The 121,896-nt window shown below is 39.2% G+C and overlaps 1 protein-coding gene across 1 annotated transcript; it reads left to right on the top strand.

Annotated features, from left to right (window-relative positions):
- Positions 1 to 330: 330 nt before the first annotated feature.
- TMEM245 (transmembrane protein 245) lies at positions 331 to 90,904 on the top strand. Its single transcript, XM_040547763.1, has 18 exons — positions 331 to 888; positions 11,740 to 11,857; positions 12,944 to 13,045; positions 13,648 to 13,755; positions 18,899 to 19,108; positions 23,639 to 23,808; positions 28,038 to 28,061; positions 34,579 to 34,683; positions 35,905 to 35,987; positions 38,028 to 38,118; positions 38,886 to 38,984; positions 42,530 to 42,661; positions 50,035 to 50,157; positions 56,389 to 56,534; positions 78,330 to 78,430; positions 80,347 to 80,521; positions 83,163 to 83,357; positions 84,334 to 90,904. Exons 1-18 carry the CDS (start codon positions 331 to 333, stop codon positions 84,377 to 84,379), a joined length of 2,586 nt encoding a protein of 861 aa, XP_040403697.1. The 3' UTR covers positions 84,380 to 90,904.
- Positions 90,905 to 121,896: the final 30,992 nt, after the last annotated feature.

The raw sequence follows: 121,896 nt of genomic DNA, 5'->3' as shown, positions 1-121,896 counted from the left end.
GTAGCGTCGGGAGGGCGTTTAGCGGAGCCGGGAGAGGGCTGTGGGGATGGGGTGAGGACGGGAAAAGACCTCCGAGCGCTGAGGTGCCGGGCTGGCCCCGACCCATGGCACCGTAACCAAGGGGCTGGCATGCCCGGGCCGCGTCCAGCGCTAACAAAAAGGGAAACAGGGGACGGAGCGGCCTCCTCCTGAGGAAAAAACTACATTTCCCGGCACCCTCCCTCCCCGCAGGGCGGCACTCCGGCCCTGGCCGCCTCCCCGCGCCCGAGCCTCCGGCAGCGGCGTCGCCCCCTGGCAGCCGCGGCCGCGCCCGGGGGGCTGCGGGGCGCCATGGCCGACCGCGGGGAGCCGCCGGGGGGCTGCGGGGCTGGGGGCACGCCGGCGGCCGTGCCGCGGCTTCCGCTGGGCACCCCGTCGGGGGGCTCGGGGGTGTCGCTGCCGCGGCTGGAGAAGCCGATCAAGCAGGCCTTCTACAACACCGGGGCGCTGCTGTTCGCCGGGCTGTGCTGCGGCGCCGCCGTGCTGGTGTACTTCATCCTGGAGGCCTTCCTGCGGCCGCTGCTCTGGGCCGTGCTCTGCGGCACCTTCCTGCACCCCTTCAAGAGCTCGCTGACGGCGCTGGGCCGCCGCTGGCTCGGCCGCCTGCAGCGCTCCGGCACGCCGGTGCTGCTGGCCGCCCTGCTGCTGCCCGCCTGCTTCGCCAACTACGGCGTGGAGGCGCTGGGCCAGCAGGTGCTGCGGCGCCGGCGGCTGCTGCTGCTGCTGGGCGCCGGCGGGCCGCTGCTCTACGGGCTCTACTGCCTCGGCAGCTCGCTGGGCGTGCAGCTGCTGCTGGCCCAGGCCGCCCGCCTCATCTGCCAGGGGCTGGACTACTTCAGCAGCCAGTGGGTGAGGAGGGCTCGGGGAGCTGGGGGTGGGTTTTGGGGTTTTTTTTTTGGGAGGGGGGGGTTGGGGGTCCGGGGCGCGGCCCGGCGCCATCTCACTTGTTGCGCCCCGGCGGGCGGGCTGGCACCGCCGCCCTGTGGACGCGGGTGTGGGGCGTCGTGACGAGCCCGTTGGCTGCGGGTTGGGCTTGTTTCGTGTTCGTGTGTATGTGGAGTTGTAACGAGCCCCTTGGCTGCATGTTGGGTTTGTTCTGTGTGTGTTTGGCACCCAGGGAGGAGGGAGCCGTCCCCCGAGCCCTGGCGGGTGGCTCCGGGGAGGAGGGGGTTGTGTAGGGCGAGCCTCGATTTCCCTGCCAAAGCCGCATGCAAAACGGTTTAAAAAAGCCCCCGACTGAGGTACAGCCCGGCCGCAGAAGCAGGTGTCCACCGCCTGTATGTCGCACCCTTATCGTAGCCATGCTGCGGTTGTGAGGTGCCCCTAAATCGGGGTAGGCCAGGGGAGGTTTTGGGCAAGCAGCCGGTGTGAGGCAGCTGTGAGGGGCTGGGGAAAGGCATCTGGAGGCTTGTCTATCTCTTCACCAATTTACTTATTTCCTTCAAGTACCAAGCAGTGCAGACTCAGTTGGAGCGCCAAGTAAAGCTGTGCGTCTAACTTATAAGTGTTGTGTGTGGCGATAAGGGGGATTGGGAGAGATTGCTTTGTCTTACGTTTTCCTCAGTACGTAGACTAAAACTCTGGTGGAACTCATCATCACTTTGTTAGTTAGAAATGTCGAATTGAAAATACAAAAAAACAACCCCGAAACTTACATGTCTGAATTAAGTGGCTATGTGAAAGCAGAGTAGATCAATAAAGTTGTACTTTTTTATGTACCGGTGTGCTGTTGACATGCTCAGCTTCCTTGGTGTCAAAGGTTTTTTTAAGCCGGCTTTTAAAGCTAGACTGTTCTACTTTAAAAAGCAAACAATACCCCAAAAAAGTCATAACAGCAACAGAAACCTTGAGTGGAAAATGACACACGTTTATCTCCACTCACAAGTGGAGATAAAACTAAAGAACTGGTTAAAACTGATTCACGTATGTGGGCAAGAGGGAGAAACTGCCAGGAAAATCAAAGAGCAAACTTACCAGGCTTCTGGTTTTGAATTTGTGTGTGTTTGAATCCTAGTTTTATTCATTTGGTGTGGCTAATATATGCTGAAATCTCAAGCACAACTTTGGAGGTGTATACCAGAAAAAAAAGAAACACAAAAAAAGTAGTTTTACTCTGAAGTGTTGTCATGTGCTGGGAGATGTCAGGGGAGATGTGTTTCTGGTCTGTTTTGTCCTCAGGAGTATAATTAAGACTGAGTAGACAAGACAGGCAGTCTCTCTCATTCTCATTTTGTTAAGAGACAAAGATACAAGCTTCTTCCCTTTACCTTCAGTTAAGTGGTGGGAGAACATGAGCATGGCTTGTTAATACTGATTGGAAGATTTGGTTAATTGCCATGCAGTTTACTTGATAAGTTTAAGACTTTCCTTTGGATTGGCATACGTGTTTAACAGAGCCAGTATTACTAGACTATGTGACTTGGCTAAGTCCAGTCCTTTATTTAAACTCAGTTAATTAAGCTATACTTACAGCTGGTAAATGGAAAACTACCAAAGGAAGTTGCATGGATATAGCCTCATCACTCTGGTTGTAGTGCAGTGTCTGACGGCTGTGTGCTCAGTACAGGTTTGTTTAGCAGCATCTGATACTTCAGCTTCATATTGGTGTTTCTGATGTGACACCTGTGTTCATCGAAGTGCTGTAAGATTTTAACAGGGGAAAAAAAGTTTCCAGAACTCTTCAGACTTAAGTTCCTTGTGAAAATTTGAGTTTAGATCAAAATAACTAACCAGGGCTTCCTTAGGCAAACCAGTAACCAGCCAAGCGAGCTGCCAAAATCTCTTTCTGGGACACTATATGAGAAAGAAACTAAGGTCTTCACTTTGTAAATAACCTCAGCTCAGCCTGGCATCATCTATACGTTTTACAGTGTTTTCTATTCCAGTTTCATGAATTTTGCCATTATTTGATTTGTATTATCTCAGAACTGCAGCAGGATAACTTAATTTTATCCGTGCTGCTGAAGAGCCTTGAGCTGGGTTGATTTGTAGCATCTGCTTTAACTGCAGTTAAGCATTGAAAAGCTGTTTAATTTCCGTGTTACTTTGCAGGACCAAGTTTGCATGTCTACCTTCTGCTTGTTAGCCATGCAGGAATTTTGCATATTGCACGTCAGTTTGCTCCATTGTTCTGTTATTTCCTGGGACCCGAATCCTCCATGGCTCTTTCTCTGTGGTATCCTGCATGAAAATTAGAACTGTTTTTGTTTGTAGATACTCTGTGATAAGCAAAAGTAATGGTAATCTCATTTTTGTTTTTTTGCACTGTTTCTTTTAGCAGCCGACTAAGCCAATCCAGATCTGTGTTTTGAAATACTTGAATTCAGAACAACTTAATTAACATAAGTAATTTTTTCCCTTATGCAGTAAGGAATACTTTCTTGCCAGGAATATAATAAGTGAAGCATTTATTAAAAGTGTAAAGGAGACAAGCAAATGCCTGTTGCTGTGTGGAGCACTTTGACTGTGAGAGCAGTATCTGAGTAGCAGCATACGGTAGTTTATGGCAATTTTTATCTTATGAACTACAGATGTCTGTGCTCCAGCCAGCCACAGTTCTGTCTTGCAAAGGTGTAAAGTGCCTGTATTCTTACTGGGAGCTGTGCACCACCTGGAAGACCCCGCTGCTTGTGCAAAGGAAGAATGTGCACAGTCCTCTTCTCCCTATCTGATTCCCTCTGATGTAGTAGGTAAGCGAGAGGGTGCCTGTCATTAGACTTTGGCTGAAAACAATTATAATTTTTTAGGTACCAGTTCGGAGTTTCCTATCAAAAGGTATTTTTATGGTATCTACTAAGCCATGACAGAAAGACAGAATTTCTCTGTAGTTCCAGAACAGAGCGTTCCCCAAATACACGACTAACGTGGAGTAATGATGGAGACAACTGCATCTTGGCACCAGCATGCTACAGAGCTCTCTAGTGCTGTTGTCCACAAATCTGGGAAAGCCATTCACGGCGTTGATAAGTGAAGATTTAGAAATGGCTGTATTCCTGGCCGTGGTTTCTAAGTCACTTCTGCAATTTGGAGTCCTAGATAGCACCAGGACAAGCCCATTGAATAATTAATTACAAAACATTAGATTTGAAGAACAAGCCCAGGATCTTAGGCTGCAAGAATTGTGTTCCCACCATCTCCTTTCCCTTCATGCTTTACAGTTCCCGTATCTTCTTTGAAGGAGGTTGCTCAAGAAACGTAGTAGACTGCTGGCCTTAAAGATAGGAGCTGGCAGTAAATTCCAGTTGAGCTCCTTACCCTGCTTCCAGCCTTCTCTCCAGGTTGTTTGCAGAAACTTTATGTAGAGGACATGCATTCTGCATGAACTTCAGTTAGGTATAATAGGGAAGAAGGAAGTTTTTCTGCATCTTTTTTTCTTCAATCAGAGGGGAGGCTGTCCCAAAGCAGGCTATAAAAATGCCCTTACATGTGTATAACAGTTTCATCATGGTTACCCTCCAGTGCTCACACCTTCTGAAGACTAATCTTGGACTGCCTTGCCCATCATAGTTCTGTAGGAAGTATCTTCTATCCAGCACTATACTTAAGGTAGGGGAAATTCCTTTGCTTTGTGCCAGCAGTTCAAACTAGTTTAGCCTAACATTTTACATTTACAGTACTATACAGGAAATGCCAGCTAGTGGTTGTATTTATTTTTCTTCAGTAGGGGTCACATGCTCATATTTATATAGAAAATGGTTCGTTTGTAGATTCCAGCAGATAAAATGAATTGTACAGCTGTTCCACATTGACTCTGAAGTTCATCTTCTCAGTAAATTAAATCTGATGCGATCGTAATTGGCAGAATTCTCCAGAGTGAAGTTGGTCACAGGGCTGTCAAAACCTTTCTCCCATGGCCGGTCTTTCTTTTGTGGTTTGTCACAAGTAGTTGGTCAGGTTCAGAGCTCTGTACTTTTATGTGGGTCTGTAATATTATTATTTTGTTTGTTCAGGTGTGGAACTGTAGGTCTCCGTTAGCAGAGCTGTACTTCTCACTGTAACAGCTACGACTCATTTTGTGCTAGTGGCTTAGATGCAGTTAGAAGACCCAATCAATCCTTTCCTCGCTGCAGTGCTGAGCAAATTTGGAAATAATTGGGTGCTGTGACCAGCACATTGGAATTGCCTCGGACGGTGTTGTCTGTCTTAGCCTGTTGACTCTGTGCTCCTTTTCAGGGAAATTATCAAAGACATCCATCAGGGAAAACTTCACTTATGTAGGCACTAGATGTCAGCAGTCCCCAAAGCATCCCTTGCAAATTGAAATTCTCAAACGTGCTTCTTGGCAAACACTTCGGGTCACGGGCATCCAAGGTGCTTGGCTTCCCTAGTGCCACCTACAAAGGATAAAAGCGTCTACATTTCGTGAAGTTCACCTCCTGGGCAGTTTCTCTTCTAACATAGGAAAGGGTTAAGTTTGACTGTCATGTTGTATAACTATAAATGAGGAAAATGCCGTTCTGATTTACAATTGTATGTAATTTCTCTTTGCAGTGTTCCAGAACGAGGGGGGAAAGGAAGAAATTTATTCTTAGAGCAGGCCTGAAGATTTCTAAAACTTTCCTAGCATATAAAAACCAAACCAAAACAGAAGAAAAGCCCGCAAACCATTACCACCCACAAAAAATACAACCACTGTAAAAAAAAAAACTGAGGTATTCTTTCTGCTGTTTATAAGAGTATTTTCAGTATTTGGTTTCATGGTTTATAAATCAGCCGGGCATTGGCTGTAAACACACGTTACCAAAACCACAGTTTTGGTTTTGTTTTCACAAAAGAGATCGATTTTGTAGAGACCACATATGTCCTATTGAAAACAGGATGGGGAGGTGCAGGAAAAAAAGAGGATGTTTGAAGTGTTTTTTTTTTTCCCCACCTTTGCTTTTTCCCTTCCACGCACCCATCAGCTTTGGGAGAGCCTGCCTTGAGGTGCCTTTTGAAAAGGGTAATGAGTTGTGTTTTTTTTTTGTTTTTAATTTATATGCCTGAGGTGCAGCCCCAGGCACCAAGCTGACACTAGTCTTGAGCCTAATGATAAAAGCTACATAAAGTTAGTTATTTTTTGCTTTTTATATATATATACACACACATATATATGTATTATATATATATGTATATATATGTGTGTGTGTCTATATATATATATATATATATATAGACACACACACGTATATTATTTGGACACAATGATATTTATTTTTCTACCACCTCTGGAAGGAATGATTGGTGTGCAACTGTCCAGCAAGATTTTGCCTACGCAGTGTGAAATAAAACAAGAAGATGAAGAAGTCTCTTAGGTCGAGGAGCCATCTCTTGTGAAAGTGGCAACATGAAGCATGTCGAAGGAGCACTACTCTGTCTGCACGGAGAGGATTTGATGCACTCTTCTCACAAGTGAATCTTGAAAAGTTTGATTTCCAAGTAGCTTTTTATTAACGGAGATTCCCCAAAGTAACCTCTGTATTAAGACGGAAAAAAATGAAATGCAGGGGCATTTTAGCATTCAGAGCTGCAGTTTTCTGGATATCTTAATGTAATGGATTTCCTTAAATTCACAGCCTAGGAAATGTAGCAGAAGGCATTGAAAATACTTTTAACCTGTGTGTGACAGTATTGGTTTTGCAGCTCAGTTCTTGAATGCACCAAGATTTCAATCATAAGTTCATGATTTTGTCTCTTCAAAAAAGCTGGAATCTTGCAGAACACCAGGCTGCTGCTTAAGCTGGTCTAGTAGCCCTTGGGTGTTAAACTCAAAGATATCAAAGTGGATATAGTTCACAGTTTGGGGTTCTAGGAGGAATGGAACTGGTCCATGTTTGTGTTCCCAGGGTTTTGGAGAAGGAATAACACGCTCAGACAGGTGTACACTTGTCACTTATCTGCGTAGGTAAACGCAGGCTTCTCTAGTGAAGGGAGGAAGTGGTTGAGTTTGCTCCGAGGTGGGCAATAGCATTATCTGTGTGGGTAGGTTTGTTTGGTTTTGTAGCTGTTTGACAAAAATTAGCTCCGTGTAAAACGAAGGGCAGTTATGCTTTCTTCACTCTGCTGAACTTTGCATGTTGTGGCATCTTTCCCCTTGTGTCCTGTGCAATATACAGTATAACCACATGAAGTTAATTTTGCTTCTGAAAACTGGAATAAAAATAACATTTCCATAATTCCTCACTTGCCTTCTTAATATCTTTTTTTCTTGTTTAGAAAAACGTTTTCAGATGGAAACACAAAGAAGACGCTGTGATGTTTGTAGTGGCAAATGCAATTTGGCTTTTAGCTATGCATTTAAAGCCTAGAGTGTCTTCAGTTTTCAAGTCCACGCTGTTCTGCTCAGCTTTTGCCATGGGTTCATTGCTTTGGCAGCGAGGAGGAGGAAGTAGAAATAACGAGCTGCTGTCACCAGAGCTCTTCTTCAACCAGCTTCACTCAGTGTAGCACCATTTTAAAAGTTTGCAAAACACACGTGGAGTGGCTGAGAAGACTCCTGGGTGTGTGTGACTGCTGCTGACTGCAGAATACTAAAATGATGAAGTTCCTTTTTTGTAGGGATTTATTTGTATGGTGCCTAGACAGGTGTGTGCTTTAGGCAGCTTGCTTGGAAATGTCCTCTTGTTCTGACGGTCCATAATTTGATTTTCAAAAGTAAGTGATAATCGCATGCCAAAGTTTTTTTTTTCTAATGGAAATATTATCGGAGGAAATGGGTTTCTGCGATAGAAAGCTGAACAGGGAAGGATAAACGACCCTTTCCTCTGCTTATCATTTTCTGTTGTTTAAACCTGGTTGATGAAGGAACAGGGAGGGAACCAGAAGGTGCTGTGCATAGTCGATGGATTTTGTATGGCAGCTGTTGGAGATTAAGGCTGCTAGTGAATGTCTGAAGTATTTACTACTTTAAGAAAAACTGATGAAAATCTGTACTTCTAAATGAAAATTTCATTTTTAAGTGTTACAGGGAGGGAGGTGGTGAGGATTTTTTGTTTTGTCATAGCCCTGAAGCAAACTGGAAATAGGAAGACGTTTGAGTTGAATTGGATCCAGAGTTTCCTCAAGCTGCTTTAAATAACTCCATTCAAAAAAGGGGGGTGGGGGGGGTGGGGGAGGAACAAAAAAACACACAACACTTAGAGAAGGCAAAGGCAGAGGGTAGAAAACTGGAAGAAGGAAGAGTTGAAACATGCCATTTGATCTTGATTTGTTAAAACCTGGAAATGTTTGGGAGGTTGGCAGGCCGTATATCAGAAGTGACTGTTCCTCATTCTCCTCAGTCTTCACTGTTGTGTTTACGATGGGATGGTTTCCATGAAGTAGGTAAGAAGTTTATTAACTGAGAGATGCTCCGCTGTAGCTGAATTAGATTATAAACTTTTTCTTTTTCCCTGAGTAGTTTTCTTTCAGCTGAGGGAACTAGAGCTGCTTGGGTGGACGTGGAAGCTGGCGTGCAGAAGGGGTGAGGTTGCATCCGTAGCGGTGGGAGAGAAGAGAGCTGCTTCTGTGTTCAGCAGCAGCGAGCTGCTAAATGAGATCAGCTCTGAAGCCTCTCCCAGAGAGAGTAACTTGCTGACAGGGAGAGGGAGCTATGCAAATAAAAAGTTTTACTCATCAACATAACTGTTGTCAGGAGCTGAGGAGGAAGAGAGAGGAGAGAGCTCATTCTCACTGAAAAATGATGCCAAAGCATTTCTCGGATTTTCACATTCTCCCAGCTTTAACTACAACTGAAAGCAGACTTCCAGTAACGTTGAAACAGCCATGCTGATAAATCTTAGACGTTCCAGCAGTAAAATTTAAAAGGGAAATCAAAACACTGAAGCAGATGCTTGATCTTAACATAAAAGCCGCAGCTTTTTTGTGGTGTAATTTTGCCTCCAGTTGGCTGTTGGAAGAGAACTGAAGCCCCTCAGACTTGCGTAGACATCTCTAGACCTGGTCTTTTAAATTTACCACTGTAATGCAAAAATGGATGGTGAACCCTGAGAAGTTGTAATGCAGTCTTATTTATTCAGGGAAGTATACAGCTTCCTTTTTTTTTATTTATTTTTAATATGTCTAAAGGCAAAAGTGTATTGTTTTAAATTTGCAAGAGGTGCTACAAAATGCAAAGGAGGTACGAGGAGTGAGGTCTTTGCTGTCTGTTCAAACAGTGAGGATAAGTGAGGAAGAAGGAAAGCTTATTGGATTAAACCATCCTACAATTCTGATATATGGGAGTTGTGCATACCTGTAAGTATAATGGAGAATGAGTAGGCATTTAAAATCTCAGAGTAAATGGGGAAAGTTAGGCACTTGCGACTGACTTCAGCTTGGTAAATAAGAAATGATGGTAGCGGATGGATTCTGCAATATCTGAAGTGTTAGTCACCTGGTTAGCTGTATACACAGAAAGCAAATTTATATGAATTGTGATTTAGCATGGATTTTGTACTAATTCTAGGTTTAGTGCAATGAGTAAGCTTAAATTGAAAAAGTTTAATGAAAGTAGGCAGTATCTTTTATTCTTCATTTCTTTGTCTGTTGTTGAGATGGTTGTGTAATAACGAAGAGGCTGTTAACATTCTCACTCCTATGCGGCCAAAACCTTTGGAAACCATTCAGAAAAAAACAGTGGGAAGGGCTATATAACATGCATTTAAAGGGTTAAACAGAAAAAAAGGCTATTGCCAAGTTAGTAAGGGATAAAATCCACCATCCGTTGACATGAATTTGCTTTGTCAGTTGCTTTCAGCTGTGAGTTGTTGGGAGTGGGCTACCCTAGGTCCCACGCAGCGTGTTTGTTTCTTGCAGCGTGGGGAGGTGCTGCTGAGTTTTGATAGTGCTTGCCCATAACGTGAACCGATAGTGAGTTGATTACGCCATGGTATAGAAATTAAACCTCTTGAATAGGTCAGCTGACTGCATAGTTTTCTTTACAGGACTTGAGAATTGTTATTGTTTGATTTCTGAAACAAGATGACTCATTTTTTCTAAAATAAGCTCTTTTACCCTAATCAATATAAATAAATCCGATTACTTGAATCATTTGCTAAGTTTCTGAATATGAGAATTGATGAGTTACTGTAACTTAGAACACAAATAATAATTATTGAATACCTAAACCCTCGTGCTAGCTTTTCGTTCAGCTACATGCACGGCTAAAAGCAGTGGAACGTGTTTTGCTTTGCTGGCTGTGAAACAGGCTTATACCTTGTTACTCTCCTACTCTTGGTGTATTTTAATCGGAAGATCTAATTTATAGAACTTAGAGTGTCACTTTTTTGCAATTTATCATTAAAGCCAAAGAGAAAAATTGTCTTGATGCTGGAATATGCCTGATACACAGATGCTGTGTGGCTGATAGTAGGGAGTAGGGCAGCATCTTCATGCTGAGTTCTCTCAAAAACTGCACTGCAGTACACTTTGTGAGTGAATATGTTACAAACCTGTGCTGTGAAAGGCGTGCTGTGATGCACTTGAGGTCAGAATTGATTTTATTTTATTTTTTTTAAATTTAATGTCTGAGTTTTATTAGTTTTAGGCTTTAGCCTGGAGTCTGTGTTTGGCCATAAGTATTACACTGTTTTGTTGACGTGTGACTACAGTTAGGTGACAGTGAAAAGTTGCACTGACCAGCTTTGATGTGAAAGATTGGTATGAAAAGGGTGTATGTTTGCTCGCGTTTAAGTGGTTTTTGAATTGTCTTAAGTGCCTGAGAGTTCCTGCTGAAGTTAACTGGCTCCATCAGTGCTTGGCTGCTGAGCTCGGTGCAGTTCAGATTTCCTCCAGACCACTTAGAAATATCAGAAATACCATATATATATATATATATGACTATATATGATATTTAAAGTATTTTATAAGAACAAACGCTTTTTTTCTAAGATTTTCATACCTCTTTTATTTCACATCTTTTGCTGAGTAGCAGCTTTCTATCTCCTGCTGTCTCTTACAGATTCCGCTTTCTTCTTTTCACCATTTTCAAGCTTAAATCCTTCATCTCTAGTCTTAATTAGAATTCTCTGTTGTCATTTATCTGGTGAGCAGGCTTGTAGAAAGCAGTTACAAGCAGCAAAAGCAAATGACCACATCTCATCTGCTACCACAGAAACTTTTTTTTGACTTCAGTTAAATGATCTTTGATAAAATTACGTGTCACGAGTCATTTTAAAGGCAGGGCTATTCCGTGATCCAACACTGCTGAGGAGCAGCAGTTTTTGTTGAGCTTCTTAAAGGCCATCTTTGGTATAAACTCCATTATCTGTTTGAGTGGGCACACAGGAGCTGGTAAGCTGTGCCCTGCTAGAATAAGTGGTGCTCTGCTGGCTCTGTCTCCCCTAAGGCCCCTCTGGTGCTTCTGGTGGCCCCCTTTCGTTTAGACTCTGACCTTCCAGTGGAAGTTCAGAGCAATCGCTTGGTCTCAGCTGCAGAATCTTCCTTTGGGGTTTCTCTCACACAAAGCATGCGTTCCCCCTCATGCTTGAACCATACTGAAGACAGACCAAAAGCTCGTCTGGCCTCGTCTCCTTGTGCTTTGCACAAACTTTTACATTTCCCTCATATGGAGCTTAAACCGCTGTAGTCGACACTCCTTTAAGAAGCCTGCATTTGGGAACTAAAACCTGACATCAACCCTCTCGCTGTATCAGCTAGGGGTATGTGTGTGTGCACACATGCACACAAATATGTCTGTATTGCAAGTATGAATGTTTATCTGTGTGTATCTTTCTCTTAAAGATATGGACCTTGGTGCTTGGTTACTTGTTGATGGTTTCATTCAAGTGGAATATAAGCACCGAGCGCTACTTAAAAGCAGTCTCCGTTCCTGTCTGGATCATGCTGCTCTTTCACCTAGGTGAGTAACAAGTTATTTTTCTCATGTGTCCATAGAGATTCTGTTGTCTTGAAATCAAAGCTATTCTTGCTTTTTCTCTAAATCCCTCGATAGAGCCTCAGTCAAGATGCAGGTTTTCCTCTCTGCACAGTAACTCTGGCTGCACGTGGCCAGCAGAGAGCCTTGGAGTAAGGAATGGGAAGAGCATCAAGGAGCTGAGCAACTTGTGTCTTCCGCTCCTGCTGCCCAGCGTGCACTTGCCGTGGTTTCCCTTTATTTGAAGTGTGCCATTCAGCAGTCAACAAGCATGTTGATACCAACAATATCAAATAAATTTACTGTGTGATCTGTATAGTACATTAGTGCAAATACAAGACTATAGTAATCTGTTAGTATTAAATATAAGATTATAGTAGTCAGTATTAAATTTGCATATTTAATATAACAATTCAGATTATCTATGTGAGAGCTTATGTTGGCAGTGTTAGGCAAATAATAAAAGGGTGTCACGATGGAAGGTTTCAGAGCATACTTCATGATTAACTTTGCTTTAGCAGCAGGTTTCAAGGGTTGTTCTGAATGCATGGTGACGCTTTCTTGAGGTTTGAAGCTGCGCATAGTGGCTTTGCCTTTGCTTATGTTTTGACAGTCTTGGGTTTTCTGGAAGTACTAGCTGAGAAGTCAAAACCAAAGAAAGGCACTGGTTGATGCCACCCTAGAGATCTAACAATAAATACAGATTTGGGGGGGGGGATTTGTTTTGCCTCTGATTTCTAAAGTGTTTTTACTTTGTGTATATCTTAATGTAATGCTGTATGTTGTTTTAAAATTATTTTCTAAGGTATATCAGCATAGTTTAAAGTCACTGACATTAGAAATGGTAACAACTTGATTTATTAATTCTGAAACTTGCTCACCTGTTTTTATTCTTTGTTCCTGTGAATGCAGAAAACCTGCTTGCCTTTTGGCGCTTTTCAGTTTCTCCCTATATTGTTCTTGTAGTTGGGGTACTTCTCTTGGTTTTGCTAATTACAGGGTTCATTAATGGTGTATGCCATCTTTTTTTTATTATTATTTTTTATTTCATAAAAATACTGTCTGTTTCAGCTTCTGTGGCAGGTTGCTGGAGAATTCCTGTGTTCCTGGTTATAGTTGTTCTGATGACTATAGGCATGTTGCATGAACAGCAGAATGGAAAAGAGTCTTCTGGTAAGAAATGAGTCACTATTTCTTCTGTTATTGGTGGCAGAAGATACGTGAAGTCAAGAGAGAGAATCTGGACTGTATTACTGTAAATTCAATATCATATAAATTGCCAGAATTAACCGTAAGATTTTAGTACATTTGTTTCAAAGTGGTTTATGCATGTTGAAATGAATCTTTGGTTCTTCACAGAAAATCTTTGCAATCGACTGTTTTCCATAACAAAGTAGTTACCCACATTTTCAAGCCCAGTCCCCCATAACTATGAAGTTTAGAATATATTTCAATAATTTTAGAGAATCCTATATGTAGCTTCAAGCGTAAAGCCCAGGAAATTTGGAATTGAAGGCTAATTTTGAAATAAATGAGCAGTATGGGTTTAGTAGTGAGACAGCTCCGTCCAGCAAGCTTCTTACATTAACCACAAATTATTGGATATATCAGTTTCTTAAAAATACGGTTTGTGTTTAGACTTTGAGAAAAATATTTTTCGTCTCTTGTTATTTCTGATGCTTGTTATTTCTGCAGCTTCAGTGGATATCAAGCGACAAATAAAACATTTTAAGACCTGAGCCTTTTTTGTTTACATACACATATATATTTTACAGGGGCAGAGCTTCCTGGTCAGATGATTTCCATTGCTGCTTCAACAATTGCCATGGCAATTTCAATGACAGAAGACGAGTCCAGTAATGAACGTTCCTCACAACCCTCAGGTGACTGAATGCTCTGTAAGAAAATATTTGAATTTTCTCTAAAGGCATGAAATTAGAGGGAATTGAGAACAAATTTCAAAATAGTCCCTCTCCTCTTCATCCCTTCCAAAATAGCACATTTATACTTTATGAGAGTGGTTTATCTGTTTTTAAGAATGTTAAGACAATTATAATTATCTAAGAGCTGTCTTCTGAATTGTAGTATGTGGCTGTCTGTACATTTAGAAGACCTGACTAGCAGACTTTTTTTTTTTTTTCAGAATGAGGGCATTTTTCCCCTGATCTTTATTATTTATTTATTTTCCTCCCCTTCTCTTTGACTTGTTGTGAGTTAAAAGATATAACTGGATTTCAGAAGTGGTTACAGAATGACTTTTCTGTACATCACAGTGACAAAAAGCTTTGCTCTCCTTTTAAACTAATGCTCAAAGTCTTCCTTTGAGTTTACTTGAGAATGTAGCTTTGAGTTATAATATGTTCGCTTGCAATAACAGAACTAGAAATCTGTAAGAAAAGGCTTGAAAGAACTACAAAGAGGGCGTTTACATGTCCATCTCTGGTCTTAAGCCTTACTATCATTTTTTTGGGTAGGCCTTTGATGGAGTGGGATACTAAAAAATACGCTATTATGGGGATGTCTGGCAATTGAAAGGTTTCATCAATTTCCTATAAGTAGACAAACAAAACAGGTCATTCAACTTGACAGAATATGAACTTCCAAAACTTAAACTTGAAATTGACCATGTCCGAGCAGTCTTCTTGAAGACAGGATGTTCTTTATATTGTTTGAAATGTGTGAACTACCAAGAGGAGGAAACATAGTGAGCGTGCAAAAGAGAATGCTCTGAGCATGTGGTGTTAAAAACTTCTGCCTAAAGGCTAGTTTGCATGAAACTAAAAAGTTACTTCAGCTATCAGGTGTAAAACAGTTGATGTAGAACAATCTCTTCAGAAATCTTATGGTGAAACATAAACACACTTCCAAATTACAAATACGTCAGTGTAAACTATATTTGAAAAGTGCTTCTTTTTAAAATACAAAACAGGTAGCTTTAGACAACTTACTGTTTTCTTATCTTTGTCTCTATGTTTTACAAGACTATCGTGAAAATAAATACAGAATACGTATGTCCTGAAATTTGAGAATGGAGTGTCATGGTGACAACTTTCTTATATTGCTGTATCTTATCTTGGAAATCAGTTGTTTATTTTTTTTTGGCTGCGTTTTGGACATCTGGTCAAGTGACAATCTCCCACAACTGTGCTGTATAAGTGCTTTTGTTTTTTTAAACTTACCAGTTGTAGATTCTTTTCCTCATAAAGACTATTTCTTTTCTGATTTCAAGATGTAACCTTTCTTGGCTGAAAGAAAACTACAGAATTTTTACAAAGGTATCTCCTATAGTGAGTGTTTTTTTGACTTATTTTCTTTCTGATGACCTTTTTTTTTTTTTTTAATCTTGCGAGTTCTGTTTTTGTTTTCCTTCACAACAGGAAAAGAACAAATACAGAGTTTGCTGTCTTCATTCAGCAATTGTTAAATACTTTTTCAACAGTCTCTTGGGAAGCAGCATTGTATTCTGTCATGAGTGTTTGCTTTGGTCATCTTTTGTTTGGATTTTCTACATGAATGGTGATGAAACATCATTCTAGTACAGCGAAAAGTTTTTACCTGCAGGGTTAGGAATTTGTAACTCTTTTGCTTGTCCTCTGTCATGATTTTTGGATGTTTTCGTTGTCCTGCTTTGGAACTTGCACTGTAATACACAGCTATTTTATGAGAAGTTTAAGATATTGGAAGTTTTTGCACCATCAATCTATCAGACTTCATGGGATCTTCCTTATATCTACTCTAAATACATGTCAGTAATTGTCAAGGTTGGTTAACTGCAAGTAGGAGGAGATAGGCATATACTGTATTAATTCAATCACAGAACAGTCAGTGCTTCATGTTCGTACTGTTCTTGTGCTTCAGTTTGTTCATGAAGAAAACAGGAAGGAAAATAAGCTGTATGGATTTTATATTTTTTTTTTTCTGAACACTATTTGTTTTCCTGATTTTGTAGTTGAATACTGCTTTTTAGTGTTGGGAGTGGGAAGTTTAATGATAGAAGGAAGGTGATCTAACTTACGAAGGTCCCAAAAATTTCCATAGTGTGTAGCAAGTGCACCCAAGTATCTAACTTCAGAAGCAGGCACTACTGCAGTATTTTGTTAGCTGCCTTGTAGGCAAGACTCTGTTGTCTTGCTGGCTTCGAATATGATAGAAACCAAAATCATTAAATGTTTCCATATCTTCACTCCCCTTCCCTGTATTGTATATTCTGATTTTGGTAGAATTCTTGATTGGCTGTTATATTAGCTATTTGGGAAGGACTGTCATATTGTCATTAGCGAGAGGATAAAAAGGTGTTTTTCAGGTTTTATCTCCAAAGCCACGATGGACCACAGTTAGTGAAATTTTATAGAACCTAAAGTTACTCTAAGTCGAGATTCTGATAGTCCTTCTCCAGTTGTGTTAATAAGGCACTCACACCTTGATTTGCAGAGCTCATCTTGTCAACAAAATGTGGCTTTTTTCATTTGTGGTGTTTGTTTTTTGGACTGGATCAAATCTGTGAACTGGCTTACAATACATTGACCCAAATGGCATTTCTGATGCTAAGGAGTCTGTGTGTTTGGCACGGGAAGAAGACTGGGTCACCGGCAGTGTCAATATAGTTTAGCTTAAAGTACTGTGGAACTAAATTCTGAAAAAGATGTCACGTCTTGGGATCCCCTAGGATTTTTACAGCCTTTTTTTTTTCCCTTCTCTTTTTCCTGCCAGCTTATTCCCATCTGTGTTTTGCATTCTGTGTAGTCTGATTATGTTAATAGGGAAGCTGTAAGAGAGTGAGTCAGTTTAATTGGTACTACTCTTAACGTTATTGTTGCAGTTATTTAGTTAAGATTTTCTTCATTGCAAAAATATGCTGATAAATGTTTTCATTACCAAAGGAAGTTATATATATATTTTTCTTTCATAAAGGTTGTGTTACTAACTGCTTTTGGGGCACAAAGTGATAGATAATTTTAATCTTGAGGCATAGGCTTCATCATATTAAATTCATTTGTTTTGAATTTTGTCTTTTAGCATTTCCTTCCCTTTGATAAACATTTGAGTTTCTGCTTTTTGTCATATTACTTCTGACATATATTACATTTTGAGGAAAAATGTAATAAGAAAGGTGTTGAATAGGTTGAATAGTTGGGGAGTATTCTCAGCTATGGCCTTCAACTTTCAAGCTTGTGTTTCTTTAGTGTATTGTAAACTGGATCAGTTTGTCTCTTTGTTTGTGTGCTTTTTTGCTTCTTCAAGGATAGACTGTGAAGTACAGGGGAATGTTTGACCCCTTTATTTCTTATGACAAAAACACTTTCCCCATCTTTTTAGGAAAGCTTCTGTTTACAGGTAACTTCCTATCCCATTATGAAAAATTAACTTCTGTCTTTTTGTCCGAAGTGTAGTTCAAGTATGTTAGGGCTGGCCATCATTCCATCAGCTGATTTGCCAAGAAGCACTCCACCTGAAGCAACGGCTGTGTTTGGTTGCTTGTAGAGTTCTTTCTTTCAGGTTGCCTCCTGTAATTCCTTTGGAAGTATTCAGAAGTTCCACCAAAAACGTTACCAGCAACCACCTGATGTTTCAGTCGTTGTCTCAGTGTCCAACTGGGTGGATCAGTAAATCTGCATTATTTTATTTGTGTGTTTGGGAAGTGCTTATAAGCTCTAAAAATAGTTCCCCTTACTTGTAGAACACCAGTGCAGCTTTCTACAACAAAAGAAGAGTGCTCATCCAGGGTGTGAGGCTGCAGAATTTGTCACTTGCCACTACTGTACACGTATGACAAATCCGTCTTTTGTACGCTCTAGCTGTCACGCTTTAGTCTAGGAGTAGCTTTAGTGACACATTGCAGCTAAAATTTCACGTGTGAACTGTGATTTTTTTGATATGCATGTAGTGTATTTTAACACAGTTTTGACAACAGTTTCTCTTCGTGAGAGGAAAGTGGTTGGTGTTGATGTGACACAGGTCCAGTGTTCATTGCTTACCTGCAGCAGCGTGTACCAGCATACAAATTACCTCTTATTCTTCAGCACACGGTAGCTTTTCAGGTGTTCCTGTGTTCCCATTCTTCCACAATGGCCGTGAATGTTTTTCAAGTAGTGGTGCATGGAAAGTTTCTGCATTTCTCCTCACACAGCTGAGCATGCGGCCTGAGTAAAATTTAATAATGGTGTTAATGGAGGTTGTACGTGCAGTGACTGAATACAGATTTAGAATCATCCATACTAGCCTGATGTTAGGCAGACTTATAAACTAAAAAGTTAACAAATAAAAAAATACAAAATTGGTATGTTCTCTATACAAGAACTTTAAATTGGGCATAATATTTTTTGCCTGAAATGACTATTGGCTGTTTATTCTTAAGTGCCTTTGATTTTAACCCATCAGCACGCGTTTTTTTGGATTGAACTTAATCTTTACTAATTTACGAATGAATGACAACATTTGTTATCCACTAATCTGTAATTGCTTTTGTTACTAAAGTAGGTTACACAAACAATTTAGGATCACAGTGAGCGCTATATTTGTAGTGTTCAGAAAATGAAGTGTAGTAAGAAGTTTGTAAGATATAAGCATCCTCTTTAACGTATACTGTGTTTTGTTTAAATGATCTTTGAGCAAATCTAAGGTTTCATTTTGAGTACTTGAAGATAAATTTAAATTAATTTTAAGACAGATTTCTGCTTTCCTGCTGATAGTGAAATATATTCTGTGGTTTTCAGGTTTTTGTGGTTATTTGCTGAAGTACATTTAGTTTGTAATTTACGTGCAGCGACAGGAGGCCTGTTAGAGGCTATAGCATCTCTACTCGGCTCCCTGCACTGCCTGGCATGGTGCAGCGTGTTGTGGGACAGCTTACATGGCCCTTTTCTACCTCTCCAAAATTCAGATCAGTGTCAAGCTGTCCCTGTCTTCTAGTGAAATTACAAAGGAAAAAAAAAAAAAGCAGAATAAGTTGGCTCTAGGAAGTATGTTCTGTTCTGTGGTAACCATTAATGTGATAATTTCCACTTTGTTTGCTTTTGTTTGTTTTAGGTGTGACAGAAGGCGATCAGCCTCCACAAGCATCTTCATCTTTCTCCTCTTCATCCTCTTCTGGGAGCAGACAAAGACCTGAGATGGGATCTTTTCTTAAAAAGAAGAAAACCAGTGATGTTTACTTCGTTACGCTTGTGTGGGCTATTGTCGTTGTCCAGATCTGGCTGAATTTCTGGATTGTGCAGCTATTGCCAGTGCCTTTTGCAGGTAGTAATCAATTACTAGAAGTCTTTTTTAAAAGATGATTTTGGGTAGCCTTAGGCTTTGGGTAAAGTAAAGGAGAAGGAAAGGCCTGTAGGCTTATATGATTTCTTTAAATTTAAAGCTTTTTCAAGACTCTTCATTTTGAAGTGTTCAGAGTTCAAGTATGTGACAATGTTCTTGCTGAATTGTAGCTTCAAGTAGGATTCATGTGTGCTGTCTGTTACCATGTAGAGGACAACTCTGTCACTGTAGAATTGCTTTGTCTGTTGACTGTCGTTAGTATGTATGTTACCTGGAATAATTTAGTGATGCACCTTATATTGTAAAAATACTTTTGGTTTTAAGTACTTCATTTTTCTTCTTCTTGATGTCTTGTCTTTCATGTTTTTGTACTTGAGAATGTTTTAGCTGTTACTCAATATTGAAATACAGCTCATGCATCTGTTTTAATTTCCATTGAAAAAGGGTTGAAAGGTTCTGTGGACAAGTCACAAGATAAATTTGATTCTGATTCTAACTCTGAGGTTAATTAGCTTTGCCACTTCACATCTACATGTATCTGTTCTCTTACATATCAAGAAAGAATGGAATATTTATGATAGCTATCTGAAGAAGTTATTTTAATGCTGAATGCCACTTTTTTGCAATACCTTTTTTTGGAGGGTGGGTAGGGAAGAACTCTGGAAATAAGCATGAGCTACCATGAATGTGAAAGTCTTTGCTCTCTTCAGCCTCCATAAACACAGTTCCCCAGTTTCTTCCATCTTTCTCTAAGCTATTTCCTTTAAACTCTAGTTTTCAGCAATTTTTATATATATCTAACATTTAAGTGTAGCTAATTATTCTCTTCTTAAATGCTGTAGGTTGTCCTCAGGAAGCCGCTGAAGTACCCATGGAGCTGCTTACTCTTTCCCTGTGCTCTGGTGTGCGCTGTATATGCTTACAGATCACAGAGGCTCTGAGAGGCATGGTGAAAGAAGCAGCTGTGCATTTGACTGCGACACTGTAGCTGGAGCTAAAGGGTGATGTTAGGCATTTAAATAGCTGAAAACAGGCTAAAAAGAGTTTTGATCTTTGTTTGATTCCATTGCAGTTGCTGCAGAAGAAACTCCCCAGTTTGGGTGTCTGGGCAGCATGGCAAATGGTGATGATAGAGTGGTCACGTGTCATAAAAACGATGAAGGAGTTAGAAAATCAATTGTAAACTAGCTAGGAGTGTAGCTTAAGTGGCCTAATTTATTGAAGACACAAAGTCTTGGAGTGACATAATCACTGTTTAGAAATATCTGCTCCTGTGGGAAAGAAAAATGGACACAATAGTTTGGCTGTTGGGCAGGTGTCAGTGAGTGGTTGGTTTTAAGTTTGGGCCAGACAAATCTAGACCAGAGCATACATCTGTAACTGAAGTGGATGAACACTGCTGCTGCCAGTCCTTAAGTTTAAATCCTCTACCTGAACAATCCTCTAACCTGAAATCAAGCCAAAATACAAATTAATTTTGAGAATATTTGTTACCTGTTGTCTTAGCAGCAACATTGAGTATACTAGTAGGTGTTTTTTCTTGGCATATAACTGATGAATATAACTAGATCATCAAAAATATTATGAGAAGGCAGTATGGTGATGAACAGAGACAAATTTAGACTGTTGGATCTCACATATCAAGTGTGAGAAGGCAAATGAGGATAACCTGGGCTGTTAAAAGAGATGGTATTAAAAATACTTAGTGGTGGAAAATATGAAGGCAGATAAAGCAAGTTTTCTTGTGACTTTCCAAGTTTAAGGAGACTATAAAGAACTTCTGAGACTTCGAGGAGAATGCTTCTAGTATGTTTCAAAAACAACCACCACCACCACCACAACAAAACACCTTTAAGTAGAAAAGGGTTAATTTTGCCCGGGTTCCTACTGTTGGTAGACAGGATGTACATGAAATAGTATTTAGATTATTAGTAGTATCTCGGTACCATTACCATTTTTCCTTGAAGTAATTTGCACTTCAATAGAATGAGATGCTCCTTTAAAATTGTTTAATGTATAGAAAATACTTACTACATAAAATAAAACGATAAAAAAATAAATTTCGAATTCAAAAGCTAAACATTAAACCAGTCTGTGGAACACTTCTAGCATTGATTCAGTGATGAGAGCCTGGGGATCCTGGTATTAGTCTTAAGATCTTTCATTTACTTTCTTGCTTATTCTGCCTCATGCTTTTTTTTTTTTAATTCAGTTTTTGTCTTTGGGTCACTTTCTGCTCCCTGGAGGTGTTTGAAATGTCTTACTATGCAGTATTTCTGTTCTTTTGCTCATGTTTTTCTAATAACAAAACTCCTTTTGCTTTTTCTCTTGACTCATTTCATCCTCATACAGTTACAGCTGTGTGATGGACTCTTAAGGCCTTTTGACATCACATTTGCAATGAGTGTACCGTTAGTTGTTCTAGAAGATATTTCTGCATTTATATTTAATAGCAGAAGGTTAGAATGTCATTTCAAATATGCTGATTGCTTGTAAAATGCCAGCTTGCTCTGTTTCGCTGAGGAGCAGTTTGTGCATTTTCCATCAGTTGCTTTATATCGTACAGAGCTTCAACTTAAAAGTTAGGTGCTGGCACTCGCACTGTTTTCTGCATTTTGTTTACCAGGCAATACTTATTAGAAAGCTTATTTGTTTAAGAGAATAAATCCTATTATTTGCCACATGGTGGTGCCAGAGGTAAGTAAACCAAACTTCTGAATTGTTGAGCGAGCTCTTCATATGAACTACTACACAAATGGCTTACAGATAATAGGCTTTTGTGGCACCTTGGTAAATGCACTCTGGAAATTAAAAGTTAACTTTCAGGGTTATGTATGCCATTTTGGATACCTCCAAATAGAAGCGTGATGACAATTTTGGAGGGCAGAGAGATTATTGTGGTGGTGAAGTGTGCTAGTAAGTAGTACGTTTAGTTTGGAGGAAAGAAAAAATCTTATATAAAAGTATGTTTGAATCTAGCGGTGAGGAGTTCAGTATCAAATGTTGCAGTAAATGTGATATAACCAAAGGAGTGCTGCTGGTAAAAAATTTTCTCTAGAAAATCATTTGACTGTTTAAGTAAAAATTTTAACATTGAGTATAATTTTTGATCTGTGTGTGACATTCACTGTCATTTACTTTCTGGTTTAAAAAAAAAATGAAGGAGAAATGACCTAAATGTGATTCCCTTGCTAATGGCTTTACTTTGTTTTCCTTTATAAACAGTTTTCAATGTTTGGGGATTTAGCATATTTTTGTCTAGAAGTTTTTGCATCCATAGTTCATGGCAGGACTGGGTTGTGAGACCTCCATATCTGTCACTGCCAAATATTTTAATTAAGGCATATCTGCATAAAGGATCATGTAATGATGTTTTTGTGACTGGTATGCTTTCATCGATACTCTGGTAAAATTGGTTGTAATACAAATGTTTGTCTATAATATGAATTAATAAACTTCACTGTTGTGATGTTACACTTGCTAGTGTATTTGGAAGATTGCCTGCTTTTTTTAGCGATGAAAAGATAGGTATTTTGAGTGGTGTAACATTTTGTTGAATAATAAGAGTTATCACAGATACATCATGACTATTAAGGGCCCATTAGGTTCCAAGGAAGGTTTTGTATGTAGCATGCTTTCTTTGCTTTCGCATTCCTTATTGTGATACTTCACAATTTTTGTGTATATACTCAGTTAAGTGAAGGAGAACAACGATACAGAATTAGACTGATAAGCCTTATGCAGAAGTCTCTGGGCTATATCTCGTTGGAGGTAAACCAATGTGATCTTTTGTTTCTGTAATTAATGCTAGGCTTCTCTAGTGTTGTCAAGAAGACAGGTTAGAAAAGTTGGAGAAAACCTATTTGTGGTAGCAAATAAAAAAAGGTTCATATTTCTTTTGTCTGGTTTTGAGGAACAGTATGGATTTTTCAGTTGTCATTTTGAAGCCAAGATGTAAAGCTGATCTCAGGACAGTGCTTTAGATGTTAAAAAGCAATAACGAATCAGTAATTGTATTTCAGTTGAATGTTTACGTGTTAGCTTCATGACCTGCTGTCAGTCCTTAAACGGAAAATGCAGATTTAACAGTAGAAAGCCTAATACTTAAGAAATGAGGCTGAACAATTTCTGTTACATATAGCATCCCATTAAGTTCTGAATGTGGTATCTGTGGCACATATGTGAACATGTGCTAAATGCACTGTACTGGACTTGTGGAATGGTACCTGCTTATCCCAGGCCTTGATGAAGTCTTATATATGCCTAAGTGTGCAGTGCTTGGGCACTTTTGTGCTTGTGTAATTTAAATTCCACGTTGATAGGCATGTGTGTAAAATGAAAGAGGAGATTAGTAGTAAAACCACTTCAAAATTCTGAAAGTGGTTTCTAATGCAAATTAAAACTTAATCTTTTTCTTTCTTTTTCATAGGTCTTTCAGACTGGAATAGATACGTAGTCTTGTGATGCTCCTCTGGAATCACTAACACTTGATTTTCTTTCTTGTTGTTGCAGTTTGGGCACTGAAAAAAATTGTGGTTCATTTTGGAGTTTTGAACTTCATGGCAAACCATTGCAAAAGTTGGTGGCAACTTGTTGAAAACTTTGTGAAGGAACGTCAGGAAGCTCTTGCTCCACGACCCATCAGAGGGCTTGGAAGGGTCATGCTGAAGCTTGACAGTAAGGTATTTCTACATATTTTCCTAAGCAACCTGAAAATTCATATTATTGTGTTAACTGTGTGCTGAGATGCTTTAACTCTAAAATAAACGTCTGTCACTAATGGGCATGTCTGTCATGTATAAAACTATATCTGTCTTACTGCGTAATTTAGGTCATGTCTTCTGTCACTATTCCCACTGACGTACATGTTTAAACTTTGTTCGATAATTACATGCAAAGCTTGACAGAAGTCACTTTTAAAAAGTTGAGTTAGCTTTAGAGGATTCCTTATTTGAGTGATGCAAACTTCCTGCAGTTCAGTCACCTTACCTGATTACAAAGATTTTGAAATTAAACTCTATGAGCTTGAATATGAAGAATGAAATGTTACTACTTTATTGCGCAAACTTAATCTTAAAAAGCAACCCACCTTCTTCTGGAAGGTAGGACCTGAGTGAGTTCAAACACATTTGTTTATACGATATGGATGAGTAGGTGTTGAACACAGTGGCGTGGTACAGAAGGGAGGCTTTGCTCTGGAAGAGAAGAAATATGTGGAATAAGCAATTTGGGAAGATCCATAGAATAAGGCTTCTGTGATCCTCTACCTTCTCCCCTTCCTTTCAAGATGTACCCGCATCTGCATTGCAAATTGCAGAGTTGGAAAGCTCCATAAAATTTAAGAAGACTCCTCCATTTGGAATTCTAAGTTTCGACTTAACCTGATAAAATATTTTGTTTGTAATAGTTTTGCTAGTGTGTGAGAATGTACTTTCTGTAACTGTTTTGTTGAATTATTCTCTGCTTTAGAAAAAAAAAAAGCTGTTACCTCAGACTTCTCAGTAAGTTAAGGGCTGTATCCTATAAGTACATTTGTCAGAACATGAGCACCTGGGCAGATGCTTGCAGTTTATACCTCTGAATTCCGAGAGGAAAATAAAGTGCTTTAGCCCAGATCTAATGGGTAAATGGATGCCAAAAGGTCAACAAAAGCATTAACTGGCTGTAGGAAATAAGTAAGTTCTACAGGGTTCATTGAGGAAGAATTTGAAAAAGAAAAATCTTTCCAGAATACAGCTATGAACAAGTTAAGTGGGGTTCTGAAAGACAGTGGGAAAGATTAATGTATTAGAGAGGGGGAAAGCTTACAGTATACAAAGGTTTTCACTAAAAGCTTTTGTTTTGGAAGTAAGAAAAATCTCTAGGCACAATAGCACATATATTTTCTGTCTCGTCAAGTTTAGTGTCTGTGTATCACAGAACTGTATGACACAGGATCCTTCCTAATTCCATTAAGTCTTTTTTCCTTGAAGAAAGTAGGGGTTTTTGTCCTAATGTGCACCAGAACTTCCCACTCTCCAGCTTAAATGTATACAAGGTCAGTTTATATTTGTGTTGTTGTTGTCTAAGCAAAAGATCAGTGTTGACACAATACATGTCTCTATCTTCCCTTTCCCCCCATTTTTTAGTTGACAGTCATATTCCTTCTGTGTCTGTACTGTATGTATTAAAGCAACCCGAGCTCTTCGGGCCTTTATAAGAAAGACATTTGATATTCTGCATGATGCTGTTGTCCTCTTTTGTGCCGATTCTAACTAAAATTCACCTGGCTTTGTCATGGGTGGCTGGAATTGTGGGCTTCCAATGCTTGTCACACTAACGCTTTCATATTTTTAAGTTCTATTGGTTATGCTTATTCTATGCATTGTAAGATCACGGATGAATTGTATTTCTGAGAATTTGGGAAGCAATGCCAGTAGGATTAGGCCAATCTCTTAACTAAAAGGAGTTTAAAATAAATAAATAAAAGAGCTGCTGTGCTTCTTCCCGATTGCTCATCAACCTTTGGTTATCATCTTGGAAATGCAGACAAATTTGAACCGAAGAGAAGTTCTGATCAAGAAGAAAGAAAGGGCATTGCTTTTCATTTTCATTATAAACAGTAGGTCAAGCTGTGCCTATATGTGCAGGCCTAGTTTAAATGTGGATTCTAGAAATACAGTGTCAGTACTGTATTCTTTAGTTCCTGGTCGTGGATTTGCCCCCTGGAGCTGACAAAGAGCAATTCAGATATGGGAGGCTTCCTGGAGGAAGGAGGAGGGAAAAGGTTTCTGTTGTCATCCACCTAATCACCTTAAAACTTAGTAGTTATGGTATGCTTAACAACAGTCAAGAACTAAAAATTTGATTCAGTCTGATAAAATTAAAAAAAAAAAAGTTTTAATATGGTGACTGTAGTTTTGTTTTGATTAGAGTTTGCTAAATAGTTTAGCACAATCAGTTGATCAGCTGCACACACTAGACTTTCTGTGAATTAGGATGTGCTATTATTTTGCATGCATGCTTTCTGGTAGACTTCTGCAAATCATATAGTTAATATAAGGTGCTTCTAGATATAGTGTACTAGAATATTATATGTGGAGGACTGTGGTAGATTGTTTGTACTTAGGATAAAGTCAAAGTTTGGTTCTTTGGGTACAAAATTTAGCATGTAGTTAAAGCAGGTAGTAGTAACTAGGCAGAATCTCTACCAGTGCATGTGCTATTCTAGGAAATAATTCCATAGACATATAAGATGTTGTATAAACCTTACTCCAGTAATAAACTGAAAAAGTCGCTGTAGCCTTACTCATTTTGAATGACCTGAACATTAGACTTAAGCTATAACCTACTTCTAAATGTAGATTGATCACATTTATAGAACTACTTAAATATAGGGATTGGTAAGATAATAGGCAGGTAGAGTCCCCCATATTTTCTCTAATAAACCTTAATAGTAAAATGATTCTTACTTTTGACATACGATGTTACTTCCTAGTTATTGTATTTATCATCCAATTCGAGGAGGCTGAAATTACATAAAAATACCAAAATGACTTCCTTTCACATTCTGCTAAAGCTCAGGCTAAGACTGGAGCTCTAGCTTTTGTTGCGTTGTAGTTAAGTAGAGTAATACGGCCATGAGATCTACTTCTTTTTTCCCCAAAATAAGCCTAATGTACAGCGGATTTTACTACTAGTATATCCAAAAGTAACATTAGAGGCAAAAGTATGATGTTGAATCTGTAAACATATTTACACTTCTACATTTTTTCAGTAAGAAATAAAATAGAAACAAATTGTACAGTGGCAATTTGAGGCTTTTGAAGCGTTGTCATTGTTTTCCACGACTGTGCTTCTTTCTATGAGTGCACTGAAGCTATACAAGTAGGTAGAAAAACTGGGTGCTTTGTAACATCCATTATTTTCAGATTTCCTGGTGTTCATGTTTCTTTGTAATCCACTTCTTGCTTCTGATAAAACTTAATTAACGTTCTGAGTGTTTTTTTTTTTTTTAATCAGATAATGTCCTTAGGTTTTATTTTTATTCAGAGCTAATATGCTTTCAGGCAATTGGTGAAAACCCTAGATTAATTAAGAGCTTAATGATCTTTCTTATTTTCAGGGAGGAACAAACTTCATATACTTAATCTTAACCTCTAACACAGATGAACAATAACATTAAAGCTTTTCACTGTTGTGGTTATGCTTCTATCTGAATGGTAATGGCTGGAGTTAAGAATATGGTCCTACATAAACTGGGCCTTAAAATGAGTGTACTTGTGCACTTTGGTGAGAACTAGTTTAAAAAAAAATAATAATGTCCATACATTTGTTTGATCTATATTTTGCATTGTGTGTATATCAGATCTAATTATGTATTTGATATTTCTTTCCATGTTGTGACATTGAATATGAATGTTGTAATATGAATGTGGTACTAAAATTTTATTTTAAATAGTAATTGACATAACAAGGGTGTTTTGAAATACAAATGAAACTGCCTGGGTTGGAGTATTAATGCACTCAATAAATATCTCATGTTAAGTTTTGTTACTTTAGTAATGTGCACTTCTCAAAGTAGAAATCCTACTCTGAAATATTAGCTGTCAGTATAACGAAACTGGAATTGCCCAGGTTATGCTGATTGCTCTGTTAATATCATTAAAGTTGTTCTTATTTGTTATATCCCCTCTTTATTTCAAAAAGTACATGTTAATAGTAAAATCTATATTCTTGCATTCAAAGTTTTTATGCTCTTTTCCTATTGCAGTTTACCTTTGTGTCTGGAACGATTTCATTTTCATTCTGTGGATGACTGCCTGCCTCTCATTGCTTTCCCCTCCCTCTATTACTGCATTTTTCAATAATTTTCCACTGTGTTCTTGTCTTTTTTTTCCCTTTTCTTCCATCTCCCTCTGCCACTGACAAGCTGTGGCACTGGCTTAATAAGAAGGTAAATAAACCGAACAATTGTGATTCCAACTAATGGATTCTGCGGTTTTGGGGAGGGTTTTTTTTTTTCCAGCATGTACTCCTTAACATGCCTCGCTTCTTAGTTTTCTCTCCCAAGTGTCTCTTTTCCAGCTCTTGATATAAGCTACTGAAGGTCATGTAATTCTACCTGATCTCATGTTGTCTTCTAAAATAAATGCACATAGATACATGGTTTGTACAGCAGAATATTGCTTTTCAAGTGGTAGTTTGGTTTAGTTGCACTTCATCTTCACCATATATATGTGTAACAAAACCAGTGAGTTCCCAGACTAGAGAGCTGTCCTCTGCCCAGGAATGCATCGGTTACCTGAATTCACTTGGGAGTGCTGAGGGTCAGGGCTTGAAGCACAGTTGTAAAGCTAGGAACACAGGTGCTTGCATGCAGAGCATTGACTGGTTTCTCTCATTGCTTTTAAAGCATTTTGAAGTGTCAAGTTGGCCTGTACATTCAGTCATACTGAGTGTAGCGTGAGTGAAATGAAGGTACCCGTGGTCTGAGAACTGAGGAGTATAATGACACTCTCAGGGAATGGTGGCTAGTTTTAAAAAAAAAAAAAAAAAAAGTAATAAAACAGTTGGTATAGCTAACTATTTTATTTATTTTTTGCATGTATTTTAAAAGTATGTGATGTGTTATGTATGAAATGTACTCCTCAGTTGACATCGCTCATCTTAGTCCACTGGGACTAGCTATTGGTCTTGGAGAACCCGCATCTCAAGAGAAGTTAAAGCTGAATCAGTCCGTGTTTGGCCTCAGGTGTGACTGAAGTCTGGAAAACTCCTCAGTGCAGCGATGTCTGTGTGAGATTTGGGCAGTGCAGTTGCTTCAGCGAAGCAGGGAGCTGGAGAAGGATGCCTGTAGGGATGTTACATCTGAAGAACCTCAGTTTTGGCAATGAAGATTGAGTGTGTGATAAAATATGGAAATTGAGAGAGAGAGAGAGAGAGAGAGAGAGGAAAAAACTAAATACCATATCTGCAAATGCAACTTTTATTCTCATCACTTCAGTACTTGTGGGTGCATCAGAGTGGTTTCTTAGTTTATAAACAGCATTAATCTTTGATCAGCCACCTATCAATTCTACTCAGTAACAGTTGAAATAGAAACCATAGATCTGCCTTGGATGTTGTGAAAGATACCTGAAATACTGCTGTTCTGAATGACGCTGAAAACGAATGTAAGTGAGTAGCATATGCAGGCCCTGAAGGGCACTCATACAACCCTCCAAAAGGTTCTCTTAACAGAATGGGTGGCCAGCTGGTGCCTGCTGTGGGAGACAGGTGACAAGTGATGCTACAACAGCATCCTGGCGTGTATCAGGAATAGTGTAGCCAGCAGGAAGGACCAGGGAGGTGATCGTTCCCCTGTACTCAGCTCTGGTGAGGCCGCACTTCGAGTGCTGTGTTCATCTTTGGGTCCCTCAGTACAAGAAGGACATCGAGGGCCTGGAGCATGTCCAGAGAAGGGCTACGAAGCTGGTGAAGGGCCTGGAGCACAAGTCTTATGGGGAGCAGCTGAGGGAACTGGGGTTGTTTAGTCTGGAGAAGAGGAGGCTCAGGGGAGACCTTATTGCTCTCTACAGCTACCTGAAAGGAAGGTGTGGGGAGCTGGGGGTCGGCCTCTTCTCACAAGTAACTAGTGATAGGACTAGAGAGAATGGCCTCAAGTTGTGCCAGGGGAGCTTCAGGTTGGAAATTAGGGGACATTTCTTCTCAGAAAGAGCAGTCAGGTGTTGGAATGAGTTGCCCAGGGAAGTGGTGGTGTCACCGTCCCTGGGGGTGTTTAAGGAAAGGTTGGATGTGGTGCTTAGGGACATGGTTTAGTGGGTGACATTGGTCGTAGGGGGATGGTTGGACCAGATGGTCTCAGAGGTCTTTTCCAACCTTGATGATTCTGTGATTCTGATTGAAGTAGCACGTCGGCTGAGTAGCCATAATGAATGGAGCAAGTTAGATTTTCTTTTTCCATAGTTAATCAGTCAGCTCAGGGTTATATAACTGGGAGTGTTTCTGTGTTTGTGAATGAGAAGGTAGAGTAGCTTGCTTTATCATTCAGTTGTAATTGTCCACTGAAAGGGCAAACTTTGAATTTTCTTTTGCCCTTGAATATAGCTTGGTTGTTTTAAGGTTGCATTTTTTATTTTCCAACTTAGAAATGTTTCTGCTATGTGAGTGGTTTATGATCAATAAGTATGTACACCCATAATCCTTCATAAAATTTTTGATTGGTTATTGGTTTGTTTGGTAAACATGATTTCACTGTAATTGCTTTGAACTCTAAAATACTTCTGTTTGTTTGTTCAGAGGTTCACATTATTGGGCAAAAACCTGTAGATATAGCTTCTTAAAAGTTTTTTTTTTTTAAAGTTCCTTGGAGTTACTTTGGAAACTACTGCTTTGCTTTACAGTTCCATAGGAAGAGATCCTGAGGGCTCGTTAGTGTTATATGCAGTGCTGACTCTTCAGTGCACAATGAGCAAGTAGCAATAGCACTACAATCATGATGAAAAAAACAAAACAATGAAATACTCCATTAATTCTTGAGTTAATTTTTTGTTGTTGTTGTTGGTTTTAATTATATTTTAAAAATCATACTCTAGCAGAAGCAAAGAGGAGACTTGTAACACAGAACAGTGGATTCAGTTAAAAGGTTGCTTCCTTTGTGTCTTCCTTGTTTTTGCTTCTCTGAAGGGAAGTACTTTCTTGAAGACTAGCATGAGTTTCTGATAATCCACTGAGAAACTGAAAATATGCCACGTAGAGATAGCAGAATTTGAAGTGATAGTTGATTGTGGCTGCTGGTGATGTTAGCTTTTTTTGCTTCCTGCTTGAAACCTTTTTTTATCAAACAAGAGTAATACATAATTATGTTTAACATGGCATATATGCCCCAAAGACGAGAATAGGTTCCATTGGGCTAGCGTGGTTTGTTCTTCATGACGTACATGGAGAGTCTTTAGAAAGAATTACTAAATGCTGTTGCTGTTGGAGGAACATTGGTGTGAGTAGACTTGAGACCTCATATAGCTTGTTCTCCAGCTTTTCTAACTTAAGTACTCATCTGGTTCGTTTCAGCATAGTCCTGGGATGTGTTGTGATGACAGGCTTCCCCTCATTCTTACCAAGTGGTATCAATAAGATGTTATCAGATATTAAGGGAACTAAAGGGGAATGTTAACAAGTCTAATGGCTAAAAAGAATTATGGGAAAAATGCTGATAGATGGTAAAACTGTTTTTTAAAAAATAGTTCTTGTAATTTTGTGTAGATTTAACTGAAAATGGAATAGATATCCAGGTATGTTTCACTGTGTGTGTAATGCAGGAGGTGAAACGATTAAAAAAAAAGTTTGGATGGCTGTGCAGTGTGAGGACATGAAAACATAATTCATAGATGATGTATCATACTGCATAACACAGGGAACCTGTTCAGATAGCATGACTCCTGGATGCTAAGCATGAGCAGAACTTCTATTACAGCTCAGTGTAATAGGGTTAGTATCATTATCTGAAAGTTGAGAGCAAGGAGTACTTACAGATTATTGAGAAGCATTTTAACAAAATGCAATTAAGCTTAAAAGCTTTTTTCTGCCTTGAGCTAAATTTTAAAAATTAAAGTATATATAAAAATTTATACCTTTCCCTCCAAAACCTTGACAATTAAAGATAGCTTTTTGTGTTCAGTTTATCACAACTCAGTAATGTTTCAGTTTGGTTTTACAAGTGTGACCTTCTGTAGCTTAGGAGCCTGGCTTTCCTTACTTTTGCGTAATTTTGGATGTTGTGGCAGCATCAGCTTTCTGCTGTTGACTAACCTTTAGATGAAGAAGCTTTGAACTGAATTTAAAACTTGATCTCTGGCTGATGATTAGCATTTAGTCAGTACATGTTTGTATTTGTGCGTGTCCATGATTTACAGAAAAGATGTAAAGGGAGGACCTGATTCGGTGGTAAGTACAAGCACGCAGGGATTTAACTTTCTTGTTTACATGCAGTACTAAGTCAGTAGCTGTGAATTATTTAGCACAAGTGTGCCAGGGTGAGTGCTTCCTACGGAAGTATTGTGGGTAAACGCAGGGGAAGGAAGGGAGGTTTGATAGCAAGTAAATTAGAGAGGGAGTAAACATAGCCCTAAACTAATGTTGTGCATACGCTTTTACTTCTACCATACTCAGTCTAGTTCAGATTCTCTCCTCTGATTTCTGTATACCATTTGTTTAGCTTGGTGGGCTTGTGTGGCTGAGGTTTCTGCCTGTGCTAGTGCAGCATCACCGCTGCCATTACTTTGTTAACTAGTTTAAAGGTAATTCAGGCTTCGCATGTGCTGCACCTCAGTGGCAGTATAGGCAACCTACAGTCAGGATCATCAAGAAGAGATCCCTGCTGGTGGTGTTCCAGTTGAGAGAGTCCTCATCCTGGTCTTTGGGAACTTTGTCTTCTTCTAGTAGTTGCTACCATGCTGGAACACCTAAAGCATCCAGCCTCGGCTGCACCGAGATTACCTCTGTTGGATGCCCCTCAGTGAGGGTGATTCAAGTGCTATATGTAACACTAACTACTGGGTTTCTTTTCTCTCTAACTTAGAAAGTAATTAGCAATTAGTTTTTACTTTAAGAAATAACAAGGGCAGCTTTAATTATTTATGTCTTTAGTTTTAAGCCTATGTCAAAAAGTTTCCCTTCCCTGGCCATCCAGTGTTTTTCAGGGATAGTTTTTATTTCCAATCTTTAAAGCAGGGGCTTTTATTTTTGCTTCTCTTGCTTAATCCTTAGCTGTATTTGAAGTTTGGAAGGGCACAGCAACTCCTGTTTTCAGTCTTATTTCCAAAAAGGTAACAGCCCAGGTACAGACTAGTCAGAATTTTTCAGAAAGCTGTGTTATTGCTACAGGCAGGTAGTCTCCCCCCCAGCACTGACAAGGCATTTCTGATGGCAGAAATATTTCAGCGATGGGGAGAAATGTTAAAAATATCCAAGGCATAATATTTTGCAGATTCCTTTCTGCAGGTCGTGTAGATTTTATTACAGAAACTTGCTAGCTCAGCACTAGTTTCTTTTAATATGATTTTTATTTCCTCTTGCTTTTTTCAGTATTTTGAACAGCTCTAAAACGCTGAATGTAATTGTTGTGATAATTCAGATCAAGCCAGGAGTTGGTTGTAAAAATTTGCAGTTAAAAAACAAAACAAAAAAAACTTAATGTACATTAACTGTTTAGATGTTTCAGGATTGGCTCAGGGAAAAAAATCCTTATTATTTTTTTCAAATAGGAGATATAACTTCTGTTTTGGGGCCAATTTTACATGTAGGGATATGGCAAGTAAGGAGGAAAAAAATAATGTAAACCATCAGCAAGCTTAGTAGTTTTGGAAGAGCTCTAACCGATAAGCTATCGTCCTAATCACTGAATATTTAACTTGTGCTCACTTAAAAATATCTTTTTCTCCCGCACATTGTTGATGACCTTAGCTAGTTCTCTTAAAGCTCAAATTTTACAGCTTTATTTTTTCTGCAGTAATGCCAGGTGGAATAAAAATAGTCTTGGTGTTTGAACCACAGAAGCTAGAAAAATGTGCTTGGTCATACTTGCATGAGCTTTCACAACTTTTTAGGTAAACAGTCGATTGGTGTATGAGATAAAGCTCAGCTTGCACTGTGTAGTCACGTAGTGGAGCAGTTTTGTTCTGAATGGCATCAGCAGAATATCTCTAATCTGAAGTGGTATCGCTGTTACTTGTGCACGTGTGCAGAATGTGCCTTTCCACGAACCAACAGAAGAACAAATACGTCTATTCCCTCTATCAGTAGATTTAGCTGATTCATGTTTATAATACTGAGAATCCTTTCAAGACTGAAAGTAGATGGAATATCTAGTGCACAATAATTGCCCTGATCTTTAATAATTTAGAAAACCTCTAGTCCCTTTTCAGTTCAGAAGGTGATAAGCAGCTTTAAAAATCTCGTTATTTGCAGAAATATATCTGTAGTCATTTAGAGGGCTACTAGCTTATTCAAATTCAAAAGTCATGGTTGTACTTTATGGTATACCTTGTTAGCTTCCATGTAAACTTCTTAAACTTCTTAACTGCTATGCAAATAGTGTCTGTAAGCTTCTCAGTGGTAAAGGACAAGAAATAGACAAATTCTAGGGTTGTAGTTGAGATGAGTGCTAGTCTTGTTAGGTCTATTAAGTAAATGTTGAATTACTGCTTGCTTTGCAAAGAGCTTGCTGTGTCTTGTGGTACTGTGTAAATGTTGTTTGCAAAATCACATGTCATACCATGACTTTAATCATGCTAACATTGCTTGTTAATTGTTCATCTCAGAGCTTTGGCATTAATGCTGTTTTATTAGAGCCTGATTTTTGCACCATGGTTATAAATAAAAATAACAATACCATCAAATAGCATCTAACATTGCTTTCATTACAGATCGATTTATATGCCATGATTTGTTTTTTCTTTTTTTTTTCTGCACAGATGATCGTGTGGTTGGAGAAAATGCTAGATAAAATAATCAGCATTTTCATAATATTTTTGCTAGTAATAGGAACCCTTCTGCTAGCCCTGCTCCTTACTGCAAAGGTACAGTGCTCTAAGGAATGTAATCATAGAGCTCATTGTAAAAACTGAATGAGTTACTGATATTTATGCAAAATTGTGTAGCATAAAGAACTTTTTTGAAATATTTAGCAATTAAATGTTCTGTAGTTGAACTCATATTAAAAAATGTTGGAATGGTAAAAATATATGTTTGTATTTATATAGAGACAAAACCAATATAGAGAGATTTTGAAATGTGAAATTTATTCTGCTGATACAATTGCTAGCTTATATATTACAGTAACAGTTTGGTTTTGCATCTGGTTAGTTTTCTTGTCAATGGCAGAGCTACTTAGAATTTTGTTCTTTTTAATTTACCTTGCATCAAAAACTTATTTGCAAAATGCTTAAGGTGTATTTGTCCATTTGTTTGTATAATTGCCTGTAATAACCTCATGCTATTCCATTTCAATTTTAAATGTGCTGAGATTCATGAGAGATGTTCATTGCAATTGATTTTTGGTTTGTGGCTGTTTCTTCTCTCACCAGAAGAGGTCACTCATGTCTCTTTCCCCTTTTTTTTCCTTTTTTTTTCCTTTTTTTTTTTTGGAGCTGTAATTCATACTGGAAATAGTCAGTGGAGACTGAATGTTTCGCTTGCATACAGTTATGGAACAAAAATCAGATGGGTTCTGATGTTAGTCTCCTTTTTCCAAAATGTAGGCTTACATATTGTCAAGTACTTAAAATCGAAAGCTTTAAAAGCTGTGCAAACATTCCGGCCTAAAGCTTCCTTACATTCATAAAAGGAGCATTAAGGTATTTATATGTGGAGTCTTTTATCTTTCTTATTGAAGAAAGAATTTGCTGAGGCACTTCATTGTATGGTTGGTCATATCAGAGCTGAGCATTCATTAATTTTTATACTTCTTTGATCCTTGACTTTAAAAGATGTATCTGAAACTATGCTTTGTATTTTAGTACTTCCTTTGACAGCACAGCTGTATTGTTAGTTTTTTTTTCCACTGATGAGCTAAGGTTCAAATCTCCATTTGCCATTACTAGTTACAGAGTGCATGACCAAAATTGTCAGAATAGAGTGCTGTTTATTGTATTGATTGTTTTTCTGGGTTAATGGCACTTCATTCTTCATAATGGATTGTGTTGCAAGAATTATTCTTTAAACGTATCACAAGCTCTCTGGCTATAGGTAGAGTTCTAGTTTGCATTACATAACATTTCTTCTCTCTGTATTTAATTTAGGTACATCAAGAGAGCGTTCACATGATTCAAGTCACAAGCAGCTTGATCAATGAGACAGTAGCCAGTCACCCAGAATGGGCAAAGTAAGAATGCTGAAGTTAAACGAATAGTATAGGGTGGATAAACAAGCTTCCAGGTGCTGTTAACATTTTTCTTTCACGTAAAAAGTCCCCAAGGTGAACAGAAATGGGAGTAACTGTTGCAGGCAGATGTAAAAGCTGAACTCTCAGGCCGCAGCAGTGTTTATGCGTCATTCTGGAAGAGACTCACGGTATCTGATCTGAGAACTGTTTGGACTTTGGTGGAGAAGGACAGCTGTATAAACTTCTCTAGTTACAGTTTTGGAGAAAAGCGTGCATGGTGCCGAGAATAAGGAGGCCAATATTCCTTTTGCTTTTACCTGGAAAAGAAAAGTAATAGGAAAGATTGCTCTAAAAGATTGTGAGTTGCGAGCTGAAATATTTTTTCAATGTAGAAAGCTGGCTGCACAATGCCTTTGACAGAATAGAAGTTGAAAGAAATATTTCTGGAATGAACTGAAAAAGAGTTCAAGGGCGGAAAGAATGGTGGATGGGAAAAGTTTGGTATGAATTGGTTAGGAAAGGCTGTTTCTATCGAGAGTAGATGTGTATTACATATAGTGGGAAGACTGTAGATGTGATATATGTAATGATTAAAGAAAAAAGCAAGGTAAATGTTAAGGGAGGGAGAAGATTATGAAAGAAATGAACATAGAGGAAAAAAAAAAAGGGTGGCCTGCTGAGCAAACTGATTGCATGAACAGCAGAGTGGAAATAGGTAAGACTGAAGGAGTGTGGTTTTGAAGGAGGGTTGTTCAGGTTTACTTTTGTTCTGCTTCAGCTAAACAGACCTTGAGTGAAGGTGAGTCCAGGCACTTCATGGGGAAAAAAAAGTTGACTTTTTTTTCGAGAGCACCTTCTAGACAAAAGCAACAACAGTTTAATCGGATCAAAAGAAACTGCATGCTGTGTTCTAAGAGCAAGGGAAGTTTTCAAAAACAGAACTAAAATTATATAATTGATAAATGCTATAATAAAGTATTTTAACAATACTTAATCATAAACATTGTAAAGTGTTCTCTCTTGATTATTCCTTCATGGCATCTCTTCTATTGTTTGGCCTTCCCATTTTGCTATAGGATGGGAATAAGTAGGACAAAGGTAAATGAAGTTTGACTGTCTGAAGCATATTCACATAATGAAAATACTGGAGTTCTAGCTGAGTAATTAGCAGAATTTTTGTTAAAATGTTTATTTACAATATCTTTTAGTAGGAATAAATATATGTCCTATCAAATCTATCAAGCTTCAGTCAGCTTTCGGAGCTTGATATTTACATTATATTTAGAGACAAGTGACTGAAATGTCTTTGAAATCCTGTGGAGAACATTCCTGAAGAGTTACATGGGCAGAAAGGCTTCTGTGTTGTTAGGTGAACAAACGCAGCAGTTTGGGTTTGCTTTTTTTTTTTTTTGAAGGTCTGCAGTACAGTCATTAAATCAAGTTGTAGAAAGTCAAAGCGGGGAATGTTTGCCCTCTATTCAAAAGTGCTGAAATGCTGTCAATTCAGTGGGTCCACTACTTGAAAGTGACAGAAATCCCTGAAGATAGGTGTAAGTGGATAGCTTTGTAGATACTTGGAAATAACTAGCGCTCCAACCCATTGCTTCATCCTGTTCCTTATGCAGGGAAACAACGTTAACAATTAGCATTCAGCTCATAATTCAGAAGGTTGTCTTTGCAACTAAAAAAGATTGGTTTACATAGTATAGTCAGAAAGCTAGAAAGCTAGGAAAATTTATGAGAACATAATATGAATAAGGATCTGTTTTTGAAAAAATTGAGATATGAATTGAACTAAGGTTTCAGGAACCTTAGTGAATTACAAATGTAATGACGTGCCCTAGATTGCTTTGCTTGTTAAAAAGTCTGCTCTTTGACATGTACAACAAAATTGTCTAGTTGCAGTATGTTTATAAGTATTTAACCTTAGCTGTTTGTTGTTGTTTCAATATGTTAATTTGTATTGTTTCAGGTATAATGAAATGAGTAAAATATGTAACAATTAACTTTGTTTTCCTTCTTTAAAACAAAACAAAACAGCTGGCTCCCCGAAGCCCAGGTTATTCAGAAGGCGCTCAACTCAGCAGCTAATAATGTGTATCAGTATGGCCGAGAGTGGATTACACATAAGGTAAGAACAAGGTTCCCCTGCCTTTTTTAGTTAATGTGTTGGTTTTGTGTATTTCATAAAAGGAAAAAAGAAATAAAAAGGTTTTCTCAGTGTTCCTTTTCTATGCGGTTAGCTGTTTTGTTAACGGATCTACTCTTTCTAATCCTCAGTCCGTGAGGGAAGGAAGGGTGGGAGTGGTTTCAGTAGTCTTTGTGCTCAGAGGAATATTTTTTTTTATAACAGCTGAAAAAAGTCTATCATTTTAATAAGACTGCCAGTGAAAATACATCAAACAAAGATGAGTAATTTTTTTCATCTGGTTATAGCTGTCCAATTTTAGAAAATGTACTTTTTCTTTTCCTACCGCCAGTATTCTAGTTTCTGTGTGGGCTATGCATGGTAGATTGACATGTTATTTATTTAATTTTAAGTTAATGTTCTTCAGGAGGATTTGCCATATGCATTTTGATATCTAGCACACATCTCAAATAATTTGAATGTTTACTCGAGTAAGATTTTGGATTAAGCATTTTAGAGACTGTATTAGTTTTTCGGTGTAGATAGAAGCCTGAGCTTAGTGTGGCAGAATGTTTTTTACAGATAAAATCTTTGTTATGAACCATGTTGGTCTGAAGAGTGTATTCCATAGTAATACTCAGTTTTTCCAGTTATCTGGGTTTGGGCCATACCTTTACTAACAGTTCTGTGTGATTCGTCTAGCTTTGAGTTTGTCAGTAGATGCCAGCTTCGTTCTGTCCCTTGTAATAAAGGATTTCTGTATGTTTCAGCTCCATAAGATTTTAGGAGAAAAAGTGAACAACACCGCTGTGATTGAAAAGCAAGTGCTAGAGCTCTGGGACAGGCTTTATCACTCTTGGTTTGTGAAGGTGGGTAACTTACTTAAATCATATTTATAGAAACTGTCACTTAGAGAGATTAGTAAAAAGCTTGGAGAACTGAGTAAAGATCATAATAACAGAAAATTATTTTTTTTAAAAAGCTCATTCTACAGCTACAGTTTGAGTACATTCAGAACTATGTCCTTATGTGTATACAATTATGTATTATAAATTGCAATATTAGCAATTTAATGTATACTGTGTTCACTTTTATATTTAGTATTTTGTAGTTTAGAGCATTCTGTTGAATTTTTGTGATCTTGAGGGGTTAGGATAAAGCTGGTATTCTGCCTGATTTCTGTAACTTTTATTGATTTGAAATTTTTAGAAAGAAGTTGTCCTTTCACATTACTTTAAATGCATTTTTGTGAATGCCAAAAATGGGTTCTGCACACTGAATCTTGAAAAGTTCATGAGAGTTAAATCATTTTCATGCTGTCAGTGCTGTTTGCCTGTAAAGGAAAAAGTAAGCAATTCATTAGCCATGGTGCAATGGAAATATCAAAATCCAAAAGTCATACCCCTGAAATACTTCCCTATATTTAAATAATTGCAGTTACAGCTTATTAACTTTTCTTTACGCAGTCACTTCTAAAGTACTTCTGAAGTTTGAAGAAGATCTTGCATTAAAAGAAGTAAGAGTTTTGAGTATTGTGATGAAAATAGTAGGGGAAGGAATTCGTTGTTTCTTCTGACAAGATAATGCTGTCAGAAGCATGAAGATCATGTGGTAGACTACACGATGCTGTTGGGGAATATGAAACTGCTGAGGAGAAATAAAAGTTACATCTACAGGACATTTTGTTGGCCTTAAGCACTTAGGAGTAGTCAGTGTTGAATGCTCAACCCCAAAATTGTGTACTTTTGATACAGCTGATACTGTACAGCTAATACTGTTGTAAGCTGTATGTCAGATGCACCCTGGCACTGCGTGGTTCAGCAGAACATGTGCTGGAGGAGTACCTTGTTGCTGCAGTATGCAGCACAGGTCATATCTATGTGAATTGCTTTATGTGATTCCTTCCCCGCAGTTCGTTATTTAAGAGAAAACTAGGAGGCTGTGGTCTTGTAGATACTCTTCTGGTAAAGCAGAGTAGCAAGCAGCTTTTCCAGGAGTCAAAAGGGCAGAAAGAGCTGCAGGAGCACATTGATGCTCCCTGCATATGATTTTGAAGTCTGTTCTCCTTGTTGCACGCTCAAAACCCTGTGCTAGCACTGGCACACTGGGCTGCAGCTGTTTATCTGCTTCTTCAGGTTCAGTTTCTGATCTTACCCTTTCTGTCACAGCCCATGTCCACTTGCATGTCTTTCCTGGGTAATTTCCACCTGGCTATTTCCCTCTTAATATTGCAGTAGCCTTGTGGGGTCCTTCAGAGTATCTGAAAATGAGCGAACTGGATGTAAGCTAAATTCCATTATGCAAAACATCTGTACAATATCTAACAGTCTCAGTAAAGCTTTCAAGCTCCCCATCATTTCACTTGGATGAGCATAATAATCACACTTCATTCTGAGGCCTACATGGTGTTGCTGTAGCCTGTAGGTGACTGAAGAACCCAAGCTCAGGTGATGCTCTTCCTTGACAGCTATAGAGTTGAGGAGGAATTGCCAACAAAATGTTAATTCAACCAGTAACTTCGACTTTCTGAAAAGATCAGTAGGTAGCAAATGGTGTATATTTTAAAAGGTTCCAAAGATGTTGTGAGAGATTAATTACCATTGAGTCTCTGTACTCATTGAAGTAAAATAATGACAGAAGCATAAATCACTTGGAAGATGAGGGCATAAATGCAATTGAATTGTCGTCTTCGGGGAGAACTAGTCTTGCTAGTCTATTCAGGTGTGAAGTGTTTTGTTTTGTTGTGTTTTAAGATTAGTAAATTTGTTAGAGGAATCAGTTGACAATTTCCTTGACTCCTCTATTTAAAAGGCCGTAGGTGCTACCGCAGTGTAATTGCTGAATAACAGTGAACTTGAAGTGGGCATTAACAATGTAAAAAAAAAAAAAAAAAAAAAATCTGCAAGTGATACACAATCCTGCTGGTTAATAGCTAGAATAGTCTTTGAAAATAGAACTAGATGAACGGAAAATAGATTTCTCATAGTTTACACATACAAAAGGCTTATTGTAGGTAGATCTTTGACTATTTGCATTTTTCTGCTCTAAATAAGCTGTCAGCCTTAGAAGAGAGATCTTTGCATTGCTGTGGATTGTTAAACAACTTTGCTAATTGTGCATCGTAAAATGTAACAGTGTGTCTAGGGAGAATTGGCAGTAAACAGAAAATATAATCATAGAATTGTTCAGGTTGGAAAAGACCTCTAAGATCAGCTAGTCCAACCTTTAACCTAGCACTGAAAAGTCCGCCACTAAACCACGCTACTAAGCTCCACATTTATATGTTTCTTGAAGACCTCCAGGGATGGTGACTCAAACACTTCCCTGGGCAGCCTGTTCCAATCCGCACAACTCTTTCAGTGAAGAAAGTTCTCCTAACATCCAACCAAAACCTCCCCTGATGCAACTTGAGGCCATTTCCTCTTGTTCTATCGCTTGTTGCCTGGGGCAAGAGATTGATCCATATAAATCAGTGCAGGGACTTCACTCAGAATAATACTTGCTATATATGTCAGAAAAAGATAATGTCATTTCGAATGCAGAATGATAAGGTTAGAGTTCTGGAAAATTCTAACAGAAGCAGAGGGATGCTTGTATAAACATCAGAGTTAAGAGTTTGAGAGGGTCTCTTACAATTGAAGATTGGGATGAGATCTGTTTTAATCAACAGGTTGGCTTGTATTTTCTAGCTGTATAACTGTGGCATCCTTCTTTGAAACTCTTGTTACAGTCCCAGACTGAGTCAAGTAGTCTCATATTAGATTGTGGTCACGTGTGGTTCAGTTGCAGAACACACAACTTTGTAATTAGGGTCAAGCCACCTAAGTAATTGCTGTTGTGTTTGACCATTTTCTGTGCTCTTGCTGTGTCGCAGTTACAAACCTGTATAGTCATAAGAAATCCTCCATGCTTTCAGTTTAGTTTTTAACTGCTGCATGACTGAATGTTGCCAATGGAAAAGCAGACGCTAATTATGAGGAAACTAGTTGTTTTGGCAGCTTCTCGTATTGTTCTTTGTGGGCTGTACTGGAAGAAGTTATATGTTACAAACAGTAAATTATGTAGGCAGTAACTGAAATCCTTACCTCTTGTGTGCTTTCATAAAGAGCAAGGTAGATACCGTTATCTCAGGCTGTGAAGCCGATGTTTAACCGAGATGAATCGGTACAATGTGCAGAACTGTACTCACATGGGATAATTAACTACAGCTTTCCGTCAGCTTTTAGTTTTTCAGTTGTACAGAGAAATGCGTTCTTACTTCTAGGTATTTTTGAGGATGCCAATTAAAGCAGGTCTGACTATTTAGATGCATGTTGGACATGTTACTCATTAAGAAAATCTTTGTCTTTGGCTTTCACATTTATTAAGTTATTCACGTGTCTGGTATTCTTGCATCTTTGTCTTTTTCTTTAAGAATGTAACACATTCTGGAAGACACAAAGGACACAAATGGCACATAAACCGTCAGAACAGCTGGCTTGGTGATATTCTGGACTGGCAAGATGTTGCTTCATTTGTTCATGATAACATTGAAACATTTCTTTCGGTATGTATTGTTTACTCTTATTACCAAATTGTTCTCGTTTTAACTGATATTAATTCCTTCTTGGACTCCTGCTAAGGACATGGCATGCAAGTACATGGAAACACTGGTAGTGTTATTTACAATTACCTGTGTAATATTTGTAAGTCTCTTTAGGATATATTCATACTACAAACAGAACCAATTGTGATGAGGAAGCCCTCCTGATTTCAGCATCTTCAGTGATATTTGCTTGCCAGAATTCTTTCTGAGTGAGATTGTTGCTGTAGGATCACCTATGTCACCTTCAAGCTGGATAAATTCTTCTTAATCTGTAGTCTACTCCTCTGTTTCTTGGAGGTCATTTGTTTGGAATTGTTCTTACTTTATCTGTCTCTTCTAGAAATTCTGTTATTTGCCAAATACCAGTTTGCTTCAGCCTTGTTTTTATGTAAAATGTGTGGCAAGTGCAGGGTTGGAGGCTTTTATTTTTAAAAAAAAGAATACCGTTTGTCTAGGTTATAAATGAGAAATATATTGACCAAGAGGTTGTGAGGTACACACATATATACACACACACACACATATATACATATATATATTACTTATATGTAATATATAAATGTATGTATGTGTGTGTTTTGTAGTCGTATTTTTTTTCTCAAATTATTATTCATTAGGTTGAAAGCAGCTTATTTCTCTTTTATGAAAGTTCTATGGAGAATGAAATTAATATTTTACACTGTGTGAATCTCTGAATGAATGCACTGGACCTTTCACCTCATTAGGAGAAAAAGAAAAAGCATTGAAAGCAATCAGAACTGAAGCAACTACATTTGTCTAAAAAAATGATGTTGAATCTGAAGCACTTAACATACAGTCAGTCCCTGATACAGGTCATCTTTGACTTGAGCTATTGTAATCTGGAAGTATATTCGGGTTAATGTTTATCCATGTTGAAGGAATATTATTTATATCTAACTTGCAACATAAGATTTCTGTGGATGCAATTTAAGCAGTTATTTGCCTTGAGGCAGCTCTTGGTCTCAACTGATGGGCATGTGTCCTTTGTCTTCTCTCAACTGCTGCTTAAATCTTTACAGTTTCTATCATTAAAAAACAAAAAAGTCAAGAAGAAGTTGAGACAAACTTCTTACTGTAGTGAACCTTTTTCAGTTAATAGTGAAAATTTGCTTAATTCTTTCTCTGCATGCTTGGGGCTCAGTTATAAACATCCATAGTGTATCATTTAAAATAAATACTGAATGTGCTGATAGGCAAGAGGGAGAGGAGGAGAAACTAAACTACTTGATAGGTGCTAGCTGTCTCCGTTACTCCATTGCTAAACAGTGCTCAGAAACCATAAAAAGCGTGCTTCAGTAATCTAAATAGGCTAAAATAATGGAAGAAATAGTGAAAAGAGAATAAATATCTAAGACTGCAATACATTAATATTAAAATTTTTATCTAGCTAGCGTGCTTAACATTTTCTAAAATCTTGTTTAGAAGTACAGGAAAAAAAAATTGCACCAGTTGGCTTGCTTTCCTGTTTATATCCATGAACCCATTACTTATCAGCTGTGGGGAAACACCTGTCCTTTTTCTCCAAACACTCATGTCCATAATGACAGACTGTAAACTGGTCCGCATAGTATACAACTCTAAATCTTGATTTCACATCCTTATGGGTAGCATTTTCTTTGCTATCTGTCTCATAAACAATCTATTGCATAAATATTACACTGTTTTAAATTAGAATCGATGAAAATCTGATTTGTGTTCATGGCTAGGTCATTAAAGCTTAGAGATGATTAAAATGAGCATAGTTCTAACTTAAGTCTGATGTTTCTAAGAAGGTTGCTTCACCTATCCTAGGTTACAGTGGAACTTTACTGTATTCTGGATTTATGTTTTTATCAGAGAATGAAAATCTTTTTCTTAGTGTTTGGAAGAAGAACAATTAGTTACCATAGAATGGCATACTGAACAGGGAAGGATCAAAATTTTAAATCATTTGGGTAGTTTTGGGGACGGTGGGGTTTGGAGTTTGTTTTTCATTTTTTTGTTTCATGGGCTTTTGCTCACATTTTTGTGGGTTTTGTTGTGTTGTGTGGGTTTCTGCTTTGTTTCTTTTTTGGATGGTTGGTTGTGTTGTACAGACTGGAGGTGGAGGTTTAAATGGCTTAGCTCCAATTGAAACTGTAGGATGCTTCTGCTTTAGGATGCTTGAAATCAATGCTAACCTGCAATTCATAAGCATATAGCAAGAAAAGGTAGATTCCAAAAACTGCTTTGACAGTGTTTTTAAACACAGAACAGTTAAAGAGAGAACTGTAAAGAAGTGGTGTGTGAATACGTAGCTATAGTGAGACTTCCTCAATCTCTGGAAAAGAATAAACAGTGATTATAATACTTGTGTATAATAAATACCTATGCATAGATTATGGTTAGAGTTTGCCACAGAATAAGTTGTGTTAGCCCCTTGGCTTTCAGAAATATTTCAAAATAGTTCAGATCACTATGTATTCTCTGAAAATACAACTCTTTGACAGTGTTATATATATATTGCAATTAGAAGCAGATAAGCTCTTTCCCATTCATAGAAATCGTAGCAAGTGTTCATCCTCTTTAGTAGGAGAAGGAGCATCTGTTAAAAATGTTAAAAAAGACAAATGGAAATGTCTCTCTTCGGGCTTTTCCCATAATGGAAGAAACTTTCATATTAGTGTTGAAAGCGTATAATTAAATAGCTGGTATAGCTATGCTGGGGAATTGCTGGCATTTACTTCATTTGTAACAGTACGCATCAATTCAGGAGTTTAACTATGAGTATCAGGTAAAGCACTGTACCCCCCTCAAAACATGCTGTTCATTAGAGCAGTCATATTTAGCTCTAGTTTAATGTAGTTAGACCTTGATTATTTTAAAGTAGCTCACTATATAAACATATAAACATGTACATTGCCTGAAGATTTAATATAAAGATAAGCTTTTCAAAATCATCGGTTACATTTTTTTTATAAGCTGTGGTGTTAGCAGCTCTGATGCATTTCATCTTTGAATTCTTCTAGATTCAGCAGAAGCGGTAGTGTTATTAACCTAATTTTTGTAGTGATACGTTTTCAAAGTGGGGTTTGTATCATCCTATTCTTAGTTGGGGAGAGGACTGGAGTGGGTCCTCACATCTAAGGTAGTTTTTTAGGTGAATGAAACATACAATATGTTGCTGGGCTATTAAGATTTAATTTCTGAGAAATGAAAAAGCCTCATTCCTTCTCCACTCTCCTGCTTTTCCATTCGTACCCTTTCCTCCATTTCTTGAAGGTTTGAAACATTGAAAAAGCAAATTGCTGCTGGCTAAATCTGTGAACAATCGCTTGAAACTCCCTTGATGGTATAGGAGACATTGCTCATGTCTCCTAAATTGATCTTGCTTTTTCCATAAGAGTATTCATCATCCTACCAGCAGCTAGTATCTCATTCAGAGATTTCCCAGGCAGAAAGACAGAACACCTTCCATTAAAACATACACAGTAAGCTTCAGCTCGGTTAGGTTTCTCGATCTGTTCCTTTAGCATGACTGATACACGTATGTTCCAAATCAGGTTGGGCTGACATCCAATTTCAATTGCTCAAATATTTCAATGAATTACCACACATCCCAATGTTTTCTCTGTCCCTGAGGATTTCTTCATGTAATTACCTAACTATATATCAAATACAGTTCATTCTTCAGTAATAATTCAACTACCATGCACTCTTCCTAGTAAGTATTCTGAGATTCGGTGTTTTCTGTGGGACTCAAACACCACTGTGAACTCTTAAGTGCTGGGACTTAATGTTTTTGTGACTGTTAGTGGAATATTTGAGCACTTTCTGATACTGTATTCAGTGATGACTAATGTCTGCTATTTCTGTCTTCTCATCCTTGTGATAAGAAATGTCTTGAAATTTTCATTGTAGATATGCATAAGGGGCAACTTACTCCACAGCTGGAGACCAGTCCCAGAAGATGCCCTTGCCTTCATAGGACATACCAAAAGTCATCAACATGGGTTAAGCATGGATAGTGCAAAGTAAATGCTAGGATGTCCTTCTAGGACAGCTGTTCTCATTGTTGATTGAACCCTGTGATAACTGCATTCAAGCTAACTGCAGATGCATACTCAGGTTATTAGCTCCTTAGCCTAAAACTTGTAGGGAAACTTAAATAACCACAGCCTGTACTGGAGGAACATAATATCCCTATAGAAGCTTTACCAGCCCCCAGCAGATGATCTTGAGCAGATTGAACAAGTCCCTGTCCATGAGAACTGCTCATCAGTAGCAGTGGGGGGTGAAAAGGGCTGTGTGTGTGTATGGAGGAATTAAAGATGGTTGTGATTAGCATTTAGAAGACTGAGAAATTAGGCCACTTGTAACCTTTAAAACAAAACTTTACTGGACTAAGTTTCATTAACAGCACACTTAATGCTAATGACTTGGTTTACAATCTGCTAATTGCTATTGCTATGTATTCAAAGTAGTCAGGCTATAACAATCATATCCAACAGTAGCTGTGAGGGTAGAATAGCATCGTGCTGATGCCCTGTAGTTGGCATTGCTATCCACCGTCAGTCACAGAAGTCAAGGGGATCAAGCTCAAGAGCTCTTCAGTAAGGAAACTGGAACTGGAGCATCATCTTCCCTCAAATTAAGGAGATCGTCCTTTTTATAAAATGGTTCGTGTCATGTCTGGACAACTCCCACCCCTTGACCTCTGCCTTCGACCATACTTTATGTGATTCTTGGAGAATTATTACTTTCTCTGACCATGGCAGGTGCCTTATCCTGTGCCTTTACCTCCACCCCATTTCTTAGTTGCTGCTGCTTTTTTGTAGAGCAAAAGCAGTCTCTTCCTAGCTCTCTTTGATGTCATCTTCATCAATGAACTGTTTGTGGTTCTGAGGTCTCTGTTTTCAAACTCTCGTTATTTTCAATGCCTTTGCTGTTGTTCTGTGAACTCCACATCATAATGAGATACCTGTGGCATCAAGGTGCTGTTCACACAGCAAGTCCCAGTAACATTCTGGGACTGCGGTTTTGCACAGTTAGCGTAAAACTCGCAGACTATTTGAAATGCTGGAGGGAAGGGATGCCCTCCAGAGGTCTCTTGACAGGCTTCAGAGGTGGGCCTGTGCGAACCTCATGAGGTTCAACAAGGCCAAGTGCCGTGTCCTGCATCTGGGCTGGGGGAATCCCAAGCACAGAGACAGGCTGGGCAGAAAATAGATGGAGAGCAGTTCTGAGGAGAATGACTTGGGTGTGCTGGTGGATGGAAAAACTCAACATGAGCTGGCAATTTCTGCTTGCAGCTCAGGAAGCCAGCTGTATCCTGGGCCGCATCAAAAGAAGCGTGGCCAGTGGGTAGAGGGAGGTGATTCTTCCTTCTTTACTCCAGCCTTGGGAGGCACTGCCTGGACAGCTCTGGGGTCCCCAACATAAGAAGGACATGAACCTCTTGGAGCAAGTCCAGAAGAGAACCATGAAGATGATCAAAGGGCTGGAGCACATCTCCTAAGAAGAAAGGCTGGAAGAGTTGGGGTTGTTCAGCCTAGAGATAACATGGCTCCAGGGAGACCTTAAAGAGGCCTTCCAGTACCTAAAGGAGGCCTACAGGAAAGCTGGGGATGGACTTTTTACCACGTAGTGATAGGACAAGGGATAAGGGCTTTAAATTGAAGGAAGGTAGGTTTAGGCTATACACAATGAAGAAATTCTTTATTCTGGGGGTGGTGAGGCACTGGCACAGGCTGCCCAGAGAAGCTGTGGATGCCCCATTCCTGGAGGTGCTCAAGGCCAGGCTGGATGGGGCTTTGGGCAACCTGGTCTGGTGGGAGGTGTCCCTGCCCATGGAAGGGGGGGTGGAGTTAGGCGATCTTTAAGGTCCTTTCCAGCCCAAACCATTCTGTGATTCTGTTGTTAGCAATGGCAGTACTACTCTTACTGATTATTTGCTGATTAGCCTCTGCTTTAGCTACAGAATGCTCCTGCAAAAAATCACTGTCCTCTGTGTTTACAGTCCGCGTGGTGTAATGCACATTATTAAAGTTATCTGGTGACTAAGCAAACTTGGACCAACTGCTGTGTACCTCGAATAAATTTCTCAGTGTACAGAGTAAGGAAGTGGACAAGTACTGTGGGAGAACACTTTTTTCAGGCAAATGCCGTCGTCATTTCTAACCTCACTTGAGGCATTCTCAAGGGAGACTAATAAAATCTCTTCAAAAGATGAGCCTTTAAATATCTAACTCCATTACATAGTAAGAAGCACAGAGATCGTGTTTTTACTGTGTATGGTAAATCCTCATCACCTCCCCCAGCGGTTATTCCCTCACAAAATTACGCTTCTTAAGTTATCTTCTGTATGTCTCTTTTGGTTACAAAATAGAGATGGTCGTATGGCTATGTTAGTCTGAAAAAAGGTATGGCTTTTCACCTTCAACCTTGCTGCTTATATCTGTGGATCAATTTGGCTAATACATTCTCACTGTTTTCCTTCTGAATGAAATAGTTGTTGAGACTGTTGTGCACAGATTTTAGGATGCCTCTCTGTGCCTTATCATGCCATTCCTTTTTGCCCTTAGTGTTTCCGAAGTTGCTGCCTTATTCAGATTGTTGTGTCTGTCTCCAAACATAAACTAATTTGGCTGTACTGGTATTCCATATTTAAAGGCATGTCTCAAAACTACTCTACTATCTGTAACTAATAAGCAATCAGTTCCTCGAGCCATTACAAAATTTAATAGGTTGTGTAGAGTTGTTTGATTAATTTTCCATAACTGCTTGACTAACTATTGCATCCCTATGCAAAATCACAGCTTGTGTAGTTGTCTGCAGACATTATAAAATTTATGCATCTTATTTACATAGAGTGTGTTTAAAACAAGTCTACTAACACAATTACAGCTTTAATAGATGTGAAGGTAGCTTCAGATTTATTTCTGCTTTATGATGTTACTCCTTGTTCTTTGTGCTTTAGCATTCCTGCTTTTGAAGAGATGAGCTTTCCCTCCCAGGACAAGATCTGCTTTCAGTTGATGGTGTTACTGATCACAATAAAAAAGTGTCACCACATCTAGATTTTCGGCAATTTTACATGATGAAATACTTTTGGGTATTGGGAGAAAAGTTCTAAAACCTTGTAACCATCTACCTAGAAACGTGTCTTTGGCGAAGTAGACGTTTTCACTTAATAATACCTGTTGCTATTTAGGGGTGAGGGAAGATGATTTATTATTTTTTTTAATGTCATCTTTGTATGACTTGATGAAGAAGAATCACTCTGCAAGCAGTTACCTTCTTGCTAATTCAGTCTATTGCCTGACTTTGTCTTCATTCCCCTCCTCCTCTTCCAGATCCTGGAGTCTCTATGGATAGTGATGAGTCGCAATGTGAGCCTCTTGTTTACTACTGTTACAACATTAGTGACAATCCTTTTCCACAGTGGGACAGCTCTTCTCAATTTTGTGCTTTCAGTGGTAAGTAGTATGTTACACGTTTGTGATCAATTTTACTGAACCTAATTGCACATGTTGTAGTGTTGAAAATCAAACCTGAAGCATTGAAAACATCCTCTAGACTTACCTAATTAAGATGTTGCAATTTTCACATCAGTTGTTTGGGAAACATCCGAGGCAAAGGAGTCTAATTTCCCCATTGTAATTTCCACATTGAGGAGCTGGAAGTCCTCCTATTAGTCTGTTCAGGCAAAACTCTTTTGTTTCTGGCCTTGAAGATGCTGAGCTGTACCTTGTGGTACCCTATGTAACTGCTGACATCTTAGGGCATATCCTCGTAAGCATATACTTAAACAAACCAACACTCTCAGAAGATGGAAAAAATGTAATAGCTGGAAGATTGCTGAAAGCTTCTGAACATCTTCATCTCGGACAGTGAGCAATATTAAGGACTATAGCCTGGGACTTTTTCCTGTTTTAACTAAACAAATACTGATCTTGGAAGCGTTACTGAAATCCGTGTCTTGGTTGCTAGTTCAGCATTCAAAAACATTTGTTAGAAAACTAGGTGTTTTTCCTCTGTTGATGCTTGCTCAGGAGAGAGGTTTTTGTAGACAAAGCTGCAAAATTGAAATAATGTTTAATAGTATTTCAAGGCAGTTGTGTGGGCTCTTCGATATTTAAGAAAGAACAAATAGCAACAAAATTTGATTAAATGACTGCCTTGAACTGAAGGAAATCACTGCCACTGAATTTTGTTGTTCTCTAGTTAGCTTTCTTTCAGTTAGTGATGAAAAGAGAGAGATTGCGTGGGAATATTTCATTTAATTTCTTCATCAATACACTACTTCACCCATGATGACACATTGGTAACAGTATCTGAGAAGTTAGTGTACTTCCAAATGGCAAGTTCAGATGATAATTGCAGATCATCTTAATGCACTCATTGCCCTGACACAAAATTTAAATTTTCCTGTCTAATGGCTCATACCAGATTCATTCTATGCAGCTGTTGTGATGCATGGTCCTGCTTTTTTTTGTCATCAGGGTCCTGCTGCTTGCTGGGGCACCGTGCAGTCAACCGGATGAGCAGAGCTACTTGGGATACTGGTGCCTTGCAATTCTTTTAAAGATGGGATGCCCTAAAGGCTACTGTTCTTCCTCCATTTCTGTTGTAGGCTGAGCGTTTGTCACAGTTTCTTTGGATCTCTCAAATTTACGTAACAAACGTACTCTGTAGATTAAACTTCATTTTTTGAGCTCATTAGAAAAGAAAATAAACATGCACAACAAGCCGGGGCTCAATCCTCTTCATACAGACTAGTCTAATGTGAACTCACTAGTTCATCACTTAATTCATGAGGTTTCTAGCTCACAAGTTTCCTACCTCCTAACTTGCAATTTATAACTCGTAACTCAAATCTTCTGTAAGAATTAACTTGTGTGCCTTTGAACAATGCAGTTCCCTAGGCAGCAGTGAGAGTGGTCATCCTGCCTCTACTCTCGTGGTGCAGGTGACCCTTCTGTCACACCAGGCAGGATGAAGGCCTTAGCAGTCCAACTGATGTTGGATCCACTTCAGAAACTTTCTGGAAAAGCTGATGTATTTATTCCTTCCCGTTTGGAAATTCGGTCTGTGCCACTTCCATGAGTTAACAGATTCAGAGGAAACTGCCAGACAATCAGTATTCAAGGATTGTGGCTGCAGGTGATACTAGATGCATAGTGACTTTTAGCCCTTCCTGGCCATCATTCCTAGCAGCGTGTCTTTTGTTTTGACCTAACTGTGCTTACCTGAAGAGTAGTTAATGTTGTTAAACACTGTGGGTGGGTGCTGTAATGTAGTCTTTTTTTGCACTGTACATTTCGTAGGTCTTTCTGTCCAGTCAGAACCATGGTTTATCATATTTATGAAAGTCTTTCACAAAGATCCTTGTTAAAAAAGTAAAGAGATTTTCTTAAAACACAAGAAGGTAAATTGATGAAACTTGTAATAATAGTGTTCAATGTGGATTTATTATCAGGATTGACTGAAAGAGAAGGGACTCAAATTTGGAATTTTCAGAAAACAGACTGCACAAAATAGAGATTAGTGCAATCCATTAATTGGGGCAATAAGTGGATGAAAATGTTAGCTGTTGTGAGAATTCAGCTGCTACTGTTTTTCTGGCTTTAAAGTACTTCTTAGCATAGCTTAATTGAGTTATTCTGTAGTCCTTGAAGAAGTAATGTAATTGCTTCTTAAATTTTCCATGTGTTCTTTTTTGTTTTTTTTTCCTTCTGCAACAGTGTAATACAATAAGCAGAGAAAATCGAAATGTGGCTCTAGGATAAAGCACTGTGGCTTTCTCAACTTTTGCAGCGTGCATCATTGCTGAATTCTATTTGGGATTATATCATTTTTAGATCTACTCACTTTTGCTTTCTTAAAAGCTAGGGAAGAAAAAAAATTCCAAGTGAGGAGAAGATCAGAAGTAACCTTAACAGTTGTTATTCTTCCAGGATCTCAAGGCATACTTTTTTTTTTCTTTTTTTTTCTTTTCATAGAATCATGGAATGGTTGGGTTTGGAAAGGACCCTAAAGATCATCTGTTTCCAACCCCCCTGCCGTGGGCAGGGACACCTCCCACTAGATCAGTTTGCCCAAAGCCCCATCCAGCCTGGCCTGAAGCACTTCCAGGGATGGGGCATCCACAGCTTCTCTGGGCAACCAGTTCCAGTGCCTCACCACCCTCACCATGAAGAATTTCCTTCTAACATAAATCTACCCCTTTTTAGTTGAAAACCATTACTCCTTGTCCTATCGCTACGCTCTCTGACAGAGTACCTTTCCTGCTTTCTTCTATGCCCCCTTTAGGCACTGTAAGGCTGCAGTGAGGTCCTCCCAGAGCCTTCTCTTCTCCAGGCCAAACAACCCCAACTCCCCAGCCTGTCTTCATAGGAGAGGTGCTCCAGCCCTCTGTGATCATGTTCATGACCCTCTCTTCAACCTGCTCTAACAAGTCCATGCACTTATGTTGGGGTCCCTGAGCTGAATGCAGTTCTCCAGGTGGGGCTTTGTGAGAGTAGAGTAGAGGAGGAGAATCATCTCCCTTGCCCTGCTGGCCATGCTTCTTTTGATGTAGCCCCAGACGTCGTTGGCTTTCTGGGCTGCAATTGATTACATACTTTAGTTTTAGACATCTTAAAAAATAAAATAGTATTTTGATAAACAGTTTAAAAAATTATGCTTTAGTACATGGAAATAATGGACATGTTATTCAGAGCCTCCATTTTGAAAAACGCATCTTCTGTCAAAGCATTCACTAGGAAGCAATCTGTGTGTGTAGCATACCCCTCCACAATCCAATAAGGCTGTATTCAGATGTTCAACAGACGCTTGAAAATTGATCATTCATTGCAAGAGTGCTACTTCTATTTTACTTCTGTTTTGAGTGCAAGTTCCTATCTGCACATGGGCATATATATAAGCGGGTGTGTGTCTCCTCACTCTGTTAAAGGTTGGAAGAGAAAAGCTCCATTTGGCAGATGGGTATCTACAGTCCTGCAGGGAATGCACAGATTTCTGATGCTTTTTTTTTTTTCCACTGGAAAACTGAGCATGGAAGCGTTAGAGAAATATTTCCAAAGTCTGTGGACCTGACATACAAGAGATTAAACTATGTGCTTCTTGATACATGTGGAAATGCTGAACTACCATTTTAGCGTAGTGTTTACTCATAGTTTTTGCCTTGAATTCAGTCTATTCACCCTCAAATTAGAGTATTTAAAGTTTTAGAGCTTGGGGCTATAGGATAAATTCTAGAGCAAGAAAGTGTAATCTGTCAAATGTTTAACATTGGAAAGAGCTTATTTTATTTTCTGTGACTTTCTCCTCAGAGTCCTCAGCAGGATCTTGAATTTTGTTGGTTAGGAAACAATTTAGGTCATGTCTGAAATCTTAGATACCCTGTCAAAGAGATCTGAAAATTTTCAAATGCCAATAGAGAGAGGGAGGGACGTCTTTTTGCTGCTGAATGTAACATTGAAGCTATTCTACTCGTTAGAAAAGTTAGCAAGCTACTTGATGTCAAATTGATAGGTTCTGTGATTGCTGCTGCTTTGATTTCTGTACCTACTTTGCTAAAGAAAATACAGTAATTTCCCAAAATGTAGCTGATCTAAAATTCAGTTGATTTTATATGATGCTGTGGTTACGTGCACGTTGTCTTAACAAGAACTGAGTTTGGTTTGTTAATCTTTTCATAGCTTTTAGTCCGTTTTAACACTATTTTATTCTATTGCTGTTAATCCCTGTTGCCACTTTGGCTTCTGCAGTTCAGGTGGGTATGTCTAAGTTGGCATATCCATCACTCCCTAAGGAAGACAGTTTCTTTTGTGGGCACTGGGGGAGAAAAGCTTTTCCAGTGGGTACAGGTGCTGTGCGTGTTGCCACTTGAACTAATCCCCAGCTCTTGTTCGTAGTTGCCTTAAATCAGCACTGTATGTTCCTCATGCCACAGGGAATCAAGCTTTGCCTGATTGCTGCGGTTAATTTCCTCATTCCCTGGCTGCCATACACTTTTCAAAGGGTAACATCTTAAGGAGTTAACTGAAGCTGTCCTAATAAAACAAGATCCAGTGAAGCTTTTTTTTTTCACTTTGCTTTTTGTGAGTATCGGGATGAGAGGATATTGCATGTCTAGCAGTATGCTGCTTTCTGTGTTGAAAGCTGCATTGCAGGAAGGATCTATAACCAGGTCCCACTGGAAGGAAGAAGGATGGTGTTTTCACCAGCTGGATTCCTGCTTCAGGGTGGTGAGTTTTGTAGCTAAATCAGGAAACATTATAGTAGCTTAGGAGGCAGGCCCTACCAAGGAGACAACAACCATGTTTGCAGCATTACAAAAGATTGTAAACCTGATTCAGGTTTTAAGATTTACTTAAAGTGGTAAGTTTGAGTTACAGTTTAGCTGATACTGCTGCTGGATTACTTCTCATTAAACCTATTTTATTTTTTTATGATCTTGAATTTAACAGCATGCTGAACAAATGTGCTGATGTAATGACTTGCTTTAGTTGATAGATTGGTTGATCACCCAAGGCCAGAGTTGCGCACCTGGGAAGATAGAGTACAGCCCGTATCTATACGTGATATTTTGGAAAGGGGTCACTGTGGGTGAACAGTTGAATGTGACTTCCAAGTTAAAGGCTGTGATGGGGGAAAAAAATGTAACATTTTACTGAGTAGAAAGGAATTACAGAAAGAGCAATGATGAGTAGATGGCTTTGCTGAGACTGGTAACTTAATACTGCATGTTATGCTGTCTGCATTTTTTTCTGAACATCTTCAGAAAGAATGCAGAAAAAGGGCATGAGGTGTCTGCAGACTGGATAAGATGCTTGAAAGCAAGAGTTACGTAGGTCAGACAGGCTGGTTTATCAGAAGATTAGGATATGATTTATTCCAGCATACCAGTAGGTTGGAAATAAGGAAGGTCAACGAATTCTTTTTAATCTTGGGAAGACAGATAAGAGAACTAAGGCTTGCAGATGAAGAAAATATAAGCCGTAGTTTACCATTGTAATATACAGAACGATTTTTCCTTGTTTGAGGTATTCAATTTCAGGCTGGAGACATTTGTGGTGTATGTTTAGCCAAAGAAATTGCTGAACCCACTATCTGGAGAGTAAGTAAAACACGATAGACTGCAACATACCTGAAGCAAAACAATCTGATCGTGTGTTTTGGTCTTTAAACTGAAACAATGCAACTGCTGTCACTTCTGCTGAGACTAATCTGCAAACTCATAGTCGGGAATGCAAGCCTAATAAACACTGCAGATGTTCTGTTTGTGGGGTTTTGTTTAATTCATCCGGTATCCAGTTACACAGTGATTCTCCAGACAACTGAGTTACTTGGTTTTGTTTGTTTTTAACAAAGGAAGTTAATATTTAGTAATTTTCTGATCCGCTAACCATGCCGGAAAAACAAAAACAATCTAGATCGTTGATCTAGATCAGTATCTGGTTGCTCTAATGTGACTTTGTGAAGAGGCTAAAAGGAGCTAAGAGGTTGTGCTGTCTAGATACAACTTTTAAGTCTTTTGTAGAGCCAGGCTGGAAGTTACTCTCCTAGCTCTGTGTGTTCCAAGCTTGTGGAATACTACTTTGACTTTCCAGTCAAGTTCAGTGATCTGAAGCATATCTGCATACTGTAGTTTTTGAAACTGTTTATTTCCTTTTGGTTTAAAACTCCAATTTGCTTTGCAGGTGATTTTCTTGACCACACTGTTCTACCTATTAAGTTCCAGTGATGAATACTACAAGCCAGTGAAGTGGGTGATAAGCCTGACACCTCTGTCTCAGCCAGGTGCCTCCTCAAATATAGTTGGCCAATCTGTGGAGGAAGCAATAAGGTATGTTGCTGATTTCTTGCCCTTTTTGAATTTTTTTGTTTTTTTTTTTTAATTTTGTGTTCAATTACAAATACTAAGCACTTACAACAGCTCACTTTTCAAAGACATGACTTGAAAATCTCAAGATTTTCAAGATCTCAAGATTTTCAAGAGCCTACCTTGCACTGATGATTTTCCCCTCCTTGATAAGAGTAATTTGATTGGACTTGCCTAAAAAAAAAAAAAGTAGAAGTCTATGCTGTAGTGAATGCTAGTATTTTACAAAGCAAACTGATCACCCATCACATTCCAAACCCATCAGTGAGCACTGTGTCTGCAGCTATAATGGCATTAACAGCTAATGCAGCTCAGTAGGAGCAGATTCATAGAGTAAAACGGTTGAAATGGAGGACATGACATCTGTGCTGTACACGTTTTGAAGTTACTTACTTTGGGCTATTTTTAGTCTAATCTTGGGGACTAAGTACCCATTTGCCACTGGAATGTATTAGATATGCTTCTGGAGTGCATTTTCTGATTCAGTTTCATCGGAGAGAAATCTAGTTCATGGTCTCCCAAGACTTCTCCACTGTATGGACCAGATTACACCAAAGGGAAAAGCTGGGGAGCATTCCCCTTATCCTAGTTGAGATGCTACTGTACTGCACCTCTGGAGCGCATCCACAGTGTTTTATGCTTAGTTACCCTTCTTCTGTTTCATCTCTAAATTGCTGCATATTATTGAAGGAGGATTTTTTGTGTTTGTGTTTTTAAGTATGCTTCACTGAGATTTGACAAGAAAGCAATTTTGGGGTTGGTACAGTAATATATTTTACTGATCAGAGATGAATGAAGCTGTCAGTTTTCACTTATTAGCACTGTGAAACACTAACATGATGGCAACATAATAAATGGATTTAAATAACGTATTTAAGTCGTAGCTCCATTTTTCAAAAAGTTGATGGACTACGCAGAGTCAGCAGTCTCCATTTTGAGATCTGTATAGCTGCTGTCTCTTACAGTGCCACACACATATACAAAACATGAATAGAGCTTAAGTAGGTGATATTTTAAGCTACTTTCCAAACTCATTGCCAGATGTTAGCCATTGTTCTTAAATGTACTTTACAAGTGAGTGTTGTTTTCTTTTACTGGAATTAAGCTGTATCTGGGTACATTGTGGCAATGAGCAGGTTAGATCATGCTGTGTAAGATCTAGACCAACTACCATACTGCTACAGATGTTTGAAACGAAGGGGCAATCCAGGTAGAAGGAAACAAATTAAGAATTCTGCCAAAAAGTTAACAGCTCTTCTCTTGAGAGACTGCTATTAAGTTCTCATTGATTATGTGGTTAATATATCAGTTCTGTCTCTTCTGAAAGGTGTTGGCAGATCTATAAACTGAAACTTAGTCATCTCACAAATTGTTCTTTTTACTTTAGCCCTTGGTAGATGGGAACAGTATCAAAAAATAGAAAACAGCTTCTCTGGGCATGGGTACTCTACAAAGGGGATTGTATTAGAGGGAATTAAATTCATGGGTTTGTGACACAGGTGACCCGAGATACTCATCAGAGTTTAGAATGGTGGAAAGAAATAATATTAGAGAAACATCAGGACGAAGAGCAGGAAAGAGCTAGTGTACAGCAGTAATTGATAATATGATGAGAAAAAAAAAAGAAATATGATGAGAAAAAGTGTCTGGAGAATGTGGGATGTGGAGCTCCTAGTCATAGATTTTAGTAAAAACAAATTGAGGAGGAGCTTAGTCTGTGTGTTCATTAAGGTAGACTGAATCAGTCTTTCATATTTCTTTGTTTGGAGTAGTCTCTGTTTGGTACCTTTTTTGAATTCTGTAATTCTGAGATTTTCAACAGTTTCTCTCTTGCTTAATTGTACCAGAGGATTTTTCATAATTCTTCTAGATGAGCTTGCATTCCACTCAGTACCTAATGTGATCTTCAGTATGTAAATGAAGAGTATAATTAACAATTTTGCCTGTGTTTATGCATGTAGAAGTTAGAATCGTGGAATGGTTTGAGTTGGAAGGGACCTAAAAGATCATCAGGTTCCAACCCCCCTGCCATGGGCAGGGACACCTCCCACCAGACAGGTTGCCCAAAGCCCCATCCAGCCTGGCCTTGAACACCTCCAGGGATGGGGCATCCACAGCTTCTCTGGGCAACCTGTGCCAGTGCCTCGTCACCCACACAGAAAATAATTTCTTCCAAATATCTAATCTGAACCTATCCTCTTCTGGTTTAAAACTCTTACCCTGTGTCCTGTCACTACATGCCCGTGTAAAAAGTCTCTCCCCAGCTTTCCTGTAGGCTTCCCCTTTAAGTACTAGAAGGCCACTATAAGGTCTTCTTGGAACCTTCTCTTCTTCAGGCTGAGCAACCCCAACTCCCCAGCCTGTCTCCATAGGAGAGGTGCTTCAGCCTTCCATGATCATATTCGTGGCCCTCCCTTTAACCCGCTCTTACAGGTCCATGCCCTTCTCATGCTGGGGGCCCCAGAGCTCAGTACAGTAGTCCAGGTGGGGTCTCATAAGGGTGGAGTAAAGGGGGGGAGAATCACCTGCCTTGCCCTGCTGGCCACGCTTCTTGTGATGCAGCCCCAGATGCAGTTGGCTTTCTGGTCTACAAGCAGAAATCGCCAGCTCCTCCATCAGTACCCCCAGGTCCTTCTTTGCAGGGCAGATTTGTTTTATGAGTTGTCATAAAACAAGGGGAGCAAGGGTCTGCCTTTGTATTATGAATAATGAAATAATGAAACTTCTGTAATTGCTTTCATCATTAGACTTCAACAGCATTACACAAACTTGAATTTGCTCTCAAAATGCTCGTGCAATCCAGTTGACCAAAAGTATAGGCAGATCAGATTATAAATCTTGAAAGCCACCAGCTGTGTTGCAGCTCCCATCACTCTCCAGTGGGACATAGCACCCTCACAGAGCACAGAGCGCATCTAAGTAGTCCAGTCTGGAGAGCAGGGATGCTCGTGGCAAGCCACGTAGTTACGTCTCTGTGCATCAAATGACATTAAAATACTCACTGTTTCAAATCACTTCCACTGCTCCTTTATTTGAAACATGTTAGTGAGAAACACGAGGAAACATGGATGCAGTCTGGAAAGTGTGTTGCTTTTTGTCCTTTGCTATATGTCTGCAAGGAGAAGATCAAAGGGTGAAGAAGAGGAGGACAGTCTGCAAATGGTTTCTGTAGCTTGAGGCGTCACTGAACTTGGACGTGTTACCTGGCAAGCACCTGATCAAAGACCCTTTTCCATTGCAATGACTCTTCAGAGCTGTGTTGTGATCTTTCTCACTATAAGTACCTGTAGATTTCATAAATATTTTCCTAACTCACCTGGGGTCACACTGATTGGACAGAGTAGTGTTTGGATAAGAAAAGCTTTGCTGCCTATTTTGAGCCAAGTAATGAATCTGACTGTTTATGTCACAGTGCCTCAGATGGTAAGTTTCCACTTGAGTAGTGGGAGAAAAAAAGATGCAGCTTTTTCAAGCTTTTTTTTTATTTTTAAAAGTTTTTCAAGAGTTTTGAAGCTGAAGGGAATCCATGAGGTGAAATGCTTTCCCTTCCTCTGATAGGAAATCTGTTTATCTAAGACAGAAGGGAGGCAAAATGCTAGCAACGCACATCAGGTGGGAGGGGGACCAGCAGGGATTTGCCAAGGTGAGTCATGCCGAGGCCTAATATAAGAGGTTGCTTGGTCATCTGCGTGGGAGGTGGGAGCGTGGTGAATGTAATTTATGCTGTGTTTAGCAAGGCCAGTGATACATTTCCAGCAGCATCCATTTGGGTGAGGGCTCTACAAGGTGGGACAATCACCACTTCATGATCAGCAGGACAGAGCTCCACCTGCTCCATCATGTGGCCACTGGTAGGCCCAATGCAAATGGTTGCCTGAAGCAAAGGCCTGAATGGTGGTGGCCACGTTGTGCAAGGCTGTGAGCCTGCCCTCCAGTGTGGGGGAAGCTGGGCAGCTGCAGTTCAAAGAACCACAGAAGCACAGTGTTACAGAGAGACTCTTGCAGGTCTCCAGTCCAGGCTCCTGCTGAAAGCAGCCCCAGTCAGATCAGGTTGTTCAGGGCCTTGTTCAGTCCAGTTTGGATACCCTCAAGGATGGAGATTCTGCAGCCTATCTGGGCACCTGTTCTGTGTCTGAGCACCCTCATGGTGACAGTTTTTTCCTTTTATTTAGCTGGATCTCTCCATCCGCCATGCAAGCGTGGGCCTGGTGTCACTTGTCCTTCCACCACAGAGCACCTCTGAGAAGACTCAGGCTTCATTCCCAGTAGGCAGCCGTAGGCAGCAGTCAGGTCCACCCCTGAGCCTCACTTTCTTCATGCTGACCAAAGGAGTTTCCTCAGCTCGCCCTTGTCTGCCACGTGCCCCAGCCCCTCGCCATCTGCATGGCCCTGTGCCAGGCTCACACCACACTCATCAGTATCTTTCCTGTACTGGAGAGACCAGAAGGGGATGCAGGAGCCCAGATGCAGTCACAAAAGTGCCAAATAAGAGAGGACAGCATTTTTACTGTTTTATTTCTGCACTGTTTGTTGCCCAGTCTTTGAAAGAACTAATGAATTATTGTAAATGGACCTTAACAGTGCACTCCAGCGCTTCTTGGCAGACCTGAAACACAGAATGTTAGGGATTGGAAGAGACCTTGAAAGATCATCTAGTCCAATCGCCCTGCTGGAGCAGGAACACTTAAATCATGTCGCACAGGAACGCGTCCAGGTGGGTTTTGAATGTCTCCAGAGAAGAGACTCCGCAACCCCCCTGGCACCCTCACCATGAAAAAGTTTCCTCTCAAGTTTGAGCAGAACCTCCTATGTTCCAGCATGCACCCATTGCCCTTTGTCCTGTCATTGGATGTCACTGAGAAGAGCCTGGCTCCGTCCTCCTGACACTCACCCTTTGCATATTGATAAACATTAAGGTCACCCCTCAGTCACCTCCTCTCCAAGCTAAAGAGACCCAGCTCCTTCAGCCTTTCCTCCTAAGGGAGATGCTCCACTCCCTTAACCATCCTCGTGGCTCTGCACTGGACTCTCTCAAGCAGTTCCCTGTCCTTCTTGAACTGAGGGACCCAGAACTGGATGCAGTGTTCTAGATGTGGTCTCACCAGGGCAGACTAGAGGGGGAGAAGAACCTCTCTCGACCTACCAACCACACCCCTTCTGATATACGCCAGGATGCCATTGGCCTTCTCTGCCACAAGGGCACAGTGCTGGCTCATGGACATCCGGCTGTCTACCAGGACCCCCAGGTCCCTTTCCCCTATGCCGTTCTCCAGCAGGGCAGTCCCCAACTTATACTGGTGTCTGGGGTTGTTCTTTGACCAGATGCTGAAGTCTTCTGCTTCTCCAAAGGAACAGCTAACTGTTCCGATTGATCTGCTGTTGTTCTTTCTGCACCACCACAGAAGGTCTGGCTTCATCTTTTAAGTACCCGTTGGGTAGCCTTCTTGTCCTCAGGCTGAGAGACTGCCCATGCGAGCCCCACAGTGACCCTCTAAGGGATGACTACTTCTGTTGCCACTGTGCTGCAGCCTGAGGGAAGCCAGCTCCCCTCTTGCCCTCTTCCTTGGGACTGTGCAGGAGAGATGCTAACTCTTCATGAGGGGCAGGGATGGGAAAGAAGGGCTCACGCAACCCTGGCCAACCAACAAAGGCATTGTCGATTACTGAGAGGTCTCACATACAAGCCTGCAAGATGTCTGAGGATGGCCTCTCCCGTTTACTTTTGGGCACAGAGGTTGTACTGTGGGTATGGAGCTCCTTGGGTGCTCATGCAATGCCATTGATGTGACCGCACAGCAGGGAGGCCCTGGTCAGCTGTCTTGGAGGTGGATATACCTCCATGGCCTCTATACCATCAGCTACAGTGGTGGGCATTGCTCTTATGCCACAGGTGCTGTTTCTCCTCCACTTCCTCTTCGTGGGATATGTATACCTCCTCTTTGGTTCCAGGAACCAGTTCTCTTCTGTCCCATGCAAAGGTGGACAGCTGCTGCTCCAGGTGCTCATCCTTCCAACCATGCTGTCGCCAGAGGGCCTGGAAACTCAGTGAGTGGTGGGCCCAGCTGCATTTGTAGGGTGGGGCAGATGCCACCATGACATCAGGAAGCCCCTGTGATGCTGGGACACACACATAGCCATGTGTGGCTGTGTTGGGAGTTAGGTTCTGTGGCCTAAAAGATGCCTTTGTGTGGAAAGAGGAGGAGGGCTGGGGGGACAAGGGCCCCTTCCTTGGGATTACTCCCCCATGCCATTTTGTTAGTGAGAGCTGTCCCTCGGGCCTTCCACCTCCCCTCCTATTCTCTGGGCTCCAGCCCCCTGCTCACCCCATACCCAGGGTTGTCACCTCAATGTGATGGTGGCAGGAGTGTTTCCAGAGTGTCAGGGGTCATCCATCACCCCTCCACCCCCCGTCAGCAGCATGGCTCCCTAAAAATGGTGCAGGCCCTGCTCTGGACAGGAGCTGGGACGGGGTGAATCACCCAGAGTCCTGCACGTGGAAGGGGAGAGGCACAGACAGCCTGCGCCAGGTCTCCCGGTGGTCGATGAAAGCATTGCTGATGGTCAAGTGCTGTGAGAGCCCTTAGGTGCTGTCCTGTACCCCAGCCCCCAGAACGTGAAGAGGTGCCCTGAGTCCTGAGGGGGATAGGGAAGAGGGCCTGGCCTCCTGTGCTGGGGAGTCTGCTGGAGGGCCACTGAGGTCCTCAGGGCCTGGAGGGGGCATGGGGGGGAAAGGGGCGGTCTTAGGTGCATCCTTGCTCTTTTCTCAAGTGGTTTTTGTGGCTTCTTGCTTCCTCATTCAGAAGAAGGGCTCTCCTGTCACAAATAGCTCCTGAATGGGAGCCTTCAGGCAGATTCCTAGGAAGAAACTCTCGCCCTTCTTGGGGCATGGAGGGGAGAGGGAGGGATGCAAGAACTGCCTTTGCTCTTCTCCCTGTATCTGCTGGGGGTGGAACTTCCCAACCTGGGAGTGTATTTCAGTCTTTACAGGCTTCTGCTGGGACTAAGAGGCAAAGACGAACGTGAGGAATGGCCTGCTTCTGTTTCGGTCTTTCCCTCTAATGCATATGTGGTCTGGTGTTTCTGATCTGGACATCTGCCTTTGCCCCAGGTGTTTGCCTTTGAGGGAGTTGTCCCAGTGCTTATGGGCAAGTCCTGTCAGGCGCCAGGGCATCCGTTGTAGGGGATTGACAGGGTTTGAACTGAGAACAAACAGGGTTCTGCAAACTGTTCATAAATCTGTCCTTCTCATTAGAATAACTTACATGATTTAAATGTTCTTATATCTCTTCAGAATAAGCACCTCTGTATGCTTTGTTGCCATACACTGCCTTTGTTCCTTTTGATAGCTTGCTTCTTGGGGATGGTAAATTGTAACCTGCAAGGAAAGGGAGGGTCAATATTTGTATGATGATTCCATAAAAAAAACATGGCAAAAAGCCTGGGATGAAGAATGCTATCAAAAGCACATGACTGTTGTTTTTTTTGACTGATGTGTGAAGTACTCACGCTATTCCAAGTAAAGAAATTCATTCAAAATGCTAAATTCAGTGCTGCAATTCCATGTACAATCACCTACAAATCAAGAGGGAAGTAGAAATTTAAGAAAATGGTAATACTTCTGAACACTGTTAGTCCCTCAGTAGCAACGTAAATTCTGTCCTCTAATTGACTTGGTCTTTCGTGCCCAGATATTTGATCTGTTTCTCTTTTTTTTTTCTTTTTTAACTTGGAAATAATCTCAGGCCTTTCTCACTTTAATTTTGTTGGTGTGACCACACTTTACTACTACTACTGCTACTTCTTGACAAATGCTCCATTTGCCCTTCCTGATATTCTTTCCTCTTTTTTCTTTTTTTTTCCTTTTCATTTTTTTGTTTTTCTGTATATCCTTATTACTTGACTTGGTAGGTATGAGCACAAAAATGTGGTGGGTGAATTATGAAAGTAGTATTGCACCTGCATAGTGTTCAAGAGTCTCCCTTGACTGAGTGTTGTTTAGTTGTCCATGAATGTAACACGTGTGATTTTCACTGGAAATATTACTGCAATAAAGATGGGAACCAGTGGAATAGGGAGGGAGCTGGCAAATATGGCAGAAGGGTTGTGCCAGAACAAGATGAGCTGTACAACTTCTTTTGGCAGCACTTGCAGTCATGTTTAGGAAGGTGATTTACTTTTGAAATGTGAAAACCAGTAAGACCAGTTTACTGGATTTAGATTTTTTTTTAGTTCTCAAAAGTGGTCCTTGAAGTGATTTGAGAGCAAGAGGAAATCATTATCTGCATGTACCAGATGGTGAGATTTACTTGACTCAAAAGCTTCTGTAAAATCAAGTTAGTCAGTCACCTACACCCCTGTGTAAGTAGGAAATTCATGTCGTTCAGACTTTACCCCTTAAATAAGGAGGTGGTGCTTTTGTCCGGATTTATTTTTTCTGAGTGGATGAAGCAGTGATTCTCCAATTCACAGGTCTCCTAAGTAGTAGCATGCACACCTTTGCCTGAACCATTTTCCTTTCCCTGAGCAGCATGTCGTTCTCCTCCTGAATGCACCATACCCTTCTTCCCTGAAGCTCCCATTCTGCTTGCTCTGGTGGAGATATTGCACATTACTAAGTTGCATGTTGTCACGGCCTCAGTGCAATTTAGTGTGTGCGATACTTTCACATGAGTGCATGCACACGGGTATGGCTGTGGCTTAAAGTTACTGCAGCTTTCAATTTTGGTGGGGCCTGATTACGTTGTGAGATGGTCTTAAACCCAGATCAGTATTTTGAGTGATGTCTTGAAACGTTTGTTAGTGGAAGTTTGGTTTGTAATGCCAGGAAGATGAGTACTGTTTGTTTTCAATTTGAGAAGGGTTATCATTATTGGCTTCATTTTCTTCATTTGTCATGTACGCTTCAAATTCGATCAGATTTTTCATTGGCTATATAAACGTTTCTTAAAATATTGGGAAATATTTTAGTCCCAAAGTAATCATGTCCTTAATTGAAATTTGGCATAAGGAGAGATTTGATGTGAAGAGAACCTATGGTACCTGGATGGCTGAAATAGGTTCTTAATGGTTTTTAAGCTTCTATTTATTAACATTTAAAGAGATCTGAAATGAGCTATCATGAAGAAAAAAAAAAATCTTAGCTGTTTTAAGTATCTGGTTTGTTTGCTGTGTCTTCCAGGCAGTAATGATGGAGAAAATGAAGTGGTGATACAATTCCCACAGAAAACAATAATCTTCCAGCATGTTTAAGCTAATGCTTAGAAAAGCCAAAATGTGTGATCTTGTTTATTTTACTGCAACATTAATAATGTCTTTCAGAGTAATTTTTCAAAGCCACTGTTAACTGATTATGTTTTGACTGAATTTTTGCATGGTTGTGTGTGTTCTTTAGTAACAGGAGTATCTCTTGCAGAAATATGTTTTGTCACAAGAATACATTTAACAGAAACATACTAAAATGTTATAAAGTCTACTTATGGTGTATGTTAAGAGATGGCAATAGAACTAAAAACGATTCTGTCTTAAATAATTTCCTAGCTTAAAATAGGGAATAATATATTTTTAAAAATTTAATGGAGGAAAGGAAGGCTTCAATTAAGTTACTGAACAACAACAAAAAAAGTCTAGACTATACTATAGTTTATAAATCCAGAAGAGCTGCTGTACTGTGCCACTGTTTGCAGAACCAGACTGACAGTAATTGCAACCTGATTATCCCAGTGGGATAGATAACGAACGGTATATGTCTGATGAGAGTTTTAGTAGTAGTAACCACATGACTCACCCATATCACAATGTTAGATAATCTTAAACATTGACCTGTATGAAAAAAAAAGCATTTGTATTTACCTGTATCTCCTTTTATATCCAAAATACTTGTTCTTACTAAATACAGTTGTCTGTATGTTGTTTTGCATACACATGATTTTAAAAAGGTATTCAACGGATTACACAAAGGAAAAAAGACATTAAAGGAAAAAAAATAGTTTTGTTTGTTCCTGCTTAATTGTTACTCTTTTTTTCCCAACTATATCTGAAACTATGGAAAATTACTGTATACACATACTTTGGGTGAAGCATATCACAAAGTCTGTAGGAATTTTCCGGTTTACTATGCCTAATACACAAGATTATTTAAGTGCATAATCTGATGCTTGGAAGAAAACAGTTCTCAAAACTGAGCAGACTGTTGTAGTGTATTTTCAAACACATTCCCATTGCAGGACTTCCTTGTTTTGTATCAGGCAGTGTCACCTTTCTGACATTTGCTTCTTTAATTTTCCAGATGGCATATTCTGTATGTCCCAGATGTATTTATTTTAGTGTACTTTGTAATTTCTGATTCTGTGACTATCCAGTTTAAGTCTGAAGGTATCTGGAAACACATGGGAGTGGGTTAGTGCATGTGTGTGGGGGTTTAAACATATGCACACTTGCATGCAATCTTTAAGAACCATATAACTGCACAGTATCTTAGATACTAATCCTTGAATTGTGTATTGCACCAAGTAATCATATTTTAATCATGCATTTTTGCATTTACACTGCTTTTTTCTACAACAAGAATTTTTTTTAAAAAACACTATTTGCATGTTGCAATTTTTTTCTAGGAATAAAGTGATGCTATGAGAATTCTATTTTTTAGTATAACATTGCAAGTTTCCATACTTGCATATCTCATAATTCTTTATCTTCATATTTAAGGCTGCAGTATACGTTATTATAGCCTTAAATAAATTTTTGCTATTTAAAATAACAGGTTTATTATAATGTGAGTGGACAGCATGAGGACTGGTGTAAAACTCCAGCATTTCCTGACAGTTGAAAGATTTAACATTATAGCTCTAGTTTTTTGCTTTATTGTCATTTTAGATTGAACTATTAAGTCAACCCACTACTTAGTCTCTGCATAAGCAATCAAATTGGTGCTTGTGATTCATAAATTTATAATAGTAATAATCTGAACAGACTGGGAGTGTCTTAAGATAAAACTGGAATGGATCTTGAGCTTTATTGAGTCCAGCTAGCTGTTGCTCTCATTCATGAATTTTTTGAAGCTAAAAGGGGTTTCTAAAACATAAATCCTTCCAAGTTGTGTGGTGTTCAATGCACAGTGCCAGTGAATGCTAGCTGTTAAGGAAGGCTTGGGTAAAGCTAAAGGAAGCCTGCATGGGTAAACATCAAAGTAACAAAGGTCACAGGAAATGAGAAAATACTTGAAAAAAGCTGAAGTTTTAGCTAAATCAAGAAAACAGAAGGACCATAAAGTCTTGCAGATAGAAATAAGCTGAAAAGAAAGGGGGAGAAGAGAGTTTGATTTGCTCAAAGCTCCCCCAAGTGCTACTAAACCAAAATTCCTGTGCACCAGGACCGGAAAGCACTCAGAGAGGCTAAGGGATGGTGAGGCGTGTCAAAGGAGTACGCAGTGGTAAGAAGGCTGCTGCAGGCTGTTGGGGCGGTGGGAGGTGGGAGGTAAGGTCAAATGCTGCTTTCTTTGCTGTGAAGACAAGTGGAGGGAGTCATGCTGTAAAGCCATGCTTGGGTGAGAGCTGCAGCATAATCTTCCAGAAGAGGTTGTAACAGAAATGTACAAAATTGAGCAATAGCAAGTTGCTGAGAGCAAATGATACTCACCAAAGAAAACTCAAAGATGGAATTAAAAAGAAAAAACAAACAGTGATCCAGGGAACCCAGGACATACAGATGTGGAAGTCAGACACCAGAACCAGTAGGGCTGTTGTGGTTTAACTCCAGCAGGCATCTCAGCACCAACTTGCTCCGTCCCCAACATCAGGACGGGAGGGAGAATTGGAACGGTAAAAGTGTGAGAACTCATGGGTTGAGATAAAGGCAATTCACAAGGTAAGGCAAAAGCTGCACACAAGCAAAGGAAATCAAGAAATCCATTCACTACTTCCCATCGGCAGGCAGGCGTTCAGCCACTTCCAGGAAAGCAGGGCTCATCACGCATGACTCTGAACATCCCTCTCTTCCTCCTTCTTTCCCCCATTTTTTTTATTGCTCAGCACGATGCCGTATGGTCTGGAATATCCCTTTGGCCAGTCTGGGTCACCTGTCCGGGCTCTGTCCCCTCCCAGCTCCTGCTGCACCCCCAGCCCCCTCGCTGACAGGGCAGCACGAGAAGCCAAAAAGCCCTTGGCTCTGGGTATGCACTGCTCTGCCACAACTAAACCATCGAGGTGTGATCAGCAATATTGTCACCCCAAATCCAAAACAGAGGCTCATACTGTGAAGAAAATAACACTATCCCAGCCAAAACCAGGACAGGAACTATAGTTAAGGAAGTACCAGCACCCAGTGAATATGATTTAGTTTCACAGAGAGAAGTTCTGCCTTATTCTTTTTTGAAGTGCTCAGCAGACAAAGCCATAATGTCAATTGGGCTGTTATTTTCTGCTGAAGTTTCATAAAGGTCTTTGACAGCATCTCTTTTCCAAGACTTGTGGTGATGAAGTAGTGATAATAGAGAAGGTTTCTGCGCAGGTAAATAATTGATTAAAAAAATAAGAAACAGAAGGCAGAAGTGAATGACACTATCAAGATAGGGACCTCTACTGTTCCACCTGTTCATAAACATCCTATGAAAGAAGCAGAGAGGGACATCTTACTGATGTTGCAAAACTATTAAGGATGAAAGCTGACGGTAGAACTGCAGCAGGATTGCAGACAATCTCAGAAGACAGCAGTGTCTGGGGGATAAAATGATGAAATGCAGCATAGATGAGAGTGATATATGTGGGTGAAAAACAGTCCTAACTTCACTCGCAGACCAGTGGCCTCTGTGCTGACTGTTACTGCTTGGGAACTCTATTTTCAAGTACGCATGCTAGCCCTGTGTTTGGTAATATCTAAAGGTATCTGCAAGGTAGATTAAATGTTTTGTTACAAATGACAGAGAATATTATTCCATTGTATGAATCTGTGGTTGGCCTAAGCCCTGAATTATTGTGTGCCATTGTGGTTCCTGCATCTCAGAAAGCTAGAAGGGCAACAGGGCTGATCAGAGGAATGAAGATTTGCACCAGTTTCTGTGTGGGGAATAACTAAGTAGGTTAGGATTCTTTGGCCTGGAAAAAGCCTGTTACACATTTGAGGTCTACAGAATCAGACCTGGCATGCAAAGGGTGACTGGGGTTGGACTTTTCATGGTCTCTTCCGGCATAAAATCTCAGGGCCATCAAAAAAGCAAGCGGAAGACATTTTTAAAAATAACAAAGGTATGTTGTTTAATACAACAGGCGTGGGGAATATCTTGCCAAAGAAAGTCAGAGTTGAAGGAACTCTGCATAGATTTTTGGGGGGGATAACGGGCTGGACAGAGTTAAGAACACATATTAATTTAGGATTCCTAGATAGATAGCCTGTATGAGGTTCATGATATCCCCAGAGGTGGAAACAGATGTTGGAAAAATGTTCACTGGGGCTATTAAATATGTTTTCCTATTTCTGTTGTTCTCTTAGTGTCTGCTGCTAGCTCCTACTGTAAATAAGACACTGGCTAGACAGTCCTTTGGTCCGAACTAGTGTGGGTTTTGTATGTTTTGTCCCAAAAGCCTTTTTAAGAGTAGATAGGTCTTGCGCTTAGTAACCATCGTGATCTGCTTGTGGTAAAAATCTGGAAACGTTAGAAATAGTTAATTCAGAAATAGCTGCTGTTTTCAGATGTGCTGTTTGGAAGAATCTTTGTAAGTTTATGTGGTATATATGGCTAAACCAGGCCCAAATGGCCATTCAAAAATATTCCAAAAATCTTTTGAATTTTGAAAGAAGAAATAATTAGATGTAGCATGTCTTACAAGTTGGACTACATGTTAGTTGTTCTTCGGAGAATGTAGACCTGTTTCTTTGTTAGACAGCCTGTTTGCTGATGTATTTCTCAGACTAGTTCCCACTGTTTAAAAGTCTGAAATTTAGGTACAGCCACTGCAGTGTCCTGCCTTGAGTTGTGTGAAGTTTGTGCTGATTATTCTATCTCAAGGACCTATGCTTTGTTCAAGTCTATATCACTTTGTCTGATTAGTGGGATTGCTAGTCTCCATATGTTGGAGCGATTACCTTTCTTTGATCAGTTACATCATTCCTAAGGAGAAACTTACTTCAACAGCAAATTTGTTGAAATTATTTCATGGAGTCATCTCTGAAAATTATTTTCACATTTATATTGCTCTGGAGATGAACTCTGTCAAAAGAATACTTACTGCCACTTCTCCTTTACTTGCAGCTGTAGTATATCTTGCCACTCTTGGCTTGTTCTTATGTGTAATTTGAAACTGAGAAATAATGAGGGTCTTTTTTATCCCTAAAAGAACAGGACCCTTAAGGAGAGCAAAAGAAAGGCTTATGAGCTTTTTGGAAAAGGACTTCTTTAAGTCCTGGCACTTGGAATTCATTCTTCATTGTACAGGATCTTGTTCTGTCAATGATCTCTAGAAATTTTGGAGATCGCTGTGAAAGAAAAATACTTAAGTCCTTTTTAAGATAATAGCTATCCTTTTATTGTCACTTGTAGCTTGTTTTTGCAGTCAATCTTGGTGGTATTTGAGAGAAGAAAGAGTTACTTGGTTTTCAAGCTATAGGACAGCTGTTGTTGGTTTTGTAGAATCACAGAATATCCTGGGTTGTAAGGGGGCCACAAGGGTCATCGAGCCCAACTCCTGACTCCGGACAAGACCACCTATGAACCAAACCCTATGTCTGCGAGCATTGTCCAAACACTCCTTGAACTCCATCAGGCTCGGTGCTGTGCCCACTGCCCTGGGGAGCCTGTCCCAGTGCCCGACTACCCTCTGGGTGCAGAACCTTTCCCTAACACCCAGCCTGAGCCTCCCCTGTCCCAGCTCCATGCCGTTCTCTCGGGTCCTGTCGCTGTCCCCAGAGAGCAGAGCTCAGCGCCTGCCCCTCCGCTCCCCTCGTGAGGCAGCTGCAGGCCGCCATGAGGCCTCCCCTCAGCTTCCTCTGCTGGGCTGAACAAACCAAGGGACCTCAGCTGCCCCTCATATGTCTTGCCCTCCAGACCCTTCACCATCTTTGTAGCCCTCCTTTGGACACTCTTTAATAACTCTATGTCCTGTTTATACTGTGGTGCCCAGAACTGCACACAGTACTCAAGGTGAGGCTACAGCAGTGCAGAGCAGAGCAGGACAATCCCTTCCCTCGACCGACTAGCAATGCCATGCTTGATGCACCCCAGGACATGGCTGGCCCTTTTTGGCTGCCAGGGCACACTGCTGGCTCATGTTCAACTTGCTGTCAACCAGAACTCCCAAGTCCCATTCTGTAGGATTGCTTTCCAGCCTCTCATCCCCCAGTCTGTACATATAGCCGAGGTTGCCCTGTCCCAGGCGCAGAATCCAGCACTTGCTCTTGTTAAACTTCCTACAGTTGGTGATTGCCCAGCCCTCTCATTTGTCAGGATCTCTTTGCAAGGCCATTTCACCATCAAGGGAGTCAACAGCTCCTCTGTTTCATTTGGGATAAGTAAGTTCTCTGTTGTACAAAGATCTCCTGCCCTGCCAGTTACGAGTGTGCTGGCTCTATGAGTTGGATGGGGTCTAGAGCTGAGCTACTTAGTTGGAAGTTCCCCAGCAAAAAGCAGTTATTAACTGAGATCATTGGCAAGCAGATCTGTTCCCTGGTCTTGTTTGCACCATTGTGGCACTTAGCATCCGTGCTGGCAAGTACCCAGAGGAAGGGTGGTCTGGAGCAGAAATGAATGATTGAGAACAGGGAAACGGGTGGGATCTCTTCTTACGGTAGGAAGAAATAAATTGGGAAACTGTGCTGTGAAGTTTGTAATGCTTGCATTCGCATTTATACCTTGAACCCTCTACTTGGAAGTTGTAAAAGGTGTATTCTCAACAGAAATTGAATACCTGGAATTTCTTAAAGTATCATTTGAATTGGTCAGGTTTGTGTAGAGGAAGATGTTGCCACAAAGACACAGTGCAACCCTTGTACTTAGAGAATATGGGAAAATACCAAAAGTGGTGTTAAAGGTGATGATTATGGAGTGAAATTGTCTTTTTCTAATAGTATTCTTAGCTTAGGGTGTTCTTGTTATAAAACTTGCATTGTAATCACATTGTAAACCAATTTATGTCTTGTCAGATGTTTTGTAAAGTATTTAGGGAAACGCTAATTCTTGCAAATTGTTTCAAAGACAAATGTGACTTTTATCCATTTTTTAGTTTTATGCCCCTTAGAACAGTAACCACTAAATCTCTCTTCTGAGCTTACTGTATTCTTTATATAATCTTTCTGGAAACTCTGATTCTCGTCATTTCAGCCCATACATTCTTTCCCTCAGTGCTCTGGGAAGAGGGAGAAAATCAAAGAAACTCTGAGGTCAAAAAAATAACGCTCTTGAGTTGAAGCTTGAGGTATGTTCTGCATCCCAGGAGCCTTCGTTCTTCTGCCTCTTTCCTTTAAACTGGGATTGTTACAGGAGTAGGTTGAAATTTTTGGAGGTCTTCGTATGGAAGCCAGTTCACTATGTTAGTAATGATAAACAGACCTTACCTGTAGGCTCTGTGAAGTGCACCGGAATTCATCTGTTTATTTTAGTAGGCAAGCATACATTGAATGTAAATTCCAGTAGAAATAAATCAGTAAAAATAAATCAGTAAAAATAGACAAAATCCTCTAAAAAAATTGACCCCTCTACCAACCCGTAAAATTAAAAGGTGTCTCTTGTGAAATTTAAAAGCAAATTCCTTATTTTTTCAGTGAAGTAGAAATAACTGAAAAACAAATATAGGCCAGTTGTGTAGAAACATTTGACAATTTGACAGAAGTTTCTTCATTTATGATCTGAATAATGTGAAGTGTGACCCACGTTTCTCTGTTTTTTTGTCAGTTACATGCTTTTCAAAACTCAGTAAAATAAAATCCATGTGTCTAAATGTTCCCTACACCAAATTGCTTGAAATGCTTATAAATTACATGTTTGCAGATGACAACTCTTGCTCATCCAGATACAATGCCAAAGTGAGATATGAAAAGCAATTGGATTTTCTGATTTCTAAAACATAGAATTGCTTTTGTGTCTAAAAGGAAGCTGTGCGTAAACCAATAACGTAATAAGAAAAGAAATTTATTTACTGTCATAATTTAACCAGGAAGGTATGCTTTGTACTGATGGTGATTCATTCAGTGTTTTGCACTAGCATACATGATCTTTACGATCAGGTATGACAGATGCAGAATAGCTGAAGTATGCAGTTTATGAAGTTTCTGGTCAGTGTTTTGAGCTGCCATAACCATGAGCTACAATGAATATGAATTTCTAGAGTCTTTAAAATAGGATTATTAATTTTCCTGATAGAAGGAGAATACAGTTAGGTTGTCTCCTCACACTTACTGCTTCACTACTGGCACCTCACAGGTTCTCAGCACTCTGCAATGCCTTCTCCTTTCAGCTTATTAGTTTTGTGTGCTAGATGCAAGGAGCTGGAGAGATGTTGCACTACTATGCAGCCATTTAGAGGTATATGCTTCTTGCCCGCCATAGCACTGCATTGCAGACCTGTTGTGACACATATGGGACACATGGATTTGTGCCTCAGTCCCAGCAGCTTGCACCCCACATCTGTAACCTGTTTGTGAAAACTTGGTGGTGGACTGCCCTGACCTACGTAGGAAGAGCTTTTAAACCAACATCTAATTTAAACCCTTCTTTTTCTAGTTCAAGTGCTCCTTTTTCTCCAGCCCATGGTGGGGAAGAAAAAGCACTTACTTTGACTTTGCAGCTGTCTTTGGTATCTTTTGTCTTTTCCTCAAATTTTTCTTCTCTGGTGGTATCCTTTCCAGTGGTATCTTCAATCAAAAGTCACCCGTTCTGCACTGCTCATCATTCTTACCACTTTCCACTATGAATCACATCCATACATTTTTCTTGAAACATCAGTAAATCAGTATGTGCAACAGTCTTGGAGCTGATGCCTAGGCATTACTACCTGAAGTTGTTACTGGAGGTAACAATTTCATAGACATCACTAATGTATATGGGGATCATATGAAGTTCTCTTTTTGTGCATTAACATAATATAGATTTGCTGATAATCCCTTGTAACCACTGTCTCTTTACGCAGGGCTACTGGCAATTCCACATATTCTAGTTGCACCTGATTTTTTATTTTTTTTTTGTATTTTTTGCTATCGAAATACGCTACTTTTTTTCCTGGTTGAACTGCATTTTTTAAGGTGGCTTTTTAATTTTTCAGGGCCACTTTGTTTTGTGATCTGTGCCCTTAAATTACTGCAGCTCTTCCCAACTGCATGACATCATCTACAGACTTCAGTAACCGTAATGCATTTCGTCAGGTTGCAGAATGACATCAGACTAGGACATATGTGTTGGTTCATGATTAACTTTTTTGTTATTCTGTTACTGGATCTGTAACGAGAAATGGATTTACAATATAAAATTTTCTTACAAGTTGCATGATTACATCAGCAAAAGACATGTCTGAACTTGGAACTTAGATTTGAATAAAATTCATCTGAGGATAGAAACAACCCTTGTCTGAAGTGGAATGTGCAGAAGGCTGCCTAAATAGAGGGGTAGAATTAGTTTTAGTTTGGGATTAGTTTTGGATGCTTTCTTGTGAATGAGAAATAGATTTGCAGCTGTTCCCTGAGATGGTTAAATTCACAGCAATTATTTTTGGCCATTCAGATCATTCTTCTGTCTGTTTATTGGTTTCTTTTTGTAGCTACCGTAATAAGACTTTAGCCCGTCTTCTGTAGTCTCTGGGGGGAAGTCTGAAATGACTGCTTGTTTCAACACTAAGTCTGTCCTGGGTATTTTAATTTCAAATTAAGTTGATACTTCAGATGCCTGCCTCAAGCCAGGATTCTGCCTTGTCTCCTGTGTACTCGAAGGTAGTTTGGGGGCATGCTCATAGAAGTTAAGACCTATTTTTTTCTTCTACAGCACAGAAAACATTTTTACAGGCAAAATAAGGAGATACTTCAAGGGCAATTTTAAAACATTTTTGACAACTGAAATACATTTGTGCCATGGTTCCTGTTTGATTGAAAGGAAGGGGATTTACTTGAAAATTTAATTACAGCATATTGAAACCTGGGTTCTCATACATGCTATTAAATATTTAGATGTTGTATTTTCTTCTAACAATCCAAATTGTTAAATTGTTCTGGATTTTGGTTGTTGTTTTGATTGTGTTTTTTTCGGGTTGGGTTGGTTTTGGAAGGATGTGGTGAACTGCATTAAAAAAGTTGAAAACTCTGTCACCCATGAGAGTTTCGGTAATTGTGAGGTTTCTATGGGACAAGCCTAAGATTTAAGAGACCAACAAGGCTGAGGAGGTTGGCTTGACAAAAGCATATGGCTTTAGTGGGAACAAATGTATGCTTACTTAAACCAGGAGAAGTGTTTTTCGCTGCACCATCATGATCATTGCTGCACAGCTAGCACTTCATCCCACCAGCTGCCTTGAGGCTCTCATTGCAGAAGACCCCGTTGGAACTGTTCATGTTCTAAATTCTTAAAATACAACCACAGATAACTTGCAGGTAGTATTTAGCCCCCTTTTTTGTGAAGTGTCCTTAAATAAAATGTTGACAGGTTATTTTTTTCCACTTCTGTGTGATGGTTGACAGAATCAGTTTCAATAAACAGGTTCTTGTTACGAAAACATTATACTGCTTTGATATCCTCTGAAGGAGCTGACATGAATTAAATGTCACAGAAAATACAGAAGAATCAGGCTTTTGAGCAGCTGAAGTATGAAACCATCCAGAGTTTTTAGTGCAAACTTGTATTTAGTGTTCTTGCTGTGGCTTTGGTTTTGGGAACTTTTCTCCTCTCTCCTCAATTTTTATTACACCAGATGCTTACTTCTCATATAACTAAAATACTAAAAAGTATTTCACTCCTCAAAATCTTCAGATTATATAGATTTTGGTCTGTAACTTCCCATTTTAATATTATTTAAGCTTTTTTAAACTGTGAGGTATTCGGGCTCTCTTCACTGGGGCCCCACATATTCATAAACACTCCTTCCCCTTCTTCAAGTAGCTCATAATATTTGTCTGTCAAAGGCTGGATTTGTTATTTCAAGTCATTCTGTAAAGCTTTCTTTTTTATATATACACTTTTCCCTCCATTTTCCGGGAAAATGGCTGACAACAGCTGTTTCTAGTTAGTCTGTTAAGAGAATCTCGCATTTATTTTAACAACCGTGTGGATGTACAAGGTTTATTATGCACTCCCCACTTCCAGTGGATGAGTTTTGAATAAGGCAATTTTGGTTCAGCAGTCGTTTGGGAATTACGGCGTGCCTTTAGGTGGGAAAGGAGGGCAAAAATATGCAACCTTTTCCTGGGAATAATAATGAGAAGGGAGCCCAAAGAAGCAAAAGCTGGGAGTCCTGGAGTTCTTGGTGGTAGTTGGAAGATTCTACCTGGTGGTTGAGAGTGCTGAGAGTGTTCCTCTTCTACAAGGTTTTATCAACTCAACAGAGGAACGAAATTGTGTTCTTGGAGCGGTTAGTTCCAGAAAGGGATGTTTTCTGTGCAGACTGTGTTCCTCCTCAAGGTGCGGAGACAGCCTTCCAGCTAATCGTCTGGCTACAGGACCTCAGTTACGTGTCATCTTCTCTGCCCTCCTTCCAGTGCTCCCAAAACTGTAAAGATACAAGCAGTGTACAAAAGCATAAAACGTAAACTGGAAGTTAACATCAACACACTGCATTTATCTTTGCTAAGAGGGTGTGTGTGACACCAGTTCTGCAATGACGTAACTGTTAAGGCTTTTCTGAGAGGAGGAATTTAGAGTTGGTAGGGATATTTTGGTTGCTCAGATCCAAGCCAAGAACCTCAGTGTCCTTCTCAAATAAGAGTGAACAACTAGCATAATGCAGTGGTGAGATACACAAATTTTGGAGTGTGGCTTTTGTGACTGTAGTCTGAAGGCACAAGTTTTCATTTCAGTTGTGTGACATTTCACTTGCGTGTGTGTGCTAGTGCTGTGAAAAGGATACAACACTTAGCTGCCTGTTTGCTGTCTCATGAAGCTGTGGTGACACTTAACAGAAGAGTACCTTGTTTTGTGGCCAGCGAGCTGGATATACATTCACCAGGATTTAATTAGATTACAAGACTTTTTATTTGCTTTTTATCTGTGTAACCTAGTAAGCAACCTAAAAGCTATGAAAATAAAGATACTGAGACTAAAACTCAGTAATAAATATGAGGTGCTGAATTATTTTCATCTGGAAAGTCTTGTAGGTATGTAGGAAAGTAAGAGCTTAAGCAGCCTATTTCAGTTCTTGGACCAGTGTTTTTAATCCATTGAGAATAAGCAGGTAGAGAAATGTGAAGAGATAAAGAAAATGTACGAAGAGGTAGAAATAGAAAAGGACAAAGTAGTTCGTGCATAGAATGGTACTGCTTCTCATAGATATATTTCTTTTTTAGATGCCTGGGCAGTTTCTTTCCAGAAGTTTATCCCAGGAACCCACTGTGCAGTAAAAACCAGTCTATTTTTTGTTTATTTTTTCTCCTATAGATGGCTTAAATGATAAATACAATGGATAATTGTCCTTTTCATAGGGAACACATGCAAAAGGGTTACAATTTCAGTTGTGTAATTTGTGGCACTAACGGCTTAGCAGTTTATCAAACTACCTTGTATTTTAACATACATGTAAAGATTTATAGTTCCCAGAATCGTACTGCCAATAACATTTAACAGAGTTTCTTTGATCGTTTTAGAGGTGTATTTGATGCTTCCCTCAAAATGGCTGGGTTCTATGGACTCTACACATGGCTGACTCACACTATATTTGGGATTAATATAGTCTTCATACCATCTGGTAAGAATTTGAATAATTATAATCTATTCATAGGTAATATTACATAATTACACAAGGACAGTAGGATTAAATGATTAGATTAGTCCCAATGTTATTTTTAGAGATTATATTAGAATCTGGCAACTCTCAGAATTGAAGTTGTGTAAGTAACCTTAATGTGGTTGATTTGTGCAAAGGTCTTAATACAGCTTCTAATTACAAAATTGGGTACTTTTTTTTTTAATCATGACACCTGAGGCTGTTGGTGGACTCAGTATATGGTACGAACGCAGAAAGTAGCTATTCAGTTATTTTTTTCTTTATTCCCCATTCAATATGAAACCTCATTTTCATTTCCCGTTTATTGTTCAAACCAGACTTGGAAATATACTTTGACAAGTTTAATACTTTTGTATGATGCATTGGAGTTCCAAAGAGCTTCTTAGCATTAACTGATTCCTCCAAGTTTAATTTAAACTACCATAGATCTAATTATTCCATGAAGACTGTACAGCTTGTCATAGCTCTTATTTCAAAATCTTTAGATCCAGCTGTGAATTTATGTAGTGCTGCTGAAAACTTATTCCAGGCATGTTTCAAGATGACCACGAGTAGGGTGGAGAGAAGTCCCTGATTTCTGTCTTACCTCCTTAGCTTTATTTACCTTTTTCTGTTTTCACAACACATCCCCAGCCAGCTATTTTACTTCTGTTTATTTTGCTGGCTGTAATTCTTTCCCCCTTCTGTTCAGTCCAAGTCTTTCTAGGTTTTAACTTCATTCTGCATGCCTTGGCTTTTGTTTCCTCTGTAATTGACAGGTGCTGTTTTTTCAGGATGCCTAAATGCAGGAAGATATGGTATCATGAAAATGCACAATAGAGGCATGCTTCCTATTATCAATGCTGTTGCCTGACTGTATTACCAGCCTCTGGTTTCTGTTACTCTCTAAGTTTTAGCTTTGGAATGGCTGAACAGTTTTCACTGAAAAATCTCCCTGTTCTTCTTTTCCCCCTATTCCCATGTAAACAACAACAACAAACAAACAACAACAACAACACAACAACAAAAACACAACAACAAAAACAGCAGTTGTACCTTCATGTACTAGGGAACAAAAAAGGAAGCTATAAAGCAACAGAAAAAATATCATATAATATCTTGTAATAGAAAACCTCTGTATCATAAAGTACGACTATCTTAAAGGTATTGGTTGTCATTAGACCTTAGAAATATAATCGTTCTTTTTGTTTCAGCTACCTTCAAAATCTTAGATTTTACTTTTTGGTTAATGAGACCAAAAAGGAGCAAAACTTTTTTTTTTTCTTTTTTTTTTTCTATTGCGCTCATTCATTTTGCATTAAATTAGAATGACAGCAGTACTACATCACTTGGGATTACCAGGGGTGTTTGAATAAGCAGGAGGCTGTATGCCTGTGTGGACACGTGTGTGTCTGCACAGATACATATTTATTTATGTGCAGACATAAATACGTGAAGTCAAGGGTTTTCTTATCACCTGGTTTCTCACAGTACTACTTACATTATACTGGTTGTTTCAGTGCCTCACTGAGACTTCCTTTTGTATGCTTTCTTGCACACCGTTGCTAATTTTGTGGTTACATGAAGTTTGAATGATTATTATAACTTCAACTTTTTCTTAATCAGTGTCTCTATTGGAAGTAACTCTTTGTGACTATTAACTGATGGAGTTTTTTCTGTATGGGAATAGTTCCATTTTCTTAAATATAGTTCTTTCTTTCGTTGACCACAGTTATAAAACAGTAAGAGCCTTATGTGCTATCTCTTCAGTGTTTTGTTTGCAACAGTTGATAGAAGTGAGACTACTGGTGTGGCTAAAGTGTGAGAGTTGAACTGTAAATGTTTTTGTACTTATGTTTCTCTGGTCTTGTTCTCACCCCTGCTTCTGTGTGCTCTAGCATTAGCAGCAATCCTTGGAGCAGTTCCATTTCTGGGGACATACTGGGCAGCAATCCCTGCAGTCCTAGACTTGTGGCTTGTGCAAGGACAGGGATGCAAAGCCATTTTGCTCTTGGTTTTTCACCTGTTGCCAACCTATTTTGTAGATACAGCAATATATTCGGATATATCAGGGTAAGTATACTGAAAATATTTTAAATTTACATATTGTAAAAATGATTAATGAACAACAATGCCTTTAAATTTACATGCTTTATGAAGCATGTATAACAGTCTTTAAGCACAGGAGTAGGTGTAGTGATATCTCAGTAAAACTGACCTAAGTGCCATTACTTTCCCAGGCCTCTTTTCTGTGAAATTTATCATTTCAGAGGTCTTGAACTTGTTCACAGTCAAAAATTCAGCTGCTCTGGCTGGTAAACTTATATTATTTATCTGATCATTGACTAATGACGTCTTGCATTCTCCTTCATATCACCTAACACCAAATGATGCTGCAGAACAAACAGAAAATCCATGAGATAGTTATGGAGCCCCCAAAAATCCTGTAATTTTTCAAAATAAGCTATGAAAATTTTGAGGATTGTTTTGAAGCCAGCCTTTGTGTTGTGCCACTGTGCCCCAGTGTAGAAAATCTATTGATTTTTGATTGATCTTTAAATGCGTTGAGACAGCTGAAAGTGTGAAATTGGAGAGAGGCTTCTACTGAGACAGCAGCCAGAGCTGTTTTCCTGTTGTTGGAGCTGAACACAGGTTTCTGGAAAAATCTTGCTAGGTTTCTGGCTGCCTGTATTGAGTTGAAGTGTCTCTTGGTTTCAGCTTTGAGGTTGTACACAAAAAAAGCTAACTCCAAACTATGGAGACAGAAAGTCAACATCTGCAGTTGTACCTGGAGGACTAGCAATGCTACTGAAATGTTGACTGGCATGTCACACTGCTGAAATACCTTGTAAATCCCGTTGTGGAACTCAAACTAGAAAATGTAGAAGTTTTACAGAGCTGCCAAAGATACGAACAGTCAAGGTTCATATGTGCAAGACGTGTTCACAACCATGTACAATATAGGTTAAAAGTTGTACTCTTCTAGTCACTGCTTCAGTCTTAGTCATCAGCAGCAAACCTAGTAAATTGTTTTAATTGAGAACTTTTCATGACAAGGTGTGAATGCTCAATCAGTCTTTGCTTTAATTCATGCTCCAGACATAGCTGTATGCTGAAACTAGTCCTTCATTTGTATTAATTTGTACTGTAGTGAATTAATGTAGAATAAAGACATTGTTTCAGCTGTGTTAAGTTAGAAATTCATTTTTTTGTCCACCAAATAGTTACACTGAACAGAGAGAACCTTATGATAATATGAGCAATATTAATAATCTTTTTCATAGACTGTGACAGTAGTTATTTTCTGTGAATTAAAGCTAACAGGTGAAGTACAATCAAATTAAATTGTTTTTTTCAACAATAAATTGTGGATAAATTTAAGGCCAGTAGCTATTTAAGTAGCCAATAACTCTTCTACTTATTGAAATATATTTTTGATTTTGTGGGTTGTGGGCTCTGTTTACTGTCCAGAAAATATACGTGGCAAGAATAGATTTTCTAACGATGGAGCAAAATTGTATTCTTCATTACATAAAACAGTAAGCATCATGCTGCCTTGCAGATTAGGTTAATTCTATTTGATATAGCTGTAATTAGGTTATGTGAGGTTTTCTAAATATATTAAGTTTATACTGTAGCTCTATTTTATCAGGTGATCTGTTGTTTGATTTAGCAAACTAGCCAGAAAAAACTTTAAAACTGATGCGAGTGTTGGAAAAAAATATTAGAAATTTTTAAAGGTTCAGAAATGAATCACATGTCTACTGTTGGAGCAACATAAAACTTTAAGGTTAAGTCTGTCCTCTCAGAAAAACAATCTCTTTGGCCCTACCGGTATGTTAAATTTGATCTAGGTAAGACATGATTATGAGGTGAGTATGATGTAATAAATCACAACATTTTGTGATCTTATTCTATACATAGCTGTAATGAAGGTAAGGACTGCTAATGTGGGAGCAGGGTAGAAGTCAGGACTGTGGTAGAAATGTGGCAGGAACTGCCAGAGCTCTAAAATGACCAGCTAGTATTACGTTACACTCAGAATTTAGAGCAACTTCCTAAAAATTGGAAGCTAAGTTTCAACTGTAGTCTTTCTAGTATAATTCCTAAAAGATATATGGTAACTGTTCTTCGAAAGATGAAATGTAAATTGCTATTGTTGTGTAAATTAAAGTCTCTTCTCAGGGCTTCAACATAGTAAATGTTGCCATCTGTCTTAAAATTTAACAGTTCTTGACCATAAACCATGAACAGTCTTTGTAATCTTTCCATTTTTGAAATGGAAATGTTTTTACCATTAACTCCTTCAGATCCCTTGTAGTGTCCAGGTTCAGGTTGGATGGGGCTTTGGGCAACCTGGAAGGTGTCCTGACTGGCAGGGGTGTAGGAAATCGGTAATCTTTAAAGATCCCTTCCAACCCAAACCATTCAGTGATTCTGTGATTCTTCCAACAGTTCTCTAGAAAATAGCTACTGTAGATATTGCTACCATTATGTGCTATAAATTTTGTTTGATATATTGTACAAATATAGTACAGAATACAGCTTAGAATACTTGTGCAATCATTCAAACAGCAGTTTATTCTAAATACAGGCATCTGTAAATATATGTCACTTTTTAAGCTTAATGATACTGTGTGATTAATCCATATTTCATAATCAATAGTATTGTTGCTTGTTCTTTAATTTTATCCTTCTCATGCTGTAATTCCAGAGGTGGTCACCCTTACCTGACAGGTCTTGCAGTAGCTGGTGGAGCATATTACCTGGGACTAGAAGGAGCCATCATAGGACCAATTCTACTTTGTATACTTGTGGTTGCCTCCAACATATACAGTGCCATGTTAGTTAGTCCAACAAATTCAGTGCCCACTCCATCACAAGCAGTGTGTCCATTACAGATTTACCGGTAAGCTTTAAGTGTATGCATGATAAGTTTTTACATGGAACACTGTATACACACATAGGTATAGAGAATGTGTGCATGAGTTTGTGTACGTGTGTGCCTGCACTCATACATGTGTATTGAAGTATCCAGAGAGGATTCAGCTATCCTGTATTCTAGAAATAAAAAGTACTGTAAAATGCTCACTGGAATTTGTAAACTTGAAATGTTTGTTTAATGTCTCTCAGCTTCTTACAGAAGGCTCTTTTAGAGTATTCATTGACAATACTTTTGTATCTTATAATACACATGCTGCCTTTGTGCTTGAATATAATTGAACATCCCCTGTTCCCCGTGTAAAACTATTATTCATGGATATCTGATAGTGTTTATTGGCCTTAATAAGAGAACTTGCTGCGGATATTGCGCTGTGTTACTTTACGATACTGCAAAATATGAATAAACATACTTGAATTTAAAAGAATGAGATTCCTTTATATGCCATTATTCCATTAAAAGTATGGTCTTGATTAATCTCTTTATTGAAATTACCAAATGTGGAGTATAGAAATGTATTTTTAAACTGTACAGCTAAGGAATGGGATGAATAAATTCCTAACTGAATATTTAATTAGAGTTGGAAATCATATTGTGAAATTATTAATGACAATAGGCATTTTAATGTCTCTACTGTCTTGTTTAATTATATAGGCTAGCTCATTATACATATATCTTAAAGAGATTCTATGCTTGTGAGCAATTCTTTGCTTCATTCACATGAATAATGTTGTCATCTTTCATCTGACGAAAAAAATCACTAATTGGACCTGTCTGTAGTCTCTGACTTGTGGAACTTATGCTCCTAGACTTTCCATATACTACACATAGCGCTGCCTGCAGTATGCACAAAAATTTGCTTGTGTTTTTTCCGTCTTTCATTTGTAGGAAATTAGACATTTGCAGTCACTCAAAAAAAATGAATCTTTTTAATTTTTTCCAGGTCACCTAGAGAGAGTCCTGAGGAGACAAAAATGGCTGCCGAATGATGACGTTGCTGTGCTGCACCTATTCGACACGAGAGAATCATTCTCTTCTGTCTTGAGTTCACAACAGCCATGGCCTTCTGTCCCTTTCCAGCTGAACCTAGGGATAGCTCACGGGGAAGCATAGTTTGGGCGTTAGGAGAAACCACTTCCCAAATTACTGCTGGCCTTTCATCATTGTGCACTTTGCTTCTTCGAGAGAGGAAGAAGTCTACTTCCATGGCTTTGCATACTAACACACAGTTCCACTGCCGCCTTTGTAGACCTTCTATCTTCATAAAAAGGATGGCTGAGAGGACAGGTATATCCACTGGAGTTGTTATCTGCTGAAATAACAAACTTGGTTTTTATTTATTGGGTTATTTGCATTACTAAATTGTAGTAGATTTACAGAAAGCTAATTCCAAAATATTTATTTTCCGTTCATCTGGTGGCAACAGAGATGTAAACCACTGATTGTTAAATGAAGATTGAATACTGTTTGTTTGCTGCTCCTCAAAGTATTTCTTTAAAGGCTTTAATCATCACCAATAACTCATAAGTACACTTAAATCTTTTCCTCTTATAAGCACTGAAATTTATTGTTGTTGGAGACAGGTATTTCTAATATCTTCCTGAAATTAGTAGACATACAGATTGTAAATGTGGGTTTTCCTCATACTGAAATAGGAGGACTTGTTTAAATAGTTTAAATCTGATAGTATTTTGCTGTCTGTTCACCATCCCAGTGGAGTCATCTTGTCAACTAAATTTAATCAAAGGCCGTAAATGTTTTCAATCAGAGGTAACGTACAATTGTCATGTCTCCTTCCAATAATAGGAAGAGCTTGAATGGGGATTGTCTTATGTTGTTTTTCAAATGCTGTGACTGAGTGCCATTTACTTTTCAAACAAATACAAGTTTATTTCTAAAGAGGAAGGGAAAAGAATACAGGCTTTGGTTTGTTTAGTTCCTTTTGTTTGTTTGTTTGTTTGTTTGCTTTTTCCCTTGTATGCCTCTGGCCAAATATCTTAGAAAGTTAGGCAGAGTTCTTAAATTTCTGAAACAGTGCATTGCCTAGGTCACAGAAGCAAACTACTTTAGCGTTTTTCTTCCATATGTAATTCTGCTTAAATTGCAGTTTTGGTGACATTTAAGGCCTTTCGTATTGCTTGTTGAAATACTTTGACACAATGGATCTTTATACCATGGAAAACAGGAAGTGTTTTTTTGGTGGAAGTTTCATACTTGAACAAATTTTCCACAAACACATTGAGGCCCTTGGTACAAAGTAGCAGTTGCACATGCTTAACCAAAGAACCACCTTTCAGTTTCTAGTAAGTTATAACTTATCTTGAATTTATTTCAGAGTTTGATTGACAAGATTTATATTGAATACAGGCATGCCTTGCATTTATTGTTTACCATAACACAGCGGTTGGTACACAAATCTGTTCGTATCTAGGGATAAGGATGTCTGGTTTGTGTAGAGACAGGTTTCAGTAAATTAGATGTTTATTCTATTCCCATTGCAGAGGTGCTTATAGATTTGGAAGGCTCTTATTTTCTTGATAATACATGTATATTTAGATGATTTCTGAAAGTATATTGACATAAAAAGTGGCTGGCAAATAGCCTGATACTTACTAAGCAAGGATAGGTTTGCTATAGGTTTGCAATAAACAGGCTGCCTATTAAGAAATAAATAGCCTAGTCCTCAGATTCTCTGAATTTGCTGCTGCAGTTTTACTGAAATTTTATGCCTAAATGTGGGGTTTCAAGTGTGCTGGTTTTGATCTTGCAAACTTGCAGATATGTGTGTGGAGGACAGATTCAGGCTTACTGTAGTGGTTGGACTTTAGTTCATTGAAATATGGAAATATCCCATTTAATATTTTAAATTCTGAAAGACTACACATCAGTTTGAAGTAACTGTACAGAAGGATGTGTTGTTTGTATTAAGTAACTGTCCCCTATTTTAATTTCCTTTTTTTAAAAATTAATCTTTAATAAAACACATTTTCATAATTGTTGCTGGCTAGGTTGGAGGATGACGGAGAAACTGAGGCTGCTCCTAAATACTCCAGCAACACTCTAACCAATTTAAATGAGACCACCATGATACTTGGGAGACTTTTTTTATTCTATTTTTTTTTCTTTTTGTCCAGAATTTTGCACTGAAATGTCTTCTTCACATTATAGCTTCTTGTAGACAGTATTTAATGATTACTAGCAAGAAATATGCATGTTTAATGTATTCCCAGTTTTCTGTTGGCTCTTCTTTGCTCACTGGTCAAGACATTTGTATTATCCACATTTGTTTACCCAGTTATTTTTGAGACAATCTTTCAGACTCAGCATGGTCATTTTAAGGAGTTGTTATTCTTTTGTTTGTTTGTTTTTAAGTTTTCTTCTTCTCCCTCCCCGTTCATGTGACTGCCTTAGATCAAAGAAGGGTTTCTTATGTGAAGATTGAAACTGTATTTCAGACAGTCATCTTCAATAATGGCAAGTCAGTGCAATCAGCTGAGAACGTATGTTGCTATTTTGAAATGTTCCTTTTCCAACATGAAGAGAAATCGCTTTGTGTGGAGAATTCATTTCTTACATAGTCTGTTAGTTTGTCCACCTTTGAAATGAGTCTTCATACTTGATGCTTCCTGTTTTAAATTCGACTAGGGCTTGCCATGGAGAACTTTCTGTACTTTCTGTAGTATGGTCTTTCTCAGGAAATGAAACTTAAGGATCCTGTGCTATGTGCCATGTCTGACTGAGGAATAAGTTGTGTGGCTTGGTGGTACAGTAATGGTATGCTGCCAGAAAGAAAAGAACAAAACCTCCAATAACACCCTTTCAGAATATGAAATACAGAATTCTGCCACTCACCCTTGTGTATTTTGCTAGCTCCATGTTCTTTTCTGTAAAGATTTGGCCTCTTTAAGACTAGTTTGGTTTAGATCAGTCTCACAATAACCTGAAAATAATCAAAGTGGTCATTTTGACTTCTGGTCATTTCAACATACGATTTCCTATTATATTGCTTTGTCTGCAAAAGCAAACAGCAGCTCTGTGAGATGAGCTTTTAAATGTCTTGTAGGCTTCAGAAAAAAAAAAAAAAGGATGAGCGGGGAGGGAAACTGCTCACACACGTGTTTTGTAGAGGCATTTAACTACAGTTTTCTTAGCAGTGCCAGTCTTAATATGTTCATAGGTAAGAAGTTGATGGTCTTTAGCTTTATTGTAAACAGTCATTCCAGGGGCAAGTATTTACTTGTATTTGATACATTTAGTATTCAATTTGGAACAAAAACAATTTAGAATTCAGAAGGGAGTGTTTATAGTAATAAAACAAGACAATGTGGTCTCACAGTGTTGTAATGTACAATGATACTGTTTTTTATCATTCTTTTCTAGCAAGTCAGGCTTGTTGCAAGTAAGTGCAGTGCCAAAGGGTCAGGGTAACTGTTTTTGCACAGAGCCTCAGTTAGCCCTTTCTCCCCTTCCTACACCTTAGCTGAATGTTACTGTACTGCAGCAGAGCCAGCAGAAGTGAATGTGTGCCCGTTTACAGCCCATCTTGTTAACCTCAGGTCACTGTAAATACTGGCTTAATTGAACACAACGCAGCAAGTTGCAAAGGGTGAGAGTCCGGCACATGCTCATTTTGCCAGCCTTACTGCAAAACGCTGGCTTTCAGCACAGATGCGCTGTGACCAGCTGGGAGCAGCAATGGCTTATTTTGAAAAAAAAAACAGTGTTTAACATTAGAGGCGTACATACAGTATGCATTTTACAGAAATTAACTGGATACCCCCGTGTCTAATAATTGAGACAACAGTCTGATTTTTCCATTCACATTGGTATACATGTTGGTTCATCTAAGATACCTTGAGGCTTGTCTGATTTCAAAGGGTAAGTGACTTTTCTTAAGTCACACTGGGAGAAGAAAGATGCACTTTTGTACATTCTGTCAGTGATTATTGGATTGTGAAATCCATAATCTGTTAAATTGAATAAACGAAGAAAAAAAACATTGCAAAGGGAAAATCGGAGGCTTTCTACAATATTAAACATCAGTGTAATTTCTGAAATAGGTGTTTGGTTGTAATATTAAACAGGATTTCAGAAAGCCTGAAAATACAAAATTGGATAAAATTATACCCCACTAAAACCAGCAGCAGCATTACTAAATTACTAATCCCAAGTATTGGTGGCAGAATATTGTACAGAGTGCTGCCTTCCCTATGAAATATCATTATTCTCCTGAGACTGTATGGCTTTGCATCACTGGTGGAAGATGCTTCCACAACTGCCTTTATTCAGACATTGTGTATATATTATATTGGCTTAACTTTCTCACTGCTACCTTTATGGAAACCACATCATCTTTACAAATTCCATCTTGGCTTGTTTTTCAAGGGTATTATTATTATTAATCACTAACGCTTTTTGGTGAAGCATGCTTTGGCAAATCTATTCCCTTCTAATTTCTGATTCCACAAAACTAAAATTGCCAAATACTAAACTTTTTTAAGGTTTGATCTTCAACCTGTTACTGTTGTTCTCTCATTTTCAGTAACATTCTTTAATGCTTCATGATAAAAATATCCCAGATCACTTTTAAGTGATAAAACTGGAAATTTAAGAAAAAAATTGCAGTGTGGAAAATGAAGTTGATGAACCAGAATCCATGCCAGAAGTGTAGAGCCTATTCAGGGATTCCACATGGGGTTCATAAATGTATGTGTTGATGTGCACCATTCTATAAATATGAACAGTGACTGTCATATTCAGGCTTCAACTGAAATTTTGTCCTATCGTTTTTTTTAAAGATACCTGAGAACAAAATAGTGCCTCTATATAGTGAAAACAAGCACTATTTTCTAGAATTAATGTTTACTTCCTAAAGGTCAGGGGAGAAGCAAGCAAATACTGGTGGGGTGACTAGGACTGTTTTGCTGTAGTTAATATAAAGTTGGGAAAGACTGCTCTTCCATCTAGTAAGGCATTGCTAAGAGATTACTGGTCCTGGAAGTATTTGCACACATCTACTAAAGAGCTGCCAAAATTAATAGGTCATGAAATACGTCTTCAGATCCCCAGTGTCTTAACCTCTTCCACACCCTCATCTGGTACCTCATTTTGAATCTGGTTTAGTATATGAGAGTGTTGCTTCATGCTATTTTGGGATAGATTCCCCTGAAGGGCACGCTTTGAATGTCCGTACTGATACAGTATGTCCAATTCAGGAAGGAATTGCTAATTGGCAAGTAAGTGCATCCCTAATGTGCTCTGCATATGGTTGGACTTGGACAAATATAATTGATGTTTTATTGAACTAGAGGTTGTTTTTTGAGCAGTGTTATATAGTGATTCCAAAGCTAGGTGTGGGTCAGAAGCAGGGCATATTTGCTTGCAGCAGGATGCATTTGGAAGATAGTGAAGGCAGCATGAGTGCCCTAACATCCATGTATCTATCTGAACGATTTTCAGCATAAAGGTTTTAAAAGGAAAATTCTGATTTCTTTTCCTAGCCTGACTTTTTGTGTCTTGACTTTCAATGGGGACCCAAAGTCAGAGTAACTTTTCATGGTACCACTGTGGATTAAATGTGAGAGGCATCACAAAGCTACAGTGTAGCCACAGAACAGAAGTTGATTAGGAATTGTCATCCAGACCATAAGGTTGGAAGAACAAAATCCAAAATTTTGGCCTCCTTTCTGCCAGTCTGAAGTTTTTTCAAGAAGAATCAGTAAAAAACAACTTCATGTTGTTTATACCTTAATGGCTGAGTAGATCAATGTTTTCAGTTTCCATTGTCACCACTGGTATATTCTGCAAGCATACAAGTTGTTCAGATTGTTACCTTTAAAAAGAAACTCTCTGCCTCACTGACGGTTGGAAAGAAACTTTCTATAATAATATTGGGTGTTTACCTATAAATATAAGTTAACTACTGTTTGATATTTTGGTTGGGAGACTAGCAACGGTTTTGTTTGGTTTTGTTTTTTCCCCTTTGGTAAATTTCACCAAACCAAATCCAAAGAAAACTTTGATATTGCGTGCTAAGACTGGCTAGATCCTACTAAAATCTAAAAGCTGTGTTAGAGAGCACAGTTTGTTCAAAAGCGTGCATTTCTAATCAGTACTTGGGGGGATTTGGAGCAATAACTTCTATCTGTTGACTCAAATTTGTCTGTAAATGTACCTGTGATACATCTTCAGAATGGAACTACATTCAAAACTAATGTTTCCATAACTGGTTTTGGTACAGCACCTTTTTTTTTTTTGCATGTGTAATACTGAAAATATAATCTGTATGTCCATTTGTGGCAGAAAAAGAATGTGAGTTAAGGTTAAGAAGTACTTGTGTAGACTTCAGAGGTATTTAATTAATTTTGATTGTATGCACCAGTCCTCTTCCTAATAACATTTTTTTTTTTGTAGCAGGTATACGAGGCTTTTAACTTAATATTGTATTCATATTGCAGTCCTTTGTAAGCACAGAATGTTTAATATATTTTGAAATAAAATGCTGTTAAAGAAAAGAAAATTGAGTTTGATTTGAGTGATTGGATCTTCGAAATGAGTCACAAAGGCCAGGTTAATTTGGTGAAATATCTCAAGCAAAGCTTGAGACGAAGAACAAATAAGGCAACGGATCTGCAGTCACTGAGCATAACTCCATTTAGTTCCATACTTCTCTTTTTTTCCTTCACATTTTCCATGGGGTAAGGGCATGTGCCTCAACAGTAACTGTGATTCAGCTGACATCTGGCAACCTGCTACACTGCCTGCAGTAGCATGACCACGCATCCAGACCCTGCAAAGGCTTGCATTTGGCAGCTGTAGGTAATTCAAGTTACTTTCGTTATGACTTACTCTGTGAAATGGAAATGATTCTTTGGTGTCTAAGCATAATTTTAGATCATTCTATCGACTATAAAGCAAAACTGATCAAATCCTCTCTGCATGACTGCTCACGCGTTTGAAAAGAGGTACGGCTGATGTTCCACTTTCAGCCCTCTCATTGTTCGGTGGCCAAACTTACTGCCTTAAAGTAATTCATATAGCACAGTCCATTTTAGTGAGTATCTCTTTAAAGAGAGACGAATGATATTTAGTTCTTTGAAGGTATCACACCTTGTTTAGTTCAGTATGGGCAGGGATTTGTGGCAATTGATGCTAGCAACATAATAATGATTTTTTTTTTTTTGAAAATTGGGGCTTCCAAGATGCTCATAATTCCTTCTACATTGCAAACAAGACAAATGTATCTGTAAACCAGCAGCCCATTTGCAAAACAAATGCACTTCTGTAAGAACTCTTTTGCTCCCATTTTTTTAAAAAATACATATTTTTAATGTACAAATACAGTGTTTGTTTTTATGAAGAGAAAATTATGGGTTTTCTCATGTTAAGCAGTGACAGCAGATAAAGCTTTAAAATGGTTTAGAATTGGTGAAGGAGGCTTTTTGCTCAGCCTCAACTCTTTGCTCAAAGTACTTCAGGAGGTCCATGTCCAATATAATTCATCAGTATTTTGGAGGTGGAAGGTTAGAGTGTATGAAAGAGCTATCAGGCAGATACAAAGGAAGAAATGTGCTGAAAGAAAAGTTATCGATGTGTTTTGAGCTTGACCAAAGAAATAATTAAAAATGTAATTGTTTCATTGTAAGAAGTCCTCATCATTTCCAAACTACATATTCATTCTTTGGTGATTTCAGTTGGATTGTTAATCTAAGCGAGGATTTTCTGGTACAGTAATTCATACTGTAGTTGATTTTCCTGGAGATGAATTTGGCTCATACTGATTGCATTTTTTTTTTTTTTCCCCCATCGGTCTTTTAACCTCAGAACAGTCAGCTCTGCCCATGCAGGACAGAGTGTTTGTAACAATTCCTCTCTCACTTTTGGGAAGGACATGCACTGAATAGATGTGAGCCTCTGAGGGCCTTATCACCTTCTCCATTCCCTCCTCGGTTCAGCTTGTTGCAATTTGGTTAGCATTAAGAATTAATTGCTGGGGAAGAGGGGATAAAAGCCTCTCCATCAAAGGGCTTCAGCTGTTAGCATTTAATTGAAAAGTGACAGAAAATCTACGGCAAGCAGCTGACTGCGACTTGCAAGATGAATCCATTGTTTCTTTGGGATTGGTGGGAACTAAAATCGGAAGAGTAGCTTTTACCATACATCGCATTTTCTCTGCCATTCTGAAATAAATATTACTGAATATATTAAAAATTGAAGCAAAATTTGGTCTTCAGTTAGTTTCTAACCTATTTGTCGAACTTCAAGATGACCAGTGGCACATGAATTGATCTTCCTGCTGAGTGAGGCCAAACCAAATGACTGCTTTACTAACCAACTTTTACTGAACATTGGCAATTTTTTTCCAAAGACTACTTTCATCTGTTTTCATTCTTACTGCTTTAGAAGACTTTTTGTATTTCAATTAACAGCACTGAAAAAGAATAGGTGGTGAGATTTTTTTCCATCTTGCGAACATTAAAGTCCCTTGTTCACATTGCAATTGCAGTCTTTTGGCTTTACCACTCATAAAAATAGCAGTTATCATTCTGAGAAAAAATAATACCCTAGACATTCAAGTATATCTAGTTGACATTAATCCAAACACACAGTGAATGATAACAAGGAAAATAGTAAGAAGAATGAAAGCAGCTCAGAAAAACACTGAGATGGTATCTCATGCTGCCATTTAAAATTTCATGCTGCAACTGAGATGTATAATGTAATCCTAACATCACATGCAAAAAGAATTGAGGTTGCGTGTTTAATGTTAAGTTTATTCTTCCCTTTGAGTGAAGGATGTTTAAATCCTTTGACATAGCTTTGTATCAAAAATTTAATAGCTCTTTTCCACCACCTCAAATCAGGAACTACTCGATGCTAATTACTTTTCTATGTAAATTCACAAGGAAGTTCATGTTACACTTCATGCGGCAGTTCTTTTTTCCCTTTTTTTTTTTCTTTATACAAGATAATCTTTGAAACTCAAGTATTAATGCTGCCATTATTTGTGTTATGATGAACCCTGAATACTTCTTCGAGGATCCAGTTCTGTGAAGTTCTGAACATGCACGCTCACAAGTGGTTTGGTCAAGTTAGTAGCTGCAAGATGATTTAAGGAAGACACAAGAAATGCATTTATCACATGGAGCTAAGGAGGGGTGTACTTGTGAAAGTTTCAACCTGCCACAAAGTGGTGGCTGCATGGAGTGCACAGCCTTGTGTAGGGCTGAAAATACCTTCTAGCGAACAAAACCCCAATTGTTCTAGGTTGTCCACAGCCCTGTGCTTTGCTTGTCTTGTTTCTGCTTTGTTGGAACAGAGCAGAGAAAGAGATGGGATAGGAGCCATGAAACAAATAAGAAATAATGTAATTTATTCCATTTGTTTCCCAAACTCCCTTACTGGCCTCTTAGGCTCCTTATTTTATGTTCTTAATTTGTGCCATGTTCCACTGTGCTAAGACTAGAATGAGCTTGAGCATAGGTGTGCAGCTACAAGTACTGAAAGCTGCTTGTGGAGATGTTGCCCTCCCCATTCCTGACCACATGCAGTGGAGCTGATTGCCTGGCAGGAATACTGCATCAGTCCCCTGTGCAGTGTTCAGCCAAAATGAAGCACATGAGCCTGGCACTGTTTCTACTCCATTCTTTGTGTTGCGCCAACAGCTATGAAAATCTGCTCAAGCTATTCCTTCACCTACTTCCTCCTCCCTTCAGTGTAATGAGATTTTAAAAAATTGAAGGCACTCGCAAATGCATGCAGGTGAAAAGTGTGATCCAAATATGTACCAACACCTATGTTTTTTGTTTGTTTGTTTATGCACCTAGAACAGTACACAAACTTGCGTTTTTGGTTCACAGCTGGAATCAAATCCTCATGCCTTAGGGAAATAAAGCGGGCTGTTTTGATTTTGCCTTTCTTACCATAATCTAATCCTTTATATTAATAAAAAATAAAAACAAAATAATCTTGGGCAAATATCTGCTTTTGTTTACTAAAGAAGATGAACAGCAGAGAAAAAAAAAACATTGTGATAAAACTTTAAGAACTTTTGGTGCTTTCAGAATTTGTTGATAAGTATCTTTCAGATGACATTGTCTGACAAGTTTTAGGGAAACTCGCGTATAGTTTTGTCGCCATGGTGCCTTTGTGTAATAGGTATGAGGCTCTGCAAGTGGAACCGAACAGTATTGAGGATGATGGCTCATCTGGCTTGGAGGTGTTGCCGAAGTTAAGTCAGCCTATTCCCTGCATCAAAACTGCTTCCACAAAGGAAAAAAGATGGGTCGTTGTCAGGAGACTCCCTTCTGAAGGGGACAGAAGGCCCCATATGCAGACCGGACCCACTTGTTAGGGAATTCTGCTGCCTCCCCAGGGCTCTACAGGTAGAGATGTAAAGAGAAAGCTTCCCACCCTGGTGTAACCCTCAGATTATTATTATCTATTATTGATTTTTCACGTAGGCAGTGATGAAGTTCCAGCAAGAAGTCCGAGGGCAATCAAGAGAGACTTCAATGCCTTGGGACAACTGGTTAAGGGACCAGGAGCACAAGTGGTGTTCTCCTTTATCCCTCCAGTTACAGGCAATGGTGGGGGAAAACAGGAAGAGCCAGCAGATCAATACCTGGCTCCAAGCCTGGTGTCACCAGCAGGGTTTTTTGATCATGGGTTGACACTAGGCCTGCTGGCAACAGACAGGGTACATCTGTCTCAAAGGGAGAAATGAATTTTTATACAGGAGGTCACAGGGCTCGCTAAAAGAGCTTTAAACTGGATTTAAAGGGAGGAAGCGTAAAACCAGGCTTGCTAGAGATAAGTCTGGGGGTGGCACACTGATGGTTGTGGGACAGCGTGCTAGCAAGGTCCTTTGGTCTGCCCTCCCAGTGGAAGTAGGGGATGGAGAATCATACAACAGCAAAAACACAAGGCATAGTGATGGGTTAGAACTCATGGAAGTGCCTGAGAATGCTCACCTAGGAATTAGGGTCCTCCCCCTGCCCCAAAGGACAGCCCAGCTGAAGTGCATCTACACAAATGCACGCAGCAGGAAAACTACGATATATTTGTCATCACAGATGCAAGGTGGGATGACTTGCACAACTGCAGTGCTGCAATGGATAGCTGTAAAACCTCCAGAAGAGATAGGCTAGGAAGGAGAGGAGATGGGGTAGCCCTGTATGTTAGGGAGTGTTTTGATTGTCTTGAGCTTAATGATGGTGATGATGGGGTTGAGCGTTTATGGGTAAGAATCGGGGGAAGGCCAATAAGGCAGATGTCATGGTGGAAGTCTGTTATAGATGGCCCAACCTGGATGAAGAGGCAGATAAAATGCTCTACAAGCAGCTGGCAGAAGTCTGACAATCACTAGCCCTTGTTCTTGTGGACGACGTCAACTTAGCAAATGTCTGCTGGAACTACAACACAGCAAAGAAAACAGTCTAGGAGGCTCCTGGAACGTGTGGAAGGTAACTTCCTGACACAGCTGTTGAGTGAGCCAACTAGGGACCGTGCCCTGCTGGATCTTTTGCTTATGAACAGAGAAATTAGAAGTTAGGTGGGAGTGTTGATCTGCTTGAGGGTAGGAAAGGTCTACAGAGGAATCTGGATAGGCTGGACCTATGGGCTGAGGCCAACTGTAAGAGGTTCAACAAGGCTAAGTGCTGAGTACTGTACTTGGGACAGAACAGCTTTATGCAACACTACAGGCTGGCTGGGGTAAGAGTAGCTGGAAAGCTGCCTGTCGGAAAGGAACCTGGGGGTATTGGTCAATACCCAGCTGAACATGAGCCAGCAGTGTGCCCAGGTGGCCAAGAAGGCCAATGGCATCTTGGCTTGTATCAGGAGTAGTGTAGCCAGCAGAACCAGGGAGGTGATCGTTCAATGTACTCTGCTCTGGTGAGGCCGCACCTCAAGTACTGTGTTCAGTTTTGGGCCCCTCACTACAAGAAGGACATCGGGGCCCTGGAACATGTCCAGAGAAGGGTTATGAAGCTGGTGCAGGGTCTAGAAAAAAAGTCTTATACGGAGCAGCTGAGGGAACTGAGGTCATTTAGCTTAGAGAAAAGGAGACTGAGGAGAGACCTTATCGGTCTCTACAACTACCTTGAAGGAGGCTGTAGTGAGGTAGAGGTCAGTCTCTTCTCCCAAGCAACAAGTGATAGGACAAGACAAAATGGCCTCAAGTTGCAGGAGGGGAGGTTTAGGTTGGATACTGGGAAAAAAATTCTTCACTGGAAGGGTTGTGAAGTACTGGAACAGGCTGCCCAGGGAAGTTGTCTTCCTGTTTGAGTCCCATCTTGGAGTTATTTAAAAGATGTACAGATATGATGCTTAGGGATGTATTTTAGTGGTAGACTTGGCAGTGCTAGGTTAAAGGTTGGACTTGATGATCTTAGAGGTCTTTTCAACCTAAATTATTCTACGATTCCATGAGCACATCCTTTTTGCAGGGCTGCTGCTGCTGACTATGCAATGTGGTTGTTGACAGCTCTGAGAACTGGAGAGAGGTGAGGCTGCAAGTTTTGCATCTTAGTCTGTGTTTCTCTGTTCTCAGAAGAAATAAATTTCTCTCAATTTTCAGAGATGTGAATGTAATGGGGCTTGTTCAGAAAAGGCATACTTTGGTAATTTTAGCTTGTCTGAACTTCAGCGGTTTCTTGAGGCATTCGGCCTTATGCTGGTGAGTTAAATTTGCTGCTCCCAGTCTGGAATTATGCACTGAAAGGCTAAGAAGATTTCATGTGGAAATTTGGAAGTGAGTAAGCAACTAACGGTACAAACAGGGTAATGATCACCACAAGAAACATTGTGCCACTTTCAAAATTGTATTTCCATATAATTCTCTTCTTCCTTTGTTTTACAAACAGGGATAACTGAACTGTTGCAGTTTAAATAATTCATCTTTTCTAAAATGCCACAGTTAAAGAATTATAATAATGTATTTGTTTATTACTGAAAAAACTTTATCCAGGTAGGTTTATCTAACTATGGTGAGAGCTACCCTCAACAGCTTTAGAACCCAAATTAATGCTGGTGAAGTTAGGTGATGGCAGCTCTGCCAGCTAGACTAGTGATAGGATTTTTGGCACTGCACTGATGACATGAAGGCTTTATAGACTAAGTGTTGATATAACACATATCCAATATGTGGCAAGGCACAGCAGTTCCCTAACAGATACTGCATGCAGATTGCACCTCTGTGGGTCTCCAAAAATAGCACAAAATAGTTGAATAATTTTGATTGATAATTAAGGGGGCACAATTTTATGCTTGCTGGTTGGGAGCCCACTGCAGTATGTGGTGACAGGGGATATATTGGTTTTGTGGAGAGGAAAGTACCACGTAGTCCTCTTGGAGCACCACATGGACTTCTGTTGAAGATTTTCCATAACTAGTTTGGGAAAAAAAAATAAAAATATGTAAAAATCAGAAAGGGAATCCAGATCTGATTTTTGTCAAAGGAAATAGTTGCTCAGATTCCTCTTAGAGAAAGATCGTCAAAAAATCATCTTTCCCTGAGATACCCCAGAAGTTTTTCTTTGTCATGACAGTTCAGTTCTTTATTTCAATTCAACCAGGTAAAAATCATAGCTTCCTGTTCAGATGTCTGAGTAAAAGGCCATAACATATATGTAGCCCCATCAGGAGGGAGGCAGGAATGACAGATTTTCTTTAGATTGATTTTTTTTCCTTAAGTTAATAATGTACAGAATATGGTGTATGTATATATATATATATATAAATTTTTTTTTCCTAAGAAATCTCATTTTGTAAAAAGCAAGACTTCTGGCTTTCATCAAATGCTGGTTTAGCTGTGGACTTTTAAGAATTGAGACAGCAGCAGGGGAATTCAGAAACTTACAAACTGGTAATGTCAAATATTTTCTTTTACAGTTCTCAGTGGTCTGTAACTGACATGTAGTAAGTTATTTCTTTCTTTATAAAATGCAGCTAGTAGATAGTTGTGGCTAGACTGTCATTGCTGTCCTATTGCAATCATTCTAGCTGTGGTTAGCCTACTCCCATTTTTTCATACATCCTGACAAACCAGAAGCTGCCTGTATGCCGTAAAGCCTATTTCTTTGTGGAGATTTAAATTAAATAAATGTTTTTCTGAAGGATGAAATAACTTTAAATTTCTCTTTGGATTATTACCAATTATTGCAAAATGATGAAGTCTTATATGTTTTTCTAACCATATTTATCTGAGAAAGCGTCAACTTTATGCCGATGGGTTCCTAATAAAACTATGGAGACAGTAATGAATTTGAACTCTCTGCTTGCCATCACCACTGGCTTACAGGCATTAAAAAGCTTGCTTTCAAAGCATTTCTGCTCTCTTAAAAGAGCAAGTGAATGTCCTGTGGCAGCTAAAACTTCCAATATATTTAATTTTGGGGTCAGAATGAACTACTTTGCACTGGCATTTATTGAGTAGCTAAATGGAACTTTCTCAGTACCTTTACAAGAACATCAGGGTTGCCTGTGCACTTTCAAATGTCATTACTTTTTTCATCTCTCAGGAATAAATATTTGAAGAAAGGATTCCAGGGTTAAATTCTCCTGGCTGGGAAAAATCTAGTATATCCATGGCCACAGGGTAAAAACACTCTTTAAAAGAGTAAATTTTATAAATCAGCTTATTTCTACAGTTTTGTTCTATCCTTTAAAATAGATGTGTTCTGAATGTTCACATGAATTAAATAAAATATGAAGAATTTTTTTTTGTTAAACTGAAATGATCATTTGATAAAGGGGATTCCTGTCTTCTGGACAGCCATGCACATGGCAGGTCTTGCAGAAGGAAATACTTCCGTTTTGATCGACTGTAAAGAATTTTGTTGACCTGGTAGACTCTTGTGAGAGCTGACAAACACCATGTCAAAACAACATTAAGATTAAAAAATTGGTAATACATTTGAAAGCTAGATGGATTATACACAAGTCAAATGACTGTAAAAAGCATAAATGAGAACACTCATCCTATAAAAAAAAAAATTGCAGTATGTTCCTTTGAAAAATCATTCTTGGTCTATCACATTATTGATGTATATCAAGACAGGAAGAAAAGATTTAAAGTATTTGAAGGTTAAATATGATAACTCTCAGCATTTGCAATGATATGTAAAAATTACACCTGAGAAAACTTGGTTACTTGTCAAACTGGTCTCATTTGAACAACGTACATGTTAACAGTGCCAAATGCAAGGTGATACATTCAGGTTTCTATGTATATTATGAGAATTATATTTTGGAAGCCAGTGCTTCTTTAAAGGTTTTATGATCCAGTTAAAAATCTGACAGAATGAAAATTCCTTGTATTGGATGCTGATTAAAACAAACACAATTTTTGGATGTTTAAAAAAGGTAGTATCAGATACATGTCTATGACATTAATAGGAGAAATGAGAAAATAATTGGGCTAGACCTGAGGCTTATGCATCGACAAAAATGTTGGCTGGTAGAAAAAGTTCAGAAACAAGGGAAAAGAGTGATTCAGGCTTGGCAAATTTTCATTCTAATGAGTGATTAAAGAAACACTGTCTTTAGAGATTGGCCAAGAAAGAGGTTATTGGCAGTAGATTGATCATACTCTAAGGAGAAAAAAATAAATAGCAAAGGGTCTTCCTTTCAAGTAGGATAAAAATGGCAATATCAGATGGCTAGAAGTTGATTATAACCAAATTCAGACTAGAGTTATGCCACATGTTTTAACACTAATTAACAAATGGAAAAATCACACTGATGAAGGTATTAATTATCCTTGAAGACTTAAAATCCATAATAGATAAATTTTAATTACACTATGTCCAGGACAACTGAGTTTCTGAATGAAAAAATCCTATGGCTTCTTTTATATAGGATGGAAAATAGAGGCTAGTACAATCCATTTGGCAAAAAATTCTGTGAGTGCTCCAATATACAGAATATTTGCTGAAAACTGTAATTTCATTCAGTTAAACCCCCTCGTACTTAAAAGCATCTGCAGTTGTCTGCAAAGATAAACAATGCCTGCTGTCTTGGCAGCTGCAAGATCAACACCTTAGATTTCATGATAGTTCCTTGCGCTGTACTGGCCTTTGTCCTTTAATGTACCTTTTTATTATAACATAAAAATGGTGGTTGCAAAAAGGCATTTTACTAGGGATTTAGGAGTGGAAATGGGTTCGTGAGTCATACTGAAGCAAGATATATTTTTCAGCTTTGCGTGGCTTTGCTTTGATGTTAGCTTTTTGACTTTTATGTTTTCCAAATAAGTATCTGTGATGTTGAGTGAAAAAACATTTTTTTTGTGTGTCTTGTTTCTAAGAAAATGATGTCATGCCTTGATCTCTCTTAACAGGAATGTTTGTTGTTTGTGGTACAGGAAAATGCTGTCAAGTTGCTGGCTTGCTTAGGTGCTTCTTCATTTTCTTCCAGGGTGAGTGTATTTTCTGGAATGACGTGGTGTTCACCTCTCCTCCAGGTATTAAATGCTTATTGGTGAAGAAGTAGTCTAATCTGAAATGCTCTAGGGTGCACAAGAATGACCTTGTAGCTTTGCCAAGTTAATAAATGTATTGGAAAGTCCCACTGGAACTGACTTTTTTTTGTTGGCTTTTCTTTTTCTCCCCATGAAATCCAGTTCAGAACAACTGGGTAAACTGTTGCTGGCTGCAGCATCTTTAACACAGTTAAGTGATACCACGTCATTGGCACTCTTTTTGTAAAGAGACTGACTCTTTTCACAAACTGTTTGCATATATTTGGAGCAAGACTCATTATTTTAATTTTTGTTTTTAAAACAATTGTTTCTGTCATAATCCAAGTAATCTTTCTCAAAATAGTCAAACATTTTTGCTGATGCATGGAGTCCTTTTTGTGAAAAGATTGATATTCCTACTGCCAGATTTTTTTTCCCGTCTTTTACTTCTTTCCAAATGACAGTGTTTGGATAACTTGTTAACAACACATCTCAGCCTACTGATATGAAGGAGGAGCCTGTTGATTATTATTATTATTATTATTATTATTATTATTATTATTATTATTATTATTCACAGGAGGTAGGGGGAAAATCTGGGTAGGTTAGTCAGTGTTGGTGTAACTGTGCTTTCCTTACCAAGGGTGGGCGTTTAATCAGGTATGAGTGGCATCAGAGCCAAATGAATCATAGAATCACAGCATCATTAAGGTTGGAAGAGACCTCCAAGACCATCTGGTCCAGCCATCACCCTACTGCGAGTGTTACCCACTAAACCATGTCCCTAAGCACCATGTCCAACCTTTCCTTGAACACCCCCAGGGACCGTGACTCCACCACCTCCCTGGGCAACCCGTTCCAATGCCTGGCTGCTCTTTCTGAGAAGAAATGTCTCCTAATTTCCAACCTAAACATCCCCTGGCACAACTTGAGGCCATTCCCCCTAGTCCTATCACTATTTACCTGTGAGAAGAGGCCAACCCCTGCTACCCACAACTTCCATTGTAAAACAAAAGCACTGCATGCTTTGCTTGAAGATGGAGGAAGCCAGTTGCTTGAAGATGGAGGAAGCCAGCAACATAGCAGCAGAAGGGACCAAGGAAGGGTGGCGAGGCCCTCACCTTGCTCCCTGCTCTCCTGGCAGGTTTGACTCTCTGAATTACTTGGCTGGATAGTGCAGCTGTGGGGAGCCTCAGGCAGTGCTATGGGGTGCAGGAGAGGTGAGGCTGTGAGTGTTGTGAAGGCAAGGGGCTGCCTTGCCCTCCCTGGCCACCATGTTTGCCTGCTGGCCTGTGTCGCTGTGGGCCCTGAAGGGGAGCAACCTCTGGGAAGCTGACATCACCCTCCTGGATCTGGGCTGTTGTCATTTTTTGGCACAACAGGCAACCTCATAACTTCTCTGAGGTGGTTTAATGTTCATGCCAGTTGTAAACTATTGGATATGCTTTGTTGCCTGCTGCAGTTTGTGTTTGCTTTTTCCCCACTAAAAGGCTAAAAAGTAACCATGGCTCTGTTAGTGGTTCTGACAGAGCCGCGCCACAGGGTTTACTCAGAGTCTGTCAGATGCTTGAAATTTTGGGCTGTCATTCTGACCACTGATGGTGTTAATTATCTTCTAGTTTTCATTCCTTTCTTCCTTTTCAGGCAACCCTTTGCTTTTGCCTGCTAACATGTATGAGACACTGGCAAGCCGGGGAAGTTGTTAATTGTGTTTTGGTATACATTCAAGCAGAGGCATGGAATAGAGGCACAGACTAAAGGTCAGGTCTGGAAAGGGAATTAGGATTTTTATTCCCAGTCTCACCGTTGAGTTCATTTTAAACCTAGAGGCAGCTAAAATCTGTAGGAGTTACTGGTTTTAATACATCCATATTCCCCCAGATCTGATCTTGGATAAGCCTAGAAGACCATCGGCTTGACAGGTCCAAACAGCTCAGTGACAGACATACACCTGAGCTCTTCCAAATCTGTAAATAGGTGTTGTTCCTCTGCCTCTCTCCGTTAAGCACATGCACTCCCAGAAAGCTTACTCTGTGAGTCTGTATTTGGGCTATTGGCCCAACAGAGAAGTGACTGCCAATTTATTGTAAAGCATAGCCAATATCAGAGTTATATGTTTGTTTCCTTTTTCCCTTGTTTACTAGCCTCTTGGTTCAAGTATTCATCTGAGATACAAGTTCAATTTACTCTTCTGAGAGCAACCAGTGTGGAAAGGGGATCCTGCTCTGATAGCATTTTAATATAAAGTAAGTGAACGTATTCTTACACCTAGGCTAGAGACTGCTGCTCACTTTGATTTAATTACTATTTAAATACTCAGTGTACAATAGAACAGCTTCAGCTGAGAAAGGAAACTGCATTCCTTTTTTTTCTAAATGGAGGAGGCAGTGAGGAGGAAAGTGACTTAGCCTGTTTAAGTAGAAAAGAGTACCAATCCTGCCAGGTACAAGGCAGGTGTATAAATACAGGTGCTGGGCTGGAGGCATCCCTTTTAACTGTCTGCTTTGTAAGGAAAGAGTAATTCCATGCTCATCTCAGAAACCTGTTTCTAGGAGACAGTCCTAAGCTTTTAGTTCTAAGCCCAATAATGTTACCCCAGCAGTGCCAGGCAAACTTTCTTAAGCACTGGGGAAAATGGATTTAAAACACATCTTTACCATAGATGTCCTGTCGGTAGTGTTCAGAGTATGTCTGGCTGGCTGGTGGAAGAGAATTTGAGAAAAAACAAAAAACAAAACACAACCACAAACAAAAACAAACAAAACAAAACAAGAATTGTCATTTCTAACTTGCCCTCAGAGGGCCGGAGCGTGACTCCTATGAAGACAGTCTGAGATAGTTGGAGTTCAGCCTGGAGAAGGGAAGGCTCCAAGGAAACCTTATAGTGACTTTCCAGTACCTAAAAGGGGCCTACAGGAAAACTGGGGAAGGACTCTGTGTCAGGGAGTGTAGGGATAGGAAAAGGGAAAATTGTTTTAAACTAAAAGAAGGTAGGTTTAGATTAGATATAAGGATGAAATTCTTCATGGTGAGGGTGGCAAGGCACTGGCACAGGTTGCCCAGAGAGGCTGTGGATGCTCCATCCCTGGAGGTGCTCAAGACTAGGCTGGATGGGACCTTGGGCAACCTGGTCTGATGGGAGGTGTCCCTGCCCATGGCAGGGGGGTTGGAACTGGATGATCATTAAGGTCCCTTCCAACTCAAACCATTTTGTGATATTATGATTTCCAGAACATCTGGTTAGTAAGTTCTTAAAAAGGTCAAAACATAGTGAAAAGTAGATGTTGCTCTTCAGATAATAGCTATTTATACAATAATCAATGTCATGATAACACTAGCTGTGTACTACACCTCATTTTTAGCAGTAGATCTATTTTCTTGCAAGAGTAGACCATCGTACACTGGGGTGAGACTGCAGAGTTAAAAATGAAATTTCTAATGTAGATTCACTTGGCAGCTTACATAATAGAAACTTGTCAAAACCTTCATGTTTAGCAGATTTTGACATTGCTGTTTACTGCTGTGCTGATAACCATGTTCTTACTAGGAGCTGGATTTCTTTAGAAAACGTGATCATCTCACAAAGAATTTTGACATTTCAAAGTAAGATTTTAATTAAAACAGGAAGTGAAACAAACAAACAAACAAAAAAGCACAGAATGGAAAAAAAAAACAGGAGCGTCAAACTAAAAAGATGAGTGATTTTTTTCTTGAAAACTGTTGTGGTTTAGCCCGGCTGGCAGTCAAACACCACACAGCCGTTCGCTCACCCTCCCCCCTCCCTCTCCGGGATGGGGGAGAGAAACGGGAAAGTGAAGCCTGTGAGTTGAGATAAAGACAGTTTATTAAGACAGGGAAAAGAATAACAACAATAATAATAATAATAATAGTATTAATAGTAATAATGTGTACGAAATAAGTGATGCACAATGCAATTGCTCACCACCCGTTGACCGATGCCCAGCCTATCCCCGAGCAGCCGGCCCCCCCTCCACCCCGGCTAGCCACCCCTATATATTGTTCAGCATGACGTCAGATGGTATGGAATACCCCTTTGGCCAGTTTGGGTCAGCTGTCCTGGGTCTGTCCCCTCCCAGCTCCTGCTGCATCCCTAGCCTGCTCGCTAGCAGGACAGAGAGAGGCTGAAAAGTCCTTGGCTTGGTGTAAGCACTGCTCTACAACAATTAAAACATCAGCATGTTATCAGCGCTCTTCTCATCCTAATCCAAAACATAGCACCCTGCCAGCTACTAGGAGGAAAATTAACTCTGTCCTAACTGAAACCAGGACAAAACTAAATCAAACCAGTACTGTTGAACTAAATCAAACCTGAAATGTTAACTAGGAGTTGTCACCTCCCTGTAGAAAATAAAAACATCAGAAACTTCTGAGATGAGGATTACCTATATAAAAGTTTTGATTGTCCCTCTTAGGAAGATAGAATTGGTAAGCTCACAATTCAGAGGAAATAAAAAAAGAACCAAAGGAGTCCAGCAAACAAGATTGTATTGCTGGAACGTTGTAGAGCATGGTAGATTAAAATACAAATTTTGGATTATATTCAACAATAGACAAAAGTGGAAGTATGGAAGCATGTTGCTTTGTAGGCTTCTTGTTTCATAAAGCAGAAAGTCAAAGTAGCCAGTGATTCTTCTCTGAAACATTCTTTCTGATAAGTAAGATCCTAGGGATTATTCCAGGTCTGTTTATATTGAAATTACTTTATCTGTCTTTATAATGATTCCATTAGAGAAATGTTCCTGTAAGGCTAGGGAACAATATTAATGCCAGCCCAAGCAGTTTTACTGTATACTGCTGTAGTGGCTGTTGACTGTGGGAGAGATGCTCTGCATACAATTTCATATTTAAATGACAGTCTGAAGTAGATCTGAAGCAAGAAGGAAGTTTCAAGACTCTATGCTTGCTATACTCACCTTAATAATTTTGACCTGGATTAATACTATGTGTTCAAGTAAAGAAAGAGTTAAAATGTCTGTGGTGAATGGTAAGGAGGAATATCTGCCTATTAAGAACCAAAATATTCATTCAAGACTACCTTCCTTTTCAGACTAGTCTGGAACAGTAGCTAAAATATGTATTCAGGCAAACTGTACAAAAAATAAAATAAAATAAAATAATCAGAAATTAAACATGAATAGTTATGTGAGTTATTTGTAAGCAAAGGTAGGCTTAGGATATGATAAGTATGAAGGTTGATACAAATGAGTGTAATTTTGTATCAACATGACTATTTACAGAAGTGCATATTTGAGAAATATGCATAGACTTCAGTAAATAAAAACAGATATAAGTGATGTCATAAGAATTCTTGTAAGACTCTTTAACAGGCACAGTCCTTACTGCCAGTCAATATCATCACTTGCTGATAGTGTTAATCAAAGACTACCCTTAGTTTGCAGTCGCACTATTTTTTTTCCTTAACAGAACTGTGCTGCTAGGGGAACCAACGTGTTCTTGGAAGCAAAAAGATGCTATATCAGCAAAGCAAAAAACAGGCCTTGGATATTTTATAAACTGAAATATTTGTATGGAAAGACATTGCTACAAGTCTTATCTTTAGCTTACAAATAGATGATTTGGGAAAAAAAAAAATGGATTGGAATACACTGTTGTAGTAGTTAAAAAAAGCTAGAAGTTTCCAAGTCTACTATATATTTAATGTATTTCTTTAATCCAAAAGCTTTTTTAAAACAGGGATCCAGTGGTGACCTTAGAAAGGTAATTCTTTTGGTTCAGGAGGAGCATGGTTTGTGAAACTGATTTCCCTGCATCATTAGAACAAACACTGACTCCAGGAAAAAGCCCCAATTTGAAGTGAGTTTATCTAATTACTTGCTGTGGCATGATAAAGTGTATTATCTTTCTAATGTGCACTGTAAATACCTTGGGACAGATGTGTTGTATTTGCATCTATTATAGTTTTATCTCATTGACACTTGATAAATAATAATAATCTCATGATCTTCAGTGTAAGCAAATAGTTTCATCCTGGGAGCAGCTGAGTATCAATGTACTCACCAGGTACAACGATTGGTTAACTCCAAAGCCAACAATATTGGAGAAACTACTTCTAGTGGATTAGTTCAGTATTTAGCATGCAGTGTGTTCAAAAGACTTATGCAGTTGTGAAGTACTATTGTTATTTCTTGGGGAAAGAATCTATATTGATTTGCTTTCTCTTAGCAGGAATTCAGAACTTGGAAGACTATGTTGTCTGATGCATAATTAACATTTGAAAGTAAAGGTCACTTGAAAGTTTTACTTTAGCATATAACAGTGCTGGCATACATTTGAATCATTTTTTCATTTCTGGGATTCATAAAAATATTTTTATGAAAATATAAATTGTGGCTTTCACGTATAATGGAGTTGTCAGCTGTTCAGATTACTTATATACAATGCTTCATATAGACACACAAATTCCCCAGGAAACCGTACATTTGTACTCCATATTGTAGAATATTGAATGGTTTAAGTTGGAAGAGACCTTTAAACATCATCTTCTTCCAACCCCCAGCCACAGGCAGGTACACCTCCCACCAGACCAGGTTGCCCAAAGCCCCATCCAACCTGGCCTTGAACACCTCCAGGGATGGGGCATCCACAGATGGGCAACCTGCTCCAGTGCCTTACCATGCTCATAATGAAAAATTTCTTCCTTATATCTAATCTAAATCTACTCTCTCTTAATTTAAAACCATTTCTACTTGTCCTATCACTATACACCCTGGTAGAGAGTCTTTCTCCATCTTTCCTGTACTGGAAGGCCACAACTAGGTCTCCCTGGAGCCTCCTCTTCTCCAGCCTGAAAAACCCCAACGCTCTCAGCCTTTCTGCATAGGACAGGTGTTCCAGCCCTCTGATCATCTTTGTGGCCCTCCTCTGGACTTGCTCCAACAGGCCCATGTCCTTCTTATGTTGAGGGCCTCAGAGCTGAATGCAGCACTCCAGGTGAGGGCTTTATGAGAGTGGAGAAGAGGGGGAGATTTGCCTCACTTGACCTGCTGGTCACACTTATTTTGATGCAGTCTAGAATACAGTTGGCTTTTTGGTCTGCAAGCGCACATTGCTGGCTCATGTTGAGCTTTTCATCATACTACACCCCCAAGTCCTTCACCTCAGGGATGCTTTCTGTCCAGTTGTCGCCCAGCCTGTATTCATGTTTGGGATTGCCCTGACCCAGGTGCAGAACCTTGCACTTGGCTTTGTCCAATTTCATGTTTTTCTAAGAAGCCCTCCTCTCAAGCCTGTCAAGGTACCTCTGGATGGCGTCCCTTCCCTCCAGTGTGTTGAGCACACCACTCAGCTTGGTGTTGTCAGTAAACTTGCTGAGGGTGCACTCAATCCTACTGTCCATGTAACCAATGAAGATGTTAAACAGCAAGAGATCTTCTAGTGGAAGATAACTTCCTGACGCAGCTGGTGAGGGAGTCAACTAGGGATGGTGCCACAGTGGATCTTTTTCTTGTTAACAGATAAGGACTTGTGGGTGATGTGGAGGTTGGAATCTGTCTTGGGCATAGCAATCACGAATTAACAGAGTTTTTGATTCTTGGAAAAGTAAGGAGGGGTTTAGCAGAACTGCCACCCTGGACTACTGGAGGGCAGACTTTGGCCTGTTAAGAAGACTGGCTGGTGGAGTCCCTTGAGAGGCAGTCCTGAAGGGCAAAGGAGTCCAGGAAGGCTGGACAATCTTCAAGAAAGAAATCCTAAAGGCACAGGGGGAGGCTGTCCCCACATGCTGAAAGATGAGCCAGCGCAGAAGAAGACTGACCTGGCTGAACAGAGAGCTGTGTCTAGAGCTCAGGAAAAAAAATGAGGGTTTATGACCTTTGGAAGAAGGAGCAGGCCACTCAGAAGGACTGTAAAGATGTTGTGAGGCTGTGCGGGGACAAAATTAGAAGGGCCAAAGCCCAACTGGAGCTCAGTCTGGCTACTGCTGTTAAGGACAATAAAAAATGTTTTATAAATACATAAACAAGAAAAGGAGGAGTAAGGAGAATCTGCATTCTTTATTAGCTTTCCATCATTTGTCATCAATCCTGGCTATCGGGGAGGACCCAGGCGACTGGTGGCTAGCAAATGTGACGCCCATCTACAAGAAGGGCCAGAAGGAAGCTCCAGGAAACTACAGGCCTTTCAGTCTGACCTCAGTGCCAGGGAAGTTCGTGGAGCAGATTATCCTGAGAGCCAAGACACTGCTGCCAGTTTCGTTAAGCCTGTCAAAGAATGGTACCTAACTGTTCAAGTTTTCATTGGATTTTAAGGTGTTTCTGTAACCTTTTACTGCTGTCATACTATCTTACTTGTCTTTGGCCAAAAGAAAGGAAGAGACTCAGAGGAGAGAGGACATGAACTGCTTGGTAGCTGAAACAGTACAGGAAGGTTTCAATGGAGAGCTTGGCTGAGAAAGAAAAGTAATGAGTTTGGAGACTTTATATGACCCTGTGAGGAAAACGATTCAGAGCAGTATTGTACATTTCTAAATGTAATTTAGTTGGATTATTAACAAGGAAATATTACAGACTACACTGACCACATGCTTTTATGTATCTTTGCAGAAAGATCTACTTGAAAAAAAGAGTGCCCTTCGAACATCAGTTTCCCCAGCCCTGAGCGGAGTCCTATCATAACCTTGACATCAGTGGTATGGAAGAGTTTCTTGTGCAGGTAGGTAGTGTGGGGCATTTCTGCTTTTGTCTCTAACAGTGATTTAAGCAGTAGAGAAAAGCTGTAGTAAGAGAAACAATTGGGTTTTAAGTGGAATGGAAAGAGTGAAGATATTTGCCTTTTTCCTCAATCTCTGACTCCAGTTAACACGCAGTTTTCTGATAGTCATACTGTCAAAACTAAGGATTCAGGCATGGGACTGAGTTATGACATTTCTGCACATCTTTCTGTGTACTCTTAGCTCAGGGCAAATGCAAGGGAAGTTGATATAACAAAGGGTGCTTCAGCAGTTTCCTTACATTGCATTTTACCTGGTATTAGAGCATACCCACCAGCTACTTTTAGTGCTCATCTAATCCATGATAACTTGGTTGCATGTCTAAGATGTCACCTCTGGAAAAGACAGAGGAAAATATATTTTACATGCATGGTAAAGTGCAGAAGTATAAATGTTGTATGCTGCAACTTTCCATTATAATTTTTCTCTTAACAGAAGAAAAGGGGAAAATTTAAGAAACCACTGGATTTACTTTATAATAGTTATATTTTAAAAGTCATTCTGACTTTTCTAAATACTATTTGCAACATTCCCTGTGAAGCCATGATTCCACATTGCTTAGAAATTGTGTAGTATGTGAGAGCAGATTTGGAGTTGCTACCACATATCCTTTGTGTATGGAAATCTTGAGATTTCAGTAATGCTTTAAGGAAAGATAGAATTCAGCTGGTATTTCAGCAAAGGGGTGTTCTGAGGTGCAGGAGAAAGGGGAACCTACTTGATTTATATGATGGCTTGCTTTCCAATTGCCTTGTTACACTACTGCTAGAGATCTAAGGACGAGGATGAGATTAATTTTTGTATTATTTGCAGTAAAATAAATAAGAAAGGATTTTTTAATATCAAGTATATTTATCCAAATTAATAAAGTCGTATTTTATTGGATGAGCAAACAGCTGGAGGGAGATGTCCAAGGAGTATCATAGGTATTGCACATTTGTGCCTGCATTGCGGAGAGTAAAAAAAAAATTTCTTCAGCTGTAGCTGAAAAATCTGAAGTGGTAATTACATCTGTGTGTTTATCAAACATCTGCAAATTTTTCCATTTTGGTGAATACAGTTAGCGCGTACAACTGCTTATTTGTAATCTTCCCTCTGAATCAGTGTAATGAAGGGCCTAGATTTTTTAGAGTACAAGAATGCAGGTTGCTGTTGTGGAACTAACTGAGTTATATACTGCCTGACAAAATGTCAGCCAGCAAGTACTTCAGCCCTGCTGTTTCTCTGTAGGGGGGGAATCATTACACAATCACTCCAGATTTTTTTTTCTCCTTCCTTGAGAACTTCACTTTTGGTATAAGAAACTGTTTTTTGCAGTTAAAGGGGTCTTTGTTATTTTTTCTTAACCTATTTACTGGATAGTCTGACTCTGTTTAGAAGAGTTTTTGATGTGAAGAAATAAATCAATGTGTTTGAAGAAGAATGATTTTTTCCAAGTTTCAAGTTTTTGAAGTTGCATGTAGATAATGATTTTTTTTTTGTTGAGATTTTCAATGTTAGTTCTTTAACTTTGAGAAAATTTCACGGCTGATTTACAAATATTCCTTCACTAGAGATTATATAATCTCTTTTTATATAATCTCTGCATTTTTTTCTCTCACTGCTTTAATTTTTGAAAACTTTTATATGTATATCTCTCAAGAGTCCTTCCTCTTCCCTTGGCTGATTTGATATCCATCAGTATGAGCTGTTGGGTCCAAAGCTGCCTGTCATCTAGTGGTGATACAAGTGATCCTTTCACAGTAATTTACCTGCACTGTGTTAGAACAGTACCTAAAAATTCCTTTCTTTCCAAAGTGAGGATCAGCAGCTTTCAGCAGTTTTGAGGAGCGGGAGGAATCCAAGGTGCAATCAATGAATTAAAGGAGTTTTTGGTTAGTGATGGAATACTAATTACTGCATAATGCTGAGAGATTCTTTGCTGGTTAGCTGCTACGTAAATGCTGTCTGCAGCATGTTTCCAGACAAAGGGCTTGCAGAGCATGGGAGATGAAGCTGGTACAGATTTCTTAAGATGAACCTTGCTCATGAGGGAAATAAAGCTAGCAAACTAGGGTTTTGAGTCCATAAAGCTCAGTAACTCATCAGGCATGCAAATGGACTTCCCTCAGCTTCCTTCTTGCTCTGTCTGAAGAATTGTGCAAAACCAGTACTGTAGAGGGGGAGGGTGGATGGGACATTATCCCGAAACATTTCATGGTACTCTTTTGTGAATGGATTGGATTTTCATTTTTTTGTACAAGATTCTGTGAAAGAAAAGCACAGTTCACTGTGTCTCTCATGAGTAGTTAATTTCTCTTTAGAGATTATATTTTTATACATGTGCAAAATATAGCTAGGACTATGTAAATACACTGAATCTATTCTCTTAGTTAAAGAAAAAAATCTCTGAATATAACAGATGTCGGTGCATTTTGCCTAATGACGTACAATGGAATTACTGCTTCATATTTGACGTTAAAGTGCTCAATAAAATTTAAATAAGGAAATATGCAAGAAGAGCATGAAAGATTTAAATAACTTAAAGAAGCAGTTATTAAAAAAAAACAAAACATAAAACATAATGATGTGAAATTCTGCAAACTTTAGCTGAGTTAGAAAGTCCACTGTGGCAGCATTTGTGATGCATGGTGAATATGTTCCACAGTTGGAGTGTTTCATATGGGATGGATTAGCAGATTTCTTTGGTTTCTTCTACTTGAACACTTGTCAGACAGGAATTTTTAGAAAGAGTGAAGTAAATTGTTCATCTGTCACTTAAAAACAACTTAGCAAATTTTAAAAAATTGAAAACAGATAGGAGTCTGAAGCCATCAAATTTCAGAAGCCTAGCTGTAATTGACCCTTTGAGAGAAGGAAAGGGAAGGAGTTGAGGAGGGGAGGGAGAGGAAGAGAACCTTTAGCCATTAGCGTTCTGTCACTTATTTTTGAAACTAATAGGGAGAAATGCATCTAAACATAGTTTGTACTTCTATAATGCAGATTAATGCTGACAATGTCTGCAATTTTAATCCTGTTTTATGATATTTGATGATTTAAGTCTCAGTTTCTGGAGCCATATGAATCTTAACTTTGAGAAAAAGAGGACTTCCCTTCCCCAGGCACATTTCTAACTCATATGGTCTCATCTGTAACTTCTAGAATTTGTGACCTATATGTCTTGATAACTTGGTTAAAAGTGGCTAAGTATATACGAAACAGAACATCTGTGTTAGATGCCAACAGCATCAAAGCAAGTGCCCCAAAATGTAGACAGAACACCAGCGATAGAATGGCACAAATTTAAAAAACAGATATTTTCTGAAAAGAGATATTTTGTGAAAATCTCAACATTTGCATGAAGTATGATAGGATGGGTGTATAATTCATGGTTGAGAAATTAAAACTCTCTTTAGAACAAGGATTTTTTAAATTATTTTTTATTTTTGTTTAAAGAGGAAATCAATCATTTAAAAGATATTTTTACACTGTTCATATCATGGAAACATATCATGGCTTTAAAATCCAGGTGCTAAATGGTGGTGTGTTGTGAGAGTTCAAAACAGCTGCTTGTTTGAAAACAGTTGAATTTAAATATGTTCAGCTTGATCAACAAAGAAAGTAGATGGATATGAATGTCAAGTGTATTCCAAGGCTCAAAGAAGAGATCTCAGAAAAGCACATTTCAATAACATTAATGTCTAGGCCCTTCACCATCTTCGTAGCCCAGTATCTTACTGACTTGAAGAAAGAGGCTTTAATCTATCCTGGTTTGTATACTAATGAAGGAGCGTGAAAGAGACGCATGTCCTTGTATGTGAAGAGGAGGTGAAGGAACAGCTAGTGCAAGGAACACAAAAATCAGTTGCGCCAGACTAATATGTGGTTGTATCTGAGCTTGGAGACTGCAACCATCTTCAAACTTCCAGATCTAGAGGAACACTGGCTGCAGCCTAAAAGCTATGTGTACATAAGCTCCCCCAAGCCAGCCAATCTTCTTCCCATGACCTGCCAGGAAACAGCAATGTAGGCATGTAAGCAAATTAAAGCCAAAACATTCAGCCCAGTCCTTGACCTGAATAGTGAGTGAGGATCCAGATCCTGGCATTTATACATGATAGTTTATATGCAGCCAAAGTAAATACTGTAGTCAGAGGTCACGGGGCTAGATTTTGAAAAGCTCTACATAAAGAACTGGTCTACATAAAGAATCTGGTCCCCAGATCTGGTCCCCAGATCTTTGCTTTGACTATTTATGGTTAAAAAGAATTTCTAGTAAATAACCATGTCTGAAAAAGTTCTGGATTAAGGCAGTGTGATTTAACACATAACACTAGGAATATTTTGAAGGATCTTTAAAAGTCAGGTCGCCACAGAGTACGTACTTCCTAAACAAGGCGTCTTATGGGGAGAAAGTTCTCTGGTGCAGAGCATATCCTACGCCACAGTTGGGATCTCTAGCTGTCATCTCAGCTTGACTGGCTCGTAAAGTTGGAAGCATGCAGAAAAATATTAAACATTGTGTTCCACACTTTTTGGCCCTAATGTCTAATCTGTGGTGGTTTGCAAAGGAGTTTTTGCACTGCCAGGAATACGGTAATGTTGTTTTGTGGCAATGCAATGTATTTTTGGAAGTTGTCTTGCCGTTTTATACACCTGCAACCTCCTCCCTTCTCCGAGAGGAGACATTATGAAGTTTGAAGTTACAGATCTCTTATGCAGAATATGAGCCCCACAAAGTAAAGGTAGTTGTTACTCTCTGAGGGGGTAGGTTTGAATTCAAAACTCATCTTTAGGACAGAAGCAAGACATTAAGCTCTTTATGTTAATAGGAACATGCGTTTTTCCGCCTGGAACACGATTCAACAGAGCAGTCAACCATTTCTTTAGCTTTGAAGATGTTGAAATGGACCCTGGGTTAAAAAGAACCAGTTCCCAGCCTGTCCCTAAAAATAGTTGCTTAGGGCTAAAATCTGAGTTTCCTTTCTGTTACGTGAAGATCCAAAGAGACTCATCCTCCCTTCTCAGCTGAGTTCGGTGCTGCCTAGTTTTAAGATTTTCAGTACTCAGTAGTGTACCCCAGACTCTCATATTTTGAGAGGGATTGCACTCCCCTTAAATAATATGGGAATCCCCTTTTTCTGTCTCAAGGGTGAATGGTGTAAGGCACTTATAAATCATTGCACATTGTGGTTGTTGTCGATTGCCATGTAAATTAAGGCCATGCAAGTACCTTCTACTGTTTCATCTTCCCTTTCATTTGTAGTCCGGTTACTACTAAATATTACATATTCGGTGAAATGTCCTAAAAAAACATTACTTTTTAATTTTAACAGCTGTTTTTTTTTTCTTCTTTCTTCTTCTTTTTTCTTTTTTTTTTTCTTTTTTCTTTTTTTTTTTTCCTAAGTCTGCCAGTAGCTGACAAGGTAGAAAGATGTGCTTTTCTCTTTCATTCTTGTGAAGTTAGAGGCAGCGCCAATTTAAACTGTGACTGAGGCTCTGCAATGATGCAACTCTATCTTACTACTTCAAATTCGGTGATGCAACCTGAGTTTACGTTAACAAACTTTCAAAGATTCAACCAATTTAAAGCTTTTGGACAATGACAATTATTTGAAAACATTCCTACAGGTTTATTTTCTTCATTTATATTTATTTGCTATCTCCATCTCATTCAAAGCAGACAGGACTGGTTTGCTTCTCTCTTTTCTGGAAATTTGCACTAGGAACCATTGTTAGAATCAGAATCCTGATCTAAGAGTATGATGAAAAATGTTGCATTCCAAGTTGGAAATTGGAGAGGAAAATGTTCATGTATATGTAAGAAGTGTACTCAAACAGCTGATTACACCTTTTGAACGTTGTTGCTCCAGTTTCCAGTGGGCAGTCCTCTGTCCCGGATCTTTCCCATGAGATTAATTTTATTTCTACTGTCTATAAGCCTGGCTTTTCTATGAATTTTGAGGTAGGAGGTATATATGGAGTTGGAAGTATGATTTGATCTTGATAAATTTTCTTGGAATCAGGTAAAGCTGATGAATTTAAGAAATACACAGAGAGACACCCCATGTCTGTACACAATTCTGAGAGCCTGTGAGTGAAGTCCTTCACATGTATTTTGGCAATCCGTGCTTAACTGATTATTGTAGAGAAAAAAAATATGCAGTTTTGTGCCTAATTAGCCACTTTTTTTCCCCCCAGACTTACATATGTAACAGCTGAGGTAAGTTCCTACAATGAAGTCTTTTTCAAATCACGTTTCTTCAGCTCAGGAGACACCCTGCCTCCAGCAATCACCTACTTGTATGTTCTTGAATGAGGCTGGGTTGTGCCTTTCTGCAGAACCGTCTTTGCCTGGGATACACGATGCAGAAGGCTATGAACAAAATGCAGCATTTGTGGTCCTTTTGTAACCAGCAGGCTATCCTGTCATGCAGACTTTTTTTTTTTTCTTTGAAAGTAAGAGAAAGGGTGCCGTAGAATTGCAAGAAAAGAAAAAGCTCTTAATGTATACTTTCAGTTTTAGTAGTATGTATTTATGTGGTTATTTAATACAGTTTTCCTAGCTGTGGAGTGGTGTCAATGTATGCTTGCTTGCATGTAGCTAGTCTTCAAAGCCTCTCTGCACATGTATTTATGATGCTAGAGCCCTTTCAGCAGCTGAAGATCTCAGTTCTGAGAAATGCTGAACACCTGCTACTGTGGGAGCTCAGTATCAGCCAGGAGTGTTTGGCCTTCAAGGGGGTCAACCTCTCCTGTTAGGTCTTTTCACTGATGAAGAAAGATGCACAAATATGTGCACACACCATGCATGTGGTGTGAGCCTACTAGTTAGATACTAGTTGCATTGTGTGTTGTTCATATAAGTATGCAGATTTAATAGCCATACTAATTTTGGGAGCAGATGCTCTGAAATGTTTTGCATAAAGCTTTGTAAAGGTTTGGCGAAGTAGGCATAAATCCAGTTTGTTAGGTAAAAGGAAGCTTACAAAGAAAATAAGTGTATCTTTTCATAAATCTCTGTTGAGGTATTTATTCATTTGAAATGAGTAAAAATGTGATGTTTATTTTATATGAAGTATTTGTGACTTTCTTTGCTATTTACTTTACACATCTGAAAGGCTCACGATGATCAAATAAGAGGTGTGGTTGGTTTACTCATATTAGCATTTTAGAAGCAAACAGCAGCCTAATGGTATAGGGCAGGTGGAAGAAGCCTAATGTGGTCAGACAGACAAACTTGTTACTTAATAAAACAGTCCTTTGCCACAAAGGGTGGCTGTCTAGTGCTGCCTTCTAGAAGCTGATCCACTAAATTTTGATGGAAAATAAATTCACTAGCTAGGGCACAGACTCTTGCAAATGAATCACCACTGAAAATTTGTGAGTTTAACAGGGTAGCTGCCCCAGCTGCAGTTAATAGCAAACATCGGGGACCTTAAAATTCTTAAATCCACTTCAGTGCATATTGATTTGGGTAATAAAAATATTTCCTTAGGGAAACACTTAATAAAAGAACTTAAGGCAAGGGAAAGCAGTTTTGCACTGCAGCAAATGTGAAGAAAGAGAATGTTTAACCAAACAGCAATCTGTGTGATCAGTTGTGTTTCTAATTTTTTATTGCTGCGGCATCTGAAGTGTTTGAGTAAGAGCTACCGTGAGCCTCTCCTGCAGTCTGCAAACACTGCTGCCAGGGTGACTCTGCCCTTGACAGGAGAAAGGAAAGGGGCATGGTGCTGTTGGGGTGCAATTGCAAATTCAGCTTCATGAGTGCAGCTGGAGCAGGGCATGCTAGTGCTTTTGCACATACAAGGCTGTAATGTCTGGTTATACATATATTTTTTTTCAGAAGATTTCTCCCTCTGTGAGTAGGGGCTGTGAGGGCACGGAGTCAGAGTGCAGCTTTGCAAGAGAGTAATGAGAGCAATAGCAGGATCTGTGTGCCAGGTTCTTCCAACACCCCTAGGCCTTCAAGTCTGAGTCAAGAAAATGCAGCTCGTCTGAAGATACATGGCAAAAAGTAGGAATCACTACAGACAGGTCTTGCCTCAAGTTGAGAGTGCCTTTTTCAGTAGCCTAGCTTCTGCCATATCAGCCATCAGGAACAGGTTTTTTGCATGCTGAATTTACACTAGGATAATGTGGTGGCAAGCATGTTTGAAATGCATGCTCATGAGAGTGCGATTAGCAAGTGGAGATGAAGACAAGTAATCAATGATAGGTTTTCTGATGGAGAGGAGCGACTTCTGAGTTTAACATGCATGTATATGTGGACTTGTCTGTTAATTTGCTCTTAAGATGCTTAAATTAGAAATAAAAATACATGCTTTTTTGTGACCTCAGTAATTTTAGCTTGTAAAGGAGAAGATCTGCTTGATTTTAGATCTTTTAGATCTGCTTGAAATTTTTCAGATGCAAGCCCTGCCCCTGAAGCCTCATCAGTATGTTTTGTGCAGTTGAAACAAGGCAATAATGTATTTGTGGAGGGTAAGGACAGTGTCACTGAAAGCAAGGACAGAGGTAAATACAGGGGGAAGAATTTCTATAGTTCACTCTCCTGTGTTGTTCTTTGGGTGTGATTTAGTAGCCTGAACACGTGTGCATTTTTGATTTATTTTTTTATTTGCTTTGTATTCCAAACTTACTGTTCTGCCAGGTGTGGTGACTGCACCTATTTGGATCAAGATGACTTAAGAGTGTGAGTATGTGAAGTCTGAGGATGATGAACTGAAGCTCGGTAGGAGCACCGCACAAGGGGGCAGCAGGGGAGATATCATGGAGTCACAACTGAAAGGGGTGAGCAAAACGTGAATGCGGTCAAGTGTGAGAAGATCTCTGGAAGACGAGTTTTGATACATTTCTTGTGTAACTGGAGAGCCTTGAAGGAGCAGCTAATGCTGGGCATGTTGCAAAAGCACTTTGATAAGGGAATTCAAAGGATAAAGTGATGTTGGCAGCGGTAGCAGGGGACAGTATGTCATTATTTTCAGCATGTCAGGCAGATGGGAGAGAAACTGAACAGGTGTGGAGATCAGAAAGGAAGAGGCAGATGCAGGACAAAAAACAAATAAAGGATTTATAGATGGAAAAATGTAAAATGCATGGATTCTGTAATACCAGACCATTTCTTGAGTTACCTACACAACTGAAGAACAGAGGCAAATTTTGTAGGGCTATTTCATATCCTTCAGAACAAAATGTTTATCTAGCTATTTATTAAAGATATGTGATATGCAGATGTTTGTGTAAAGCAAAATTTAGGTTTTGTATACAGCAAGTTTCAGGATGGTGACTGTAAGCCTCCAGGTTTCTGGGTTTTTCACGGGGAAGGAGGAGTATAGGGGAAGATTGACCCTATGTTCAGAATCAGTTAAATAATTTCATCTTTTAAAGAGAGAAAGAAATGTCAAAGAACTTCAAATGAAAGTAGAGTTGAGCATGAATAGTTTACAGGATGTGTCTACAGTAGTTGTAAATGCCCATCTTATTAGGAAAGCAGCTGCTTCATATCTTGGGCAACAGCATAAACTGACAACTACCTAGAAAACACCTTGCTAATAAGAGCCTGCCTTTTGCAATTCTCTGGTTTATATGGTAGATTTTTTTTTTCAGTTGCAGGCTAGAGGATTTAAGATGTTAGCAGTGAGAAATGCTTGGCTGCATTGAGTTCTCTGAATCAGCTGCCAGGGCCAATACTGAGCCCCAGGAAAAATTGTCATAAACTGTGGGATTTCCTTAAAAATAAGGCTGGATACAGCTGCCTCCCTGGTGGGGAAGGGAAGGCAGGTGCTGTAGACCCATGCAACTGCTGTATCATACAACTCAGAATATTTAAGAGGTGCTAACAGGGGAGAGAGAAGAAGAGAGGAGCTGTGAGTTTGGGTTAGCCCTTGCCAGCAGGGTTGTCTGCCACAGAGAGCAATCAGTGCCTGAGTCTTCCACTTCTGAGCAAGAGGAGGACTTGGATGCCTCAAGGAGTGCTGAGATGACACTTGATACACCTTTTCAGAGGTAACAGTAGCTTGGGATGGGTGAGGCCTCTGACAGTTTGTGAAACTGCTCTTTGAGGTGGCAGAAGCAGATCGAGTTTGTGACCTTATAATGAAAAAACTCTGGTAAGTACAAAATCTCTGTAATGGAGTTGACAGAAATACAGATACTTGTAGAAGCAGAATAGAAGAGACCCAACGTAAAAAGCACTCGATAAGGAAAGATCCAACTAAAGCTATTGCATTTCTTCTGTTACTAAGAAAGGCATTGCTACCCATTCCCCATTCTTGTGATTGATATGTTGCAGGGTTGTTTCTTTGAAAATATCAGTAGCTGAAAAATAATAATAAAAAAAAAAGGTTTGAAAATATATTTGAAGTGATCTAGGGAATCTAGGTAATGGCAGTTGTAAAATGAATCCAACCTTGTGGTGTAAGGAATGGAAAACCATTCTACAGTTGGTAAATCATGATTTAAGTATGGCATGCATCTCTGTGGCCACAGTGGTTCACTAAGATTCCTCCAACCTGAATTTAATCTCCTTTTCTGCCTTGCTAGGTGATGCTAGTGAAGTAATTTTGTGTGCAGGGTTTGTTAGTTTGTTTTTTATTTGCAAAATGTGAATAACGATACTCACCTTGCTCGGGAATGCTTTATGGCCTACTAATGAAAAAGCATCTAGGTGTGAGGTGGGAGAATGGAATGAATATTGGTTTGTATTTTTCTAATTTTAAGTGTAGGTGTATTCTGACTTGCAGTCCTATTGATACCTATATCTCCCTCAGTTTTTGGTAGAACATTGCATAAACAGTGAGCATATTTGTAACAAGGACTGAGTGAATCTGAAGTATTTAGGTGACTGTGTTAGGTGATGAGCTTTGTCTGTGTATCTTTACAAATGTGCCATGACATCTACTTTTGCCTTCTTGTTTGATCTATATCCAGAGGGAATATGCAGAATATAATGTCTGCTTCCAGTTCCCTGTAAAGAGCTTCTTCAAGCAGTTCTGTCTCTGTTCCTTTCCCAGGCAACAGTGATAATAATGAGAATTTACAGGCAACGTTATAATTAATAAAATACAGGAATTATAATGATCAGTCCTCAAATTAATCAGCATATTTCAATCTGTATATAGCTCATATGCTTTTCTGTGGTCTAGCTAGGCTTTTCTGTGACAGCAACATTACTTCTCTTTGCTTACAAGTTCACAAGATCTGGCTGTTGCTTTTTTCATACCTTTTGGGTCTTAGGGCCATTTATCTTTCAGCTTGAATTGCTACCTCACTGTCCAGGCATATGTCCCTCCTTGATGGTAACTTTACAGGGTATTTTATTTGTCTTGCTTGTTTTTATAACTGCTGTTTCCTCTCCAAGTTATGCTCAGGTTTACTTACCTGACATGGTGGCAGTTCATGGGACTCCAAATCATAGTGATTTGCCTTTGCTTTGCTTGTCTCTGTCTTGAGTATCTGCAGAGCCCTGACATGTTTCTCACAACCCAATGTTCTTATTTCCTGTTGAACAGAAGGCCAGCGGCTCACAAGGCGAATATCATTACTGCTATTCAGACTTGTACTGTGCTCTGTCAGAGGCTTCTTTTTCTGCAGACAGACATCCTCAGGCTTTTTTCATTTATTTATTTGTTTATTCACTGCCCCTCCACAAGTTCTCATCTGGTAAGTCTAGAAGTGCTAAAAACGGTACTTGTCCACCTTTGCTGTTGACTCACATGTTTTGTCTCACTCTTTTAGTGAGGGTTAGTTCACTATTACAATGCGTATAAACACATTTTGTGCCATCTCTTTCACTGCGTATGTCATTGCTTCTGTCACTGCATTGGTTGCGCACTTGTCCACCTGAGGCATCCCAGTAGGCTAAAGTTGTGTTCATCTGATGATGCAAAATTGTCCCACTGAAATGTTCTTGCTGGCTTACTAGTGCTATCAGTCTTGTCTTGAAGATGGTCAGAAAATTCCAAACACATTTACATGTGTGAGAGGAGTGCTCATTTTTTAATGATGCTCAAATTATTTTATATGTATATTAAAAGAAAAACTTTTTTGTTGTTGTTGCTCAGTTTCCCTAATACAATCTGTATTTTTTCTCAAAATTTCTTGTACTTTTTAACAACTAGAAAACATTGATGTTGTCTAGAGGCTTAATTTGATGTTCCTTGTGATTCACTAATAAGCATATGAACTACTTGTCTTTGCAAGCATCCTGGTGTGACTTGCCATTGATTTTTGCTCACCTTGAAGAAGTTGGCTGTTTATCTGTTTGGTTACTGTTATTCTTCAGTTTTTGTTCCTTGCTGTGAGCTAACAAG

This window comes from Cygnus olor, chromosome 2 (assembly GCF_009769625.2).
Source record: "Cygnus olor isolate bCygOlo1 chromosome 2, bCygOlo1.pri.v2, whole genome shotgun sequence".
In the NCBI taxonomy this organism is placed as follows: domain Eukaryota; kingdom Metazoa; phylum Chordata; class Aves; order Anseriformes; family Anatidae; genus Cygnus; species Cygnus olor.
This window is presented reverse-complemented; position numbering and strand designations above follow the sequence as displayed.

What these genes read in the sequence shown, in the direction of transcription:
- TMEM245 (XM_040547763.1), top strand. Translation starts at nt 331, where the DNA reads ATGGCCGACCGCGGGGAGCCGCCGGGGGGCTGCGGGGCTGGGGGCACG. An exon ending in GAATGGAAAAGAGTCTTCTG is followed by an intron (nt 13,046 to 13,647) that starts GTAAGAAATGAG and finishes TATATTTTACAG; the next exon opens with GGGCAGAGCTTCCTGGTCAG. An exon ending in GAGAGTGGATTACACATAAG is followed by an intron (nt 38,119 to 38,885) that starts GTAAGAACAAGG and finishes TGTATGTTTCAG; the next exon opens with CTCCATAAGATTTTAGGAGA.